This window comes from Cydia splendana, chromosome 22, assembly GCF_910591565.1.
Source record: "Cydia splendana chromosome 22, ilCydSple1.2, whole genome shotgun sequence".
Lineage (NCBI taxonomy): Eukaryota > Metazoa > Arthropoda > Insecta > Lepidoptera > Tortricidae > Cydia > Cydia splendana.
Window position 1 is genome coordinate 2,195,118 of NC_085981.1, and position 144,179 is coordinate 2,339,296.

The 144,179-nt window shown below is 39.1% G+C and overlaps 9 protein-coding genes across 11 annotated transcripts in view; 5 read left to right on the plus strand and 4 right to left on the minus strand.

Moving 5' to 3' along the window:
• Window positions 1-17,890: 17,890 nt before the first annotated feature.
• Window positions 17,891-19,742, minus strand: LOC134801600 (U3 small nucleolar ribonucleoprotein protein MPP10). The gene has a single exon (XM_063774217.1). The coding sequence runs from the start codon at window positions 19,655-19,657 to the stop codon at window positions 17,951-17,953; it is 1,707 nt and encodes a 568-aa protein (XP_063630287.1). The 5' UTR covers window positions 19,658-19,742; the 3' UTR covers window positions 17,891-17,950.
• A 2,118-nt stretch (window positions 19,743-21,860) lies between these two features.
• On the plus strand, window positions 21,861-31,088 carry LOC134801390 (nuclear receptor subfamily 2 group C member 2). Of its 3 annotated transcripts, none has more exons than XM_063773921.1 (12): window positions 21,861-22,058; window positions 22,900-23,024; window positions 23,587-23,736; window positions 24,405-24,520; window positions 24,925-25,030; window positions 25,542-25,643; window positions 26,897-26,980; window positions 27,646-27,817; window positions 28,164-28,344; window positions 28,681-28,828; window positions 29,410-29,643; window positions 30,298-31,088. In XM_063773921.1, exons 2-11 carry the CDS (start codon window positions 22,901-22,903, stop codon window positions 29,640-29,642), a joined length of 1,416 nt encoding a protein of 471 aa, XP_063629991.1. In that variant the 5' UTR covers window positions 21,861-22,058; window position 22,900; the 3' UTR covers window position 29,643; window positions 30,298-31,088. The 3 variants fall into 3 exon arrangements, with proteins under 3 accessions (XP_063629991.1, XP_063629992.1, XP_063629993.1); XM_063773922.1 differs by lacking the exon at window positions 21,861-22,058 and adding an exon at window positions 22,092-22,251; XM_063773923.1 differs by lacking the exon at window positions 21,861-22,058 and adding an exon at window positions 22,094-22,247.
• A 1,479-nt stretch (window positions 31,089-32,567) lies between these two features.
• On the plus strand, window positions 32,568-35,995 carry LOC134801666 (carbonyl reductase [NADPH] 3-like). The gene is made up of 2 exons (XM_063774285.1): window positions 32,568-33,349; window positions 35,413-35,995. Exons 1-2 carry the CDS (start codon window positions 32,716-32,718, stop codon window positions 35,631-35,633), a joined length of 855 nt encoding a protein of 284 aa, XP_063630355.1. The 5' UTR covers window positions 32,568-32,715; the 3' UTR covers window positions 35,634-35,995.
• Window positions 35,996-45,939: 9,944 nt separating this feature from the next.
• LOC134801671 (xanthine dehydrogenase-like) lies at window positions 45,940-63,227 on the plus strand. The gene is made up of 15 exons (XM_063774292.1): window positions 45,940-46,059; window positions 46,824-47,233; window positions 49,207-49,430; window positions 49,538-49,640; window positions 50,744-50,871; window positions 51,880-52,170; window positions 52,655-52,948; window positions 54,294-54,491; window positions 54,961-55,262; window positions 56,810-56,993; window positions 59,316-59,511; window positions 60,534-61,303; window positions 61,633-61,825; window positions 62,050-62,163; window positions 63,115-63,227. The coding sequence occupies exons 1-15, from the start codon at window positions 46,046-46,048 to the stop codon at window positions 63,183-63,185; spliced, it is 3,492 nt and encodes a 1,163-aa protein (XP_063630362.1). The 5' UTR covers window positions 45,940-46,045; the 3' UTR covers window positions 63,186-63,227.
• Window positions 63,228-93,662: 30,435 nt separating this feature from the next.
• Window positions 93,663-94,386, plus strand: LOC134801554 (carbonyl reductase [NADPH] 1-like). Its single transcript, XM_063774148.1, has one exon. It carries the CDS (start codon window positions 93,739-93,741, stop codon window positions 94,378-94,380), a length of 642 nt encoding a protein of 213 aa, XP_063630218.1. The 5' UTR covers window positions 93,663-93,738; the 3' UTR covers window positions 94,381-94,386.
• Window positions 94,387-98,934: 4,548 nt separating this feature from the next.
• Window positions 98,935-107,388, plus strand: LOC134801596 (carbonyl reductase [NADPH] 1-like). The gene is made up of 3 exons (XM_063774213.1): window positions 98,935-99,616; window positions 105,476-105,534; window positions 107,110-107,388. The coding sequence occupies exons 1-3, from the start codon at window positions 98,983-98,985 to the stop codon at window positions 107,242-107,244; spliced, it is 828 nt and encodes a 275-aa protein (XP_063630283.1). The 5' UTR covers window positions 98,935-98,982; the 3' UTR covers window positions 107,245-107,388.
• On the minus strand, window positions 101,872-104,367 carry LOC134801595 (piggyBac transposable element-derived protein 4-like). Its single transcript, XM_063774212.1, has 2 exons — window positions 104,231-104,367; window positions 101,872-103,567 (listed from the first exon to the last, which is right to left on the minus strand). The coding sequence occupies exons 1-2, from the start codon at window positions 104,345-104,347 to the stop codon at window positions 101,987-101,989; spliced, it is 1,698 nt and encodes a 565-aa protein (XP_063630282.1). The 5' UTR covers window positions 104,348-104,367; the 3' UTR covers window positions 101,872-101,986.
• A 1,718-nt stretch (window positions 107,389-109,106) lies between the features above and the next one.
• On the minus strand, window positions 109,107-123,206 carry LOC134801464 (zinc finger protein 41-like). Its single transcript, XM_063774061.1, has 11 exons — window positions 122,486-123,206; window positions 121,838-121,989; window positions 121,688-121,733; window positions 121,001-121,191; window positions 117,070-117,198; window positions 115,866-115,942; window positions 115,227-115,343; window positions 114,080-114,289; window positions 113,400-113,501; window positions 111,286-111,505; window positions 109,107-110,418 (listed from the first exon to the last, which is right to left on the minus strand). Exons 1-11 carry the CDS (start codon window positions 122,733-122,735, stop codon window positions 110,023-110,025), a joined length of 1,890 nt encoding a protein of 629 aa, XP_063630131.1. The 5' UTR covers window positions 122,736-123,206; the 3' UTR covers window positions 109,107-110,022.
• A 4,185-nt stretch (window positions 123,207-127,391) lies between these two features.
• The window catches only part of LOC134801502 (ubiquitin-conjugating enzyme E2 H), a 19,556-nt gene continuing 2,768 nt past the window's right edge, over window positions 127,392-144,179 (minus strand). The window contains exons 2-5 of the mRNA XM_063774113.1: window positions 138,319-138,395; window positions 135,536-135,703; window positions 134,891-135,019; window positions 127,392-133,015 (exon numbers count right to left, since the gene is read on the minus strand). Coding sequence (XP_063630183.1) covers window positions 132,831-133,015; window positions 134,891-135,019; window positions 135,536-135,703; window positions 138,319-138,395 — 559 coding nt within the window. The 3' untranslated portion in view covers window positions 127,392-132,830. The remainder of the gene's footprint in view (window positions 133,016-134,890; window positions 135,020-135,535; window positions 135,704-138,318; window positions 138,396-144,179) is intronic.

The window sequence follows — 144,179 nt, forward strand, 5'->3', positions numbered from 1 at the left end:
GAATGCAGAAGGGAGGGTGATGTTCGAGAATGTGTATGCATGCTAAGAGGGAAATATACAGGGTGATTCAGGAGACGTGAGCAGGACTAACACTGCGCATTTCGTAAATTATAAGCAACTGCTTCGTGTCAGTATTAGTGAGGTTAACGTTAATTTTCTAGTAGTATTGAAAAAAAACAGTTATTAATTTATTTACGACATGCATGGTCACCCTAAAATTAGAATACTAAACTAGGTACCGATATTCTGTGTCAAATTGAATGTCATCAGGTTATCACTGTCATCACGGTCTGGTTACTTTTGAAAACTCGTATTTCACTCAAGTTTGACAGTTTATTTTCTTCGTAATCAAATTGCTGTCATTACGGTTAAAGAAGTTTTATGTTTATTAATTAGGTCTTGTAGGGTGACCATGATTGTAGAGAATTAAATTTGCCCTCACCAAAAAGTTTAAAAATAGGAAAAAGTGTGGTTGTTTCACCTAAATAGGACGGTGATCGATCAATTATCAGTTACTGAGTGTGCAGGAATAGTCCTGTACGGTTACCATCAGTTTGACACTGACATAAACGCCGTCGAGAACGTAATTTACTTTCTATACATCTCTCTCGCACTCGCATATTAGTGCAAACGGGACGTATAGAAAGTAAATTACGTTCTCGACGGCGTTTACGTCAGTGACAAACTGATGGTAACCGTACTGCTCACGCCTCATGAACCAACCAACCAACCTGTATATTGGGTCGAATATACAGATGTAGTGCATATAATTGTTTGCCATCGTATTATCTCGGAAACGTTCGTATTTGTCATGCTACTTCAGTCAACCTCAGTACTTTTTGTACCGTCAATTCTTCGTCCTTAGCGTCCGTACTTTACCTACCAGAATCATATTCACTGGTACCTAGCAGGATATGATATGAGGATATGAACATTATGAACCCACAACCTCTCCTAATTTTGAAACCGCACGCGCTACCAGCGCTAGCAGCGGTTGTTATATAATAAATATTTATCTAACCTTTATATAATCTACAACTATGTACCGCCTAAACTGCACAGTATAAAGCAGTTTTCAGACGTATGGATTCGGTTCATTAGCCTGGCTGCGCCGCTATAATTAATGTGAAATTATTATGTAACAGTTATATAATGAAATTTAATCTAACAGTTATATAATATATCGCTTAATAAACTGCACAGTATAAAGCAGTTTTCAGACTTATGGAGACGGTTCATTAGCCTGGCTGCGCCGCTATAATTTATGTGAACTTATTATGTAACAGTTATATAATGAACTTTAATCTAACAGTTATATAATATACCGCCTAAACTGCATAGTCTAAAGCAGTTTTCAGACGTATGGAGCCGGTTCATTAGCCTGGCTGCGCCGCTATAATTCATGGGAACTTATTAAGTAATAGTTATATAATGAACTTTAATCTAACAGTTATATAATATACCGCCTAAACTACACAGTATAAAGCAGTTTCTAGACGTATGGAGCCGCTTCATTAGCCTGGCTGCGCCGCTATAATTTATGTGAACTTATTAAGTAATAGTTATATAATGAACTTTAATCTAACAGTTATATAATATACCGCCTAAACTGCACAGTATAAAGCAGTTTTCAGACGTATGGAGCCGGTTCATTAGCCTGGCTGCGCCGCTATAATTTATGGGAACTTATTAAGTAATAGTTATATAATGAACTTTAATCTAACAGTTATATAATATACCGCCTAAACTGCACAGTATAAAGCAGTTTTCAGACGTATGGAGCCGGTTCATTAGCCTGGCTGCGCCGCTATAATTTATGTGAACTTATTAAGTAATAGTTATATAATGAACTTTAATCTAACAGTTATATAATATACCGCCTAAACTACACAGTATAAAGCAGTTTTCAGACGTATGGAGCCGCATCATTAGCCTGGCTGCGGCGCTATAATTTATGTGAACTTATTAAGTAATAGTTATATAATGAACTTTAATCTAACAGTTATATAATATACCGCCTAAACTACACAGTATAAAGCAGTTTTCAGACGTATGGAGCCGCATCATTAGCCTGGCTGCGCCGCTATAATTTATGTGAACTTATTAAGTAATAGTTATATAATGAACTTTAATCTAACAGTTATATAATATACCGCCTAAACTGCACAGTATAAAGCAGTTTTCAGACGTATGGAGCCGCATCATTAGCCTGGCTGCGCCGCTTAATTTATGTGAACTTATTAAGTAATAGTTATATAATGAACTTTAATCTAACAGTTATATAATATACCGCCTAAACTGCACAGTATAAAGCAGTTTTCAGACGTATGGAGCCGGTTCATTAGCCTGGCTGCGCCGCTATAATTTATGTGAACTTATTATCAGAGCTATATGTGACGCGGGTGCAGCGTGTAGGGTACTTAAAGACAGAGACAGGAAATTACTTCCATTGAAATAACTTGGATGATTTAGCACAATAAACCCCATTTCATAAACGTTACAAGTATTATATTGTATATTGTAAATACAACGTAGTGAGAGACCCCTTTATTAAAAATCAACTCTTAGGATGTCTCACGCTAGACCGGGCCGGGGCTGGCCCGGAGGTTCCGGCGCATCGTTTTCTATTTAAAACACCATGTGATCACCGATCAGCCGTCATAGAAAAACACATGTCGGACGTCTCGGCCAGGGCCCGGCCTGGTTTAGCGTGTCATCCTTTAATCAACATTTTTTTTTCAGGCATACCAACAAAGAGATGGCATGTCCTAGACGTACCGTAAAATGGGGTGATTAGGGTCAAAACTGAAATTCAAACCTCGATAACATTTTATTTTTACATATGAAAACTGAATGGTGTATAATATAAGTGTTCCGGACGTTTGTATTTTAGTTTAAATTTTATTTTGGATAGTTCCATTTCATAACTTTAACGACAAAGAGGAAAACCCACCTCACCCCGTAGTGCCTCGTATTTGAGGTGAGAGGGGTTTTCATACAAAGGTGATTTTGGAAGATTGTTGGATCGATTTTTTTTATTATGCGTATCACTATAGCTCCATTTTAAATTGGAATACATTATTTTTGTAGCAGTAGCCTTAAAATCCCTTCTCACCCCCCTCTCAAACCTTCTCTCCCCATTCATAACCCACCTCTCCCCGCGAAACCTACTCACCCCGTTTTACGGTATTGTTCTTAGTTTGATGCACATCGTATGCTACAAATAATTCAAATTAATAACGCTTCTACACATCAAAGTCATCACCTACCAACAGAGAGGATTTAAAAGTAGGTACTTAACGGTTTTTTTTACATTCACACTATTACATACAAGTATATCAGTAACCGCATGTTTAGACAAAAAAACTACTGACTGCGCCAATAATTATTGCGATTCTGTTTAGGACCAAAACTGAATTGCTAAAAGACGGAGCTATATAAGTCGCAAGTTTAGGTCCTAAACAGAATCGCAATAAGGACATCATGGTAAGGCCCCTGGTTTAAAAGGGTTCGTGCCAAAATGGTCAAGTGCAGAAGTGGTGATTGTTTGCATGGAGGTTAATGAAAGAGTGATTTGCAAGATTTTGAACAGTACAAAAATGGTTGAACTTTAGGTGTCTCTAATGGCCGCGATACAACATATGCGGAGCGTTGCTATTGGAAAAAGCCTCCGAATACTAGCCGAGCCCGACGACTGCATTTAGCTACAGCATAAGGAATATTTTCTTCTTCTTCTTCTCCTGAGCCTATTTCCCTTGTCTCTTGGGATCGGCCCTCCTAGTCCGTAAACGCCACTCTGGGCGTTTCGGTGTCATCTCTGGTTTTAAATCCATAGTCTTCATGTCTTTGGAAAATGATCCCTATCCAGGTAGTTGGTCGTCATAAGGAATATTTTATGCAATAATAAATTGCATTGGCAACAATATTATTTTGCCAAAGAAGCCCTTTGCACAAATGAGAGTATTTAGTCCCTGATCTCTCTGTCTTGTTGTACCCTGGACACAATCAGGCCGTAGTAAATCTAATACAGCGCGCCGCCGCGGCTCCTACTCTGATTTTTGTAGACACGGCTTATGTAATATACCTACAACCCCGCGCAATTGTTTCACTTTAACTTATTGCTAGTAATTTCCTTTGTCAATAGATTTTACAGTATAGTAAATTTAGTAGAGTTTTAAGTAAGCGCAAAAAAAGCTTAAAATATTATTAACGGCCTCCTAGCCAAGTCGGTAGTGACCTTGCCTACGAAGCAGGAGGTCCCGGGTTCGAATCCCACGCTTTGCCACGGGTCATGGGAGCCTGGAGTCCGCTTTTGCAACTAATCCCAAGAATTGGCGTAGGCACTAGTTTTGGAACTGACATCTGACCTTTTCTGGAGAAACGCACAAGTTTAGTTAGGACTACCAACCATTTCATTGAAGATGGAAATGTTGAATGTATTATACCCTGCCTGTGATGCCAATGGTCCTGGGTTCAAATCCCGGTAAGAGCATTAGTATTGTGTGATGAACACAAATATTTGTTCCTGAGTCATGGGTGTTTTCTATGTATATAAATATGTATTTATCTATATCAGTAGGTATGTAATTATATACAGGGTGTTTGGTACATCGTTTGCCAAATTAAAACGGTAGATAGGTTCAGTCATTTGCTATCTTCTCATGCCTAGAAAAAAAAATTGGCCATGGTTTTTTTTACTACTGCGCAAGTAAAAATTTGTAATTTACGTAAAATTGGCATAGAACTGAAAAATAAAAAGTATCCAAAATTAAAAATTTCTAGGCCTGAGAAGATAGCAAATGACTCAACCTATCTGCCGTTTTAATTTGGCAAACGATGTACCAAACACCCTGTATATCGTCGCTAGCACCCATAGTACAAGCTGTGTAAGTTATCCCCTAATATTTATATTTATATATTTATTTATATGCATGAGTGTGTGTGTGTGTGTGTGTGTGTGTGTGTGTGTATACTATGTATAATCGTTGTCCAGCATTATCGTCTATGGTGCAGCGGCGACAACGCAGCCCCTCCGCCGCAAATTTATAATTTCTTTGTGTGTGTGTGTGTGTGTATGTGTGTGTGTGTGTGTACTATGTATAATCGTTGTCCAGCATTATCGTCTATGGTGCAGCGGCGACAACGCAGCCCCTCCGCCGCAAATTTATAATTTCTTTGTGTGTGTGTGTGTGTGTGTGTATGTGTGTGTGTGTGTACTATGTATAATCGTTGTCCAGCATTATCGTCTATGGTGCAGCGGCGACAACGCAGCCCCTCCGCCGCAAATTTATAATTTCGCACAATTACCCGCCCGAGACATCGTCGCCCATAGACTTACAACTCTATAGAATTTTCCGAAATTAAGAATGTTTAAATTTGATTCTGAAGACCTTAGCGAACTCGGCGCCGTCGACTGGCCACGTAGCCAACATGCCAATCGCTTACGCTCCGTAGCTATCGAAACGCAACTGTTACTATCGTACTAATATGGAAGAGTGATAGAGAGAAACAAAGCGTTTCGTTGTCGAAGCGATACCGATTGTAACCTTGGCTAGGCCGGCTGGACAGAAACGGCTTTGGACAGAGTAGCATGGCGGTCCTTGGTGTCGGAGGCCAAGATCCACTTCGGGTCGTTGCGCCACAGCAGTAGGTATGTAAGTAAGTAAATTGGATTGGCAATCCCTACTTTCAATCAATCAAATCATTATTTTCAGACAACTAAGACCCATAGATACATACCTTACAAACTAACATAATTATAATATACAATAATAAAAACCTTAAAATTATGAATGCGAAAGTAAAGAACTCTGTCTGTCAATCTGTTTTTCACGACTTACCTTTCAGTCACCTTTTAACTAGATGAAATTTGGTATAGAAATAGTTGAAGGCTCGAGGAAGCACATGAGTTTTATTAATCATCATCATCATCACTTGAGCTTAAAGCATAATACTAAAACCTTCACTCGACACTTCTAGAGCTCACTCAGAACATTCACGAGTTAATTGCGAGTTGGATTTTCGTAGAAAACAGCTTACCAGAACCCTAACATTCGTGATTGTGTCAGGGTTCCGGTCGTAGGCGCTTTTCGCTACATATGGATTTCCCTATGTTATTGACTTTCTAAATGTCCCCTAGGCAAGGTGCCCATCATGCAAGCGACATTCCCACACTGAATCGAGATGGCCAATCTTTGCACAAGAAGGCCGGCTTTCTAGGATTGTGACCTTCGTTTAGCGTTTGTTGTAGGTAAATTGTAAATTACGTAGCATCGCAGGTACAAAATAAAACACATAGGTACCCTAAAACGGGGTGAGTAGGTTTCGTGGGGAGAGGTGGGTTATGAATGGGGAGAGAAGGTTTGAGAGGGGGGTGAGAAGGGATTTTAAGGCTACTGCTACAAAAATAATGTATTCCAATTTAAAATGGAGCTATAGTAATACGCATAATAAATAAAATCTATCCAACAATCTTCCAAAATCACCTTTGTATGAAAACCCCTCTCACCCCAAATATGAGGCACTACGGGGTGAGTCGGGTTTTCCTCTTTATCGTCAAAGTTATGAAATGGAACTACCTAAAATAAAATAAAAACTAAAATACAAACGTCCGGAACACTTATTATATACACCATTCAGTTTTCATACGTAAAAATAAAATGTTATCGAGGTTTGAATTTCAGTTTTGACCCTACTCACCCCATTTTACGGTACTCTACTTTCAACCACTCAAGAATTCGTTTTAAAAAATACCCACCTATGAAAGGTCCCCCAAGTGTGTGCCCTGCGGAAGGGTGCCCATGAGGCTGGCAGCTGGCTACATTACCCCGCTGGATGGCTATGCCTATTCGTTGACCTAGGAATGAGCCATTTTAAAAATAAAGTCGTGTCTATAACTTTCCACAGACCAATACCAGGACAGCATCGCAGGCAGGAGCGGCGGCAGACAAATAAATTCAGCCGCGATAAGCGCTGTATAAATCAGACGGGAAAAAGGGTCATGTGTTTGCGAAGACTCCCGCTATGATGTCATTGCCATAAGGTTTCTATTGTAACGTGAGCTTTTATAATCTCTGCGTAGGTACAACTTGTTAATACATTTACTACTAAGCTACGCTCGTAGAGCTACGTTGTAGCACTGAATTAATAGTACTACCGTACAGAGAGGACATTTCCTACAAAACCGAAGTTTGACAGCGATTCAGGGACGAATCTGCTATCCTTTTCTAATGTCTGGCACTATCCCTTTCGGCTATTTAGGGTTGTCAAAATTCAAGTCATTATCTTTTGTGGTCGTGCACGCAAAAGGAGGTTACCTAAGTGGTGCCAACCCTAATAATTGCTCGGAGCGATGCAGAGCCGAACGGAGCCGAGAATGTAGTAGTAGTAGTAGTAGTAATCACTTTATTGTACACAACACAGGTTTACAAAAATAAATTACAGTAATGGAAGTACAAAGGCGAACTTATCCCTATAAGGGATCTCTTCCAGCTAACCTTCGATTAGATGAGAGGAAAACTCCAGTCAGGTCAGATAGACAAACTTACGGGATGTACAGTAATATTTAGAAAAAGTAAACTAACGTATTGTCAACTCATAAAATACATAAATAATATTATAGAATAAAAATACATAAAATACATACTAGCATACATACATACAATACAATATATATATATATATATATATATATATATATATATATATATATATATACAAGTTTAAAGTAGAAATAAAGGTTTAGTACTTAACCAGATCACGCTGATTGGAAAGCCAAAGCTTCTTCAGATTAGCCTTGAGTGACGCCACAGACTGGGACCGCCTGAGCGACAGGGGCAACTCGTTCCACAACTTCACAGCGCGCACCGTAAAAGAATTTGCATATGTTCGCGTCTTATTAGGCGGAATAGTAAGCGTGAGATTACAGCTAGATCGTAAACGGTGATCACTTCCTTCAGCCAGATAGTTAAATCTTTCCGTTAGGTAAGATGGGGAACGGGGGTTGAAGAGTATATTGAACAGCAACGACACGACATGCACATCTCTGCGTCGGCGGATCGGTAACCACTCGAGCTGGGAGCGAAAGTTGGAGACGTGATCATATTTACGGAGGCCAAATATATACTTGATGCAAACATTTTGTAAACGCTCAAGTTTATCCAGCAATTCCTCATTAAGGTCCAGATACGCAACGTCACCATAGTCCAGAAGAGGGAGCAAGAGAGAACGGGCAAGAGTCAGTTTAGTATGAAGAGGGAGAAAATTCTGCAGCCGTCGAAGAGAGTGGAGGGATCCAAAAACTTTTTTACTCACCTCAGCAACATGGGGAGACCAAGAAAGCGTCTGATCCATGGTGATACCCAAATTTCGGACAGTAGAGGAGAAAGGGATATTAGTCCCATCAAACAAAATGTCGGGTACCACCATGTCCGAAAGCTTGCCTACATAATAAGGACTACCAATGATAATCGCCTGCGACTTCCTAGCATTGATTTTCAAACCAAATTTGCACGCCCAGTCCCGTATGGATTCCAAATCAAGGTTGATTTGAGTAATCAATGAAGAAAGATCATCTATACTGGCCGCTGCATAAATCTGTAGATCGTCTGCGTAAAGATGGTATGATGATGTAAGTGCTTCGGTGATGCCATTAATAAAAATAGAGAAAAGAAGGGGAGAAAGCACTCCTCCTTGTGGGACGCCAGCGGTGAGCTCACACCAGTCGGACAGCTTGTCATCTACTCTGACCCGCTGGCGTCTGCCAGAAAGGTAGCTATGAAACCACGAGAGAGAAGTTTGTGAGATTCTTAGAGTGCTGAGTGTCCCTAGAAGGATGTCAAAGTCTACAGTGTTGAAGGCACTACTAAAATCAAGAAGAACAAGGACAGTTAGCTTTTTGCACTCTATATTAAAACGAATGTCGTCGGTGACTTTAACCAAAGCGGTGACTGTGCTATGCCCGGGGCGAAACCCAGATTGGAGAGGGTTAAACAATGAATTTTTATTAAGATGGGATTGCAGGCGACGGTTAACGAAATGTTCAATAATTTTTGATAGTATAGGAAGAATGGAGATAGGACGATATTGGGAGAAAGATGCAGGATTGGAAGTTTTTGGGAGAGGAATGACATGTGCATACTTCCAGGATGCCGGAAACGTGCCACTGGAAAGGGAGAAATTAATAATGTTAGAAATGGTAGGAGAAATAAAATCCGCCACGAGCATGAGCATATCTACACTAAGGTTATCGTCACCGACGGCTTTCGTTTTAATAGCTTTGAGGATTGCTTGTGTCTCTTGTGCAGAAATACAGCCGAGTTCAAAAGGATCTAAGCTGGAGTTGGTTGTAGAAGCTGCAAGAAGTGACAAGGTAGAATGTTTAAGGGAAGGGTCTAGAGTAACTGGTGAAGTACTGAAGTATTGGTTAATACCATTTATATCAAGGATACTGGATGAACTAGATTGAGATTTGCCCACCCCGAGTGATTTTAAAAACTTCCATAATTTAGCAGGGGGACATTCATCAATGGAACTGTGGATGTATCGACGCTTTGACTCCCTGCAGACCTTATTGCAGCGGTTACGTAACGATAGATACTTCTGACGATTACTATCTGAAGGGCTTTGTCGAAATTTTACGCGAGCTCGGTCACGCTTGGCCATCTGTGTCTTAATATCCGGCGTGAGCCACGGCGCAGGAAGGTGTTTGACGCGCGTAGGTTTCAATGGCGCGTGTCTGTCAAAAATCGCAAGCAGTATATCATTGAAAGCCCTTACCCTCATGTCGATATCTGCAAGACTCTCCAACCCTTGCCAATCCGCATTAGATAAGTCGGCATAAAAGGCTTGTAAATTTAAGTCCCGCAGGTTTCGCCGCATTATAATTTTGTGCTTACGCTTTGGAGGACGGATTTTAAAAGCAGCGTATATTAAATCATGGTTGGAGAATGCACGAAAGGAGGAGTGTCTCCCCACTGGTTGTAGCTGGTATAGTTTTCCTGGAGCAAAATAAATCAGACGGGAGAAAGGGTCACGTGTTTGCGAAGACTCCCGCTATGATGTCATAGCCATAAGGTTTCTATTCTACGTGTATATTTTAAAGTAAAACAAAATTCTAGGCTTTATATTCAATTTTTACACGTTTTCCAAGGGTTTGCTCATGATAAAATTCGCACGGGGGAAACGCTGAAACCCGCGCAATGGTCGTATCTTCCGTCGCAAGTTTCGCGAGGCGCATTATATTTTTTGTTTCCTTTTAATTTCCCGGCTTTACGCCTTAAGGAGTAACCGATCTGTAGGGAGGGGGTCTTGTGAAGTCTACGTAGAACTTGTAACATTTACTACTAAGCTAAGCTCGTAGCGCTACGTTGTAACTACGTATATTTTAATGATAAGGCAGTAGCGTTGTGAGGTCTGCGTAGAACTTGTTAATACGTTTAAGTACTACTAAACTAAGCTAAGCATTTAAGTACCTACTCATAGCGCTTTAGATAAACCTACATATTTGTTGACGGAATCTATTCGGAGGCTCGAGTACTTTCGACCTGTTCTTAAAAAAGACTCAATCAAGAACACAACTCTGGACTTGAAAGACTCAGATCAGAAGCTTTTTAATCGCTGGGTCTCGTAAAACTGAGACGACTATTTCAAATTCAAACTCAAAAGACTCGAGTTCCTACCAACACTACCCATATCTGGTTAGGTAGGTATATGGTCTAAAAGCCTCCAAAACTAATAACAATAATAAAGTAAAGTGCACACAAAAAGTGCAGTTAGGTTAGGTATTTAACATTTGAACCCGGCTAAATTGTAACGGCCCCATTCCGTAACTTCGGGCGCGAGCTAACTGCCATAGGGCACATGGAGGCGTGAATACTGGTAGGTGCTAGGCTAGATGATAAGATTTTTTCACCACACCAGCTCGGAAAGGCTTACTTTGCACTTCAAAAACTGATAGCAAAGTTGCATTTTATTCACATGCGAGGCAAAGTAATCAAATGCTTTAGAGTTGTTTTCTTATGGTTGCTGGTAGAATTGACTTTTAAATTATGATTTTGGATGATACTTAAATATTTAATAACATTCATTTGGATTTGATTTGGTTTGATATTTTACATTTAAATATTTGCTTCGGGTTGGTGTGGTGAAAAATTTTGTGTTTCACTCGGGGGCAAATTTTGTTTAACCCTGTGCTTTGAAAATATTAGCACGAGCGGTTAAACAACAACTTTGCATCCTTGTACCTAAAACAAATAACTACTTACAATCCTAAGACCTATTCAACAATCACACATAGGGTTAAAGCGAAAACCCTAAAGTCGGACCAAAAAAAGTCTGCAGCGGATTTGTACGGTGAGTTTCATCAGTGGTTACTCTCATAGAGTACGTCTGAATGTCTGTCAAGTTAAACCAGTTTGACAGCACTGGCTTCCCTCGAAGTGCAAGTGTCATTTATACGTCATAATTTCATAGAAATTTGACGTTTAAAATAACACTTTCACTACGTGGGCTATCAAATCCTCAGCAGACTATTCTTGGTCTGACTCTACCCACTTTATTGTGTAGGGAAGGTAGGTAGGTAAAATTTATGACATATGTTTTTTCTGTATTTATTAAAAAAAATGATTTTTTGCCCTGTAGGGCACTGTCTAACATCTTTCCATAGGGGCCACCCGACATCCGATATCGGATAGACACTTCCGATAATTTCAGACATATCGCCCATATCGGACCCCCCGTAACGCCCGTCAGTCAGCTGCCAGACCGATCATTTTTGTTTGTGTGCGTATATGTGTTGGCATAATTTTTGCTGTACAAACAGCAATACTCCTAACTGTACAGCGGTGGACCTTATTATAAAAGGCCCACCGTCCACCGATGTACAGTTAGCAGTGTGAGCGATAGGTACCTAGTGTAGTGACCGCTGAAACAGGGACGGCGCGCCCCAATACATCCCGCAGCCCGACATTGTGGATATAGGATCCTACATCCGATATCGGGACGGACAATGCAAATGTGGCAGCACTAGGCTGTCATGTTGACACTTGACGACAGACAGAGAAAAAGCCGGGAAACTACTTACACGTGTATAAGATAAGAGAATTATATGTAACTAATAAACATTATACCTATAGAAATAACGAAACAAAGCTATTTGAATACTGTAATATAATTAATGTATATGATAAGTTTAAAATGATGCTAGTATGTGATGAAATCGCTAACTTACCTAACCTTAAAAATAGATCAAGGTCACAAAAATTGAGAAATATCAGTATACCTATGTATGTACTACCACCTTATAAGACCATATACCTATGGAAAAAGAATATGGCAATATATGTTACCCTATACACTAAACTCATGGACTGATGATGTAAATCAAAATATACTTAATAACACACATAAGACCAAAACAATTATAAAAAATATGTTGTTATCAAGTACAGGTGCGCGCTCGAGTTGTTTATCAACAACTCAGGTAACCTAAAACGATATTTGTACTAGATATGAGCGCCGCGCCGGCGCGCCGCCGCCGCCGACAAAATTTTCGCGCCGCCGCCGCCGACGCTGCGCTATCGGCGTGGCATCGGCGTGACCTTGTTAGATAGTACTACTTTCAGAATCAGAAATATATATTTTATTTAGTTTAGATCTTTAACAGCGCCAGTCTGAATAGCTTATAGACATTCAAAAGGTATTGTAAGTTGTAACTTATTGTATAATAAATAACTAAATAAATAATTATAGGTCCATATAATTAAAAAATATTGATGGTAAATTCAAACTTTTCTGTTTGGTAACCGCGATAAGTACTGTTAGGGCAACGAAATGACTAATTTTGCCAGCTGGCTAGCTCATCCGTCATCATCTCGGCCATAAGACGTCCACTGCTGAACATAGGCCTCCCCCTTGGACCTCCATACGTACCGGTTGGAAGCGACCCGCATCCAGCGTCTTCCGGCGACACGGTCCGGTGGGTGGACGTCCTACGCTGCGCTTGCTAGTCCGTGGTCTCCACTCGAGCACTTTTCGACCCCATCGGCCATCTTCTCTGCGTGCTCATCCGTCATTCACCGCGAATTTAATCATTGCAAGCATGGATTGAATGTCTTTAAAAGGGGTTAATTTCAGATATTAAGTGTTTTCACGCCCAAAGGTCCGGCCGTTGGCTTCGCACGGAATCACGGAAGGGCCTCGGAAACGGAATCTGGTCTCATATAAGCTTGGCCATTGTTCAAATTTCAAGCTTTGCTTTCTCGCAGCCCAATCTTTGGCCTAGCATCGCTCGCATAGAAGTAAAACGCTATCTGAACCTCCAAGTTTCCGGCCCTGTTTGGAGCCTAACTTTTAAAATAAATGCTTGGTCATTAGATCTTCTCCGATCTTAGCTTCACTGCAGCACGGCCTTTAACCTCGCACCAATGCACCTGCAGGAAAGCTCCAGGTCTTTAACACTATGGCATCGGTCTTTATCGGCCTTCGGACTTGCTTACACTGGACCTATAGTTCAATTCCAAGCTCTGCTCTCTTGCAGCTCGGCCTTCGGCCTCGCACAGAGGCGCGCCGTAATCGGCGCTCCGGGCATTCGGCCGTCAGCCAAGCTCACACTTGGCATTACCTGCAGCTTCTGGCCTCGCATGGGAAGGCGTCGGAAACAGGTCTTCGGTGTTAGGTGGAGCTCGGCCCTGGACCTCACTTTTTGACATAAATCTGTTTTTTGGGTCGTAATTGGTTAATGACGGAGCTTGATTTTCCTCACTTCGGCTCTTTGGACTGTCGACCAGACGTTTCCCTGATACAGTCAATCCGCTACTTTTTACTAAGCACAAAAGATAAGGGCCTCGCAAAGATCTTCCGGCCAGGGCCTCGCCAAGATTAAGACCGCCTCTGATGCCGCGCGATACTGTTCATACTTTATAAAACTCTTTTCGTACCTTTATTGAATAAATTTTGCTTGAAATTGAAAAATGCACTTATTTTATAACTTCCTTACAGCAAAAACATGTTAACGGGTAAAATTTTGGTTTGAATTCGTTTTTCATTAATCAAAGGTGTTTCAAGGCCACGCCGCCGATTCGCCGCCGCCGCCGACCGATTTTGACCGGCGCGCCGCCGCCGGCTAAATGCCTATCGGCGCTCATGTCTAATTTGTACTAACCATTATTTCCTTATTATACATTTAGATATAGCTACTAACCGGAATGTAAACGAGCGACAAGGGCGGCAGATAAACCGTACGCGGTTTTCGTTCGCTGTGTCACCATGTTAAATTAGTACGTAAGAGTTATTTTGGATAAATAAAAAAAAAAAAAAAACCTATTCATTGAACGACCGTGTTGTGTTGAATAGTATTCAACACAACACGGTCGTTATTTAATGTTCCTGCCATCACCTCACAGCACTCCCACACAAATACCTACGCTCTAGATCAGGGGTCTCCAAACCCCGGCCCGCGGGCCATATCCGGCCCGCGACGCGTTCCAATCCGGCCCGCCGACACCCAAAGCGAGTGCCCACTGTCCGGCCCGCGGGACCCAGGCTCCAGGGGTTCAGCATTCATTGAGAGTGGAACTGTTCCTAACAGCAGCAACCAGACACCCTCCTCTGGCGCAAAAACCGACGGTGGCCCGCGCGAAAGTTTCTGAGGGGCAATATGGTTCAAAAGTTTGGAGACCCCTGCTCTAGATGAACAAAAAAAACTCGTTTATTAAAGAAAGAAGATAAAATTACATAACTAGCTCGTTATTAAAGAAAGAAGATAAAATTACATAACTAGCTCATTGGTCCCACACTATAGTTCGTTTTTTAGGGTTCCGTACCCAAAGGGTAAAACGGGACCCTATTACTAAGACTTCGCTGTCCGTCCGTCCGTCCGTCCGTCCGTCCGTCCGTCTGTCACCAGGCTGTATCTCACGAACCGTGATAGCTAGACAGTTGAAATTTTCACAGATGATGTATTTCTGTTGCCGCTATAACAACAAATACTAAAAACAGAATAAAATAAAGATTTAAATGGGGCTCCCATACAACAAACGTGATTTTTGACCAAAGTTAAGCAACGTCGGGAGTGGTCAGTATTTGGATGGGTGACCGTTTTTTTTTTGCTTTTTTTTTGTTTTTTTTTTTTTGCATTATGGTACGGAACCCTTCGTGCGCGAGTCCGACTCGCACTTGCCCGGTTTTTTAGCATTAGAAATAAGGTAAACAATCTTGATGCGTCTTTTAATTGAAAAACACGTTTTAAAAATAAGTCACGGCAAATATGTAACAATTATGAATCTAATACGAATATATACGAATAATATTCTTCTGCTTTCATGAGTAATAGTTACTGATTTTTAAGATGTGTTTTTCAATTATAAAGACATGTCAAGATCGCTTACCTTCTTTCTAATGCAAAAAAAAACGAACTATAGGCTAGGCCTGTATCGTGGTGACCGCTCTCTCCCCAGAAGATGAACTTTGGCTTTGGCTTTAAAATGGCAACTGTCTCCAAACTTCGTACCTCCAGTGAGACTGATTCGTCTCGCGCCATATCGCGCGTTTTTCCCCCGCTAATTACTCGGCTCCGAGTTAGTCCCGTAATATGTAAGATTTACTTCTTGTATTGTTACTTTTATTGTCAAGCCCGTTGTAATGGGGATTTGGAGTTTAACCGGCTTGCGGTGTGTTTGTTTTGATGGTTGGGTATGGTTAGATAACCACATAGATCTTACTTGCATTTAAAATATAATGGAAGTGTGCAATAGGGAGGCCAAAACTTCTTCTTCTTCCTCGCGTTATCTCGGTATTTTTGACACGGCTCATGGGAGCCTGGGGCTGCTTGACAACTAATCCCAAGAATTGACGTAGGTACTAGTTTTTACGAAAGCGACTGCCATCTGACCTTCCAACCCAAAGCGGTAACAAGGACTTATTGGGATGAGTCCGGTTTCCTCACGATGTTTTCCTTCACCGAAAAGCGACTGGTAAATATCAGATGATATTCCGAAAAACTCATTGGTACGAGCCGGGGTTTGAACCCGCGACCTCCGGGTTGCAATAAGTCGCACGCTCTTACCGCTAAGCCACCAGCAGGAAGGCTAAAACGTCTATGAATATTTCATGAATGTCAAAGCTTTTTTCTACTGACAAAGTGAGTTTCCCAGAGTAAGTATATTTGAAAAAAAAAACAATATAAACATAGCTGGCCGAATTGGAACATTCCACCGGACCTAATACCGGACAGCAAGCACTGATAGAGATTATTAAAAAAAAACATGGACAAAGTTCGTGGCATCTGCGGCACCAATTATGCCGAATGAGTTTTGTAGAAGTACTAAACGTTTTTTCTTGAAAATTGTGTTTGTAGCGACCAGGAAGTCGATTCCAATTAACATTTTGATATGGTTTTGATAAGACTTTGACGATAGTTTTGGTAATCAACGCGCGTCTCACGCACAACTTCATTTAGTATGCACCAATCAGCGTAGGAGGTCTTTAAGGTTTTAAAATAAGTTCAAAAGAATCGCTTAACTTAATTATCGTAGAAGCGTATCTCTTGATCTCGAATGTAGCGAATATAATCAAAAGTAGCGTCAGTAGCGATCAGACTATGCGTCAGATGTCTACTCTGACGCATAGTCTGATCGCTACTTTTGATTCCGACTGTACGAGTATATGTTTTACGCAGCTAACTGTAAACGTGATGTAAAGTGTTGTGCTAAAACTAGGCTCCATGTAAACTGATGGGACTCGCTGTAATATAGTTCGTTTTATTTAGCATTAAAAAAAGACTACGCGATCTAGACGTGTCTTTTAATTGAAAAACGCTATTTAAAAATCAGTAACTATTACTTATGAAAGCAAAAGAAAGTAAATTATCGTATATAATTCATAATTGTTACATATTTACCGTGACTTATTTTTAAAAAGTGTTTTTCAATAAAAAGACACGTAAAGATTGTTTACCTTTTTTCTAATGCTAAAAAACGAACTATAGTTACCGATTAACCGGGTTCCTGTTTCGCCGGATTTACCTTAGGACGTCACAATCCGAGTATAAGAGAATCCGCGGAAACAAGGATCCGGTGAATATTGAACTAACCGTAATATAGCGTGTCGCCTTGAACCATTTTCTGAAATTTCGTAATTTTAATTTTGAGTCTCATTTTGGGCTATAATCGACCTTATGTCGACAAGACAAGGTTCAATTTGTGTTCTTACTTTGTTGTAACGCCTGTTGTATTGTGGCATGCAGAGAACTGCAAACTATGCGTTTGTGCTGACATTGCTGTTAGTTTTTTTGCAGGCGCTTTGACGCAATATTTAATTAAGGCAGATTTTTTTAACCTATCTATGAAGCTATGTAAAACAATTCCTGTTTTTTTTTAACATGGCATTATACATAGTCATTTACATTATTTGTACTGTTAAAAACGTGGTATTTAAGTTATTTAACCATGTATATTTTTTAATACCTAGTTTTTAATAAATTGCATTTTAAACTTAGGTAAGTGCATCTTATTTTTCTGGGAATGTTCATTTCAAACCATTTAACCCGTGTATTTAACAATGTAATAATATAGAAATAGAAACCGTTTATTTGTGGCAAACATTCAAGCAACAAATAAGTAAAAGAAAATGCAGGTAATAAACTACGGAACCCTAAAAAGCACAAAAAAACATACATACAACACAACCATAACCACACATAACATTACATGACATAAAGCCACGAATATATATTTTAGGTATATAGGTTTTTTATCATATCTATTACCTCATATACCTGGTATTAGTATTACTTGGTATTACCTAATTTAGTACATAGGAAGAATCTGAAGAAATTTATTTGATTTGTAAAAAGGAGGTCATGTAAATGATTAGTAATAAAATAAATACAAATTATCAACAAGACATAGTCTTTCACATTTAATACAAATACAAATTATCTAACAAACACTCATTATTGTCCTTTATTTTTACGTTTTTTCTTAATTATACTCGTTGCTTCATCATTCAACTGCTGGAAGAATGCCTTCGAAGTCTTCAAAGACTTATCATTCGCTTCCACTCCCTTCGTAGTATTCCTATGCTCCGTAACCTTAGCAATGGTGCCCTTCTTACGCTGCAGTTGCTTTTTCTTCCTTCGTTCCCTCTTCTTGTCTGTTGAGCTCCTCTCTTCTTTACTCATTAAGTCGCCTCTACGCTTCTTCTTGACTTCTTCTGGAGCAAGTAAGGCCGCATCACTGGTAGCTACCGGAGCAACCTCTTCCATGGATATAGCTGGAGTGTTACTAACTATCTTAACTTCTGCTTGTGGAGCTCTAGGTGTGTAATGGTAATGGCAGAGAGCATCGAGTTTAGCAAACAATTTCTTCATTGCTTCTTTAACTTCTTTATGCGCTTCCGGTTCTTCTTCTTCTTCCTTTTCTCCTGATGCTGCTTGCTTCTGCTTTAAATACTCCGCTTCGTAAACTTGAGCGAGACTCAGCTTACTCTTTGACTGATCAATGATTTCCGTTTTACGGAATTGTAGCTGGTCATCAACCGGTTTCTCTTTCTTTTCTACATCATCCCACGCTTTATCTTTGATTCTTTGCCTTATGATATCTTCTAGGGTAACTGTAGTCTGTTCAGTAATGATAGGTGGTGGTCGAGACGTTAAATCAAAATCTACAACCTCCTCTAATAAGGAGTTTTGTGGTCTTTTCACTGCATCTACTTCTCCTTTTAACTGCCAGGGTGCTTCTTTAAGCATTTTTTCTTCAAGTCTATTAATAGTTTGCTTTAGACGGTCTTGTCTATGCTCAAAATCTGACTTATGCTCATCCATATTGTTATCCTTTTTAGTGTTTGGCTCATCATTTTCAACAGCGCTCTCATCATCAGACTCGCTATCTTCCATAGCAGCAAACCTGACTTTCTTATCCTTTTTCTTAGACTTTTTATCTTTAACTTCATATTTTTCTTCTTCATGGTCTCTGTCTTCATCATTTCCACTGTCATCTTGATCACCTTCAGCATCGTCCCCATCTTCATTATCAAAGAAGTCATTATACATGCCTTGAGCATCTTCTTCACCAGATTCATCATCAACATCCTCAAATAAATCTATTGAATCTCCCGAGTCAGATGCCGCTTTCTTCTCCTTTTCTTCCTGAAGAAGGAACTGCTCCATTTCATTTAATTTGAAAAATTTATCGTCAACTATTGAACCTTTAGACTTCTTGTTTAGATTAGACTTCTGTGACTTTTTATTTTTAGTCTTAGGTTTTTCTTTCCTTTCTTCTATTTCTTCTTCCTCTGATTGACTTTTGGTCTCCATTATTTCATCTCGTGACTCATCTTCTTCGTCTTTAATCTTCACAGGGAAGCTAAGATCTTTCTTTGTTGATATGCTGTTAGCGACGTCCCATACCAGTTGATCCCAGCACTGCGCGTTTTGCAGATCGATTTGCTGCCATATCTGCTCTTCATCGAAATCTTTCACTATTAATTTAGGCAGAGCAGAGCCTTTTCTCTTCTTTCCATCACTAAATTCTTCCGATTTTGTAAAATCGTACAGAGATTTAACCAAACTCGTGATGTCGTCTTTAACATCTTTTTGAACGGTCAAAAACTTGACCGGCTTTTCAGTGAACGTGTTGAACTTATCGAGAATATCCTCCATGTTTGTGGATAAATTAGCCCGCTTGGATGCTAGTGATATGAATCACTTTTTATACAAATACTAAACTTTTATTATTTACAACAGAAACCACATGCGGTTCGGGGTTCGGCTGACGGGCTTACATTGTCAACTTGACAAGTGTCATGTGCCATAGACACAGAAATAGAAGTAGATCAAACTGTTTAAAGCACGGACGTAGAGAGTAAACTGGATAGTGTACACTGGCCAAAAAGTGTGTCCACATGAGATGTCAAACCTGAGCCCTCCATCTCTTTCTAATTAGGGTGACCATAAGTCATATGAATGTGGGATATTAGCATAAGATGGAATGTATAGTTTGGCCAGGATCTTTTCTCATTCGTGCATAATCAGAGAGAAACATACTGTATTTTCCCTATGCTAGTATAATTGCCCCAGAAAAGAGATGGATAAAGTTTTTTTCTCTTCTGTAAAACGCTTCACACAACCTTACTTAATTTAGTAGTTATAAAGTTATAAAAGCTGTTACAGATGGGATGGGCGTATTGGATCGCGATCAATGCGATCATGGTTGATTGTGAGGAAGGTGGTCCGCCGTACGTCCATCGTACGTATTGGGTGAAAACCAGCGTAGTGTCTTACAGACACTGCTTATGCTGAGCGGCATCCTATTTGGTGTATGTTTACCTTATTCTTAACTTTATGTTGTACTTACCGTAATCTAGGTATGTTTTTTACGCCAAATAAATATTTTCTATTTCTATTTATTTCTATCAAAGACAGCTATAAGAGAGAGCGAGACAGATATTCAGGGTCGGGTAAAACGTTGTAGTTGTACTTGGTAATTCGCAAATCGTATCGATTAAAAACGCTGCCTTCGGTCGTGTTTTAATTTATCACCACTCGTTGCGAATTTAATTCCTACTTTCAACACTTGCAACGCAAATAAATTTATATTATTACTATGCCCACTGGTTATCGATACTAGTCATTTTGTCAAGCCCTAGCGTAGCGTAACAATTTATGTTTTTACACGAAATTATCTTGATTATTGACTAAAATGATAAAATATTAGCACACGACGAAATAAAAACTTACATTTAACTGTGTAAACCGGCATTCTACACTATTTATGCTCTTCATAATTCATAATTTAACAAAATACCTATCACTATCAATATCATACTCATGGTGTGTTCATATACGTGATGACTTCCCTTTTGCGTACTTTAGCTATTCTTTAAGCGTCATCGTAGATCTGTAATTGAAACAAAATTTTCAAATTTGCCGCTTTTGTATACTGACGGAAATGTCGGCTCAACCTATATAGAATCGATTACATATATATAAATAGTTAGAATTAACGTTTCAGTAATTAAATATTATGTATAAATATGAGTCTGTAATGTCCAAGGACTTCGGGTTTAATTTTTGGCAATTATGTAGCTCTCATTACGTGAATCGAATAATTAAACATGCCGAAATAAGTATATCTTTATTTATTTATTAGTATACTATTTAGGTAAAGTTATTTTTACATTAAGTATGAAATAACAATTTTGTAAGACCGATCCAAATCGTACCGACATCATGGTCACCCTAATCGTCATCAAGTTGGGGATACCAATTAATATTCAAAGTTACTACAATTTCTACCATATTCAATTTACTGTTTTTTTTGTTGCGCACATACTTGGCTTAATCAGTTAATAATATTAACATCATAATAATTAGCAAATTACTTAAAAGATATCAGAACTGTAATTGGAATATAGCACTAAAATAGTATAAGAAGGTAATGAATTTCAGTAGTATATTGATATAATTTTTACCACAATGGTATCTTTTTAACATTGGCAACATGTGCGAGTGAGACACAGGGCTCGGGTTTTCTATCTCATGTGGACCGTTTTCTCTAGTCTGGTACGAACAACATTCTGTCTCGGTGATAAGGTTCAAATTAGTATGGCAAAAAAGTGACAACTCGCTCCAGTTTAAACAATATAACTTCATGGTTTAAAGTAAAGGTAAAGACGCGCGTCGTAATATTAACATCGTTTTTTAGCATTCTTTATTAACAATTACATAATAAAGATTCATTAAGTACAGTTTTTCGTATTTTAATATACTTTAGATACATGAAATAAAACATTAAAATGAGACAAAATTATCTGCTGATTTTATTACGATGCAAACAAATACAAGTGCCTCAAACATCATCGTGTGACGTTTTGTTGAGTGCATTTCTTTCTCTCCTCCATTAACTTTATTTTCTTTTTATTGTATTTGCATTATCGTCGCTTCATTCGACTATATTCAGTTCTAAAATTACTATGCATCGCTATCATAAGTAGTACGTGACCAGAAAACACCATCAAGCTTGTGTTTTCCAAAGAAAGAAAATCTCCGTCCGCGTAAAAAAGTAAGTGCTCCAAGTAACTGTATACACCACGTTATGGATGACTCCATTCTCGCTCTCCTCACTTCAGTGGTCAGGGCGTCTTGTTTTTACTCGATACCTTGAGAAGTTCATTGTATTTCCGCCCACGTAGTCGTAAAGGTTAAAATACCATGCATATGAGCGAGTGAAAGGTGCCCAGAGTAAATATTTGTAAGTTTTTTTTGTTTTGTTTTTAATTCGACGAGTGACCATAGTTATACTTTCGCGTGGCCATTTAGGCTAATCTTGATGTTTCATCACCTTGCTTGACAATACTTTGACCTTTCAGTAATATCAAGGTTCAAATGTGTAGCATTTTGATAAACATGTTTTGCTAAACAGGTATTGAAATTGAACCATATTGTTTGGTTTGTGTAATTTCATTGTTACATTCGAAGGTACGGTAGGTAAGTTTAAGTGAGTTAAATTTAAATAAATAAAATTATGATTAAATTGGTTAGTTCATTACTTATCACAATATATCCATAACAAGATAATCCAAATTAAACAGTTAGACATAAGTTCTCTGAATGTCTGAAATATTTTTAAAAGCATTTAACAATACAACTGTGTTAATTATTTATTAGGGCAAGATTAGGGTGTATATTCTTAGTACCTACATTGTTTATAACATTTTAATGCCATGTTGTGAGGAGTAGAGATACCCCGAATAGTGGTTTTAGCTAATACCAAACATACAAACATTTTCGGTCACAATCATTATGAAAACTGTTCGCCAACAAAGCACAATGTTTGCAAAGTTATATTTTTTGTTGAACAGAATTAGAAAATCTAATCTAATCCTTATATTATATGGTTGTAGTATGGATGGTCAGGACCAGATGGAGATGAAATTCAGCGGCGGCAGTGAAGTCGGCGGGTTGGAGCTCTGCATTGTCTGTGGAGATCGAGCATCTGGAAGGCACTATGGAGCTATCAGTTGTGAAGGTTTGATCTCAATATTCATACTAACAAAACTACTATTCATACTAAAGGAAGCATCGGGATGGACGTATGGCCACGTATTGGGCGGACAGAATAATGTCAGTAGCCGGGACCACACAGAGCGAGCATACGCGCGAGGCAATTTCCTCGCGCTCAAAATGGCCAGTGTAGACATATAAATAACACAGATAACACATATAAATTACCATGACAGCGGCATAACACATATACCTACATATTTGTTCTTGGCAATAATACTTACTCAACATTAGTGATACTGATACATGCTATTTTCAAATACTCATTTTTGCTTATTTTCCTAACATTTACTACTATTAAGCACCACAGGAGGTTTAAACTCACTATTTCCCTTATTTCTACTAAATTATGGTCTCCCCAGATATATCGACGCCCATTCGGCAAAAGCGGATAGATAGGAAAAAGCTTTATGTCTACGCAATAAGAGCGAAAAAGTCGTCGGGTTAACTATTCACTTCTATCAATATAGCTTATGATATGACTTCTATTTGCTGGACTCTTGTATTAACAATATTTACTCCACCAGGTTGCAAAGGCTTCTTCAAGCGGAGTATCCGCAAGAAGCTGGGCTACCAATGTCGGGGCAGCATGAACTGCGAGGTGACCAAGCACCACCGTAACCGTTGCCAGTACTGCAGGCTGCAGAAATGCCTCGCCTGCGGGATGCGAAGTGACTGTGAGTATTTACAAGGCGGCCGCAGGCCTGGGGTATATTCATGAATTTCACTTAGGTACCTATGATATCGAAAGGTGTCGTGTTTCGGAGGTTCCGGGGCAAACTGCCGAATCCGACACAAGAACAGCCGATTCAACGGAGCCACGCCGTTTTGTCGCATAAATAGTGTTTAGTTTTTAAGTTTATAATATATATATATGTATGTTAGTCTGTAAGGTATTTGTAATATGGGCCTTGTTGTCTGATTTAAATTTTAAATAAATAAATAAATAAATATACTATGATATAATCTAGAATATGTTTGCTCCCAACGTGTAGTTGGTTTCTTTGGCCATCTGAGCAGGACAGGGCGAGATAGCCTGGAAAAGCTCATTACTAGCCGCATGGCAAGGAAGCGTAGGTATGGCCACGCGTTGGGCGGACAGAATAATGTCAGAGACAAACGCCACATTGCAGGCTAGCATGCACTGGGCCCAAGACAGAGCGGCCTGGAGAGCACTGGTGAAAAGTGTCCACATTCGTCACGTCCCTCAGCCATGAGGATACGACAAGAAAGTAGAATGAAATAATCAAGACAGTTTTTTTCTTCCTATGATATCTATGTTTTACCTAAAGTCCAATTATAAAAGATAATCTGATGGGCAGTAATTCTTGCTTTGTACTGACAGCGGTTCAGCATGAGAGGAAGCCGATCGTGGACAAGGTGAAGCCCGAGCGCGGCGAGGGTCTCCACGAGCGGCAGGCGTACTCTAAGCTGCTGGGATTGACTGGGCAGCAGGGACAGGTAAATTGTTGAATCTAAAATCAATAAAATGAGCATTTTATATGGATTTCAATGTAAAAAATTCAATGAATAAAAAATGTGTTTTCAACCATAATTATTACCAAACCATTGTTGTCATTAAGGCGCCTCTGCCGTTAAAATTCAAATAAAAATCATACTTATTAACAGCTAACATTTAGGTACTTTTATGCTGAAAACATCACAAATTTGCAATATAATTTGTCTCTATACATTGCTTAAAATCAGAACCAGTGTTTTTTCCGTGAAAAAAACACACCAATCAATTTAAATTGATAATTATGTTTAATGCCTTGGCTTGAAAAAGAATTGCTTGTTTTGTGTGGAAATGGAAGAATTTTCTTATGATTTTTTTTCCCTCGTTTATGTAAAAATATTGTGTACAGATAAATCCAAAAGAAGAGCCGAGCGAATTCGGCGCGGTGTCTCCCGCAGCGCCTGCGATCAACTTCGCGCTCGCCGCCGCCGTCGCTTTCAACAAGGGGAACCCAGGTAAACCATCTTCCAGTTTAGATACCATCCTGTATTGTATACTGAAGTGGTATGCGAATTTATAAACACCAATTCTTTGTGGAATTTATTAGGCATAGGTATTCAGTTCCAAATAGTTGAGATCCTAGCAGAAATGTTGTCCATTGCTCCTATCCCCTTAGATTGGTCGAGTGACCGAAAATTATAACATTATGTAGTATAACACAATATAACATTAATACGTAAACATCATTATGTATCATTCTATAGTTCTAGATATAGTAGGGATACAGTATCGGCCAAAAATATATCACCTTCAGGTTTTTACAGCAATTTTTTTTATGGTTCCTTGTTGACTACGTAAAAATGTTTGCAGTAAAAATTTTCCTGAAGGGGATATATTTTTGGCCAGTACTGTTAGATGTTTTGAAATGAATATTTTGGAAATAATGTCCAAAGTAATGTGTGTGTTAAATTATTTTTTATAGGCAACTAGCTTATTGTCTTGATTTAATTTATTATATTGGTGCAGTGCCGGGCTATTTGGGCGCCGGCGACATGGAGGGCGCGCGTCGGCAACAACTCCTCCTGCAGACTCAACTTGCTAAAAACCTTTTTAAGATGGGACAATTCGGTGAGTTATTTATGATGACCATTTTTCCTTTTTTAAAGTGAAAACTTCTTTAGCGACGCTGTGCACTTTTTGTGATGGGGAAAAAAAGTTAAACTCGCGACAGGTCACGTGACCAACAGATTCGACAGATTGAAAATTCGTAAGATGGACACGTGACCTGATCGAAAAACTGTTACAATGTCATTGAGTTTTCACTTCTGCCGGCACTCCCGGAGCGCAACGCGTTGTTTTTTTAATCTGATTTTTATTGAGGTTTTGGACACTTTAAATAGGTAAACATGTCAGCCTCATGGGTGCTTTCATAGTTCCCTACTCAAGGGAGAGATCAATAAAGTGGTAAACACTATTTTTCCTTGCAACGCAAAATTTTTAGGCCTGAACACTGATAATGCCCATTTGTTTGGTCCCTGCAAAATAAATATGAAACTTAGCGTGAGGCTCTGTGACATGAAATTTCGAAGTACTGAATCAGCAAAAAATCTGTATAATTATGGAATCTGCCCACAATTTTTTACGTGAATCGGTTGAGAAATGCAAACTGTATAGCCTCCTAAGGCATACAAATGAAAAATCCAGAATTTGCCACTGAAGTTTGAACCTTTATTAGTGTAGGGAATAGAGTTGATTTTGCTTATGTTTGACAATTGAACGAATCAAAAAAAACCGGACAAGTGCGAGTCGGACTCGCCCACCGAGGGTTCCGTACTTTTTAGTATTTGTTGTTATAGCGGCAACAGAAATACATCATCTGTGAAAATTTCAACTGCCTAGCTATCACGGTTCATGAGATACAGCCCGGTGACAGACGGACGGACGGACGGACAGCGGAGTCTTAGTAATAGGGTCCCGTTTTTACCCTTTGGGTACGGAACCCTAAAAATGAGACTGTTCCAATTGAATATGATTTACATTTCATCGCACTGAATAAGTACTATAGGTACTATAAGTAGGCCCTTGGGCCTTAGGAGGATAGGAGAAGCGATACAGACATACTAAAGCATTCGTCCAAGCTGAAACTGGAAACATCTTAGATTTACATTTAGGTACAGATGTAGTGCATAATTATTTTCCTTCGTATTTCCACGGAAACGTACGAACGTGTCTTGCTATTTCAATCAGTCTCGGTACAAAAAGTACTGAGGTTGACTGAAGCAGCATGACAAATACGAACGTTTCCGAGAAAATACGATGGAAAATAATTATGCAATTGTGTATTTTCTTTCAAAATTGTTCTAACGGAATGTTATTTGTAGGAGCTATCAATGAGTACCTGCAGTCCGCGTACGCGGCCCCGGAGGCGCCTCTCGCGCCCCAAGCTGATGCTCCACAGCCAGAAGGTAAATAACTCTAATAAAAATACAAAAAAAAATGCTTAATTTTGCCCCCTTTTTGAGCAGTTGCGTAGTTTTTTTTTTATCCGACTACAAGGCTTAGCCAAATGACACTTGTTCATAGAAAACACCAACTGAAACTTAAATTATGCACGGAAATGTTCATGTGTTCCTCTGTTCAGCTTTCGCGTTTTGAACACATTTATAGACGGGTCTATCGCGAATTTATTTTATTACCTTTATTTACCCACGTTTCGACACAGGTTTCATATGTTTAAATTTTAATAGGGAGGATGGATTTAACTTATCGCCAACTTGGGAACCAGTGATACAGAAGTTAAAGCCAAGGGATCTATCTTCGGATGTGTGCGTGGATATTGTGAGTGTTGCGTGTCGGACTATTGAAAATAATTAACATTATGTGTAGTGGGTAGTTTGAAAATGTGATGTCTACCCCAAACTTTTTCATACACTTTTCGTCGGGTAGTTGCACAAATCTCTGTTTTGACCTTTTGCTGGGACATCAGTTAGCCGCGACCACGACCAGTAAAACCTGTGTCGAAACGTCGGTAAATAAAAGTAATAAAATAAATTCGCGATAAACCAGTCTATAAATGAGAGTTAATATATAATAAAGGAATACTTTATCTAAAGTTTCCTTTTTGTTTCAGTGGTGGACCCTTCAGCAGTCCTCTCAACCCCGGAGTCCCTGACGTTACACATGGCGCTGCCCGGGGGTGCTCCGCCACACTTAAGACTCCACGCCGTATGCGAGGCAGGGGCTAGACTTCTGGCTGCTATCAGTCGCTGGTTGCTGGCTATACCTGCTGCGAGGGCTTTACCGTAAGTTTACATGAGTGTGAGTGCGTGTGTGCGCTTGCGTGAGCGTATGAGCGTACTCACGTGTGTATACGTATGTTAATGAGTGTGTGTAAGTGTGCATGAGTGTGTGCGCGTGCGTTTACGTGCGCGCGTGTGTAAGTGTGCGTGCTAGGCTGCTAGGACTGCTAGCACGCGCGCCCGTGTGTGTACATGCGTGCTTGCGTGCGAGCGCATGTATGCTTGTACGTGCGTGCGTGAGCGTGTACGCGTGCTTGCGCTTGTGCACGTGTGCTTATACGTGCATGCGTGTGCGTTTGTGTGTACTTACGTGCGTGTGATTTAAATATGAATCATCTATATTTTACAGATTCGAGATCCAAGTGACCTTGCTCAAGAAATGCTGGCCCGAGCTCTTCGTACTAGGGTTGGCCAAGTTGTCGTCAGCATTGCAGCTGACTGCATTGCTGCCGCAAATGGTGGCGCACCTGCAGGCCGTGCTGCGCGAGCGAACCGGCAACACTGAGTGCGAGCGAGAACGCGGCGCCGAGGTAATTCTAAACCAATAGGTTACTAAGTCCTGTCACGGTCGCCATGTGAGGAGGCGATACAATAGAACGAGGCCCTTTAGGACAGAACTAAACTAGAAGCAGGGGAAACCTATGGTACAACCCCATAGTCCAGAAATGATGGAGTCAGTCATATTTTACTAGGTACTAGGTCACCGTAAGTTGAGTCATATTTAGTAAGTATTAGGGTTCATCTTTGCACGAATTGCGTAGCTTTGTCCGTAGTCCGTCAACCGGATAACTTACATATCTACTTAGAAAGAACTGTGGCCATCTTAGATCCGTTGGGTGAACATCATTAATACTTTTTTTTTTCAGATAACTACTGCGGATTATTCTGACGAGCGAGTATCTGAAGTGAGCAGCATGCTGTCTCGCTTGCAACAATACATCGGTAATATGGAGCAGCTGCGAGTGAGCGAGAGGGAACATGCGCATTTGCGAGCGCTGTGCCTGTTTTCACCAGGTAAAAAATAACACTTTGTATCCGACTATGAGTTGGGTTATGATTTTAATAGTCTTAGCGTCACTTGCACCATCCCACTAACCCGGGGATAACCGGTTACACCGTTAATCCAAGGTCACATTGTACTGGTAACCATGGTAACTCCAGGTTTAACCGGTTAACCCCTGGTTAGTGGAAGGGTGCAAGTGGCCCTTAAGTGTGTATGTATTTGGGTATATATTTCGAAACTATTTTGATGAATGAAAGTGACAAATGTGACAAAGTATACACTAATTACCTAGCTCATGGTCTCCAACCTAATTAGGTTTAAGCAAGAATGGTAAATTGCACTTGCTTGAATGGCTCACTATGTTCTAATATTGTTATTTTATTCCATCTGACCCGTCTGTGTGGGTATATGATCTGTGTGTGTGTGTGTGTGTGTGTGCGCGTGTCTATTGTATAAATATTCGTTCGTCATTATTATTAAACAGGTCTCCAGTTGCGCTGTACGGCATAGTGCGTCGCGTTTCATTCAACTTCAAAGAGAAGTTCTTCTCATTTTGTCAGAAACTTTTTTTAACTAATATATCTGTCCACAGACGGCGCCCCAGACTTCCTAACCAAAAAGCTCCGCGAGCTGCAATCGTCCGCGCTGCGCTCGCTGCGCACGCTGTGCGCCGCCGACGAGGAGCGCTGCGCCACGCTGCTGCTGCAGCTGCCCGTGCTGCGCGCCTTCACCGGGCCCTTCCTCGAGGACGTGTTCTTCGTCGGCTTCGTCGGCGACGTCAGCATCGACGACGTCGTGCCGTACTTGCTCAATGCCGAGCGCTGAGGTGAGTGCCGACCAAATTACTACCTAAGGCCCGCTTGCACCATTACACTAACCCGGGCGTAACCATGGTAACTTCAGGTTTAACCGGTTAACCCTGGGTTAGGTAAATGGTGCAAGTGGTCCTAAGAGGGCCTCCAACCTCAATGAAACTTCGGCCCATCTACCTCCCTCTCCCTCTTCGGCCCACTTTAACACATTTGACATATTTATTTTCTTTGTATAATACGTTCATATTGTAGGAAAATCATATTTCAATTCAGTCAGGTCAGGGGATTTTGGTAAAATAGTAGTAGTAGTAGTAAACTCTTTATTGTACAAAAAGACATATCAAAAATAACATACAATTAGTAAGAAGTACAAAGGCGAACTTATCCCTTATACATGTTGATAGTCATGGAAAGTCAGGAATTTTTTGATATTCTTAGTATTGAAAGGTAGGCTTATAATTCTAATAAATAATAATTTAATTGTTTGCATCGTATTTTCTCGGAAACGTTCGTTTTTGTCATGTTACGTCAGTCAACCTCGGTACTTTTTGTACCGAGACTGACCGTAATAGCAAGACACGTTCGTACGTTTCCGTGAAAACACGATGGATTTAATTATGCACTACGTCACGTAATATCTATCCAATACTTGAATTTTTGTTTTCCAGGTAATTTCAACGTCAGCAACTTAGCTGAGGTAATTAGCCTAAACTTATAAAAGAAGTACTTTTATATGGATATTAAACTATAAAAACTAAAAACTATATAAGTAAAAACTTTCTGTGAATATGTGAGGAATATTTTAAATGTATAATATTACTGTCATAAAATACAGTAAAATCTGTGTGATTTCTAATGGTGGATATTGCAATATAACATGATTTGTTTCATTAAATCTATGATTTTACAAAGAAAATATAACGATTTGAATGTTAATAAAGCTTTTATAGCAGCAATATTAAGGCTCAATGCTGAATTTTATCAAATTAAAAATTATTCGTGTTATCTTTAAAATTGGTAATGTCTGTAAAAATTATTTTATGTATTTGTTCCTTAATTCGAGAATATTTGTTTGAAATTTATTTGGCGAAAGTTTATGCAATACAAATTTACAGATTGGTCAATGTGGGGAAGACCGTCTACAAGCTCTTTCGTCGCTTTTAACTGTCGCGTTACAAACATACCCCGCACCTACCCCACTTAAGCACTATTTATAGTCTGTATCTTTAGGTATTTAAATAAAAGTAAACAAAATCTACCCTCAAATGGCTCCTTAAGCCAGTTGAGGGTAGATGAAAACATTACATGATCAAATAATGTAGGTTAGTCAGTCGTTCAGTGACAGATTCGGGCGGTTTTGTATTTGGTAACCAATAAATGTTATTTATAACTACCCGAAAATGTACAAATTATTTGTTTACTTTTATTTAAATACCTAAAGATACAGAGTATAGACGGTTCCAGAGCCTCTACCATCAGTTTTGACATTGACATAACGCTCACGCCTACGTAATTTACTTTCTGTACATCTCGCTTGCACTAATATGCGAGTACGAGCGAGATGCATAGAAAGTAAATTACGTAGACGTGAGCGTATATGTCAATGTAAAAACTGATGGTAGACGTATAGATCTTGCATGCGATTTCCGTTACATTGCGGTATTTGGCCGATCGACTGAATTGCGTACTCTGTAGTCGGCAATCGAATATTGCATGCAAGTTCTTGAACCGTCTAAATGGGGCTTTACAGAAAGTCGGTAGAGCAGGAGTGAAGCTCTTCCTTTCTGACTTGTGTCTGACCGACGTACGTATACAAGTACCAGAGTTGTTGCCCTATGACTATGAGTACTATGACGGTCTTTCCTGCAATACATTTTATATGCCGGTCTTCCCCAAATTGAACTTATGTCCAGTTTTTTTATAAATGTGTAGTGGTCACTATGATCTCGAGTATATTTACTTTAGAAATGTAATTAAGTTTAAATTCGTCCATTAGCAAATGTAAGCTTTAAGATTGTAATGTACTTACGTACGTTTCGTTTTATTAATAATTATAAAAGTTTTAAATATTGTGGAAGTTTATGACCTAAGTGCCTTAATTATAAAAGTATTTGTAATAAAGTGACTAATTTTATTTATATTTGTTCTTATTTAAAAGAACCTGTTGAACTAATACAATGTCATGCAATTTTCGTCCATCATGGGCCAGTATGTAGACCAGCCATAGGGTTTAGTAGTTTAGTACTTAATTTGCTGGATGTTGACGCACTATTAGAAAAACTATAGCTCAGAAAACAGCACAATAATACTGAGTAGAAAACCTCACAATGCCTCATAATAGTACATTATTGTCGAGGCTCGGAAGTAGCTACTTGCAGGCTGAGGATTCGTTTTAAACGGACGACCTTGGGAGTCCGTTTAATTGAATCCGAAGCCAGCAAGTAGCCTTCCAGCCGAGTCATATATAGTGCTTTTCTCAAAAATGGTGCAAGAAATATAAATATCATAGAAATATTTTACAAAAGCAACGTTCTTACGTATATATTTTCACAGAAAAAAGTAGAAACAATTGAAAAAATTAGCTTTGCCGCCTTTTTATTTTTTTAATAAAAAAATAGAAGTGTATTTTTCTGCCGAAAATACGCCAACCTATTTGAGACAGCTAAATAGTCGCGGTACTAATCATCTGTTTGGCTGTTTAATGGGCCTGTGCCTTCATTTGATATGGCCATTTCAACTTTTAAAAAGTTTGGAACTCGACAAATAATGGAATTCGTATGCAACATTGCAGTCCCAAAATCGAGACTGCAATGTTTTTAACTTTTTAATTTTTGACTGACCATAAACTATGCGCTTTGCAACCTATTTTTTAAACGACAAAGTCGACTTTGCCGTCCATTTTTGAGAAAAATACTATTTTTATACACTACTCCAAACAAATGCATATCAGTTAGAAACTAGATAACAATCAAACTCAGGTAAAACAATACATAATCTTGACATTCGGTGATAAACTTATCACTAAATTATGTCACAAGAAAACCAACATTTTATTTTCTCGCACACGGTCATAGATATCGGTCGTGATGGCTACTAAAGTGGCCATAGTCACTGGTTCCAATAAAGGAATAGGCTTTGGAATTGTGAGGGGTTTGTGCAAGAGGTTCCAAGGACACGTGTATCTCACATCCAGAAACGAGCAGAGAGGAAAAACGGCAGTAAGAAAACTTAAGGAAGAAAGTCTTTACCCAAACTATCATAAATTAGATGTCACTAAAAAAGAGAGCTTGGAAATATTCCGTGATTATATTCAAAAACAATATGGCGGAATAGATGTTTTAGTAAATAACGCGGCTATAGGGTTTAGGAAGGATTCTACAATGCCAGCGATAGTTCAGGCCGAACGCACGCTATTCGTCAATTATTTCTCCCTACTATCCACCTGTGAAATCCTCTTTCCTTTACTAAGGAATGGAGCTAGAGTTATAAATGTTTCCAGTAATTTAGGACATTTGTCTCAAATACCTAGTTCTACTATAAGGAATAAGTTGAAAGATAAGAATTTGACGGTAGAGGAGTTGAGTGAGTTGATGACTCAGTATGTGGATGCGACTCGGCAGGGGGCGCAGCTTTTGAAGTGGGGGAAATCTTCTTACGCGGTGTCAAAGGTTGGAGTGGTGGCGTTGACGAGGATACAACAGAGGATGTTGAATGATAGAGGTGAGTTTGCTTTTGTAGTTAAATTTGTTATTATCTTAGAGGATATAACCAACGGAGACGCCATGTCTAAAATTTTCGGTACAAAATAGTCTGCCGTTTTTTGCGGGGGAGGGGCACATCAAATGTATAGGCACGTCATGTCAGATAAACGTCAGTCCATACATATGGTTGACATGTGGTTGACCATTGGCCGCCTATTTTCGACAGAGGGGAACGCCTGTTAATGGCGGCTCCAGGTTATTATAGTTCGCGTTAAGAATGCAGTTAAAATTACTATTTTGTGTAGCGATGCTCGTAACCAATCTAAAATTTTAATGGAGGCATCATATTTTTATTTATAGAGAGGCGCGAAGTAGAAAAGGTTGCGTACCACTATTCTAAACTATATTTTATGTACAGCGTGACCAGGAATCACGCGCCATGTTGCGAAATTTCACTGGAACTAATTTTTTCATACTATACTGAACTGTCTGGGTTGGTATAGGGTACATGAGAATAACAGCGCCCTCTTGACAATGATCAATATGTTCATATATTATTGGTCAGGCTTTATACGTACCTAATATATGTGATTGCAGAAAAAACGCATAAGTGCATATGCAATCAACGACAATTTTTTTTAATTATTAAAGGTACCTATACAAATAAAAATTACTTACATTACATAATTATGTTATATATCTCATTCGGTTCATTTGCATGATAAATCTGTGCAATGTTATCACTGTTATCAGTTATCAATTTAGTAAATCACTTACGATACGTTGAAAGAAGTAATTCTCTTGTATGTTTTTTATTTGCAATCATTGTTTTTTGGGTTTTCCCGCTAAAATAGACATTCGAAACTAATAAAAAAATCTATGGTAGCCGGTAGAGTCCCGTACGGAACCATAGAGTTTATATTAGAGTTTAAAGGCTCTATACACTGTCAATACACCGACGAGCTGAGGAGTTCGGGCATAATCTTGATTGGGGGGGTTGACAGCCGATTCAACGGAGCCACGCCGTTTTGTCGCATAAATAGTGTTTAGTTTTTAAGTTTATAAAATATATATGTATGTTAGTCTGTAAGGTATTTGTAATATGGGCCTTGTTGCCTGACTTAAATTTAAAATAAATAAATAAATAAATAAATAATCTGTACCTCGGACCTACAGCAAACATCGAAAAACACTATTTCGTTATCTGCCTATGTTTTTCCAAATTCGACCAAGAGTGACAGAAATTTTCGTTGGTCGCCTGATATAAATAGATGTTAAATAAGACACAACTCATTTTCACCTAAGAGTAAAGAGATGCAACATGAATATAAAATTTGTTTCGAATCGTGCGATCCCATTATTACAAAATAAGTTTTTTTGCAAACTGTACATTCCCCACAATTCCTTATTCCTCAATGCCGCCAACTGAGGTCAGATGGGATAACAAACTATAGATAATATTTTTTGACTATGAACTAATCTGATTCTAATTCTATTGTCTCCGATACCCAAACGTTGTCCGGAAGAGATCGCTCTTAAGCGATAATGCCGCCTGTTGTTACCTCTATTGTCATTGTTTATGTTACTGTACATATATTGTAAACTACGAGGTGAACAATAAACAGTATAGTATTGTAGGTAATCTAGCTAGTTGAAAAATTTACCCGATGACTAATAAATCCTGATTCAAAATTCAAAGACTGTTAAAAGTAGGTACAGTGCTCTCAGCCACCTTCATACAATTGGGGAATATTTCCATTGTCTAATATTATCCCACCTATGCAAGTATACCGTCTTTACCATAAGGGCACACAGGGCCCGTGCCCAGGGGGCCCCGAAGGACAAACAGTAACTATATATTTGATTACCCATAATAAATAGAAGATCATAGTAGAAATATGTTAGTTTAATTCGCTTTCTTTACTTTCCAAAAGGGCCCCAAATTCTTATGTGCCCAGGGGCCCCGGCATAGTTTAAGACGGCCCTGCACCTATGTGCCCAGTTACCCCACTTGAAGGATTGCATTTGTTATCTTTCGTTTACAATAAACATTCAAAATGAGTAATCAAATTCTTTGTCCAGATATAAAAGTGAACGCCGTGCACCCCGGCTACGTGGCGACGGACATGACGGCGCACACGGGCCCGCTGACCATCGACGATGGCGCGCAACCAGCTTTGTATCTAGCCCTGGACTCGCCAGACTCGTTACGCGGCGAGTACGTGTGGAGCGACAAGACCGTCGTGGATTGGGAAGCGAGTGAAATGCCAAAGCATGTTAAAAAGAATACAGCCACAGAATAAATAATAGTACTAGCGTACAGAAAGAACACTTCCTACAAAACCGAAGTTTGACAGCGGTTCAGGGTCGGATCATGCTATGCCTTTCTAATGTATGGCACTATCCCTTTCGGCTATTTAGGGTTGTCAAAATTCAAGTGATTATCTTATCTGTGGTCGTGCACGCAAAAGGAATTCAAGTGGTGCCAACCCTAATAATTGCTCGGAGCAATGCTGACCCGAACTGAGCCGAATTCGACCGAAGTCAGGAGTGTCTCCCCACTGATACAGCTTGAAAGTAAATTGTTGTCGGAAAAGTTTGGTCACACCTTATTTAAAACGCTTAATAGTCTAATGTTCTATCTGTTTCCTTTTTAGGGTTCCGTAGCCAAAGGGTAAAAACGGGACCCTATTAGTAAGACTCCGCTGTCCGTGAATGAAAGATAGTGAAAAGACCATTTCAAAAATATATGTAAACAGTCGGGTTTTTTGTTTGTTTTAATAATAATTGCAGTTTAATGTAACAGAAAATAAAATTGCTATGTTTATTTAACGTAGGTAGTAATAACAGTCTTTTTTTCAACTTGATGTACTTTTCTTATTTTTTGATATACATATCTGGTTAATTATTATTTAACATTATACCTACAGAGAATATTCACAGTCATTTGGTATGTATTTTGGACTAATCCATTCAGCCATTTTCAATTTAGAGCAGTTGAAAGTCAACTGTGGATTGTGATTTTTTTTTAATAATTTGTTAGACCAAGTATTGAAAATGTTACAGTATGTTATATATTTATGATCTACTCACAAAGCCCTTTCGTTTGGTACCCCACATGGTATGTTTAAAAGAAAATAAAAAAAAGATTGTACTGCCGACTTTATGACGTCACAGCAACTACCCCCACCACTTTTGCGCTTGACATCTCATATATTTATGTTCAGGGCATTCATAACACTGAATGCATCCATACCATATTCACCCATATCCTTGATGACATGAGCGAAAATCGATTTCTAAAAGACTTTTCTTTCGCTGGCCGCTTTACTATTATGTAGAGGTCACATAATAGTTATTTACGATAAAAGTGCGGAAAAGAGGAAATTCGAAACGAGTGGCGATAAATTAAAATACGACCGAAGGGAGTGTTTTAAATCGACACGAGTTGCTAATTACCTATTCGCACGTGTATCGTATAGGGCTCCCGGTATCCGTGTTACACGCCGAAACGAATACCCGTGTTCTTAGACCGGCGGTGCTAAGAACACGGTTTACACGGAACCGCCGAGATCCGGATACGTATCCAAGAACCGTTCCCAAGAAACGTTTCTCAGATACGTATCTCCGTTTACACGGGTACTTAGACCGGCCCGAACGGATCCGAAACAATTTGAGCTAATCAATGCTCTAGCTAGCTCTGGGTATGCAAGGTCTAGTATTGAATGTTGACTTCAGATGAACTCGTTTAGCGTACGAATTTTTTTTTTTATTATTTATAACAGTTTTAACACATGTGTTAATATAACATATTTAACCAACTATACAATACAGGGTCATTTTTGGACCGTATGCCATATTGTGCGAGGTGATTAGGTAGGCCATACTGAACAACTTTTTGTATGGGACCAACTCGGAAATCACAAAATTTTTTTTGCCCGTTCATACATTTTGGTCGAGTGGACGTCGACGTTTTCTATGGGAAGGCCAATTTTTTTTTGGGATTTCGAGGTTGGTCCCATAGAAAAAGTTGTTCAGTATGACCTACCTAATCACCTCGCACAATATGGCTAACGGTCCAAAAATGACTCTGTATATGAATGGAAGTAGGTGTCCCTATTCTATATTTTATAGTCTACTATTTTTAATTTTGAACTTACTCGTCCCTAGTTTAGAACCTTAATTAGGGTTCCGTACCCAAAGGGTAAAACGGGACCCTATTACTAAGACTCCGCTGTCCGTCCGTCCGTCTGTCACCAGGCTGTATCTCGTGATCTGTGATAGCTAGACAGCTGAAATTTTCACAGATGATGTATTTCCGTTGCCGCTATAACAACAAATACTAAAAACAGAATAAAATAAAGACTTAAGTGGGGCTCTGGGACTTAAGTACTTGGATGGGTGACCGTTTTTATAGATAATGGTACGGAACCCTTCGTGTGCGAGTCGGACTCGCACTTGGCCAATTTTTTTTACTATTATTGCTTTTAAGTTAATTTCATTACATATTACATTTCAATCAAAGAAACACATTTTATATATAATGGTGTGAGTTATATAGTTTCGCGAAGAATAGGTATGCAGACAAATACTACCTACTACTACTTTGTGGTTATTTGTTATTTTTATCAATTACCTAACTGTTAACTAATCTACCAACGAAGCAAAAAAAGTACAGCGGCATTTGAGACGCAGGATTTCACGCGAGAACCTTAAAAACCTATGCTACCTTGGTTACCTTGCAATTATATTGCTAAATACTGACTCTCTCGAGAGCGGTCCCATTGAGTCGAACTGGAGGCACATGTGAGGGACATTTGCTACCGGCCTTGAAAACCATTACCTCGCTCTTTTTACCATTGTAAATCAAACCGTGTGAGGAAGCATAGGACTCGCATATGTAGACAAGTTTGCGGAGCGCGCCAATCGATGGCGCCAGCAGCACCATGTCGTCTGCGTAACTGATGTTGTTTAGGCATACGCCATCAACATGGCAGCCGACATGAGCGCTGCTAAGCTGCTCGATCAGCGCGTCCACATATAAGTTAAATAATATTGGTGAACTTAACCCACCTTGTCGTACGCCACATTCGAGCCTATACGGTTCCGTAAGCTCGCCCGCCCACCTCACACGGTTTTCTTGATTGAGATACCAATGTCTGAGAAGGTGAATGAACTCTGGTGGTAGCCTCGACTTCTGTAATTTCTGCCATAAGATATCGTAAGAGACGAGATCGAAAGCTTTGGACAGGTCCAAAAAACAGGCGTATATCGGCGTCTTTCTATCTGTGTAGTATTTGACAGTGTGCTTTAAGCCAAGGATTGCTGCTTCTGTTGACAGCCCAGGTCGAAATCCGAACTGACTGTCATGCAGTTTAATATAGGTTCTCAAATATGAGTTAAGCACACTGTCAAACACCTTAGCCACAATAGTAGCCAGGGAGATAGGCCTGTAATTGGACCCATCCGAAGCATCACCTGTCCGGTTCTTAATAACGGGCACCACCAAAGTCTCCAACAACTCAGGCAGCAGATAAGAGTGGCTAAGGCACAGGTTGAGCAGCAGAGACAGCACACGAGGTAGATGAGGGCCCGCGTGCCTCAGGTGTTCGATGTATAAACCGTCGCGTCCAGGTGACTTACCTTTTGTCATGTTTTTAACCACTTTAGAAATATCTTTAGCATAGATAAAAATAGACAACTCACCTTTCTGCGACTCAGCCCCGAAAGCCCTACACGCGGGACCCAAGGGAGAACTAAGTGTAAATTTGTCCTTGAACAAGTCTGCTGTTTCCCTGGGATTGGAAATACCATCAACACTCACAGGTACGCCGCCTTTAGGGTTTAGTTTGTTTGTAGCTTTCCAGAAGCTCGCAAAGTCACCGCCAGAGTGATGAGACGCCAATCGGTCCATTTTGATTTGGTCCTGGTGGTTCTGACACCACTTCAGCCTTCCTTTAACCCCTGGAGCGCCCCAGAATTACCGTAGTATGGAACTCCTATACTAGTTACCAGCACACGTGTCTGTTTAGGGCGCTCCACGGGTTAAAAACTTTACGAGCCTCTATCATTTCAGTGTAAACCGAGCCTGTGTGCGGTTTCCCGTGCCACTCCCATGTTGCTAGTTTAAGCTTCGCGTACCTGTGAGCCTCGCTCACGTGCTTGTTCCAGCCAGCCAACCGGCGCCTCCCCACACTCTTTTTCGCTACGTGCGTCACTGCGGCAGCATGACATAGGGCCTCTATGGTCTCCTTATAAAGTTTGTCGATTAACTGCCTATGGGACACATTGCCACAGTAACTCCCACTGCATTCTTGACACTTAATTACACGTTTCTTAATTACACGTGCGGAACGGGCCAGAAAACCGTGTACGTGTTATTCGGAAACGGGTATTCGAAACGTGTAAACGAAACACGGACTCGACCGCGAGCCCTAGTATCGTACAACCTTTTACAGTTTTACATACGAGGGCTGATCCGAAAGTTGTTAGTCGCTCCGGCTCTACTCATGCGATTGCAATATGATTTATACCATTGTGAGGGATATTCCAATGCTAATTATGGCCATTATTTTTTTTTTACTTATATGTATATTTTTTATATAATATATGTATTTTTTACTGAAAGCTGTTTTGTATGGAGTTATAAATTACTAAGAAAAAAAAACTATTTTTTCTTAGTAATTTATTGAATTTCGTATTGAAATCTTTAAGGTTCAACTTATATTTATTTACCCGGGTTTAATTATTCGGTTCCTTCTGCTATTTTCGATGTATAATGGATAAATAATTTTATATGATAAAGCACATTTTTGAATAAGTATCTGAAATTACTACTTTTGATGAAATGACTCATTATTGACACCTATTAAGTCATAATTAGGTTTACTCAATCAAAATGATTTTTACGTAAAAAGATGATCGAGATTCGCAATTAGCAGCACCTAAAAAAATATATGTTTTTAAACTAAAAATGTTTATAAAATGATACCACATAATGGAGTCTCAATTACTAATCATCCTGGCTGCTGGCCATAGGCTTCGGCAGGTCGCAGAAAAAAAATATTGAAAAAAAAACTATGCGTTTCTAAAAACGAATTGACGTCACCTCTTTACATAATGAAATATCCCTTCCAATGGTATAAATCAGTGGTGGGCAAAGTGCGGCCCGCGGGCCAGGTCCGGCCCGGGAAAGGATTTATCTGGCCCGCCGCCGGTCATTTAAAAAAATGTATCATATGGCCAGCAATATAATAAAAATACATTTTGGCTGTAAATCTGGCCCTCCTCTGAAATTCCTTCAAGTTTTGGCCCCTCATGAAGAAAGTTTGCCCACCACTGGTATAAATCATTTGCAATCGCATGAGTAGAGCCGGAGCAACTAAAAACTTTCGGATCAGCCCTCGTATAGCCCTTTAAACTTTTGACATGACGAAAAGTGCTATTTTACGCACTAGTGCGGGAAAATAGGACCCTATGTACTGTAAACTACTATTGTGATTGTGAACTCGTCCATACATAACCTGCGGATGTTCTAGCTATGCAATCTTCATATTATTAAGTAGTATGTACACACCGGGGAACATTTACCATACCGGATAAATCATAATCTTAAGCAAAAAATATTGGTTTAATTGAAGGTGCCTTGAGGTTATTCTGACAGGTTGTTTTTATGATATAGGAGGTAAACGAGCAGACGTATACTGATGGTAAGCGATTACCGTGGTCTTATTTTTCATTTAAAAAAATACAATACAATACAAATCCTCTTTATTGCACATCCCCAATAAAACATAATAAATAATATCACAGTTCATAATATTAGGAATTAGGTACAGTTTTAGTCGTATTTTCATGATTTTTAGGATTCCGTACCAAAAGGATATAAACGGGACCCTATTACTAAGACTCCGCTGTCCGTCCGTCTGTCTGCCTGTCTGTCACCAGGCTGTAACTCGACAACTGATAGATACAGTTGAAATTTTCACAGATGATGTATTTCTGTTGCCGCTATAACAACAAATAGGTACCTACTAAAAACATAATAAAATAAATATTTAAGTGGGGCTCCCATACAACAAATGTGATTTTTTTGCCGTTTTTTGCGTAATGGTACGGAACCCTTCGTGCGCGATTCCGACTCGCACTTGGCCGGTTTTTGTTATAACATCAAAGTAAAGAAATCCAATACAAGAATTCCGGTATTGGATATTGGTCCTCTTCAGTTCCAGTATAGAAATATAGTAAAAATCGGTCCGATACTCCGGTATCAATGCCATTGTGTCCCTTAAGGGGCCCACTGATTAACAGTCCGCCGGATGGTATCTGCCTGTCAGTTGTTCGGAACTGTCAACTTTTTGTTCTAGCTGACAGGCCGATTCCGTCCGGCGGACTGTTAATCAGTGGGCCCCTTAATACAGCCTATCCGCATCTTTTTTTTTAATCTCGTAATTATCCGTTTGCAGCGGAATGGACCAAATTGCTTAATTGTATCTGCGTTTAGTTAGTTGCTAATCGTACCAATTATATCGTTCGATAGCCGAGCTCGTAAACAAAGTGCCAGTTCCGTCAGTCTAAATGTATAGGAGACGCAGCACCCATGTTGATGACGCTCGCAAAATGGATAGAATCTACTTTACCATTAACGGAAGGAAACATAGTGGTAAGTAATTATAAACTTTTAACAAATTTCTGAGATCGAAATTAAACTTTCGTGAGACATATTTTAAACTGTTTAGACGACAACGGTGCACGAAGTGCAGCCGCCGCAAGCACTCGAGCCTGAGAAAGGACCCCCGAAGGGCCCAAAACATGTTACCAATAGCGACTAAAAATTCAAGTGAGTGAAACCGTTGTGGTCTAAACAATTTCTGACATAGGTATTCACCTAGGTTTTTTAGTGAGCAAAAATTTTTTTTTTTTTTTTTAAATCTATTTATTTCCCAAAAAGTACTTAAATCTACATACATATGTGTGCAAAATCTCTAGTATGAGATTATGTGCGCGGTCACTAAACTCGCGTTTTGTTGTTACCTAACTAATTCAGAATATAAACAAATATCTACTTACCTTAATTTAGCTAATGGTTTTTTTTTAGTTTGTTTGCCAGTATATTTGCCAGAGCATTGTCATTTGTGAAATATTCTTTTAGAATATTATTGACTTGCGATGGTTTTGTATTTTCTAATATATGTACTAATTCCTTAGGTAATTTATTTAATGTATCTGGGAGAATATACCAACAAGTTCTTTTGCCATATACATTATTTGCCTTTGGCACCGTGTACATTGGTAAATTCTGGAGTTGACGCAATTTATTAGATCTCTCTAATTTTTGCAGGTGAGTTATTTGATGAGATTGTTCTTTAATGATTGCTGCATCAACTTTATCAAATACATTCATTACTTTGCAGTATTTAAACAATAGGGCATAGTTCTCTCTGTACTTAGTTTTTATTTTATATGGTACTATGGTTTTAATAAGTCTTAGTTGGATATCATATATTCTTTGTAGGTAGGTTTTGTACGTTCTACCATAACTTGATAATCCATAGCTAATAACCGAGTCTGCCAACGCCAAATACAGTAATCTTATAGTTTTATACGGTAGCTTGTGCTTTAAAATACTTAATTTGGCTAGGATTGATCTTAATTTATTACAGACTATATCTATATGAGGTCCCCAGTTGAATTTGTTGTCAACTGTAAGACCTAAGTATGTATGTTCATTGACAATTTCGAGCTGTTGGCAGGCACAGTTTACATAGTTGTTGTGCATACATTGGTGCTCATGGGCCACTATTCTAGGTTCTTGGTTTGTTCTCATATACGGTGAGTGAATATACATGATTTTGGTTTTTTATTATGCTGCATAATGATTTATTGTAAAAAAAAATACTAAGTCCCACGGTAAGCCCAAGCTAGGTGACTTGTGTTATGGATACTCAGACAACGATATATATAATATATAAATACTTTATTATCATCATCATATCAGCCAGAGGACGTCCACTGCTGGACATAGGCCTCTCCCAAAGAGTGCCACAATGACCGGTCTTGCGCCACTTGCATCCAGCGGACTCCCGCGACGTTTACCAGGGTCATCAGTCCACCTTGTGGGGGGTCTACCCACGCTGCGCCTCCCGATACGTGGTCGCCACTCGCGAGAACCTTTCCGCCCCAATGGCCATCGGTTCTACGTGCAAGTGCCCCGCCCACTGCCACTTAAGTTTAGCGATTCGGACTTTCGGAGGGCTACATCGGTTACTTTGGTTCTGCTGCTGATGGCCTCATTTCTGATGCGATCACGCAGAGAGACACCCAGCAAAGCCCTCTCCATTACCCTTTGGGTGACTTTGAGCCTTAACGGGCACACAGTAAGCGGCCACGTTTCAGTTCCATATGTCATCACTGGCAACACACACTGGTCAAAGACTTTCGTCTTGAGACACTGCGGAATATTGGACAAAAAGATGTGCCGTAGCTTCCCAAATGCTGCCCAACCGAGTCGGATTCGTCGATTAACTTCTTTCTCGAATCGTCTACAAATTCAAGTGTAAACCCTCCGATTGTAACGGGAGTTGGTTCTACATGGGCATTTGACATGATCTTCGTCTTGTCCATGTTCATCCTCAGACCAACTCGCTCGGAAGCTTTACTAAGTTCATCGAGCATCATACTCTAATCCCCCGTGGTCTCAGCCAAGACTATATCGTCCGCAAACCGAAGGTGAGTGAAGTACTCGCCGTTTATGTTGATGCCAAGCCTTCTCCAGTCCAATGTCTTGAATACATCCTCCAATGCAGCGGTAAACAGTTTAGGAGAAATAACATCCCCTTGCCTGACTCCCCGCTGCAACGGAATAGGTTTCGAGTTCTGGTCCTGGAGTCGGACTGACATAGTGGCGTTCTCGTACAAACGCGCTTCAGCACTTCGATATAGCGATAATCCACCGGCACCTCTGGAGAGATTGTAGTCCACAAACGCTAAGCGGAGAGGCAGGTTATACTCCTCAGTCTTCTGTATTACCTGACGGAGCGTATGGATGTGGTCTACGGTACTAAAGCCTCTTCGGAAACCGGCTTGTTCAGGAGGCTGGAAGTCATCTAGCCTGCATGCGAGACGGTTCGTAATGACTTAAATACTAAATATATCTCATATATACTTAAATACATACACAACATTTGACTCAGGAACAAATATCTGTGGTGATCACACAAATAAATGCCCTTACAGGGTGGTCCAAACCTCGACGTCCAAAATTTTTTTCTAGATTCCTCACGTCTTGGGCTATCAGAATATATCCCATATATGTTAGCCGATTATTCGTAGTTTTCGAGTTATGAATTTTTAAACTTTTGTTAAGAAATCTGGAAAACGTGAGGAATAAAAGAAATTTTTGGACGTCGAGGTTTGGGCCACCCAGTATAGTACATTTTAGTACAATTGCATAGCTGGGCCCGAGGTATCAGTGGACACAACACTCAACGAGTACATCAGACGGCGCGCGGGCCTGCGCGGTACCAAGTACATGTGTCTGGAGGGCGGCTGCGGCGCCTGCGTGGTGAACGCGCGCGCTCAGCGCCCGGGCACCGGCGAGATCATCACTTTCTCTGTTAACTCTGTAAGTCACTATATTTCTTTTGTCCTAACTTTCTCTGTTGACTACTACTACTACCTACTACTTAATAGCGCAGCGACCCAAAATGAGACTTGGCCTCCGACACGAGTAAAACGCCAGTTGTCTCGATCCAGCGCAATCTCCCGCCAGTTATCGGCTTGAAGATCGCGCAAGTCCGCTCCAACCTCTGTTAACTGATGTCACAAATTTTAACTGGGATTTCAATTGGCACTGGAGAACTGGGTACCTTCTCCTTGTCTCCATAAAGGATGACTCACGCCAGACCGGGCCGGAGCTTCCGGCGCTTCGTTTTCTATGGAAAGCACCACGTGATCACCGATCAGTCGTCATAGAAAATGACATGTAGGACGCCTCGGCCCGGGCCCGGCTCGGTCTAGCGTGAATCATCCTTTAGTCACCATATACACCTATGTATCTATTTGGCCTTACCAATGAAATTAATGAAAATCATCAAGTCTCATAAAAATCGTAGATTTCGCGTATACTATATAGCTTTTGGTAATGTTACCGGTAAGATTGGTAACTTACTGGGAATATTCCCAAATCGAAAAATACTGGTAACGAGTATATTACGTACCTACTTAGAGCATTTGATAACTGGAGTCGCCTTTAAGAGCTTACCCCTCTGCTCTGCCGAAAACCTTGCACAATTGTGCAAACTTTTGTATGGATTGACGTTTACCTGACATGGCTACCTACACAAAAGCTGTCACTCGGACGCGACGGCACGTCACCGAAGTGTCAAAACTGAAATTGAACTTTATGCATATATGCACGTAGGTGTCGTAGGTCTATGTTGCTCTGTGGTCTGTGACCGATTAATCCGTCTTTGGCGTTGGACCCGCGGGTCGGATATATCGGTCATTGGCGTCCAAAATGTTAAAGGCGAGATTCATTCATTTATTAATTTATATCTATATTTTACAGTGCCTAGTTGCAGTATTGTCCTGCGAAGGATGGGACATTACCACCATAGAAGGTATAGGAAACAGAGTGAAAGGTTACAACGTCATACAGACTAGGCTTAACCATTATTTCGGCTCGCAATGTGGATATTGCAGTCCTGGGTTCGTTATGAGTATGTATAGGTAAGTTTATAACCATATTAAAACACAATTTTATCGGGTCTACCACGAATTTATTTTGTTACTTTAATTTTGACGATACGACACAGGTTACACTAAATGGGCCCACTGATTACCAGTTCGCGCGACGATAGTCTGTTCGGAAAGAGAAGAGTCGTAGAATGTATTGGGCCCCATACATTCCACGACTCTTCGCTTTCCGCGCAGACTCTATCAGCCTGTCAGTTAAACGCAAAATTTGATGGCTCCTCTACACGATGGGCCAGCGCCGGCCACTCCAAGGGACGCAGCCATGCGGTAGAATGAGATAGCAATATCACTTGCTCCCACTAACGCATAAATGCGTCCCTTGGAGTGGCCGGCGCTGGCCCATCGTGTAGAGGAGCCATGACAGCTCCGAACAACTGACAGGCTGATATCGTCGGGCGAACTGGTAATCTGTGCATGGGCGTAGCCATCAGGTACAGGCAGGGGGGGCAGCTGCCCCCCCTGGAGCTCAAATTTTACACACAATGGATGCCCCTCTGTGGCTGGCCCTCAACTGGCTTAAGGAGCCATTTGAGGGTAGATTTTGTTTACTTTTATTTAAATACCTAAAGATATACAGAGTATAGAGAGTGATTCCCTGTGGCATGATCCGGCTTTTTTTTGCCATGATGATTTCTTAAATAAATAAATACAGAAAAACCGTCAATCCGATCGGCCAATATGAAAACGCTTACGTCATGTCCGTCCTTCCGATGTAACAGACTTTTTTTTAATTTCAGCTTGATACAAAGTTCAGAACATCATTTATCTGAAGAAGACATCGAAAAATCATTCGGCAGCAACCTATGCAGGTGTACAGGCTACAGACCCATTCTAGAGGCCTTCAAGTCCTTTGCAGTGGACCCTGACCCGAAGATATTGAACAAGATTAAAGATATTGAAGACATTGATAATTTACTTTGTCCAAAATCAGGGAAAAAGTGTGGTGGAACCTGCGATGATGATGAACAAGAATGGTGTTTAATAAATGCAAATACGACGAGCATTGATGATTCGGTGACCAAGAAGATATTGATTGCTGATGATAAAGTGTGGTTCAGAGTTAACACTATTAAAGCAATATTTTCAGCGCTTGATGACGTTCAGGGGTATGATAACTACATGTTAATTGCGGGGAATACTTCTAGAGGTACGATTTTATTCAAAGTAAATTTATTCAATGACGAGCACTTCTAAAGAGCATTTAGTAACTGGAGACGTCATGGCTGTCATTTTCTGTACTATAAAACAGTCTGCCGATTTTTGCGGGGGAGGGGACGTCAAATGTATTGCTATTTCTACATGATTTCTACGTAACGTACAAATAGCCATGTCAGTCCATACAAAAGTTTGCACAATAGGGTATTTTCCTACTAGTCAAATCAGTTACTTTTTAAGAACTGTCAAAACGATTTTCTAATATGGAATTTATATGAAACATTACATCGTGACGTCACGGTCAACTCACCTACTTTTTATATTTCTATCCGATTTATTAAATAGAACTTGTGTTTAAAAATAACTCCCTATCTGTGTTTTTCTTATAATTATCTGATGCTTTATTTCATGCATGGTGTAAAATAATTTATTTTAAATACAGTATAATACCCTATTGTGCAAGGTTTTCGGCAGAGGGGTAAGCTGATAAGCTCTTAAAGGCGACTCCAGTTATTATAAATGCTCTAAGGACGAGCACAATCTACATCGCAGAAGCCCTACCATGAAAAACGAAAACCGAAATTTATTTATCTGCCTCTCCATTACTAGAAAATGTAAGAGCGATAGATAGACAGAGATAACGAAATTTCGATTTTTTGTTTTTTTTGCGGTAGGTACCTAGGCCATGGGGTTTCCCCTTCCCCGGAACCCTCCATTAGGCCCCATTCGCACGACAGCTTAAAAAGCGTTGCGTTAAAACCCGACGTTGGCGTTTTTTTACCGTTTCTAATATTTGTGTTCATACGAACGCTTAAAAATCACTTGTGAGTCGTACTGCCACGTACGCATCTCAGCAAAGCTATACTTTATTTGCTATTACGACGTATTATTTGAATATAGCTTGAATATTTCAGGAATTAGTAAGCATAAGTTCACATTTTTAAGGTGAAACTAATAATAATCTTGACGATTGACACCAAAAATTGACACTTGACAGCCAACTGACAGCTGCGCCGGCGCTTTTTTAACGCTTGTGAGAACAAATACACGGAGTACCGTATGCTCTATTCAATTTGACGCCAACGCTCAACGCCGAAAATCGAACAGTGCTCGATAAAAAAGCGCCGCGCTTAAAAACCGCCTTCGTGTGAATACATACATGGTTATCCATTTGTGTCATTCAAACGCTTTTTTAACGCGCGTTGAAAAAGCTGCCTTGCGAACGGGGCCTTATGCGTGTACCTAAACAGTGGGGGATTTGCAGTGTTGGCCGCCCTAGGCCCCAGGCCCTGACGTTACTATAAGCGGCCCCTTTCTCAGCACCCATCTATAGACTGCCGCCCCTAAACACTTTACGGGATGGAGGGGTTTAGTCCGTGGGCGGCTGGGAGAAAAATCTCCAGCACAGCCGAGTCGGGCATGTTGCCGGATACCGGGCCGGCAGTATCCAATGAGGATTACCTCCACCTCTGACAAAAAAAAATATCTTTCCGCTCTATAGTTCGTTTTTTTTAGCATTAGAAAAAAGTTAAACATACTTGATGTGTCTTTTAATTGAAAAATACGATATGTAACAATTATGAATGTAATACGATCGTTTATATTCTTCTGCTTTCATAAGTAATGGTTACTGATTTTTAAAAAGCGTTTTTCAATTAAAAGACATGTCAAGATCACTTACCTTCTTTCTAATACTAAAAAAACGAACTATAGGCCCGGCGGGCCTACTGGGCCTCCGCCACTGTACCTAATGCGACACGCACTTAGCCAGTTTTGCTATTTTGGCTATTTACCTACAACAGTCAGCAGCAGTAGTTGCTAAGCGGGCGAGGTGTTCAAAATAACATTGAAACGCTCTTATTCTCTTAACAATAAGTCTCGTCCAGATCATTTTGAACACCTGGCCCGCTTATCAACTTCTTCTAACTGTAAGGATTTAAACAAAATTTGTGATATTTCTTACAGGAGCTTACCCAATAAAATATTTCCCCAAAGTTCTGATCGATATAAGTGGTGTGGCCGAATTACGCGCGCACTATCTGGACGTGAACTTAGTTCTTGGGGCGAACACAAGCCTAACCGACACATTAAACTTATTCAACGTATTAAGCAAGACCAATGATGATTTCTGGTACTTGGAAGTTTTGAAGAAACATCTGGAAGTGGTTGCTCATATACCAGTGAGAAACGTAAGTAGGTAGTTTGTTCTGCCATCAGTAGGTATACCATACCGATCATGTTTTGGATAACTTCATTAGTTACGTATATATTATTATTATATTCCTGTTATTTGCAGATTGGCACTCTAGCCGGGAATCTTATACTGAAACATGAGCATCCAGATTTTCAGTCAGATATTTTTCTTCTGTTTTCGTGTGTTGGAGCAATTATTACACTAGGTATAAGCAAAGAGAATAGAGTGTATAGAGGCGGATTGTCAAAGTAAATTATGTAGCCACTGTAAATTTACTGCCATCTTTCAACAGAAGATTAACACTGTTAGAACGCCATTTGAATTTGATCCTTATTCTTTCACTGATATGTGTTAACTTGTTAAATTTTAATATTAACGCCATCTACTCGACACTAGGCCAAAGGTTTGGTGCAATGTTTTCGAGCGATGGCGCCTTAACCTTCAGCCTACGCTCGAGTAGATGGCGTCAATATTAATATTTAACAAAAGTTAACACATATCAGTGAAAGTATAATGATCAAAGTCAAATGGCGTTCTAACAGTTTTAATCTTCTGTCGAAAGATAATGTACTACAACTACAAGCTCATAATTTACCATGACAGTAACTCTCTATAGTAAGCATCATGGACCTAAAAGAAGACAAAACTGTGACTTTCATAACATACCGATTTCGTAAGCACACATATTCTATTATTGGGATTGAGCCATTCACCGCTGGCCTTAGAGCATTTAATAACCGGAGTCGCCTTTAAGAGCTTACCCCTCTGCCGAATATCTTGCACAATTGTGCAAACTTTTGTATGGATCTATGGACTGACGTTTATCTGACATGGCTATTTGTACGTTACGTACAACTACGTTTAATCAAAAATGAAATTGGCGTCAATCTCCAATTTAATCACAAATTTTAGGTTTATGGTGATATTAGAGCCCTCTTAATTGAAAAAATGCCCCAGAACGAAAATAGCCAGAACGAAAATAACCAATTTGTGACGCCAGCGTCACAAATTGGTATTCTTGCGTCCACAGTCCGTACCTCATTTTATCGGTAATATCGGTCATTATCGGCGGTTGAATTCGACGAGCCAAATTGGCGTTTGCGTGCGCACGTCCTGATTCGATCGGGCAATTTAATCAGATTGGCGAAAAATTGACTAGTCTGGATACGCCTTAAACACGAAAATATCGGGGTGTTATGAAATCACGGTTTCGTTTCAGACTTCAGCGTTTTGACCTCTGCCTTTTAACTATAATTTATTCTTGTATTATACGTAGGTGCCTACTACAGTATTACCTTGTATTTTTAGTGGACCATAGAATGCAGCAGACAGAAATGGGTCTTCCTGAATTTCTGACCACAAATATAGTGGGCAAAGTAATGACAACGATTAAATTACCACCGTTGTCCAGAAACTACAGGATAGTTACATACAAGGTAAGCGCACTTACGGCTCGATTCGGAAAATGAATTAGATTTCTACTAGACTTCAACAAGTTACCATACGGATAATTTAAAGATATTTGTAAGATAGATATGTCAAATATGACGTTTCCGCGATTCCGGAGGTCCTCTTGAACGGTTTCGACAAGTTATGACTTAGATATCCAAGTCACATCTAGTCGATATCTAATGTAGATCTAGTTGATCTCTAAATCGTCTCAAGATCTTGCGATTATCTCGAAATCCGAATAGGCCTGTTAGCCTCCTAAGGCCCGGCCATACAAATGAAAAATGCAATATTTGCCACAGAAATTAGAACCTACACTGTAGGAAATAGAGTTGATTTTGCGTTGTTCAAAAGCTGAACGAAACAAAGCAAAAGCAACTCTGTTCCAATCGAATATGATTTAAATTTCATTGAACTGAATAAGTATTATACGTACTTACGTAGGACCTTGGGCCTTAGGAAGTTAGGCAAATACGAGTACATTAAGTAATTTGTTAGTCGATAACCTATGACCGAAAGTTAGAGTTGTTATTAGAATGATAGGCAAATATCATTATACTTAGAATAAATTTAAAAGTGGAAAAATTACTGTCTTGGGTAGATGGCAGAGCGCTGGAGTATCGATCCAAAGACCGTGAGTTAAAGTCCAACCCAAGACAGTAATTTTTCCACATTTAAATTTATTCTAGCTTAATAGAATCGTTCGCAGACGTTTCTGCTTGTTAAAAATTAAAGATCATTATAAAACTATTGAAACGGATTATATCGCGTATATTGAATTCATACTACATCCCCACCCGTTGACCACAACCGCTGTAAAGAGTTCGAAACGTCGGGATGTAGTATGAATTCAATATACGTACGCGGTATAATCCGTTTCAATAGTTTTATTTCATGAGTAGGTAACTATCTCGGTAACCGAAGACAATATTATCATTATACTCACTGACTCACCAAACAAGTAATCTTCAGTATCTTCACTTATTGTATCGCAGATAAGACCAAAAGCCCAAAACGCGCACGCGGAAGTCAACGGAGCTTTCCTCTTCAGATTCGACCCCAAACACCACAGAATCATCACCGCTTCCATCGTCTACGGGGGTATAAACCCTTCCTTTACCCACGCGTATAATACAGAGCAGTTCTTGATCGGACGGGATCTTTTCACGAATGAGACATTGCAAGGGACCCTGCATTGTTTGGAGAAGGAGGTGGATCCGGACTTTAATCCGCCGGAGCCAAGCCCGCGTTATAGGAAGAAAGTGGCTTTAGCTTTATTCTACAAGGTAAGTATTGGATCGTAAAATCACCCAACTACACGGTGGCTAAAAAATAAGTGCATTCCCGTTGCCAGGGAGGTTTTGGGATTATGTCCATATACGGAGCCCGTTCCGCTCGCAGTGGAGGGCATTTAAGCCGACCACTGACTAACAGTCCGCCGGACAATATCGGCCGGTCAGTTGTTCGGAACTGTCAAATTTTTGTTCTAACTGACAGGCCGATATCGTCCGGCGGCCTGTTAGTCAGTGGTCGGCTTTATAGATCGACCGCTTAAATGAGTCCTCGCCTGCGGGGTACGGGGGCGACGAGGTAGAACGACTAAGGGTGGCGGGGAAGTTGCGGGCGGCAGGCGTACGGCGGCCCTTAGTCGTCCTACCACTCCTACCCCGTCGCCCCCGTACCGCGCAGGCGAGGACTCATTTAAGCGGTGGGTCTATACCCATTTTACCCTGTCGCCAATAAACGGAACTGTTCTTTTGTAATTAACAGTGCGTCATTAACCTGTGTCCACGTGAAATCCTAAACCCGATATACGCATCAGGAGCAACCCTCTCTTATGACGACAGACCACCTATCAGCCGGAGCTATCAGGAGTACGACTCAAACAAAGCTGACTACCCTATAACCCAGCCGCTTTTGAAAAAGGAGGGTCTCATCCAATGCGCTGGAGAAGCCAAGTATAATGATGACATCCCGACTATAGCTGAAGAGGTGTTTGCTTCGTTTGTTATGGCTACGATTGTTCGGGGGGAAATAGAGTCTATTGACTTCAGCGATGTCCTCGTAAGTTGTATTTTTCTTTAATCTTAAATATAAATACTTTGTGCATGGTTAAAAACTATTCAAAATGTTAACAAATGCCGAATCAAGCGCACAGCTGACCCGGGGTATAATGTGTAGGTACATAAAGGTCCATTTAGGAGAGAACCTTTTTTGGCAAATGTGTAATATAATAAAGCTACCTTTATTTACATTGTAAATCTATTATTGAATTTTTCTTTTGTGGTGCAATAAAGTATATTTACTTACTTACTAGGTTCTAAAAAATAAACAACCGTTATTCACTCACAGGGCTTAAGCTTTGTACATGTCAAATTTCATCAAAATCGGTTCATACCTAATCATCTACCTAAAGAATTCCTAACAAACCAAACAAACAGAACAAAAAAAACCATGATTTTAGCGATTTAGGATTCGAAAACTAGACGGAACCAGAAGGACCACATATAATCATTCAGTGAACTTTTTTTAAAAAATCGTTGTGAGTAGGTACCTAAGTGAATTCCTGATGACACTGTTTGAAATGAAATGAAATGAAATGAAATGAAATTATTTATCAGACCACAGGTACAAATATAAAAGATGTTAATGGTGATACAAGTCCTTTTCCGCAGTCTACCATATTTATGGTGTACAATATTTAATATCATGCACTATCTACATGCAGTCGAGTTATTTACAGTATTTACAAATACTACATAAAGTCCCCAGTTTTGTGTCATTACATTACATCTTAATAAAAACCTAATTAAACCTAAATTAGTCATTATTATTACCTTAATATTTTATAATTTGCCATTATTATTTAAAAAGTCAAGTGGGGAATAAAACATTTTGCTCAGTAGCCATTCATTAAGTGCTTTTTTAAATCTAGTATTGTCAAGGTTCTTAAATACATCTGGAATATTGTTATAAATCTTGATTGACATGGAAAAAATGCTATTTTTGTAAAAAATCGATTTAGTTTGATGCGTATTTACAAGTTTGTACTCGTTTCTCAAGTTACGATGGAATTTATCGTTCCTTTGATATAAATTAAGGTTTTTTTTTACAAACATAGCAACTTCTTTAATATATAAACAAGGTAGTGGTAAAATCTTATACTTATGAAAAAGAGGCCTACAGGAGTCTCTTTGAGATGCACCACAGAGCGCTCTTACACATCGCTTCTGCATCTTAAAAACTTTTAACCAGTCGGTGGAGTTTCCCCAAAAAATTATACCGTACGTGATGCTAGACTGGACGTAACCAAAATATGACATTAGTCCCGCTTTTTCCGATGCATTATGTATCAGCCTACGTATCGGAAAGACAAACTTTGAAAGTTTTGAGCATAGTGTTATTCCAGAAAATCGACGGCATCATTACTGTCCTCACCTCCAAAGATATACCAGGAATAAATACGCTCGGTCGCGGAGACCAACCAATTATCCCTGAAGATGAAGAACTCTTGGCAAGCGACAAAATATTCTACTACAACCAGCCTGTGGCTTTAGTCGTTGCTGAAACTCAAGTCTTGGCAGACAAAGTGGCATGTCTCGTAAAGGTACCTTATTTACTGTTGCTACTTCCTTTAATTCTCCTGGTAGTAGAAGAGTGTTTTGAGTGGTCCACGTGGTAACGTGGTAGCCTGGTAGGTGGTACTGGTCTGGTGGTATGTTAACTCCTGCGATGTTCGCTTAAAGGATGACTCACGTTAGACCGGGCCGTGTCCGGGCTGGATCTTCCGGCGCCTACTTTTCTATGACATGATAGGCGATCACGTTATGCTTCCCATAGAAAACGATGGCCCGGTCTAACGTGAGTCATGCTTAAGTTCTAAGGCCTTCCGCATTCTACAAATCGGACCGATAATCTGGTGCAAAGTTTGGGACGAATCCGCTAGCAGAATAGTTCAAAATAGGCTCACTATTAGTATATCCAGCTAAACAGGTATTTCAGCTCGTAAAAATGCATATATTTCTCCCCTGCGGCTCCTTAAATTTTCTTCAATTGTCTATTTCTTCTGTTTCAAGGTGAACTACAAGAACATATCCAAAAAACCGATTATCTTCACAATACAGGACGCCATTAAAGCGCCTGCTTTCGAAAACAGATTAGTATCTTATCCTGGCATGGAGCCCACAGACCGAGGGGTTAACGTGCAAAGGGTGGTCAAAGGGCAGTTCTATTCTCCGCGCCAGTACCACCACACGATGGAGCTCCATACGACGGTGACCAGGCCTGTGGACAATGGCTACGAAGTGGACTGTTCGGCGCAGTGGCTAGGAGTCACTCAGGCAGGAATCGCGTTGTTGTTGGATATACCTTATAATGCGTAAGTAAATTTGATGATAGAATCTGAACAGATTTCCGTAGAAAAGATTTGTTTTCCCATGTTTTAATTTCTTCCAAGTTTTGCAACAATATCGTTATTTTTTAAATCAAACGAGATTGGATACCTGACATCGTCGGTCATCGGTCGATTCAAAATCCAATAAGCTCCTGCCCTGCTAATATAGTCTGCCAAGCCTTGGTCTGTAGAAAAAAGTCGGCAAATTAGGTGCCCAGGCGCAGGGTCGTTCTCCCAGACACATTTTGAACGTCGTTAATTTTAAAATAGAATATTATTTACTTACGGCACACAATAAACAAAACAACGAAAAATTAACAAGATATTCATGTATTTAATTACACAAACGGGTCTACCGCGATATAATTTCATTGTTTTTACCTTTAATTCCGACGTTTCAGCTGAGTTGCACCAGCTGTGGTCACGGAAAGACTGACGTCCCAACAAATGTCAACGGAGATATTAATAAAACACCACTAAACTACCCGAAATTAGTTTATAAAAATGTTCGGGGTAGACAAAGAAATTGCAGCTACCCGTTAAAGTTTAATGTTTATTGTCCACGGCACGACACGCAACACTCACAGTATCCGTACACTGGTCCGAAGATCTATCCGCTGGTTTCAACATTTGAATCACTGGTCCCCAAGTAGACGATAATTTGTACCCGTCCTCACGATTGAAATTTTTAGGGTGTTTTTTAATTTCAATCGCCTCTCTCACGATCCGCGGATAATAGTGTCGCTCGTTGGAGAGGACTTTGGGTTTATGTAGCTCAATCCAGTGATTCGTTCCTGTTGTCAGCAAGTGCTCAGCTATTGCGGATTTGTTTACATGGCGATTTTTAACAGCTGCTATGTGTTCCTTCACCCTCTCTTGAACGCTGCGCTTAGTTTGGCCAATGTACGCACTTCCACAACTGCATTCTATCTTGTAGACACCCGGATTCTGATACGGAATGACATCCTTTGGGCTGCGTAAAAGACTTGCTACTTTAGATAACGGCGTGTATACAGTCTTAATGGAGAATTTCTTCAGTACTGATACCAGCGGATAGATCTTCGGACCAGTGTACGGATACTGTGAGTGTTGCGTGTCGTGCCGTGGACAATAAACATTAAACTTTAACGGGTAGCTGCAATTTCTTTGTCTACCCCGAACATTTTTATAAACTAATTTCGGGTAGTTTAGTGGTGTTTTATTAATATCTCCGTTGACATTTGTTGGAACGTCAGTCTTTCCGTGACCACAGCTGGTGCAACTCAGCTGAAACGTCGGAATTAAAGGTAAAAACAATGAAATTATATCGCGGTAGACCCGTTTGTGTAATTAAATATGCGTACAAAACGCGAGAGTTTAAAGTGTTATAAGATATTCATGGATGAAGCCACACAATTGTCATGCCTTCAGCATAGTGCTGGCGCTGATTTTCCGTCGGAGTCATTTGGAATTTTGCAGACTGAACACGATAATAATTCCTACTGACAACTTGGTTTGCCAATTTGCCAAAAGCTCAACTTATTTTCTGCTAGTGTTATCGTCCGAACGAGACGCTGTGGGGGTGCATTTGGCTGCAAGATCTTCAGGCACATGTTCGCTGCCACGGCCACGGCTCTAGTGGCCTACAAACTCAACAGGCCTTGCCGAATGGCCATGAGGATGCCAGATATTATGAGGATTATTGGAAAGAGACCGGACACTAGACTAGATTATGAGGTATTTCTATAGGATCTATGTATATAAACGTTAAAGTCCTGACTGGCTGACTTACATCACCGCCCAGCCGAAACCATTTGACCTAGAAAGCTGAATTGTTCACAATAGGCTGTTTACATATATAAGCTCATAAATGCTCATGTCAGCTCATCATATTTTTTTTTTTTTATATTTTCTCTTTCGCACGTAAAGTAAAGTATTATTATATATCTTCTTCTCTGTCGTATCGCTCTTGACAGAGCGGTCGTGGTCACGTTGAGGCGTCCTCATCGATAGTAGAAGCGGACACAGCTCTTCGCACGATCTCCCGCCATCTCTCCCTGTTGGCAGACTGTCTGGCACAGTCAGATACGCGGTTTCCCACTGCGGATTTTATTTGGTCATTCCAGCGCATAGGTGATCTGCCGCGTATTATATACAGGGTGATTTCGGGGTCGTGATCCAGAACCACTTTTTCTGACTCTGTAAATGATCCACATTATCATATGGTAATGGTAGTATTTGATTAAAAGATAATTACTTGAATTATTCTTATTTTTCAAGTAAAATTAATGTTACAAGGTCACTGTGGGTAAGTCCGTCTACAAGGCAAGTCCGTCAACACGTTATAACTTTTGAATTTGAAGGCGTATGCGACTTTGGAGTCCAGTCGATTAACCAGTTTTTCGCGCTAGTTCCGTCTCTGTAAAACAGATGGCGCTGTGACAACCAAGTTCAGAGCAATCCGCCTCAATAAGTCATTTCGTGTTTTGAACTCGAAGTCATAGTGCGACAGCCGTTCGAAAAAAAATTGTTAAAAATAGTTTTTGAAAAGATTGTGCATCAGAAAGTAACTACGTAGGTAGCATAAGAACCAGCTGTCTTTATTCTATTTTTAAAATATCAGAAATTTGCTTAGTTTTGTAATTATACGTTCCACAATTTATCATATTAAAATTTGACTAAGTTGGAAAGTCCGTCTATTATGTTCAAGGCAAGTCCGTCATATGCCGGAGTTTCGTTAAATCAGAGATTACCAACTGTTTTTGCGATTTTAATATTATAACGATTTGATAAGGTATCAAAAAATCCTCCAGACTTTGCGCATCACCACCAAGCATCACCGCATCACCATCAGCACCAAGTTCAGAGCAATCCGCCTCAATAAGTCATTTCGTGTTTTCAACTCGAAGTCATAGTGCGACAGCCGTTCGAAAAAAAATTGTTAAAAATAGTTTTTGAAAAGATTGTGCATCAGAAAGTAACTACGTAGGTAGCATAAGAACCAGCTGTCTTTATTCTATTTTTAAAATATCAGAAATTTGCTTAGTTTTGTAATTATACGTTCCACAATTTATCATATTAAAATTTGACTAAGTTGGAAAGTCCGTCTATTATGTTCAAGGCAAGTCCGTCATATGCCGGAGTTTCGTTAAATCAGAGATTACCAACTGTTTTTGCGATTTTAATATTATAACGATTTGATAAGGTATCAAAAAATCCTCCAGACTTTGCGCATGATGTTACTTTATTAAATTTTGATCTCAGTATATTAAAAGAAACGATTAAAATTCATTTTAAAATTACTATTGATCTTTTATTTCGGAAATCAAAAAAATAATTATGTTTAATTATTTGCAAAAAAGGTTTACCACCCCATTTTGGTAGTATATGCCGGACTTGCCTTTGTTTTAGAAAAATGGTGTTTATTTCGAATCTGAACCGTATATTAACAAGTTTAAAATACACTTTTCATTGTCTTGATCCGTTCTTTTTAGGAATTTGACTACGAACATATACGCACCCATATATTGGCTGATATCATAACTAGACGGACTTCCCTTAAACTGCACGGGAAGTCCGTCTACTCGCCGAATTTTAAAAAATGCCATTGTTTTTGCTTAATTTGTGCTTGAAATGATCTGTCACTAAGGCTAAACTATTAATTATTAAATTCTTCATCGTATGCGATTACAAGCAGTAACATAGTTGAATAATTAACGGAACTAGATCACTCCAAAGTCAAAAAAAAATAAAGTATGGCGACTTCGCCACATTGACCTTACTAAGTAATTATGGTCACCCTATGACTTTTGACATACGCTGTATGGAAAGCGACAAGACGTCACATTGAGTAGGGTCACCAAATTGTACGCAAAAATGTTTTTTCCTACTTGTCATCTGGAAAATAATCATCATTATTGGTGATAAACAATAATTAACAACACCATTAGGCTCATCTTTGGATTCTGTATGATGTCTGGCTCTCTTGCTCCATACACGACCCCGAAATCAACCTGTATATTGTCAGTAAAAACAGCTTACCTAATACCATTTTTTTAGGTGGGTGTAGACGGAAACGGACAAATCCAATATATGGAAGCGACCTTCTACACCAACGACGGCAGGAGTTCCAATGAGAATGAGAACTCGTACGCAATCAGATCCCTGAAGAACTGCTACAACCCCGACCGTTGGAGAGTGGAGTCGTTCGGCGTCATCACGGATGCGCCGACCAACTGTTTTATGAGGGCTCCAGGTACCTAAGATTACGCTATAAATGAGCGATTCTTTTATTTTTGGCCATGGGACCCTATTACTAAGGCTCCGCTGTCCGTCCGTCCGTCCGTCCGTCCGTCCGTCCGTCCCACCACCACCACCTGTCACCAGACTGCATCTCGTGATTTGTGATAGTTAGACAGCTGAAATTTTCACAGATGATGTATTTCTGTTGCCGCTATAACAACAAATACTAAAAACAGAATAAAATAAAGATTTAAGTGGGGCTCCCATACAACAAACGTGATTTTTGACCGAAGTTATTAAGCAACGTCGGGCGGGGTCAGACTTGGATGGGTGACCGTTTTTATAGATAATTAGTACGGAACCCTTCGTTTGCGAGTCCGACTCGCACTTGCCCGGTTTTTATATATTGTGACTTTTTTTGCCACCTTTGTGTTGTTTCTAGTCAGGACCGCGAGCCCTTTTCATCCTTATAGGAGAAAAAAGTGTCCTAAAATTTCCATACATTTTTCAAACTTCCCTTTTTGTTACCGCCATACAAAGTATATGGGGAAATGGTAACACAATAGGAAAAAACTCTGGAACATTTTTTTATCCCATTAGGATTGAAAGAGCTCGTGATTGAGTAGAATAACACAAAAGTGACAAAATAGGGCACAATATATAAAACTGGCAAAAAAAAAGAAACGCTCAAATATGTATTTCAATCTGTATTTTCTTTGTTGAAACCAAATGTTTCGATATTTATCACCTTAATCTGCTTAGATTATTTTAACATGAGGCCAGTAAAGAATTAGGGTAGGCTACCGGGACCTCTATGCCGGGACTGAATGTGTATGGCGAGAACCGAGAATTCCGAGTCCCGAGACTGAGTACCAGAAGCACGCCATAAAAATAATATGGAGGTACTTAAGAGAAATATCGAGACAAGATAAACAATTAGGTATATGGAATTTACATAGGAACAAACAGTTCCTCTTACCCCGCTTAACCTTTCCTTTATTTGTGTAAAAAATAATCCTTTATACTTTATAACAGGAGATTTTGAAGGCATCTCAGGAATTGAACATATCATGGAACACATAGCGGATGAATTGAAAAGAGATCCTATACAAGTTCGATTTGCCAACTATAGAACCAATGACAACCAGCTTCCCGACTATATCTCTATGTTTTTAGATAAATCCGATTTTAATAAAAGACTAGAGTATATCAAGGAATTTAACGCTAAAAATCGCTGGAAGAAACGAGGTTTAAGACTATCCAATATGTCTTATGAAGCGAAATATTTAGGAAACTATTCAGCAGTCGTTTCAGTATATCATGGAGATGGAAGCGTTGTTATAAACGCAGGTGGAGTGGAAATCGGACAAGGTATCAATACAAAAATAGCACAAGTAGCCGCTTTCGAGTTTAAAATACCTGTAGAAAAGGTCGCAGTGCTACCTTCTTATGATTTTGCGACTCCCAATTGTTATTCTACGGGATCTAGTATAACGATTGAATGTGTCGCTTTGTGCGTCATCAGAAGTTGTGAGCAGATCAAGGCCAGGCTAGCCCCAGTAAGGGCTGCTATGCCGAATGCTACTTGGGAAGAAGTGGTCATGGAAGCTGATGTAAGAGGGATACTTTTACAAGCCAATGCAGAAACGAGTCCGAACGATCCGCGTTTGAAGAATTACCCGATTTTTGGTGTCGCTGCGACTGAAGTGGAGGTAGACGTATTGACGGGAACGAAATATATTGTTCGCGGTGATATTTTTGAAGACGTTGGTCGCAGCATTAATCCTGCTTTAGACGTGGGACAGGTAAGAAAACTTAGATCAATCTAAAGCCAAGATCATGACATAAATTAAAAATATGCCGTCTAGGACATTTTTCTGTGTTTAGGTATTCTTCTTCTTCTTCTTCGTCGTTCCCTCATCACTGACGATCGTGACCAACAACTATGTCCCTCCATTTATCGCGAACAAGGGCTATGTGGGCTGCCCTCTGCAATAGTCTCTGCAGTTTAGGTATTAGAAGACTTCAAAAAAGGAGGAGTTACTCAATTCGACAGAATGTTTTTTTTACTCTTTACTACATACCTACCTGATACCTGTTCTGCTATTTGAACAAATATTTTAAATGGTTACAGGTAGAAGGAGCCTTTGTCCAAGGCCTGTCTCTGTGGCTGATGGAAGAGGTCATCTATAGCCACCACAAAGGGGAGATATACACGGATCGCACGTGGAATTATCACATCATGGGCGCCAAGGACATTCCGAACGATTACAGGGTTTATTTCAGTAGAAACCGGCCTAATCCAGTGGGAATATTGGGGTCTAAAGGTAATTTTTAGGTAAACAGACTTTTCTCACTTGAGTGCAATCACTAGACCTGCGCTGGTGGCCTTTCAATCCGGAGGTCGCGGGTTCAAACCTCGGCTCGTACCAATGAGTTTTTCGGAGCTTATATTGTATCTCGATTCATTGGCTACCTTTTAAGCATTAAGTGAAATCTAATTTTACTCCGATTATTTAATAATGTTCATGGAAAATCTTCCGTTTTGCAGCGACAGGCGAACCTCCAACCAGCTTGAGCCGTTGCGTGGTGGACTCTATGAGACAAGCTATCCAAGCCTCCAGACGGGATAGCGGATATGACACCAATCATTTTCTCAATGTTGGTAAGTTTCTGAAGATAAGAGCGCTGGTGGCCTATAGACCTTAAATGAGTCCTCGCCTGCGCGGTACGGCTGCGGGGGGCGGGCGCCGTACGCCTGCCCCCCGCACCTTCCCCGCCGCCCTTAGTCGTCCTACCCCGTCGCCCCCGTAACGCGCTGGCGAGAGTGGCGAGGACTCATTTACTAAGCGGTCGGTCTATAGCGGTGAGAGCGTGCGACTTTCAATCCGGAGGTCGCGGGTCGTACCAATGAGTTTTTCGGAACTTATGTAAAAAATATCATTCGATATTTACCGGTCGCTTTTCGGTGAAGGAAAACATCGTGAGGAAACCGGACTAATCCCAACAAGGGCTAGTTTCTCCTCTGGGTTGGAAGGTCAGATAGCAGTCGCTTTGGTAAAAACTAGTGCCTACGCCAATTCTCGGGATTAGTTGTCAAGCGGACCCCAGGCGGGAACCACTAGTGCGGTAAAGTAGCACCATATGTAGGGTAAATATAATGAAACAAAAATCAACCTTGTTTTTTTCTAGTACCTATATTAGACGTATCTACATATATCTTAAGGAGTTAAGGACTGGCCTTACGGGCAATAAGAATGGGGCATGAATGAGGCCAGTACAGCGGTGTGCCACCGCTACAACCCGATTGGTTGATGAGTTCGCATCACGCGCGCCATTGGTCGCAACTAGTTGCGTTAGACGTTAGACTGCACGATTGGCTAGAATTCGTGAGTGCCACCGCTGATGGAACTAGTACTAGGGAATGCAAATCGGTTATTTTTTGTATGGAAATAACCGCGGTTTCGGTTAATAACCGATAATTTCCATACAAAAAATAACCGAAAATAACCGATTTGCATTCCTTAACTAGTACTAGTGCACGTAAGGCCCGTTCTTAAGATTATGTGTATGATTTTACTATATTTTTTTAATAAGTAATTATGTTTATGCGCAGATGTTCCAGTTACCAATGAGAGTGTTGTTGCCGCTGCAGAGGTTAAAATAAGCGAGTTTCTATTGTATTAACCATAACAATAAATAGCTCGAATAAAGAAGTATCTTATCTTATCTTAGCTTATCATCTATTATCTTATCTTATCTTATCTTATATTATCGTATCTTATCATATCTTATCTTATCTTGTCTTAGCTTATCTTATCTTACGTTACGAATACGCGTGGAGTCCTTAGAGTAGACCAGGTGTCACCAAAATGGCGGACCGCCGACCTATAATTATATTTTTTTTACTAATTTAATAAACTCAAGTAGAAACGGACCGCGGTGGTCATATTATTTTTAAAACCGGACCCCTGAAGAAACTAATTGGTGACGCCTGATTAGATTAGAAGTGCAAGGCTTTATGATGAAAAGTTTCAAAATGTACTTGATATTTTTCATGAAACACTATTTAATTTCAAACGATTATCTTTAAAAAGTATTCAACAGGCATTATAATTGTTATTTCATAACTTCATGTTTTCTGGCACTGTTTATTAACACACCGGTTAAGTATGTTTATTATCGATTCATATAGATCAGCGGTCGGCAGCAAGCGGCCCGCGGGCCGCATGTGGCCCGCGAACCTCTCGCTTGCGGCCCGCGAGCCTCCCTGGCTATTTTGTATGTAATATTGACAAACGACAATGTCTGCTAAAATCACAAATATTACCAAAGTGCGGCCCGCGTCAACTTCGGTAACTACTATTTGGCCCTTGGCTGCTAAAAGGTTGCCGACCGCTGACTCTAAATTGATAAAATGCCCCAAAACGAAAATACTGGCGTCACAAATTGGTATTCTTGCGTCCGCACTCCATTTTATCGGTAATACCGGTCATAATCGGCGGTTGAATTCGGCGAGCAAAATTGGCGTTTGCGTCCGTACGTCCTGATTCTGTCGGGCAATTTAATCAGATTGCCGAATTCAATCCGCCGATAATGACCGATATTATCGATAAAATGAGGTGCGGACGCAAGAATACCAATTTGTGACGCCAGTATTTTCGTTTTGGGGCATTTTATCAATTTAGGGCCCTTAATATCACCATAAATCTAAAATTGGTGATTAAATTGGAGATTGACGCCAATTTCATTTCTGATCAAATCGGTCGATTTGATCATCCCTTCTGGATACCGCTTAATACCCGATTAACGCTACCAACTGACTTTGGCAAACGCCCACGAGGCTGCCATAAACAAAAAAAAACAACAGGTTGCACTCCGGGAGTGCCGGCAGAAGTGAAAACTCAACGACATTGTAACTCAAAATATTAATAACAGCGCCATATAGTGCAAAATGTCTGCAGCACCATGTATAATTGAGGTTAACGCCATCTAGCGTTATATCGTCGCATTACTTGAAACACCTTAAAGCACATCACTGTGAGTACTACAGTTAAATTAATACCAGTTTGAACTCACTAAGTGGCATTTAAATAAAAAAACAATGACATTGTCCGTCACACGTGACGTCACGCAAGCGCCCTGCGCCGCCTAAACGAAACAGCAGGCTCAGGCATACATTTTCGCCGCGCGGTAGAAAGAGAGGGTTACGCCTTACGCCTTACGCTGTCTCGAGCTCGAGTTTAACATTTTTTCCCCACCTCAAAAAGTCCACAGCGCCGCTTTTTCATTTCAAAAAACTTAACTTTTGGCAGCTGTCAAAGCTGACTAGGTACTCTCAAACACGGACCTAAAGAATAAACCGGACAGCGCATTGACCAAAAAGTGTGTCCACATGAGAAGTCAAAGTGGGCCGTTGCATCTCTTTCTAATTAGGGTGACCATAAGTCATATATATACCATAAGTAGGTATGTGGGATATTAGGATAATATTGAATAGGTATATAGTTTGTCCAGGATCTTTTCTTATTTGTGCATAGTTATAGAGAATCATACTGTCTTTTCGCTGTACTAGTAGGTATTATGGCCTGAAAAGGGATGGATATAGTTTTTTTTTCTCTTCTGTAAAACGCTTCACACAACCTTAGGTAGGGTTAGGTAATAGGTTTTTTTAATTAGAACAAAAGTTCTAATTAAAAAAATATTACCGTTAGAGCATTTCTGAGAAGTAACCCTACGTGGGATTTCAGGGTTTGTCCAATGGCTAAGGCAATGACCTTTTATTTATGTAGACGTGTGACGTTCATAGTTGACAAAACTAAAATTTGATCCAACGATTTTGACAACTTGACAGGTTGGCGTCACCCATACGACTAACTAAATATAGGTTCCGTAACCTATATTTAATGGCTCACGATCGTGCGCCTGGTACCATATCTACCTCAATTTACTTACATCTATGGGCTAAGGTCACCTGTATAGCGCTATCGCATATTGTCATATAGCGCTGTCGCATGATGACATAGGCTCGTGTCAGTCACGTGACCACGAAAAGACGGGAAGAGAGTACCAGGCGGAGTATATTATTATACCATGTGATGTACCGTTCCCAGTAAATTTTCCAAAGAGGGTAAATTCCCAGTAAAGGCCCCAGTACCAGTACACAATGGGCCATTGCCGGCCACTCCAAGGGACGCAGCCATGCGGTAGAATGAGATGGCAATATCACTTGCTCCCTCTAACGCATAAATGCGTCCCTTGGAATGGCCGGCGATGGCCCATTGTGTACTGGGGCCTTAACGTTTATGGTATCGTCTGTCGCGGACTTCCGCGATGTATTATATATTACACCTGGCAACAGCTTCTATACTGTCTATGGTAAGAAAACCACACTTCCTTTTTTCGCTCGTATGAAAGTTGCGAGTTAGTTTGTAAACTTATGATTGATTCATTAAATAAAAGTCCTTAATATAAAGTGGTTTGTATAAAGTGGTACGTGTGCTGGACGCCCGCTTCGTACAGCGAGACCATCGTCTTTCAAAGCTAAGTATATGTATTTAAAAGAGGACTGGTTAGTCCCATGCACATATTTTCATATATTTATTTGTCTAGCTGTGTTACGGGCAGAGGGTGTGCTTGCATATGTTCAGGACAGGGGGCCAATTCCAGAAGGCACATTTGACGTTTCGATGGAATATCCAGTTGACGCGGATAATTCGTCACTTGTCGAATTGCGTACACTTGCCATCTGTCAGTGAACTATATCCTCACTAGAGGTGGGGCGTTGTACTGAAATAGTTTTTGGGACAGGTTTTTCTTAATGGACGACTTTTTGTTTGTCGAGTATTTAAAAGCACGGACTTTAATTTTCAAAATATAACAAATATGAAGTTGCCAACACCTCGTACCTCCATTCTTACCTTTACTTTAAGTAAAATATTTTTTTGTTAACTGGCAGTCGTACGGGTATCTGTTGGATCAAAAAATAATGGAAATAATTTTTACATTGTTAATATGTCATTTGATTAATGGCCTTGACTCAAAACGTCACGATACGTCGGATCCCTACTAATGAAAAGTCGATATTTGCATAAATAACCCTTATTTGTAAGACGCTTAAGTACGGTAAACACTTAAATTGCCTATTTGGGGTGGTACACGTAAAACTGGTATTTTCATAGAAACGTACTTTTGGTACGCATTTTGCCAACGTGTCCCAGCTCTAGTTAGGATCGCAATGGATCGCAAGTTGTTGCATTTGACAGCGTGCGATCGTAACTGTCAATGAAATCACATCATCACTAGACTTTTTTGTCGATGGGTATGGCCGCCATATTTGGATTTATGACATTCAAAAGGGGATCCTACGGCATAGAGTAAACTGCATTCTTATTTTTCTACAATATTTTGATTCTTCTACTGGACGCAAGATGGAGTTAGCATCTTGGCGTTATAAAAATAAACCGCAAGAACATGACATGCAGTTGCGTGTGGTTGCGTGGGTGTAGATCTATCATGAAAACGAACATGACTGTGACAATTGTCTATGATTAAAAAAATAATTGACAAATATCATAAAGCAATACATATACTCCAAAATGGCAAAAAGGTAACAGATTTATTATAAACATACTTACAAATGATATAGGTAAAAAGTTTGATTTGTAAACCAATGGTCGTGGGTCCTAACCCCGGCTATTATTAACAATGAACTTGTTGTAACTATCTTAACCGATTGCTTTTCGGTGAAGTAAAATATCACGAGGAAGACGGAGTAGCTACTATAAGGTATATATTTTTCCCCTCTGGGTTAGATGGCAGGGAGAGATAGTGAAGAATGCGTGAAAATAAGCATTTATTTTGTTGTTAGACTAGTTTTCTTTTATAAAATTTTTAATTGTCACAACAGCAAGCTAAAAGCCCTAAGCCATGAGCCAGGGTATGTTAGGTGCAGGCTTAGGGGCTAATCTCGAGGAAACCGGAGCTTCGGCGACTAGCTGCCAACTTTCCCAACTCACTTTTACATCAGCTCCTTTGATTAATAAATTCAGGTAAAATTCGTAAGAACTAGTGCCTGTGCCATACTCTACATTGGACGCTATGCCTAATTAGTTGTTATTAATGTTGAATTTTCAATGGCATATAAGACACCGGTCGTATACCGACTTAGAAATTTGGATTTTCTCAGTTTGAATGAATAGCAAACTGGAGAGTTTTAGATTAATTTAAAACTTTACTTATTATTCATTTTAGGTATTTTGTGAAGAAAGGTCTTCACAGACATTGACAGAAAATCGGGAAACACCGGCCAGGTGCGTCAGACCACGCAAAATATGCCTACTTCTTTTACCATGTATATCCATATATCATTAAAATACCGTCTTCGCAGCACTACACTTCAGTCCTTTTATTAGAAAAGTAATATGTTTACTTGTTTAGGTACCTATATGTAAGTAATTTTGTTCTGTGAAACTTATTGTTTGTGTTACGAGACTTACGAGTAGGTAACTTTGGCACAATAAAGCCTAGATCCCAATAAGGCCTAGTTTACCCTCTGGGTTGGAAGGTCAGAAGGCAGTCGCTTTCGTAAAAACTGGTGCCTACGCCCATTATTGGAATTAGTTGTCAAGTAGACCCCAGGCTCTCTCTTATGAGCCGTGGCAATTATGCCGGGATAACACAATAAAGAATATTTGGCTAAATAGTTAAATCCTTATTTGATTAGACTCGTGTATTTAACCTACTCGTATTTTGCCACCTAGTAGGCTCGAATTGGTTGTTATTTGTGGCTTTCCATAAAATAAGGGCACGTCTTTATGCTTCAAGTGCAATAAGGACGTTTTCATCACAAATTCCAATAGAAATTGGACTAAATTGAACTAAAAGCCACATTTTTACAAGTTTTTATGTAGTTTCACTTTCACCTGTCCCGTTGTCTGTTTGTAACAATCAAACCTAAAGACCCACTTCCCGGATGTTCAATGAAGCTGAAAATTTGCATACATAAGTAATCAAGTTTTCACAGATGTTCCGAATAAATATAGTTTTTTCAAAGGACTGTCTCATTTCAATCGTATACAGAGACAATCATACTATCTTTGTCTTACACATTACACTAGTACTAGCATCCAAAAGAAAAGGACGACTATAGTTTTCCCGGTTCTTACTGACTGATAAATTGGTTTGACCAACTATATAACATTGATGGATCAAGGCGGTTTGTTTACAGAGGGCTTGCGGCGAAACCCGAAAATCGAAATTTCTTTATCTGCCACTCTATCGCTCGGATATGCAAGAGTGATAGAGAGGCAGTTAACAAAATTTGGAATTTTGTGTTTCACGGTAGGCCCATTGTTTGTGGTAATTTTTCCGCAAAGACGAAGTACGCACGATAAACGCCAAAAAGTTAGTATTTAAATGTTTATGATATTCATTTAAATCGTCGTTGGTGGTTCTTGCTTGTGTGAGTTCTAATGTCACTGTACTATCACCTGCGTACTCAACCTTCACGTTATAATTTTTTTTTTAATATTAACGCTGTCATAGTAACGAAAATAATAAACACGTCAATCGAAGTAAAGAATTTAATATCCAAGAAAAAAATGCTGAATATGTAAAGCATCATTTATTATAGAATTAAAATGATATACCAATTATACGGGTTACATCTTAAAAAAGATGATTATCTTGGAAAGGATACACAGGTGAACAAAGTTAAGGTAAAATAGGTACATAATTCACTCGGCTTGCCTGCCCCACGCATGCTGCACCTACCACGACCACAGCCCGTAGAAACCTGGGGGCCCGTAGAGGCGCAAACCGGCGGAGCGCAGCGCAGATCACTTTAAAATTATCAATGTATTTTCTTCCCTATTTCAATTACCTTCAGGTATAAATTTAAATGCTTTGAGACCGACTTCGGAGCATCACGGAGGATTGTTACTCCGTGGCATCGAGGAGCACGTTAGAGGATACCGCGGCGGTAGGCGCCGGCATGCCGCGGCATTCCCCGGCATGCGCCGAGGCCTCCCGCGGCGTGCGCCGGAGTAGCGCCGGGACGACGGGGGAGAACTCGTGCACACTAGTCACTAATCCCTTGTGATAGAGTACACGCGGCGGCATGCCGCGGCATTTCCCGGCCTGCGCCGAAGTGCTCTCTGGTGCGCCGGCCGCCAGCGCTTGGGCTGTGCGCGCTCGCGATATCGCGGGGGATTTCACCTCGCCGGTGAGCGCTGCGCGGCGTAAATCCTCCTCGGTGATCTGCGCTGCGCTCCGCCGGTTTGCGCTGGCCTTTATACCTATATGCTTCTGGTAATGCTCTAGGTAATGGGACGAACATCCACTTTGGTGGACACGTTCAGAAAAAGGAGAATATTATACAATGAGCTTTATTTCCATATGACCCAAGACTCTTTCGAAGATTTCAGAAACCAATATCCAGCAAGCACCGTCTGGCTTTCCGCTTGGAAGATATGGAAATACAATGCACGTACCTACATATATAAATATGTGTAATCATATGCCGAAGCATATTAAGTTATTAAGAGGAAAGGGGATGACCGGTTCTCCATACAAACGTAGTCCCCATTTTCCTCTCTGGATATTTATATTATGGAATATAGGTAGTTAGCCATCAACAAACTGTAGTGCCCAATGCATTTTGCTACATTGTACAAATTTAGATTTCAGTTTGTCAGGTTTTGGCATTATTTTCTTCCATCAATCCCACGTTCTTCAGTGTTCATGTGTACAGATTTTTTCAGTTTCAGGAACGCGTGAAAATATAAAGTTTAAATAAAAGAGAAGAAATTTCCGATGGCTGTGGGAATGTAACAAAATTTTAAAGTAGCGATTTAAGATAATCATCTACAAACACGTTTTCGGCCACAGCGAATACGTTCACCACTAAGAATGTCGGTGGTGCGCTCTCAAAGTAAAAAAAAAAGAGTAAGTAAATAAATATTAACTATTAAGCTCATTACACGAATTGTCTAACAGTTACAAAAAATAAACTACATACTTATTGGGAAAAATATTTTGTTTGTCGATAATAGGTAGTTGAAATTTACTAAGCACTGTAAGTTTAGGGTTCCGTAGCAATAATGGCAAAAACGGAACACTAACAGTTTCGTCATGCATCTGTCTGTCTGTCCATAATATGTCACAGCAATTTTACTCAAAACTATAAGATAATGAAGGGAAGGTCACTGTGGGCAAGTCCGTCTACAAGGCAAGCCCGTCAACATCAAAGAGATACCTAATCACTACGTTTTAAGAGACGGGACTTCCATACTAGCGACTGGAATCAGTTTTTGTCAGTCTGTGTGTGAGTTTGGTTCTCCAACCATACCAACATGTACGACAAAGAACTGTCAAAGAACAATAGTACCAACATAACAGAGTCCAGGGCTCGGAACCGGTATTGATATACCGGTTAATATCGTTCATAAACCGTTATATTATTTCGTTCATTAATAAACCGGTTAATTGATGGAACGCGAACTTTAAAATTTAGTTCTCTCTTCTAACCGGTTAGTTGAGAGAACCAAATGTTTTCGTTCTCGAGGATCGATATAATACCGGTTAATCTCAGCCGTCTACAATATTAATACATTATCCGGCTACCCGCTCTAAGTACTCGATCTCGATGTTGACTTGACGGTGCTGCTTGCTGACTGAATTGTTTATTTTTAGGGTTCCGTACCCAAAGGGTAAAACTATTACTAAGACTTCGCTGTCCGTCCGTCCGTCCGTCCGACCGTCCGTCCGTCCGTCCGTCCGTCCGTCCGTCCGTCCGTCCGTCCGTCTGTCTGTCACCAGGCTGTATCTCACGAACCGTGATAGCTAGACAGTTGAAATTTTCACAGATGATGTATTTCTGTTGCCGCTATAACAACAAATACTAAAAACAGAATAAAATAAAGATTTAAATGGGGCTCCCATACAACAAACGTGATTTTTGACCAAAGTTAAGCAACGTCGGGCGTGGTCAGTACTTGAATGGGTGACCGTTTTTTTTTGCATTTTTTTTTCGTTTTTTTTTTTTTGCATTATGGTACGGAACCCTTGGTGCGCGAGTCCGACTCGCACTTGCCCAGTTTTTCTTATTTATACTTTTTGGGCGTGTGAGTTTTGACTGTTGGTGTTGGTGGTGTTTTGTTATATTTAAAATGGATTCACAAAGTTGTAAATATATTCCGGACAGTCAACCATTTTTCAATGAAGAAGAGACCGATAATTTCGATTCTGACAACTGTGAGTAAAATAAGTGGGTACACATTTTTTGATAATCCTAGTCTGAAAGGATATAACGCTCTGAATTGTATTATCAGCTTCTCCTCCTTGCATTTTGTATGCAAATTAAAAAGAATATGAAATGTTGGTGGACGTAATTAAGCAAACAATGCTGACACGCTGGCGTGCAAATTATTTATTGTCTATAGATATTCAAATAGTGAATAGATACAAATAAAATAGAAATAGTTATTAGATACAGGTCACACTTTATCTGAGAATAATTCTTTTGATATTTTACATGTTTGCGAAAAGGGATTGCGTTTGGGTGTTCTGGAACAACTGGAAATAATTAGGTACAACAATAGGGGCATGATTCTTAACGAACAATTGAATGTTGCGTCATCGCCGTTATTACGAATTTTTCCATCTCACTCACACTTGCACGGTAGGGGGAGTGGTCAAGGTATAAATATGGCCGACCATTCTAGACAGGTCATTCCGTTGCCGGGCGTCAGACCGTCAACAACTCCTGAGGATGCCTCGTAGAGAGGCGAAACACGTGTCGAGGTTTATTCTTTTGGTGGTGGTTTGTTATATTTATTTGCGTATTTATTTTTGCGGTGGGAGGGTGGGAATATTAATTGCATGTAAAAATACGCAAGTAAGTATAACGGGTTAGCACTGATTGACTAGCACGTTATCTTTTCGCGGATTAGCAAAGTAATATTTTGGTTTTAATTATAGATATTCATTTTGAATTTTGTTAATCCTTTTTAACCGAGTTCCAAATCCCAAAGGAGGAGGTTATCAATTCGATTGTATGTTTTTTTTATGTTTGTTACTCCATATCTCCGTCATTACTTAATTACTGGACCGATTTTGAAAATTATTTTATGATTGTACGTAGGTATATGCATACAGATTGGTCCCGTTTTTGTCAAAACCCAGTTCTGATGATGGGATCCATGAGGAATCGAGGGAATTCCTCAAATCTTAAGGGCATACATATAGTGATTTTTGGGTTTTTATCAACAAAATAAGCATATACATCCAAAAAAGTGACATTTGATGAAGTGGAACTGCTGATGATGATCAGAACGGAACTCTTCAACGACGCATAGTTCACGTTTGGCGATTTGTCGTCTTCGTTATGTTTGTTAAGCAAGTTAAGTTTTTAAGCCACATTTTTGTCAAGCTCGAGTTCTGATGACGGGATCCATGAGGAATCGAGGGAACTCTTCAAATCTTAAAGGCATGCGTATAGAGATTTTTGTATTTACATCAGAAAATCAAGCATTTTCATTAAAAACTGTCGCATTTGATGAAGTGGAACTGCTGATGATGACTAGAACAGAACTCTTTAACGACGCATAGTTCACGTTTGGTGATTTCGAATTTCGATTTTGACTTGGACTGCGACCCGGACGCGAAACCAGAACCGGACTCATACCCGGATCCGGTTCGGACCTGGACCCGGACCTGGACTCGGACCCGGATTCGGACCCGGACTCGGACCCCGGACTCGGACCCGGACTCGGACCCGGACTCGGACCCGGACACGGACCGGGAACCGAACTCGGACCCGGACTCGGAACCGGACCATGACTCGGACTCGGAGTCGGAACCGCACTCGGACCCGGACTTGAACCCGGACTTGGACTCGGACCCAGACTCGGACCCGGACTCGGACCCGGCCTCGGACTCGGACTCAGACCCGGACTCGGACCCGGACTCGGACTCGGACTCGGACCCGAACTCGGACCCGGACTCGGACTCGGACCCGGACTCGGACCCGGACTCGGACCCGGACTCGGACTCGGAACCGAACTCGGACCCGGACTCGGACCCGGACACGAACCCGGACTCGGAACCGAACTCGGACCCGGACTCGGAACCGGACCATGACTCGGACTGGGAGTCGGAACCGCACTCGGACCCGGACTTGAACCCGGACTCGGCCTCGGACCCGGACCTTGACCCGGATAACCACTTTTAGGGGGTCAATGAGAAAATTTAAAAATAAAAAAGTTCAAACTAAATCGTGTTGATATGTATCAAATAAAAGTTGTGAGAATCCAAATATATTTTTTTTATAATTTTAGGATAAACATTTTAGAAGTTGTTCAAGTAAATAGGCAAAAACTGACCATTCCTCCCTTTATCTCCGACACTACTCTGCCCTCCTAAGCTAAAAGGCAGTTTTTCGACATTTTGCCAAAATTGACTTTTTGTGATATTCGTAATGTAGAGATCAAGATGCATCGACCACTTTGGCCCGTTTTCCGATAAGTGGCTTAGTTTTCGAGAAAAATATCTTAAAAAGACCGTATTTGCACTAATTTTCTAAGCGTTCCTAGTTTAAAAAGCGACTATTTGACAAAGCCAGGCTAAAACAACGTATATGCAGCTATACGTTTTTTTACGCTCTGGTTTGCGTAAAATCTTATCCACCATGTCTAGCCTAAAATAACGTATAAGCCAAAAACTAGGCTAAAAATACGTAAAAGACGCTATACGCGCTTTAAGATTAGGATCTTTAGCAAAATTTTAGATCTGATACTAGTCTAAAAAATCGTATAGTATTTTTTTTTGTTTAAATGTCTCATACGTCATTTAAGCCTAGTATCACTTAACTTTTTTACGTCACCATAATAGTCTTTAGAAACGTATAAATGTTATACGTTCTTCTTATTTTGTATGGACGTCGTATTAAACGCAAACAAACTTTTATAATGGTTGAAAGTGCGTCTAACTACTCTATAACGCAGTATATGCTCCAACCTTCGTCATGCTCCCCGCGCGCCGAAAGACACCCTTATGCTAAGTAAAAGCCGTCAGCAGGCTTGGGGCTGCCGGTATGCGAGTGGAGGTGACATTTTGCGCGCGAAATATTGAACGAACGCCAAAGTAAGAAAAATACTTTATTATTGCATTACCATCATATGTTATCAATAATATGTAGTGTTTACAATCAGTACCTTCGAGTATTATCATTTTTATCAAGGTATATACTTTAAAATTGCCTCGCAAATACTTACGCTCGACAGCAAATACGTCTTTCTAGCGTAGTTTGTGATGATGAAATTGTTCATACGTACTTTTCTACAGCAAACGTTGTTTAAGTTTTATTTTTTCATTCGACGGTTTGACTGCTTTTATTTAAATAAAATCAAATTTATATTAGAGCTAATTGTATCGGGTTTAATTCCCTATAAGTCAAGTAGGTATTTGACATTACGAAGAGTTTAAATCTTATTGAAAAATGTTTTAAAGGGAAATTTAATGAGAATTCTTATGGACAGAATAACATTTTCCGCCTAAGTATTTAGATAACCAGGACAAAGGACCATGGGCATCTTTGTATGGAACCTGGGTCCATCCAAAAACCAACTGAGAGTTATATATATATTAGGCCATTAAATACCTAAGTGGGTTTTATAAAAAAACAATATGTATCTTAAAATAAGTTGGTATGTTTGTGTATTAGGTAATAGTTGTATGTTAAAAGAGTAAAAGCTGAGTTTGTAATCTAATAGAAAAATAATTTTATTAAATTTTGAATCTGATTTTTAATTAGGTACAACCGCTAAAATGCGTTTTAGAATTAAATAAATGACAGAGTATGTGCAGGAATTAATACGAGTTTAATTTTATTGCTAACGTAGACTACACAACTCGCTAACGTCTTACCGTGCGATGAAACTCTCGATGATTCGATGCCTATTGATAACAAACTAAAATAACTTTTAGAGATGCCACGAATTCGGTAAAACATTATGTATTATTGTGAGTTACGTGTATGCGAAAACTGGTCACCTACAAAGATAGATGGTTGCTAAGATTTAAGTCAGCAGCAAGCTGGGATCTCCATACAAACGTAGTTACGCTCTCATTTTAAAACGATTAGGTAGATTGCTCTAAAACTTTGTACTCACTAAAGGATAAGGTATATCTATGCCTGTAATTAATGTGTAGCTTCAGATACCATAATAAAAAAAATACAGCGAATATAAGTTTTTCATACAAAACTTATTTTTCCTCTATTTCATTAGTTTTGTTGGAATATAAACTAATTAGGTACTGGTATAGATATACCTTATTTTATTGTATGTGCAATTTATTACAATCCAACACGTTGTTTTAAAATGAGTACGAATCTCCGTTTTTATGGGAAGTAATAATTCGGCTGAGCTTATTGCGGACTCTTTTAAGTTTCGTTGCTCATGCTCATTAGAAGTATGTACATGTAATGTCATTAGTAGAGTCGAGTAAATCTAGCCTATGATACAAATAAAATCAGAAAGACTGTACACATTAAAAATTTGTACATATTATGGGGTTATTCCCACCAGTTAGGTATCTACCACCAAGTTGTTACCAGTGGTAACTACTGGGAATTTATTTCCCACCTTTCTACCCAGTAGCTACCACCAACTCAGTTTTGTGGTAATTACTGGGAAGTTTTTTTCCAGTAGTTACCACTGGTAAATGGTGGGATTTTTTCCCTAGTAGTTACCACCAACATTTTTTTACAGTACAATTTAAATGTCTTTTATTATATGAACAAAAAACACTATACTACTAAGCTTTTATTAAAAAAACGAGGTCCAGCGATTACTTTTTGGATTATAATCTTAATTACCATACAAAATTAACATATAAATCGGGTTATTCCCACTAGTTACTATCAAGTTGTTATAGTTAAATAGTAATAAAAACAGTATAAGTAGAATACTATAAAAATAGAGGCTTTATTGTACCCTAACAAAATTGTAGTAACTACTGGGGAAAAAATCCCACCTTTTACCAGTGGTAACTACTGGGAAACAAATCCCATTAGTTACCACTGGTAACAACTTGATGGTAACTAGTGGGAATAACCCACTTTATGTGTTAATTTTGTATGGTAATTAAGATTATAATCCAAAAAGTAATCGCTGGATCTCGTTTTTTTAATAATAGCCTAGTAGTATGGTGTTTTTTGTTCGTATATAAATAAACATTTAAACTACGTGTCTATTTTTTATTCCCATTTCTTCCATAAATACTAATCTATAAAACCGTATATTCAGTGTTTTTGGTGGTATACGTTTTTTTACACTAGCACGCTAGTCGAAAATCTGGACAAAATCTTAATTTTTCCTAGTATACTAACCAAAAAGGCCGAATAGCTGCTATACGGTCTTTTAACTTAGGATTTCAAGTGGGAATTATTCATTGTTACTAAGCAAAAAGGCAGCATGTGACATATACGGCGTTTTTACCTAGTTTCTACTTCGTAACTAAGTTAGAACGCCGCATAACGCATGTTTACCGCCTTCTTGACTAGTACAACCTACACATTTTTAAGCTTAATACTAATCTAAAGTGTTTTTTATAAAATTAAAAAAAACTGAGCTGTTTAGAAACATACTATAAATACCTAAAATAAGTACATATATATACCTACCACATACAAAAAGAAAAAATGGAAAAAGATTTTCCGTTTCGTAGAAATTCAAGAAAGATGTTTGGGTTGGTTTTTTGCGATTATCTCGAAACTAGCTTTTGTCGAAAAACTGCCTTTTAGACTAGGACGGCAGTCTGGGTCTAAACTTTTGAAAAAAATTCATAAAATAGTTCTTTACCTATTAGATGACAGGAAAATCTATTAGAAATGTGCAGTCCAGCGTGAGTCGGACTTAATTACTTCGTTTTTGATCCGACCCTACGGGTTTTTCACTTACGTTTCGCATAAAAAATACATTGTTAAAAATTGTGTAATGTTACATTTCTAATGTACGAACGGAACCCTTGCAACGCGAGTCTGACTCGCACTTGGCCGGTTTTTTTTTTAATTTTCAAGCAGATGGGCTAATTGATGGTGGCAAATATGAAACTGATTAGTTTTCTTGTATAAATAAATAATTGGTTGATTTTAATCAATAATAAAAATAATTAATAATACCTTCTTCTATAATCATTCTAAAGCTGCTATAAAAAAAATTATTAAATAAAATTATAAAATAAAACATCTCAAACTATTATTTATTAACAAACAGGAAAAACATGTAACAAACATGCACTAATTAATTAATAAGTAGAAAAGTAATAAAAAAACAATAAACAAAAAACACATATTTCGGCGCACACAGCGTACTGCAGGACGCAATAGGATTCCTACGCAGCGATACGCTTCGCTTTTTCGAGGAAAGCACTGATATTCTGCCGGTTACAAATAATAATACTCATTTGTGACGTCCCACGGTCAAAGGTACCTTATGGCGGGTATGGAGTTATGCATACCCCAGTAATCTACAATAAATAAGCTATCGATAACACAAAAGATCAACCTTCTAGGTTGCGTAGTTACAGAGATATGATTTTTTGAAAATAATGTTGTGAAATGAGCAACTTTACGATAGAGAAGTTTTAAGTTTAGCCGCCTAAAAAACTATGTTCCTGAAGTAAGTTACATAGTTGACTACAAATAATAATACCTTATATATCTGAGATTAAAAAAATATTGCGACTTGTTCTGTAATGCAAATAGAAACTTTTGATATCGACTGATTTATGTGTATACTAACCAATCTCTTGAAAATAAAGTTTTATTTCATTTTCACGATTGATTGCAATGAGCTCTCAAGATTTAAATTTTATCTATTAGAAAACGACACTGACAGACAGTTTAAGCAAAAAACAATACCGATTTAGAGGTGAAAATGTATTTTCTGACTTTTTCATATAAAATCACAAAATTGAATATTTTTACTTTTAATGTGACACACAATCAATTTTTCTGAGCACATATGAAAGAAATTCTGTCATTCAAATGAAATAAATCCTAAAACCCCAACTAAATACTATATTTAACCCCTTATGCCACTTTAAACTTACATAACAATAACAGTATTTGCTCCATACATTTACGAAAAGGTACCTTATGGAAATAAATCTAATAATACATCACTACAAAATATCAATCATATTACAGTTTATCTTTTATGAATAGAAAATATTAATTTACATTAAACTGCCCCAAATTTAATTAGTTCTTCGTCATAATAATCTCAAAAAAGACCAATAATTTGTATGTAATGAAAAGGTACCTTGTGATTAAGTTACATGATGAGGCATGATGATGATGGAACAGTTAGGATAAACTAATAATATTTTGGTAATGGTATAAATCGTCTATTTCTTATCAATAATATATTTCGGTTGCTATTGAAGATAAGCGGCATTGAGGTTCAATGACCTCAGATATTCCATAAGGTAATGCGTCGGGTATTGGCATTTTTCAGCAAACCAATGGCTGATTTACTGCATGCGACCAAACCAAATGAAGATTATTCTAGTTAAGAAAGACTTGACGAGAGTAACTTTGGTATAATAGCAGGCTACTTGGATTTGTGATGTCGGTCTATGTACGGTTATAATATTTGCGAGGCGCCCCAACCAGAACTAAAATTATCAAATTAGTTTTGCAGAATGCTAATACAGTTCTCTACCAAACTTCTTTTCCCGTATTGACTAGTTTTTTTGGGAATTTTCAATCTTTTTTCCATAAGGTACCTTTTCTACTAAACTCTGAGACGACATTACTAGGCTTATAACTAACTTATAACAAAAATAAAAACAGGTAAACAAACGTTACGCATTAAGGTTTCAGATCACACAATAAAAAAAAATTGAGCATTTTTTCACCTCTTTACAAAACATTTCATATCTCCGAAACTAGAAACCCTCATAAGGTACCTTTTCCCGTGGAACGTCACATTTTATCTTGCTGCGACGTTTTCAATTTAACCGGTTTATTTCGTTCCTCAAGAACGAAACGAGAACGTAATTGGTGTAAACCGTTATTTCAAAAGAACAGTTCTTTAACCGGTAACCGCAAACGGAAACGAAATCCATTTCGTTCCCGGGCAAATGAACGAAACCGGTTTGAGCGTTGAGAACGGTTTCCGAGCCCTGTAACAGACTTAAATAGTGTAGTATGCTACATGCTTGCGTATTTTATCGATATCGATAAATTGGGGAGGGTTGAAACATAGGCCTGGTTAGGCATAGGTTAGAATCGATCACTGCGCACGACGGCCTTTCAGTCCTGCTTGTGACCAGTTAGAACTGTTTGACGGGATGACGAATAGGAACAGATTTGCCGTGTGACCAATAGCTACAAAACTATGATGTGACTTAATGACTGACGCTGACGTTTTTGTGATGATGCTGATGATGTGACTTTTTTTTGAGAACTCAATTTACTTGTGACGAATTGAAACAAATAATTTCGCTTTTGGCGGTGTGACAGGTTATAACAAAATTTTGGTGTGACGAGTTGATGCCTGAATCCTTTTCGCATGGTGTTAGGTACTTTATTAAATTTTGATCTCAGTAAATTAAAAGAAACGATTGAAATTCAGTTTAAATGACTATTGATCCTTTATTTCGGAAATCAAAAAAATAATTACCTACGTGTAATTATTTGCCAAAAAAAGTTTACCACCCCATTTTTGTAGTATATGGGCGACTTGCCTTTGTATTAGAAAAATGGTGTTTATTTCTAATCTACACCCCATATTAACAAGTTTAAAGTACACTTTTCATTGTCTTGATTCGTTCCTTTTAGGAATTTGACTACGAACATAATATACGCACCCATAGATTGGCTGATATCATTACTAGACGGACTTCCCTTAAACTGCACGGGAAGTCCGTCTACTCGCCAAATAAAAAAAAAACTATTGTTTTTGCTTAATTTGTGTTTGAAATGATCTGTCACTAAAGCTAAACTATTAATCGAACGAGCGAGCGAAGCGAAGCGAAGTACTTACATTCGACTTTGAACACGCGGCTGGCTAGGGGCACGTCCTGGCATTTCGATGTTTTTAAGCTGAACTGGCAGAAGATAGTTTGATACTCAATAACTTAAGTAAATTTGTTCTAATTTAAATGAAATTAGGTAAAGGTGTAGTCGAGGGCATTATATTTTAGTCATTAAATTATGAGCAGGCCCGATGAAGGGGTTATTGAGCTAGAAGAGCTTAGAAGGCCAAAAAGCTGTTTGTAAGAGGTCTTGCTATTCTGGTAATTTTAATTGCAAGAAACATGGTCGAGTTTGGTATCAAATGAAAGTGCTTGGTTTACACTTTTATAATATCGTTTTTAAATTTACCATTTTGGAATAATTAGCAAGATAAAAATAAAATAAACATAAGTATTTGACATTTGACAGGAAATGTTTCAGGTTAGCACAGATACAGTTTATTTTTATCTCTATGGTGGTGACTTAAGTCCAGGGGAGGGACAGCCGTATACAAAGCCCTTTATTCGAAAAAATAGCGCCATCTATATTACTTAACGCTAAACTTTTTTTTGTTAATATGGCTTCACTTTATTTCGTCAGAACGTCTTAAAAGTCTTGTATCCAGGGCATGAAACAAACAAATAAACATCTGATAGAACAGATTATTTATCGCGTTGCCATACTTGCCATGGAGGCAATTGTCACAAAAAAACAACTTTGTCGAATAAAACTCAAAATATTATAACACCGTATTTATAGTCTGTACTACGACATAATTCATATAAATAAAAATACTTTCAGTTTTACAATGTTAAAAGAAACAAAGTTTTCATACGCCATCACAGTTGCTGAGAACTTTATTATCAGAAAATTCAGAAAAAATCAGGGCGGGTAGATTCACAACCTGTGCTGCGTTCAATTGTGTTTTGTGGTCAATTGTGTGTTATTCCAGCCGTGTATGATAGGTACTTTAATTACATCAACAGTCAAGTTAAAAGTACCTAATCTGTTTTCGTGTATTAATAAATATCCTGAAGCCTTTCTTCAAAGTCGAAGTTTTTTACGTTCGCAACATAGGTCCTTAGACGCTATTTATGCCCCTTCACCCCTGATATTGACGTTGATGTTTCTGGTTAAGAATTACAGATGGCGCTTCAAAATTTATGCAAAAAAGTTCCACGAGAAGTTCTCTTTGTCCTATACAGGGTGTCCCTAGCCATTGGACAAAGCCGAAATGTACATATGCATCAGGGTATTTAGAACCAGTATACAAAGTATCATAACAATCGGTGTAGCGGTTACGAATAAATTAACAAATTACAATTTTTTTACTTTGGAGCAACCTCTGTGTCAATAGCTCCTGAGGTAATAAATAGTATAAAACCTTCTTGGACCGTTTTCATTATCTTTTTTATTTATGACATTAATAAGATTCTGACTTTTGACAAATGTCATCATTGTCGCACATTTTCAAAAAAAATGCCAAAAGCACTGCCAATGATTAATACAGTATGTTTCTTTTTGTTGTCGATTATTGTTAATAACTTTTGTATGATAATTTATTTTTTTTAATTAAAATAATAATAACCGTTAGAGCATTTCTGCGAAGTAACCCTACGTGGGATATCAGGGTTTGTCCAATGGCTAAGGTCACCCTGTATATAGATGGTCAAGCAAATCTTGTCAGTAGAAAAAGGCGTGAAATTCAAATTTTGTATCAGACGATATCCCTTCGCGCCTACATTTTTCAAATTTTGTTCTATATATAGATGGTCAAGCAAATCTTGTCAGTGGAAAAAGGCGTGAAATTCAAATTTTGTATCGGACGATATCCCATCGCGCCTACATTTTTCAAATTTGCCGCCTTTTTCTACTGACAAGATCTGCTTGACCAACTATATTATACATACTACTCTTTGCTTAAATCTGTCAGTTGCCGCCTATAGTGCGACATAAAATAGTAGAAATTAAATAAAATGGAACTCAAAAATGTCCATACTAAATTGTTGCCATGTGTAAGCATTTTACGTCAAAAATGTGACAGTTACGTAGAAACTGGCGCCCTCATTTATTTTCTATTATTTTATGTCACTATACGAGTACCTAAGTAGGTGCAATAAAGTCAATCGCTATATAATTTTTGGTTAACCGCGAGTTCTCAGTTCGGGGCGAACTACTAGTTATTAAATTCTTCATCGTATGCGATTACAAGCGTTAATGTAGGTTAATAATTAACGGAACTAGATCACTCCAAAGTGAAAAAAAAGTATGCCGGTCTTGCCCACAGTGACCTTAAGTATATTTAATTTTGTAAACCTCTACTTAGGTTACAAGTTCAACCGGTTGGTGGTGGTGAACCGATTTGGAAAATTAGTTTTTAGTTTGGAAGTATATACATAGTTCCAAGTTGGTCCCGTTTTTATCCCAGTTCTGATGATGGGATCCATGAGGAATCCACGGAACTCTTCGAATCTTATAGGCATACATATAGCGTTTTTAGTGTTTTCATCAATAAAGCAAGTAGGTATTTACATTCAGTTTTTATTTATATCAGTTAAAGTGACAATTAACGAAATGGAACTGCTGACGATGATTAAAACGGAACTCTTTAACGATGCATAGTTCACTTTGGCGATTTGTACTCTTGGTTAAGTTTACTAAGGGGCTGTCCATAAATTACGTCATCGATTTTTGACGATTTTTGACCCCCCCCCCCCCTATAATCATCCAAAAATCATGCTTCAAATGACCCCATTTCCTCCTACTTCATGCTACCGTCATCCGATGTCCAGACCCCCCCCCCCTAATTTTAAATGACGTAATTTATGAATAGCCCCTAAGCCCGTAAGATTTATAAAGAACATTTTTATCAAGGTTTAGTCTGATGATAGGTTCCATGAGGGATTGAGTGACTCTTCAAATCTTATAAGCATACATACAGCGAGTTTTGTATTTTCATCAACTAAATAACTAAGCATTTACAGTTACAAAGTGCCATTTGATAAAGTGGAACTGCTGATGAAGGCTTGAAGTCGGTTTTACTTTTTTTAGGGTTCCGTACCCAAAGGGTAAAAACGGGACCCTATTACTAAGACTCCGCTGTCCGTCCGTCCGCCCGTCTGTCATCAGGCTGTATCTCATGAACCGTGATAGCTAGGCAGTTGAAATTTTCCCAGATGATGTATTTCTGTTGCCGCTATAACAAGAAATACTAAAAAGTACGGAACCCTCGGTGGGCGAGTCCGACTCGCACTTGTCCGGTTTTTTCTTAATTATCTTAAGCCTTTTTACGTAATTATATACTTTTTTCGACTTTTAAATATTTGACGCTGTCATGTTTTTCGAATAGTAAAATAAACATGTCAAGAGAAAAAATAGTGATCTTATTTATAGAAAGCTACTAAAGTATGAATAAATACGTACTAATTAAGGTATTTGCTTAAGTATAATATCGTGTAGGTTGTTTGTGTTATCCGCCTGTATTTTAGGATTTCGTTATCTATCCGAAACATGCGCACCCAAGTTAATTCCATGTTTTTGTCCCCCAAAACATGCCCAAAACCCTGATCGTGTGAAGAGATTTTATGTACTTTGACAAATAGAGCATTTGCATTAACTACAGATATGAAAAAACGGGACCCTTTAGGTATCACTTCGTTGTCCGTCCGCCTGTCGGTGGGTCTATCCGTCTGTCCGTCTATCCGTCTGTGAATCCGTCCGTCTATCCGTGTATCCGTCCGTCCGTCCGTCCGTCCGTCTGTCAAGACCCTTGATCTCGGGAACGGGTGGAGGTATCGAGTTGAAGAGGAATAAAGTAAATACGAGTATTATTATTTACTAGGTATACAGTATGTCCAAAGGAAGAGTGCTATGATAAGCAGAAGTAATTTTTTAGGGTCCGGTACCTCAAAAGGAAAAAAACGGGACTCTTTAAGGATCAATTCGTTTTCCGTCCGTCCGTCTGTCCGTCTATCCGTCTGTCCGTCTGTGAGTCCGTCCGTCCGTGTGTCTATCTGTCTTTCCGTCTGTCCATCCGTCCGTCTGTCCGTCCGTCCGTCTGTATGTCAAGACCCTTTATCTCGGGAAAGGGTGGAGGTATCGAGTTATAATTAAAAAAAAAAAAAAATGTATTTATTTCCACCTCACAAAGGATACATTTAACAATATTAAACTATTAACAGAGTAAAGGACAACTTAGATTTATATCCTTTGTGAGAGACTGGAGTCTTTGGAGAAGAGGAATAAAGTAAATACGATTATTATTTACTGTACAATAGGTATGTCCAAAGATTTTCAAATCTTTTATATACAGGTACTTATAGTATATTTTTTCCACGACAAAGCATGGTTTCATGAAACATTTCCCGAAAACGCGTAAAGAGGCACAATCCACCTGATGATGCCGACATGGCTCCCAGCTTCAACTGCCACAAAGGGAGGAGTCTATGGAAGACAGGATGGACGGAAATTTCCAAATTGGGCAACTGCGGAGTAAATACATAAATTTGGGTGTAAATAAGCAAAAACGAATGATGAAAAGAGCCATATGGGGATTTATTTTAAATAGGAGGTCTGATGTATTATTGAATAAATTTAATTTACAGTTAATGACGGGTGCGATTGATTCGTCAAAAATTGGTGAGCCTAAAAGGGTGAGGGATGTTTTTGAATGAACGGAAATATTAGGTAAAACTGCGTTAAAATTTGTTAGTATATCTATTTTTGTATTCAATGGAACGTGATCTGGAATAAAAATTTCGCATTCAGTGAAATTTAATGCAAGCCCGATTTTCGAAAATTTATCTATGATAGATTGTATATCTTGTAGTACGGTTAGTGCGTCTCCGCCAAGGGAGCCGTCATCTAAGTACCAACAATTGAATTTTGAATTTAGACTAGAGATGATGGGGTGAATGATCAAACTAAAACTGGCAGGCCCAAGCGGATCTCCCTGTTGGCAGCCCATACTTGACAAGATAATATCATTTCCAAAAAGTAATTTTGAAGGTGCTCCGTAGCATTGCCAAATGTATTTGTAAAGTTCTGGTAGCTCTTTTTTTACTTCTGCTAACAGGGCACCGCGGTCGACCGAATTAAATGCATTTTTGACATAACTGTAGTATGTGCTAATAGCACCGCACTTAATAGACGTTTTGTAATGTTTAAAAAGTTTACTACTGGTCAGCTAACTGAGTTGATCTGTAAAGTGTGCTCTGCGGGGCAGTTTGAAACACTTACGGGGCACTTTGATTCACGTGCCAAAGTACCCCAAAACGATGTATCAAAGTGTCCCATGTAATGTATCAAAGTGTTTAGAGTTCATTTTGAGGCCTAAAATCGATTTCAAAAAAAGGTGTACCAAGCTGCCCCGCTTCCCCCTACGGATGTGATTAGTTGAACCATAAACATTATAATTTTTAAGAAAAAAAATACCGATTTCTATGGGGGCCGGTGAAAGATTATTGTAGATGGTGCACTATGTAGAAAAGGAGGTAAAACCACCCACTTTTCTAGTAGCATTTCGTTTCTGTAAGGGTCTTAGTTCTAGCCTAACCTAACCCACTTCTCTGATAGCAGTTCGGTTCTGTGAGGATCGCAGTTCGAACCTAAACAAACCCACTTTTCTAGTAGCATTTAGTTTCTGTAAACCTAACCTAACCCACTTAACGGCTTTTTTGGAATATAATATTAGCCAATAAAAATCGTTTGCTAAATAATTTTTTGTCCTAACAACATTTGACAAAGTAAAATCATGCCAAGTGATAATTTGACCAAATAACTTCGCATATAATGCGAAGTGTAACTTTGCTAAAGGTTCCTTTGGGAAATGAAACTATTGCGATAAGTTTGTTGGGAAGTGAAATTTGGCAAAAGGTATTTGGCCCAAACGAAAGTACACCATAGAATAGAGATAGTTTGACTCCCGGGGAACGACAAAGGGTTATTTTCATTCAAGAAATCACCCTTTAACTGATTGAATAAAATAATAGCTACCTACCTAAATTAATAATTCCACGCTGACGAAGTCGCGGGCAAAAGCTAGTATATATATAACAGTAAGCTACAAAGATGAGCCACTGAAAATATCATTGATACACAATTAGACACCTAACCTATTTTTGTAAGGATATATTATTATCACTGCCAAAAGAAGGTTAAAGGTGCCCTCTAGCGTTCCGGGAGTGGGCAGTCAACGTGAAAAATGTTCAAATGCTGGAAAGTGCAGGGGTCAAAATGTCCATACGGAACCGGCTGTCTATGTGGCAAAAAGTAGGTAGGTTAGGTTCGTTAGGTAGCTTCAGATGCCCGAAGGGCAAACCGCCGAGAAATAGGAGCCCCGCGAAGCGGGGCTCCGTCTAGTTACGTCTAGTTGCATAGACAGCCGGTTCCGTATGGACATTTTGACCCCTGCACTTTCCAGCGTTTGAACATTTTTTAACGTTGACTGCCCACTCCCGGAATGCCCTCTAGTAGTAGAAGGTATTGTCATACAATGAATGGTATTATAATTTTTTTTTTCATATATATACTATGGACATTCCTCGATGGCATCAAGTTGCAACCGGAAAGCGATGATCACACGGCAAATCAAATCCTGAAGACTATAGCAGCCACGTCAAAGAAAGATATACCTATCTACCTACCTACCTATTAAAAAAAATGTTTATTCTTTCTCGTTTGATATGTAAGAATGTATGTCAATAAGATGTTATTAGTTAAGACTGCGTCGACCGTCCAATGGCACCCTCATTGGGGCAATTATGATTTCTAAAAAATACAAGGCAATTAATTAAACTATCATATAAATGATCATATTAATATAATATGGGATCCTATTTGAAAGCAATTTTACAATCATGATCATACACGCCATATTTGTTAAAATTGTTGTTATTTAATTACCCTAAGATTAAAAATTAAATTAAATTGATTTAAGACCAACAAAGGATCAATTTCGTCATTTTAATTTTAATCTTTCAACGAATGTTAGTAGGCATACACACAAATTTATTAACTAACTACATATTTACAGATGATGGTGTAATAACAACAATTTTGTGTGGTACTATACAGCACGTCCACGGATGATTTTATTATTTCTTTTGCGGTACATATTCATGAAAAGAAATGTACTTTTATGTACTTATGTTTTAAAAAAATGTACTCGCACGGTTTTGGCATAGCGACATACAGGTCGTGGTCGTGCTGGGTAGATACTGCCTGGCACGACCACACTATATTTATGGTTAATTTAATGTCATATGAATACAAAACAAATGTACTCAAATTGTACTATGTACAAGCACATCAAAATGTGACAGTCATACTGCAAAAATCGCAGTCGAATCGGTTTTTCGGAAAAATCGATTTTTGCAGTATGACTGTCACATTTTGATGTGCTTGTACATAGTACAATTTGAGTACATTTGTTTTGTATTCATTTGACATTAAATTAACCATAAATATAGTGTGGTCGTGCCAGGCAGTATCTACCCAGCACGACCACGACCTGTATGTCGCTATGCCAAAACCGTGCGAGTACATTTTTTAAAAACATAAGTACATAAAAGTACATTTCTTTTCATGAATATGTACCGCAAAAGAAATAATAAAATCATCCGTGGACGTGCTGTATAGTACCACACACAATTTTAACAAATTTGGCGTGTATGATCATAATTGTAGGATTGCTATCAAATAGGGTTCCATATATATGATCATTTCTATGATCTCATTGCGGCCTTTGTATTAGAACAATAATAATCCAACCTAAATTTCGGGTCGACTATTGAGTCCAGGACTGCTGCCAAGAAACTTGATGTCCTAATATTTAAGGTGAGGCGGCACCAAGCATAGGTCCCTTCGTGCATGGAATACTGCTGCAACCTATGGGACGGTTCCACCAAGTATCAGCTGGCAGCCCTGGACTCGATAGAGCGCCGGGCTCATATACTTTTTGGCGATGGCTGTCAAATCAAAGTTACAAAGTCTTGTTCATATCATCGCCGACGAGTTACATGTCTATCGGTGTTTCTAGGGAGTGCGCAAAAGAATTGCACGACCTGATCCCAGCTTTCCCTTTCCGGACGTCCAGGCGCGAGGAGCGAATGCACCCGTTCGTTGTTAATATTCCATTTGTCCGCACAAAACGATTTGCCTCATCTTTTTTGGTAAGGACGATTAAGGAATGGAATGCGCTTCCGTCATCTGTGTTTCCTGGGAAATTTGACCTCGGTTTCTTTAAAGCAAGAGTGAATAGGCTATTACTTACTGAGCCGGTAAGCTCCATCATCTTAGGCTCTGTTTTCACTTTCCATCAGGTGTGACTAGAGCCAATGCCCGTTCAGTTTATTATAAAAAATATATATACAAAGAGTACTATTGTATTATTTCAGTAGTTAGTGCCTTTGGGTATAGTGCGACATAAAATAGTAGAAATTAAATAAACTGGAACTATAAATATTCAATACTAAATTGTTGCCATGTTTAAGCGTTTTACGTCAAAAAAGGGATAGTAACGTAGAAAGTGGCGCCCTCATTTATTTTCTACTGGTTTCTGTCGCACTGTAGTTTGAGGCAGGAAATGGGCAATATTACGCAAAACCCTGCGTAGAGGGCGTTACCGTCCGTGCATTACATGACATGCACCGTCAAACTATTTGTATTTGTGCATTACCTGTAATGCACGGACGTATCGGTCCATGTCAGTAGTGAAGGCGAGGGACAGTTAGTGTTAATAATAATAGCACAACCCAGGGCCTACCACTCTTGGCCATTCGATCGACAGAGAGGCAGACAACTAAATTTCGATTAACGTGTTTTGCGGTAGGCCATCTGTAAACATAGGTACTGTAAACAAATCACCTTGATGCATCAATATCATAGTGAAAATTGTGAAGAAACTCCGGGGGGTCAGGGCTTTGCACATAGCAAGACCGGGCCGGGCCCGCACCGTGCCATTCCCGAGCCCTGCATGGTGATGACATAACGCTTTGCATAGAAAACGAAGCTCCGGAAGCTCCGGCCCGGCCACAGCCCGGTCTAACATGAGTCATCCTAAACTGGAAAAAAACCGGAAAAACTAAATTTTGTGAAATGATCGATAAGCATTTGATTTTTTCCGGGATTTTCATCCCTAATTCCACCCAGTAATAAAAAACGGACTTTTCTAAATATGGTTAAAGTACAACTTGGTTTATGAACGTGAATAAGCATTTTTGAGCGTTCATAGGTGAATGTGTGGAGCGAGCATTATTTGACGTATAGGTGTGGGTTTAACAAAAAGAACGCTTGTCAATAAGGCGTTCGTGCTGTTAAAATTCAATTAATAATAGCCTTTATCGACCATCAACAGTGTAGTCCCCTTTTGATTGATGGAAATTGTCACGTATAGTTCCACTACTCGCCGCCGCACCGTGAATAGCGCGTTAGTTCATCTATCGCTCACAAGATGTCATTAATTCCTGTAAACGTATATACTAAAAAAAAAAGCTTTACTCTATGCTATAAAATACCCTTTCGCACGTCAAAAACTCCAAGATGGTGCCCAAGCCCATGGACAAAAAAGTCTAGCGATAGTATCCACACCTGTCAAAATTTGACATTAGCAATCCACAGTTAGGTGACAACGAAACCAAACCGACGTAACCGACATACCCCGAGTTCAAAGTTATAATAAACCGTATAGTAGTAATAAAACAAAGTTGATTTTTTCTTACTTATTTTTTCGATCGCATGTTTGCGATAGAATGCGATTCGACGAACATGCGATACAATCAACTGAGGATATGAAGTGGATTTCAAATGTCAGATAAGTACGTGTCGAATTAGGCCCCAGGTCGGAGATGCGTCTGCCGGCTTGTGCCTAGCCTTATATAGAAAATGGTCTAGAAGCACCAATAGGCTTGGGGTGCTTAGTTGCGACTAAGCACCACTATCCCTTCACGAGGGACAAGTACACCCCCAACTAATGGTTGCGGCTAGCGCAGCTAGGTTTGCGACACAGATAGAACTGTGTGCCGTCAGATCCGTATATAGATGTGACTGGTTGCGACCAGGTCACAGCACCCCTTAACTGGTGCAAAGGTTTAACTTATGAGACCTTCTGAGACAGAGAATTGTGGCTATCTTATGCAGACTTGCATACCTATATATATATGTATATTTGAGTCCTGCGGGACAATGTGGTATCTTACTATGAATATGAATTTCTGGCTATCTATCCCTACATATGTTACAATGTTCTACATTTGCCTTGAGATATTACATATGTGTTATAATATGAAACAGGCTAGGGATAATTTAGTGACCCATGGTCATAAATCTATTTTCTACACAGGTGGTGGCATATGATCTGATAGAGCTGGCAGCTACGCTTGGAGCTCATGAACAGGGAGAATTACTCCATACTCATCACTATAATAAGGTATGAACCACATTATCTACAGAATAACTGACCTCTCTCCCAATAATATAAGCGAAGCAGAAATGAGTTCTTTAAGATAAAAGTATACATGTCAAGTTGATGGTAAACTCATATTTAATTTAATAAGGTCTTAGAATCTTTAAGTAACTTGAATTCAGGCAATCAATCTATCTTAGCATTTTGTATCAACGTCGGTACATCGTCCGTACTTCTGGTTCGAGCGCCATCTTGATGGCACGCGTCGAGAACTCGAGATCAATTACTTTGTTTTTTGCTCATTAATATTGTTTAAAGTGTAATATCGATAGCCTATTATACAGTAAACTAATGTGGTAGTGTGCAGTGAATGGAGAATTAATCTTGAAGCACGTTTAACCATCATTTTGGAGTCAACGGCTAGTTGTCCAAGTGTTCCTTGTAAAGTTCGCTATCGCTTTACAAGAGCTAAATCACCAATGAGAATGGATGTTTAATGGATATGACCAAGACTACTGAAGACATTACTATCGGAATTGACTTAATATGAATAGTATTTACTGAAGACGTTTACCGGATTGAACTTACTGAAAAGACAAAAAATGTACTTATGACTAGGCAGTATGGCTTAGAGCTTTAGCCTGTCCTGATGGACGAAAAAAAAAAATGGTATGTCCGAATTTTTTTATAATTATATGAATGTATAAATATGTCTGTAATGTTTAAGGACTTTGGATTTCAATTTTGGCAATTATTTATTCTGTATTGGCTCTCATTTGACCAATTTAAACATGCCGAAATAAATACATACCTAATACCATGGTATAATAATATTCTCCGCCTGGTACTCCATTCCGAGATTCGCGTATGACCTAACTGACACGCGCCTACGTCATCATGCTGTTTACAGGTTCTCAAACTTTGAAATGTGGGAGAATTTTAACCAACGGTGAAAATTATTTTAACGGCATTAATTTTAAGTTATTCATGTAGAAACATAGTAAAATAAAACAAATCTAATGTATTAAATTAAACTTTATTTATCTATACAAGACAAACGTTTAAAAAACTAATTCACAGTTACACATTAATTACCAAGCTTACGACGTGAAAAGTTTGGTAAACACTGCGACTGCTGACACTGAGCGAGAAGGAAATAACAATTAACACGCGTTCGACAAGGATGACGGTCAGGGCATGAAGTTATCTAGATCCGAATTGTCAAATGTGCACAGCGCTATCCTGTGTTGCCAGTAGTATAAACAGAATTACCCGAAAGTCTGAAATTTCTTTCGTGAATCGGAAGATATTGCTAACGGGTAATTAAAAATGACGTGTTATTGTAAAATTTAAGCTAAAATACATATAAATGAAAATTATAAAATTATAAAGAAATATTTTAACTTATTAACCATAGGTATAATGTACCCATGTAACATGTTATGTTGAAATAAAGTGGCAATGTTATTGTGACGTAGGCCCGTGTCACTCTGGGAATGGAAGACCATGTTTTATTAGACCATGGTAGCATCCTATAGAAGTGGTGTGCGCGTGCCTCCGTGAGGGACAAAACATACGCAATGCGACAATATTAAAAACACGTTTTAACATTCATGACAATAATTATTGATATAAATACTAGAATACCACAATGGTATATTTTTAACATTGGCAACATGTGCGACTGAGACACCGCGGCCCACTTTTGCTATTTCAAGTGCAAACAGAATAATATTATAATCAATAATCAATCACTATCTGGTACGAAACGTCTTTCTGGCTCGGTGATAAGCATAGTACGTCGTTATCGCGGGGGCAAAAACAAGCCTGTCAAAGAACACTTGTAACAGAACTTCTTTTTAGGGTTCCGTACCCAAAAGGTAAAACGGGACCTATTACTAAGACTTCGCTGTCCGTCCGTCCGTCCGTCCGTCTGTCCGTCCGTCCGTCCGTCTGTCTGTCACCAGGCTGTATCTCACGAACCGTGATAGCTAGACAGTTGAAATTTTCACAGATGATGTATTTCTGTTGCCGCTATAACAACAAATACTAAAAACAGAATAAAATAAAGATTTAAATGGTGCTCCCATACAACAAACGTGATTTTTGACCAAAGTTAAGCAACGTCGGGCGTGGTCAGTACTTGGATGGGTGACCGTTTTTTTTTTCTTTCTTTTCCGTTTTTTTTTTATTATGGTACGGAACCCTTCGTGCGCGAGTCCGACTCGCACTTGCCCGGTTTTTTTTTGTAAAAGTGGAATATAAAGCCTGGCAAAAAAGAGCAGAAATTAAAAAGTGGCAACACTGAAGTGTCGTCCCTTTCAAATCAATATATATAAGAGAACGGGACGACACTACAGTGTTGCCACTTTTTAATTTCTACTCTTTTTAGCCAGGCTGTACTGCCTACACATTTAAACCTCTAAAGGCCCCAGTACACAATGGGCCATCGCCGGCCACTCCAAGGGAGGCAGCCATGCGGTAGAATGAGATAGCAATATCACTTGCTCCCTCTAACGCATAAATGCGTCCCATGGAGTGGCCGGCGATGTCCCATTGTGTACTGGGGCCTTAAGATGTTCCAAAACGTTACTCGATAGGAATGTCACTTCTGTTATTATTTATTTGTCATAATCTTTCACTACTGTCAAATCGTTGTTGCTACCGCGATAACGATAACGAAGTTTCAAACGTATGGCTGATAAGAGTGATAAGGTCCACCTTATATAACTTCATGCTCTCAAACAAAACATTGTTTCTTCCAAAAAGTGCGGTAGGAACTTTGCAAAACTATTAAATTAAACCAAAAAATGGTTACCAAAGTTGCTGTAGTGACCGGTGCAAATAAAGGAATAGGTTTTGCAATTGTCCGAGGCCTTTGTAAGAGATTCGATGGCGTCGTTTACCTTACATCCCGCGACGAAACTCGAGGTGAAAACGCTGTGATCCAACTTAGCAAAGAGGGCTTACACCCAAAATATTACCAGTTAGATATAACTAGCGTGAAAAGCGTAGAAAAGTTTCGCGATTACATTAAGAAAGAGTACGGCGGCATCGATATTTTGGTAAACAACGCGGCAATTGCGTTTAATAACAACACGAAAGAGCCGGTAACAGTGCAAGCCGAACAGACTTTGTTCGTGAATTATTTCAGTCTTCTGTCTACTTGCGAGATTTTATTCCCTATACTGCGCAATGGGGCTAGAGTGGTCAATATCTCAAGCTCATGCGGCCATTTGACTCAAATACCAGGTGTGGCTTTGAGGAACAGATTTAAAGACCCTAATTTGACCATTGAGCAGTTGGGAGAGTTGATGCAGGAGTATATAGAGGCGGCTAGGAAGGGGACTCAGGTGGCGGAATGGGGCAACTCGTCATATGTGGTGTCTAAGGTTGGAGTAACAGCGCTGACCAAGATACAGCAACGAATGTACAATGATAGAGGTAAGTAAAAGTTACTTTTTAGGGTTTTTGGGGCGTACCCAAAGGGAAAAATGGGACCCTATTACTAAGACTCCACTGTCCATCTGTCTTTCTGTCACCAGGCTTGAAATAATAGGCAAAACCTAATCTGTAGGTTTTAATTAGCAAAACATGACGTATGAGAATGACAATATGAATTAGGCATATAGGATAGAAAAATAATAAATGTTATAAGAAAGAGGTTCACTACATTCACCCGGGCCAGATATAGTCGGATAAATACTTCGGCGAATTCCGGATTCTGCCAGACCTCCGGGGTTGCTCTGCACCTGCGGGTTCATTGCCATCAGGGCTCAGTGGCTCTGGCACTTCTTGCAGAGTTTCGGATGGCGATTGCGACAGCGGAGTGGCGAACGGCGAATCTTGGCCTGAGTGAGTCGGTGATGAATTCGGCGTATTCGGTGGCGAACAAGGTGGCGGTGACTGTGCTCTTTCGGGGTCGTTATCTACATACTCGTTATCCCCAGGGATATTCCGTTCACAGCACCCGAGAGGAGCTAGGTGACGGTTGGACACAGTCGTCTCTCGTCCATCCTCAGTCCGTACGTATGAATACGTGGGATTGGTTTCTATTACCTCCACTTCTTCTACTAACGGTTGGTACTTCGATTTTCGATTAAATCGTCGCATAAGGACCTTGTTTGAGCTAGTTAGCCATGTCGGAATTGATTCTCTATTTGGTGATTTTCGCGGATGGCGGAACATCCTCTCATGTGGCGTGCAGTTCGTAGTTGTGCATAGCAGGGAACGTATTGAGTGCAACGCTTGCGGAAGGACATCCTCCCAACATTCTATTGGTAGGTTTCTAGACTTGAGCGCTAGCTGAATAGATTTCCACAGGGTTCCATTCAGTTTCTCGACTTGGCCATTTCCTCGAGGATTGTATGGCGTCGTACGACTTGTTGCTACTCCTCTGGAGTTAAAATAGTCCTTCACCTCATCCGACAAGAACGATGTCCCACGATCGGAGTGTACGTAGGCAGGCATGCCAAACATACTAAAAATGCTGTCTAAATGTTTGATAACAGTTTTGGCGCTTATGTCGGAGCATGGAAAGGCAAACGGGAATCGGGAATACTCATCGATCACTGTTAAAATGTATTTGTTACTTGATCTAGACGGTACCGGCCCTTTAAAATCCATGCTCAGTCTTTCAAATGGCGCTACAGCTTTTATTAGTCTATTTTGTGGATCTGCTTTAGAGAATCTAGGCTTAACTTCTGAGCAGATGCGACATTGGTTCGTCATGTTCCTTATTTCTTCAATGGAATATGCCAAGTTTTTGGAACGAACCCAATGTGCCATTCTTGTCACTCCGGGGTGACAGAGAGCTTCATGTAGAGACTGCAGCTTCGCAGGTGTATCGACGATGGCGCAGACACGGGAGAGGGCATCCGCTACATGGTTCTGCGTGCCGGGTCTGTACACTATATCATATTTGTATGGAGACAGCTCCAGGCGCCAGCGCTGAATTTTCTCATTTTTGATTTTACTGGTATGTTTTTTGTCAAACATAAAGGAAACAGAACGCTGATCAGTGATGAGCAGAAATAGCTTCCCGATGAGAAAATGCCGCCATTTCTTTAAGGATTCAACGATCGCATAAGCTTCTTTCTCAATCGCCGAATGGTTCTGTTCACTTTGATTGAGTGTTCTCGAATAGAATGCTACAGGCCTGCCAGCCTGTGAAAGCGTCGCTGCAATCGAGTGCTCCGATGCATCTGTCTCAACCGTAAATGGAACGTTGTCGTCAATGGCGTGAACACACGATTTTACTATGTAGTTCTTAAGATCTCCGAAATCTTTAATCATTGTATTGGTTAGTGGAAATGTCTTTGTTTTCGCTAGCTCGTGTACTTTTTCAGAGAAGTTTGGTATCCACTTTGAATAGTGTGCGAACATGCCCAGGGCTCTGCGCATACTGGGCAAGTCATGAGGAGGAGGTAAGTTTAAAAGAGGCTCTAATCTGGCACTGTCAGGTTTGATAACATTATTAGCGATCGTATAGCCAAGTATATTAATGGAAGATTGTTTAAAAATAGATTTGGATTCATTGAGAGTCAGGCCATACTTTTTAGCAGCTGTCAGAAAGTTTTGCAAGTTCGTATCATGCTCTTCAGGTGACTTGCCACATATTGTTATGTCATCGAGATAGGCAAATGTGCCTGCCAGATTTTCTGTCCGAATAAGCCAATCTATGGTTCTTTGGAAGCTAGAAACTCCATTGGTAACACCAAAAGGGATGCGGCGGAATTGGTAAAGATTTCCGGCAGCTTCGAACGCAGTAAAATGTCTCTCCTCTGGCAAAATTGGCACCTGGTGGTAGGCACTCTTCAAATCTATAGCGCTGAAGACGGAGTATTTAGCCACTTTTGAAATCAATTCTTCAATGCAGGGAAGCGGGTAAGCATCTAGTTCAGTGTATTGATTAATAGTTCTTGAGTAGTCGATTACAAGACGTTTCTTATGGGTTGTAGATTTCGTAATTAGTACCTGCGCTCGCCACGGCGACCTACTTTCTTCGATGATACCTTCCTTTAAAAGGTTCTTTATCTCCTCCTCAATAAAGCGTCGATCGTCGTCACTGTACCGCCGTGACTTGATGGCAATAGGTTTGTATCCAGGCGTTAGGTTTGCAAATAAAGGTACTGCAGGCACGGACGCTGCAGCCACATTACAGACAACTAAGGGTTCTCTCGGACCGCCAAAATCGAATGCGATAGAAGAATGTTGAGCCAATACGTCGAGGCCAATAATGACGTCGGAACATAGATCTTCTACTAGCAGTAGCCGTAAGTTCTCATATGAATGCTTACCCAATGTAAGATCGATACTTATTTCTCCTGCAACTGGTGCACTATGACTTAGCGAGGCCATGGATATTGTCTGCTGGCTGGGCTTACTTGTCAAGGAACATGTCTTAGCAAATTTGGAATCCATAAAGCTCTTGGCACTGCCAGTATCTAGCAATACTTCAGCTTTGATACCGTTGATGTACGTAGGCATCGTTGTTCTGCGTAACGATGACGGTGATGCAGCGACGATGCTGGAACTGACATTATTCGTATCAGATATTGCAGCGCTGGTTTGATTCTTGCTACGACATACGTTAGCGAAATGTCCCTTCTTATTGCAAAGCTGACAAGAAGCGTCGAAGGCAGGACAGGTCTTGCGTGGATGCACACGTCCTCCGCAGAAGAAACATTTTCGATTAGAGCGCAAGGCTGGCGCGGCAGCGGAAGTGTTTTCGCTTGGACCAGCTGTATTGCGTATATTCTCAATAGTTGCATTCACAGGGGTCGTGCTGCTGTAATGTAATGTGTTGACTTCTGCCATCTCTAGGGAACGAGCTTGGTTGTGTGCTTCATCTAACGTTAGGCTCAAGTTCTCAAGAAGCCTTTCTCTTATTTTTGTTGAAGAGATTCCTGCTATGAAGGCATCACGGATATTGTCGTTCCGGTTTGTATTGCCATCGACGGCAGTGAAGTCACAGTCTTTAGATAATTGTTTCAGAGCTTGAATATATGTGTCGATTGTCTCTTCACTGTTTTGCTTTCGTGTAGCGAGAGCATGACGCGCGTAAAGGATGTTCTTAGGTTTTACGTAAATCCCGTCTAGTACGCGTATTGCTTGTTCGTAAGTTTGACACTCGCTTATGTAGTTATAGACATTTGGAGACAGATGATTGATTAAAATATTTAGCTTGACCTGATCGGAAGAGAGAACTTGCACCGCGAGGAAGTTGTTGAAGGTCTTCTTCCAATGTTCCCATTCTGCGGCCGCGGTGCTTTGCGATGGGTCTCCTTCAAAGCGCTCAGGGCGTAAATACTTATCCATTCGTAATTAGTCGTTTTGTTTGCTAATTAAATTGAAATAATAGGCAAAACCTAATCTGTAGGTTTTAATTAGCAAAACATGACGTATGAGAATGACAATATGAATTAGGCATATAGGATAGAAAAATAATAAATGTTATAAGAAAGAGGTTCACTAGTTGAAATTGTCACAGATTTATTTCTGTTGCCACTATAAAAATACTCTCAATTCCATTCCCCTTCTCACTCTCTTTAGGGATGATTACCGACATTAAAATCTAACTATCACTACACTATTCTATGTCCTTCCCCGTGACTGAAACTATCTCTATGCAAAATTTCAACTAAATCGGTTCAGCTGTTTAAGCTTGAAGAGGTAACAGACAGTATTATATTCTTTGTAACAGACACACTCGCATTTATAATATTAGTATGGATAAGTAATATAACTAATAAGTAATATAAGTAATAAGTATGAACTTGACCACTATCTTCATGAATTTTAAATTGTTCAGTGGTCTCTTCAACGCATCAATGTTTTCTTAACACCTATTAACACCCTATTAATAAATATTGACAATACTGACATTTATTTGGTTATCGCGTGATTATATTGATAGTGTAATTCGCCTCATTGTCTGTGCTTAACTGTCTGTTCACATCTGTCAAACTCAAATAAGTCAAAACATTGTTATTTTCCAAAAACATTGTGCGGTAGGAACTTTGCAAATCTAATCTAATAAATTAAACCATAAAATGGTTACCAAAGTTGCTGTAGTGACCGGAGCAAATAAAGGAATAGGTTTTGCGATTGTCCGAGGCTTCTGTAAGAGATTCGATGGCGTCGTTTACCTTACATCCCGCGACGAAACTCGAGGTGAAAACGCTGTGATCCAACTTGGCAAAGAGGGTTTACACCCAAAATATCACCAATTAGATATAACAAGCGTGAAAAGCGTTGAAAAGTTTCGCGATTATATAAAGAAAGAGTACGGCGGCATCGATATTTTGGTAAACAACGCGGCAATTGCGTTTAAAAACCACGCGATAGAGCCGGTAACAGTGCAAGCCGAACAGACTTTGTTCGTGAATTATTTCAGTCTGCTGTCTACTTGCGAGATTTTATTCCCTATACTGCGCAATGGGGCTAGAGTGGTCAATATCTCAAGCTCATGCGGCCATTTGACTCAAATACCAAGTGTGGCTTTGAGGAACAGATTTAAAGACCCTAATTTGACCATTGAGCAGTTGGGAGAGTTGATGCAGGAGTATATAGAGGCGGCTAGGAAGGGGACTCAGCTGGCGGAATGGGGCAACTCGTCATATGTGGTGTCTAAGGTTGGAGTAACAGCGCTGACCAAGATACAGCAACGAATGTACAATGATAGAGGTAAGTAAAAGTTACTTTTTAGGGTTTCGTACCCAAAGGGTACCCTCAAAGGGGACCCTCAGCCTTGAGGAACCGATTAAGAAGACCCAAAGGGTAAAAACGGGAGCCTATTACTAAGACTCCACTGTCCGTCTGTCTGTCTGTCATCAGGCTGTATCTCATGAACTGTGATAGCTAGACAGTTGAAATTTTCACAGATGATGTTTTTCTGTTGCCGCTATAACAACAAATACTAAAAAGTATGGAACCCTCGGTGGGCGAGTCCGACACGCAGTTGTCTGGTTTTTTAATTTTAATTGAGTCACAGTTAATATGCTTTCCTGCATAATATGTGTAATATGACTTAATCCCTTTAGAAACTTTGCAGATTTTACAGTATTTATATTTAGGTAATAAGTAGGAAGGAAAATAATTAAATATCGCAATGCATTCTAACTATTCTATGCTTAGCTGAAAACTGGAGATAGAAATTTAATAAAACATTGATTAGTAGGTGAATTCTGTATTTGTATTAAAATTAAAATACAAACTGGTATTGATATGTCACAGTTTGTGTTGAATATTCATAGTATTATCCAGACATATAATTTAAAATGGAGAGAGCTAAAATTCACTGTAGTTGTGACTTGTGGCTGGAACAAATACATATCACTAAACATTCATAATTCAGTCAGCATCAAGTTATTAACTATTATTATCTCCAGCATATAACCATCCATTTTTTTGAACAATAATAATTATTCCCTATACTATATTCAACACATTGATGAAATCAGCTTTTAAACAAAATAAACTCATCATCAAAGTTCACTAGACTTAAATAAACTCAACCCCTGACTTGACAGCTCCCATTCCATAAAAAATTGTCAAAATTACCAAACATTACCATACTTATATCACATTATAAACCAATTTTCAACTAATATTGTAAAGTATTTGTCGATATGCAACTACCAAACATTCTTGAATAAATAACAAAATTTAAACATAACGCCTAAGAAGTTTCTACTTTCTCATAACGCAATTTTAACAATAAATAGCAAACATAACATATTCCTATTAACAAACTTGAAAAAATAAAACTTTCACTTGATATATACTTACTGAACAATTTAACAACTATAAATATGAGTTTTATGACTAATTGCAATTATTCGTTTAATGAGATATATGAGAACGAAAGGGGCTGAAACCATCACCATTTCTCATCCATCTACATCCAAGTCAGTCTCAATCTTTTCCATATAATATCGTTACGCGGTTATCACACTGATGCATCGCACGCCGCTATATATACACGTATAGCGATGTCCCTCTCACACACCGGAGCGGCGTGTTGATCCGCATCCAATGCGAAGACCGCTTTAAATTACGCCTATCGCTCCCGGCCTACCCCGTTACGTAAATTAAGTCACATAAGGTCAATGTGGAGAAGAACGTCATCACAAAATAAATAATAGTACATACCGTACAGAAAGGAAATTTCCTACAAAACCGAAGTTTGACAGCGGTTCAGGGTCGAATCATGCGGTCCCTGTCTAATATATGGCACTATCCCTTTCGGCTATTTAGTGTTGTCAAAATTCAAGCCATATTTTATCTGTGGTCGTGCACGCAAAGGGACGTCAAGTGGTGCCAACCCTAATAATTGCTCGGAGCAATGCTGAGCCGAACGGAGCCGAAGTTTGCCCGAAGGGAGGAGTTTCGCACCCCTGGCGTCATATAATTTATTTGGTGGGAAACCGTCGTAGGGCAAAAGCTCTCGTATTTGTATACGATCTTCCCTCAGACAGTCAGAAACGAGAGTTTCGCTCCTTCTGCTCTACTGAGTACTGACCTTCTGTAAGTGGAGTACGTGTACACACGCAAGAGTTAGAAGCGACGAATGAGCTTATAGACGGTCTTTTACACGTTGACCTTGAAGGACAATAAAATTGGCGACGCAGGAAAATTTTGCAGGCCAAAATTATCTGCGTCTAACTTTAAAATTAAGTCGACCCGCACTTAAAAGCTGACATGCTGAAGCCCTACCACTTAACACTAATTGGTGGCAAGATAGTTTTTCTAGAGTATGTGCGGAAAGAGAAGAGTATTAGAATGTATGGGCCCCCTTACATTCCACCACTCTTCTCTTTCCGCACAGACTCTAGTAGAAGTTAGCTTAGTTTGGGACTAAATCTAGCTTAAGTGTTTAAATTTTACGTATTTAGCATAACACTCGCTTGCACGTCGCTTGCAGCCAAACCTTTAACCACACCGTTGTCTGAGTTAAGCGGTAGATAATGCATAGATAAATTTACAAAGCACATCTATTTATCTCTTTCTAAAACAAGTAAGTGCGAGAGAGACTACACAATAAACCTGATAACCTTACGACAATGCTTCTGTCTCCGCTGTAGAGCCCTGATGGAATATTTGAAAGCACGGGCAAGCACATAGATATACTTGGCATATTGCGCACATTAACTTAGTATCCCTGCGTTTCTTCTGTTTCGAGCAGACCTTACAGCGTTGGTATTTATCTGCTTTGGTCGGCATATGCTGCGCTGCCGCTGCAGGCAAAGTGTTGACAGAGTTATTAATGTTCCTCTTCACTGGCCGATCTATGCTTATAGTACTGCTGTTATACGTTTCAATCAGCTGTCTTATAAGTCGCAGTTGGAACGTAGCGTAGGACGTCCTGTTATACGGATCTTTAGTCATTCTCCAGCAGTTAAAAGCATTCAACGAATGCATGTCCACGACGTGGAACAAGAGTTTTTTATGCCAGTGCAATGGGCATAGACTCCGGTGCGTCGACATCATGAATTCGGAGTTATCGGCAAAATTCATGTTCATGATCTTTGAAAAGTCTATGGATGCTTTTGGTTTGTTTATGAAGTTTCCTGTCGTTTTGTCTCTCTTCTTTAATGGGAGCATTCCATCGTTATGGACGGTGGTTAAGATGTATGTGTAATGTCTGTGACTATGCCATTGGATGGCGGTTAGCGGAGGGCAGTAGCCAACGGAGACTTCGTACTGTTTCAAGTTCTTTATGAAATTGGGCATCCCTGCTTTTTTCTGAGTTGTCTTTCCGCAAGAGTAAATACCATTCTCGTACAGATATTTGAATAGCCTTGGACTTGTATATCGCTCATCAACATACAAGTGTCTATAAGTATTGTAATAATCCTTCAACAAACTCGCGATCACCGTTTCTGTTGCCCTCAATCCATTCATTATAAATTGATCTGTTTTCTCTCCACCGAAATAAAGCGTAAAGTCATGTATTATATTCGTTTTCAAGTCTCTAAGCATGAAGAGTTTTATGCCTGTCTTCTTCATGTCATGGCGAGTCATAACCCCTTTGAAAGGTACAATAGTTTCGTTTACAGATAGATTCTTAGACGGACATGTGACGACTGTTTTGAATTTGGCTCTAGCATGATGTATTAAGATATCAATGATGTTGACGTCTGTAGACATGGTGGGTTTTCGTAGCAGATAGAGCAATGTTGAGAATCTCGTGCGGTTCATCAGCGTACCAAATATCGGAGAGTACAAGAGATGATCCGTCGACCAATGTTCATCCAGCCTAGTTCTTTTATTCCGCGTCATCAGCATACACAAAGTCAGGAATATATAGAATTCTGGTACTGTCAAATCGTTCCATTTCTTCAAATGCGAGCTGGATTCCTGGTCATCGATATATTCCCTGTAAGTTTGGTTGATGCTTTGGACGATTTGAAGCATGATGTCCGGGTCAAAGTAGTGTAGGAAGTAGTCTATTTCTCTTGTTTCTTGGAACATGAGTATTGGGTCGGTCTCGAAGGGGGTCTCATTGAAAGGGACGACGTTGGGTTCGAACCTGTCGGAGGTCCACTTGAAGTCGGAGTTTCTCTTGGAGAGGGACTCGGAGACTTCTTCGCCGTCGGCTGGATCGTTGTCGTTGTCTTGTTCATCTTCGGAGCTCTGCTGAATAAATAAAACGTTATGTCTATGTGTCAACTCGAAAGTTGCATGTGAGAGGAACAATCCTGTCCTTCGGGCTAATTAATTAGAAAGGGGTGATTACTTGAGTACGACACAACTTGCGCCTTTAGTTAAGATTGACGTAATCGAATATATTTTATTTGTATGTAACTCTTCTAAACACGACACAATAAAAAATCTGACACATAACAGTTTGTATGGAATAATAGTGGCTTTATAAATATTTTACCAAAAAGTACTCTTATGAGTAGAAATAAATAACCCGAAATATTGTAGGTAATTTTTAGGGTGGTTTATTTCATTAAAATCTCACTTCTACTACGAGTCGCTGCTACAAAACTGGAAATACAAATAACTACCTGCTACGCTACGTCGTACTTAGTACTCGTACCTAGTAGGTATACTACGAGATGTCGAGATATGATTTTTGTAACAAATGCAATGTACGCAAGTTCATACAAAGTGGATCCTGCAATTAAATGCAAAACTCGCTAAACGAACGAAGTATTGAAAACATGCACACTGGAGCTGCACAGGGCACAAAGTGCAGCTTTTGCAATAAATAATTGAATACTTGTATACATTTTGAATACTTCGCCTATTTAGCGAGTTCTACTGACTTCAAACACGAATTAAACATACCTCACAACCAAACATAGAATCTGATTCCGACAGTTCATCCATCTCAAAATGTGACTCCGCGTCCATCATTCTTAACAATTCATCCGTAAACTTGTCGTCATCCATTATGGCCGTCATTTTAAAATTCAGAACTATAAACGGTTGTAGTAATTTTAAATTTGGAATTGTGTTCTCGGTTTGACGTTCGTTTGTTTTGTCGGCGATATCGATCGGTGTTTCGCGCATGATAGGTGCGCGGCGGTGTTGCCTGTTGTGGGGAATTTTACGAAAACATGCGGAAATTAGGTCAGGCAACGAATGCTCAAAAAAAGTTGTAGAGGGAAATGCTAGGAACACAATTTTTGACTCCGTAACTTTGTTTGGACTAGTTAGGAGGTGAGCTTATATCACAAGTCCCCGGCCGTAGCCCCTATGCCGGAGGGAGAGGGGGGTAAGAAGGTCCTATTTTTCGGTTTTTCACTTATATCTATCTTAGCACAGACTTTACTAAGTCACACTCATTCATAGGTAACCGAATTTGTTGTCATAGCTAAATCACTAGATGTAGGAACTACTGGCGCTACCTAGATCTTAAAAACCTAGAAATCTAGGTCTATTACATAGGAAACCTGGCAATCTTTGCCCTGAATACAGGACGATGATTTTTGCTCAACCCCTTTGTTGCCTATAAATAGTTTTGTTGCAATTTTCGATCGATTAATAAGCAATAGCAGATAATGCAGATAGGGTCGGTCCACACTAACTTTACATGGCAATTTAGATTGTCGATCCTGTCATAGTAGGACAAAAAGATCAGAAGAATCAGATGACTGCTGAAAGAAAAAAAATGTTGCCGATAAACGCAACTAGATATTACAAAAATATTTTTTACCGAAACTTGCTTGGATAAACACTTACGATAAGCGTTCCAAGATTAGGATTGTTTGTCATCATAAACACGACAGATCGACGTCAGAAGCGCAGAAATTTCCGCAACAAGCCAAGGACATCTATATGTATTTTAGTGTTTCCCACTGCTGGGCAAAGGCCTCCCCTCTTTCCCGCCACTTGTCTCTGTCTAATGCACACCATCGCCACTCCACACAGAATGTATCTAGGTTGTCCCGCCATCTCCGTTTGGGTCTTCCTCTGCCCCGAGATCCATCCTGTGGGATCCAGTCCGTGGATACTTTAGCCCAGCGTGCTGGGTGCATTCGGCAGATGAGCCCAAAATTATACTTAATTTTATTTTATACTTGTTGACAGATATAAAGGTGAACGCCGTGCACCCCGGCTACGTGGACACTGACATGTCATCTCATAAAGTGAGTATATCACCAGCGGGCTCAGCACGGTTCCATTTTTATCGACTATCACTATGCGCGTCCCTTTCGCACTTACATACTTGTTAGAACGTGACAGGCATGGTGTGACAAGGGATAAAAACGCGACCGTGCTAAGCCGCCAGTATTGTTAACCCTTTTCTAGCGACCACATAAGCGCCAATTGAATTTCAACCTTAGGAGTCCGATTTAAGGTTCATATTCGATTGGACTTTCGGGAAAAGTTACTTATCATTAAATGAATCATCAATGCAGCATAAATTTTAATATATTTGCATTTTTTGGAAAAACCTTGTAGTTTGGTGCGGCCTGGAAAACGGCTCTCTCGCGCTTTAATAGTAGTTTATGTGACTGCTACAAAATGGGAGTCATTAATACGAGTGGGTTTGTAAATCGAGCGCAAAACAAGTTTCATAAAAACACCACAGGGCTTGAGCACAAATCACGCGAGGTTCGATAGGGGGTGGGGGGTAACGAAAAAATCACGATAGATCACGTTGGGGGGGGGGGGGGGGGGGGTAGGTATAAGAAAACCTCACGTGTATTTTTCTACAGTGAACGAAACTATGAAAAAAACACCTACCACATGAGTAGATACTTTTTTTCGGTTTCGTTAAACATAAATCTTCACTCTGCACTTCAAAATAGCGAGTCTATTTAACGAAAATAGAAAATAAACAAGATTTTCTATATAAATACAATTTTTCATAAAATTAGGACGAATGAAAAAAAATCAATTAAATACACGTGAGGTTGTGTGGGGGGAAAGGGTAGCGAAAAACCTCACCAAATATCACCAGGGGGGAGGGGGGGTCAAAATGTGGCCGAAAACACCTCGCGTGATTTGTGCACAACCCCACACGAGTGGTTATGCCTAATTATGTAGTTATTACACACACTGCTTTAATTTACGACCGCCATTGCGGTATTTGATCAATAAAAACCGGACAAGTGCGAGTTGGACTCGCCCACCGAGTGTCGTTTAGTATTTGTTGTTATAGCGGCAACAGAAATACATCATCTGTGAAAATTTCAACTGCCTAGCTATCACGGTTCATGAGATACAGCCTGGTGACAGACGGACGGACAGCGGAGTCTTAGTAATAGGGTCCCGTTTTTACCCTTTGGGTACGGAACCTTAAAAACTGATACTAGATCAAGGTCAAATCAAATTCCTTTTTTAAGTGATGTTCGAAATTTTAATGTCATTATGAAGTCGAAGTCGACGTTATTATTAAGCTAATACCTATCTTATTTTCACAGATAAGAAATATGTTGTAACTTGTAACAAAACAGATCTTTGCTGGCTGTAATTTGCAGTTTTTGAATGCACCTTAGAGGCTTTACGGTATACCTAATATGTGTGTTGTAGATATAGTTTGGCAAGCCATTTCCGTCAGTAGAAAACGGCGGCAAATTTAAAAATAGAAGTTGGCGCGAAGAGTTGTCCTCCCATAGAAAATTTGAATTTCGCACCGTTTTCTACTGACTAAGTGGGTTTGCCAGAGTATAAATAGAACGAATGGTAGTCAACTAAACTTTTTGTTTTTATTAAAGGGCCCGCTGACCATCGACGAGGGCGCCTCAGCCCCGCTGTTCCTAGCCCTAGAGGCCGGGGACTCCGTCAGGGGACAGTATGTGTGGTATAACAGCAAGATTGTCTCCTGGGACGGGGAGAAACCGGAAGGTTAAACATTTAACCTTTTAAGCGTGCTTGTGTCGCGGTATGAAGTTACACTAAGTTTTGTCTTATTCATCAGACCGCAGAGAAATGAGCCCGTTTTGTTTGTATATCAGTCTACGGTGGTTAAAAGGTTAATATTGTGAATATAACTGTCATAACTGTGGTGAAGTTGTTAATAAAATAATTATGAGTTATGGAATTTTTTGTGTTTATTAATCTTTTTACAAAAAGGAAACAGATCAAACATGATAATGCTTACATATTATTATAGTCAAAATTTCTAAACATGTTTTCGGTGAGGGAATGCGATAAAAAAAAAAACTTAATAAAAGAATTGTTTCTATTGCGATTTGTTATTCGTGTTATGAGGTAGGTTGACGCTATTTATGGTACTAGAAATAATAAGGATGCTAAATTCATTATCTTGTCTAGAACTTATATGTAGAGCTACAATCTAGTTTTGTACTAAGCAGATAATTCTGCTAACGAAGATAATAAAGAAAAATCATTAAGTCTTTCAGTGATTAAAGTTAATAATCCAGTAACTTTGTCGAATTTTGTAACCTGGATCTTTTGCGTCAAATAGTTCTGATTTTTTGCAGACTTGTTTATGATGTTGGCCCAATGAATAATCCAAGTTTGTGACCTCGAGCACCGAACGCAACATTGTCAACCCTGTTTTTGGGGGGGGTATACAAAAGTGTATACTCACTGCACTTACTTAGCCTACGAATACAAGTTCGAAAACATTATACATTTTGAAAGGCTTTATCTCGGAAAATATTAGATGTACAGAGACAATTCTAGTGTCTTATTGTTGCAAATTTAGTCTACTTTAAAAACGCCCTAGGAAGTTACTATCAAAAACTAGTACCGTAGGGTTATAATCGCCCAAATCTAAAAAAAAATTGCGGTTTATTCGATTTTTGACAAAGTTGCGTTCGGCGCTCGAGGTCACAAACTTGGATTATTCATTGGGCCAACATCATAAACAAGTCTGCAAAAAATCAGAACTACCGGATTTGACGCAAACGCAAAATGTATAATTTTACTGTATTATAAGGTCAATGTGGAGAAGATCAGCATAATATATAAAATTCATTGCTGGGAAGACCGTCGTATGGCAAGAACTTTCGTATTTAGAATGCGGACGTCGCTCAGACACAGTCAGAAAGGAGGAGCTTCTCCTTCTGCTCTACCGTCCTCCTACAAGTGGAGTATGTGTACAAACGCAAGAGCACAGAATAAATAATAGTACTAGGTACAGAAGACTCACTCCCTAACAAAACGCGTCTGTTACGATCAGCACAGATATGGCCGCTAGGTGGCGACAGCGCCACGCGCGGCTTATGGCAAACCCCAAAATTGGTGTGGAACGGATGTACTTTTAACTACCTGTAGCAAAGCGACGAAATCGCGGAGTGAGCCACGCCTGGCAAGAGTTAAAAGCGACGAAAGAGTTTGTAGACGGTCTTCCCTTATAGATGGTCTTATCCACATTGACACAGTACGTCAGGTGACAACGAAAGCTTAATATTGCAAAAAACAAATTAAACAAATATTAACCTTGGTGTCAAGTGTAAAAATATGGGTGCATAAATTATACTCAAAAATATGTCCCATAGCCCTTGTCAGTAAAGAACTATGTGACATATTTATGAGTAAGTTGTCTACACCCATATTTATACACTTTACTGTTTCACCTGTACGGTTACCATCAGTTTGTCACTGACATAAACGCCGTCGAGAACGTAATTTACTTTCTATACATCCCGTTTGCACTAATATGCGAGTGCGAGCGAGATGTATAGAAAGTAAAATTACGTTCTCGACGGCGTTTATGTCAGTGACAAACTGATGGTAACCGTACTGGTTCTCTATGGCTCTTAACTTGTGATAGTAATTATAATTACTGAGTTTTGGTCGTCATCTGACGATATACCCACTGTATTATATTATACGATCACCTGTAAAATCATTTATTCTACATCACATTACAAAGCGAAGACTAGATTCAATACATAATACGTTCAAATACTTTTCACAACATCATTGATCATCAAAATGGTCTTGGGCTACAATTTTATTACACTTGAATCCCTCACTACGTTCAGCATTATATTTTAGAATCCCCTCACTACGCATTGTTCATGATTATAAATATCATTTCGTTTCGCTCTCTTGCGACACAATTTCTTTACAATAAATGTAGACTATTACATTAATACCCCTGCAAGGATTTGATAAATACTTTTTCACTCACATCACACCATACTTTTCAAATCTTCCTAATCGAACAGCGTCACACTAATCTTACTGTCACTGTCCATTTTAAATTTGCCACACTGTCTCAAAACCTATTTTCTTTTCAAATTTCAATTTCTTTCTTTCACACTCAAATTTTGAAGTTCAATGTTGGGCGCCCCTGAAAGAAATAAACCTTTTGATAGTTCATTAAAGTTGGGTACCCCTGACAGAGGGGACAAACCCACCGAAACGTTTACGAACGTTTCGGTGGGTTTAATGCTTTTTTGGCTTGTTTTAATCACACCCTACTTTTCAAGTCTTCTAAATCGAACAGTGGCACACGAATCTCACTATCACTGTCCACTTCCTGCTTCACTAACACTGTCTCAAAACTTTTTTCCTTTACAGTCACACTCAAATCTTGAGGTTCAATGTTGAGCTCCCCTGAAAGAGGTAAACCTTTTGATAGTTCATTAAAGTTGGGTACCCCAGACAGAGGTCGTAAACCTTGGGTTTAATGTTTTTCTGGCTTGTTTTAATCACACCCTACTTTTCAAGTCTTCTAAATCGAACAGTGGCACACGAATCTCACTATCACTGTCCACTTCCTGCTTCACTAACACTGTCTCAAAACTTTTTTCCGTTACAGTCACACTCAAATCTTGAGGTTCATTGTTGGGCGCCCCTGAAAGAGGTAAATCTGTTGGTGGTTCATTAAAGTTGGGCGCCACTGACAGGGGTCGTAAACCTTTCGGTGGGTTCAAAGCTTTTCTGGCTTGTTTTAAAGCCTTTATTTCGGCTCGGGTCATGTTGAGGTGCTTGAGTTGCTGGTGCACTTTGACGTAGCCCTCGCACTTGAAGCGGACCCCGCAGTCGGGGCAGGGGTACGTGTTGTCGGTGTGGCTCTTCTTATGGCGGTTAAGGACTTGCTTGTTCTGAAACAAGAGTTTGTTATTTTAACAAAGTTATTTTGCTATTGATTGTAGATACAGCTAGGGGGCATCTCTTAATTACTTCGCAATTTTAGAGGAAAAGACTATGACAGCTTCGTTACGGCAGTGGGGAGACACTCCTGACTTCGTGCAAACTCGGCTCCATTCGGCTCAGCATTGCTCCGAGCAATTATTAGAGTTGGCACAACTTGACGTCCCTTTGCGTGCACGACCACAGATAAGATAATTACTTGAATTTTGACAACCCTAAATAGTCGAAAGGAATAGTGCCATAAGTTAGAAAAGGATATCATGATTCGACCCTGAATCGCTGTCAAACTTCGGTTTTGTAGGAAGTGTCCTTTCTGTACGGTAGTACTATTACTTATTCTGTGGTTACGGAATTCGCACCCGCAGCAGAACAGCTTGCCGCGGCTCGGCGCATGCGACCAGACGATGTGGGAGCGCTCGCCTTTGCCCCGGTAGACACTTAACAAGAACAAAAACTCACCGCGAACGCTTTATCACACTGGTCGCACTTATGTATCCTTTCCCTCTCATTACCTAAATGGTGTATCGCAATATGGTCCTTCAGTCTGCTCCGTGTACGGAATTCGCGACCACAGCGCAGAACAGTCGAAAAATAAAAACTCACCGCGAACGCCTTATCACACTGGTCGCACTTATGTATCCGTTCCCTCTCGTGACCCAAATGGTGTATAGCGATGTGGTCTTTAAGTCTGCTTCGTGTACGGAATTCGCGAACGCAGCAGAACAGAGCGCGCTTGCCGCGGCTCGGCGCATGCGACCAGACGATGTGGGAGCGCTCGCCTTTGCTCCAGTAGACACTTAACAAGAATAAAGACTCACCGCGAACGCTTTATCACACTGGTCGCACTTATGTATCCTTTCCCTCTCGTGACCTAAATGGTGTATCGCAATATGGTCCTTCAGTCGGCTCCGTGTACGGAATTCGCGACCGCAGCAGAACAGCGCGCGCTTGCCGCGGCTCGGCGCGTGCGACCAGACGATGTGGGAGCGGATCTCGCCTTTGCTCCAGTAGAAGCGTTTGCAGTCATCACATTGGTACCTGGACATGATAATTACTACTATTAGAAGTATTTGAACAAATTAAATTATTTTTCAGAAAAATATTTTAATTTGTTTTTTATCAAGTAGAAACACTACCGGGCCACTCGGGGGGTGGCCGAGTGGTTCAGGCACCTGCCGCGATAGTAGAGGACGCTGGTTCGATTCCAGCCTGGGGCACTGGAGGCCTTGGTCAATTTTTCTTAGTATATGACATTTATATTAGTTTATAATTTATATTAGTCGTGTTTCTACTTGATAAAAAACAAATTAAAATATTTTTCAGAAAAATAATTTAATTTGTTCAAATACTTCTAATAGTATTGATTAGCAGCGCCATCTCTCTCGCTAACTCGGTATCACATGAGATGATCCAGTTAGAAGGTCCGAACCATACTGTTCTACCTAAGGGATGGCCAGGGGGCGCCATAAGCCTTCAGTAAGAAGTGCATATACTTGGAAAAATTCGACCTACGCCACTGTGGCCCGGTGGCCGAGTGGTTCAGGTACCTGCCGCGATAGCAGAGGACGCTGGTTCGATTCCAGCCTGGGGCACTGGATGCCTTGGTCACTTATTCTTAGTATTTATTTATTTATTTATTTAAACTTTATTGCACAAAGTATATACAAAAATGTACAAATGGCGGACTTAATGCCAAATGGCATTCTCTACCAGTCAACCATAGGGCCAAACAGACATCTACAATTGGTGCAGAGAGAGAAATATACCTATTCAGTGAATATAAAAAAAGCAAACTATACATATAAACTACATAAATAAATAAAATATATATAAACTACTACATATTTATACAATACATACTATAAATATAATAATGATGGATATTATTCGAACTCTTGTTTTAGCAAATGCTTACGCAACAACCGCTTAAAAGAAAACTTACTTGGAGCTTGTCTAATATTTAGAGGGAGTGAATTCCAAAGACGACTAGCCTGGACGGCGAAAGAATTAGTCATAAAACCAGTACGGTGAGAAGGTATGGTCAGTTTGAGAACGCAGTTTGAAGAGTAGTATGTCTTCATATATTTATTTATTTCAGTTTATGATAATTACTGTATTAAATAATAAATAAATAAATATTATAGGACAGTTTTACACAGATCGACCTAGTTCCACAGTAAGCTCAATAAGGCTTGTGTTGTGGGTACTAGACGACGATATATATAATATACACATATATATAAATACTTATATACATAGAAAACATCCATAACTCAGGAACAAATATTTGTGATGAACACACAAATAAATGCCCTTACCAGGATTCGAACCCGGGACCTCCTGCTTCGTAGGCAGGGTCACTACCGACTAGGCTAGGAGGCCGTTATTTATGTTCTGCTATTATTAGATACAATGTAAACTTAGCAAAAGTTTTTTCACAACAAATTCAACTGTGGTTATTGTTACAGGAATGTGAGGGAATGATGTAAACATAATTTATAGTCATTGTATATTAAGTCGTATAAGTAATTTCCACGAAAATATAATGGCTGCGTTATGTTTCTTCAGGGCATTTTTCTTAGCAGCGCTTTATTTGTAAATGAAAATGTTATTACTACATTTTAACTTGTCTGTGGTAATATTTAAAATATAATCTGTGGCGCCCTGTAGACGCCACTTTGAATTTGTTTAATTATGGCCCGATTGCTTTCTGGGACATAGTTGACAACAGGGGTCCGTCTGTCTGTCACCAGGCTGTATCTCATGAACCGTGATAGCTAGAAGAACAGTTGAAATTTTCACAGATGTATTTCTGTTGCCGCTATAACAACAAATACTAAAAACCGCCGTTTTTTGCGCAATGGTACGGAACCCTTCGTGCGCGAGTCCGACTCGCACTTGGCCGGTCTTATTTAAAATACAAAATACTTACTTTTTGGTTCTGTCAGTGTGCATCCGTCTGATATGTTGCCGCAGCAGAGCGGGAGTCGTACACTCGCGCTCACATTGCGGACATCGCTGTAACATTCGCCGCCTGTGGACAAATACATATTTTCATTGCTCTTGAGATTTACATTTTTAATAGTTGAGAAAAACATAAAACCGTCTAAAGGTCTCCCCAGATATATCGACGCGTATTCGGCAAAATCCGATAGGGAAAAGCTTTATATCCGCGCAATAAGAGCGAAAAAGCCGTCGACGCGCTGGCAGGCGCCGGTCGAAGCGAGCCGAGCCGAACGACGACTTTTTCGCTCTTATTGCGCAGACATAAAGCTTTTACCTATCAGATTCGGCGTCGACATATGTGGGGGATTAGCTAGCGACGCCCTTGGTGATTTCAGTAGTTTTATCTCGCCTTTTCTTATGATTCCATGCCTATTACGACTTTTTATATATAACTTACACTTGTGTTCCTATTTCGTTATATACAACTTACTGTTTATCTCCAGATTGCTTGTTGAGCTCAATGCAACCTTAATCCCTTCTTCGTATGAAACATGAGAGGGCAGAGCGAGCACGGAATATTCCGATTTCTTGAGTGGACCGCTAGATGGCGCCATAAGGCATGCTTGCTCTTGAAATGCTTGAGAAGTATCGTATTATATAACTTACTCTTTATCTCCGGAATGCTTGTTGAGCTCATGTAGTCTTAATCCCTTTTTCGTATGAAACATGGAAGGGCAGAGCGAGCACGGAATGTTGCGAGTTCTGGCGTGGACCGCTAAATGGCGCTTTAATGCTTGCTTGCTTTTGAGGTGCTTGGAGCAGAGGTCGCAGATGAAGAGCTGGTCGACTGGGTTGCGGACTTCTTCGTTGTGTCGCCTGTATGTATTGTAAGTAATAAGTATTTTTAGGGCAATATTTGATTTTTGAATCGGAAAAGAACGTCTCTTTTTAGTGAGAAATATTTAACGGGGAAATGTAATATTTACACAGCGGCAAACCCAAAAGAGTGGACAATTTACATTACAGAAAGTGACGTCATTGCTTATTCAATTCAAATATACTTTATTCATGTAGGCCTTATGAACGTTTTACATACTTATATATTGTCTTAAGCTAATTATCAGAGCAATTTATTGATGTTATTATTATTCCATAATAATAACATCAATAAATTGCTATAATTGATATTTTCCATAATAGGCCTGGATCCCCACTCCGGGTCATTCCTGGTACAGAGGTTGTCCATCGCGATTCAGCGCGGTAATGCGGCGAGCGTTTTGGGCACCTTTGCGCCTGGGATGACGCGGGGTGGGATATTTGACTGACTACTGACTGCTTTGTTTTTGACTTGTGTTTTTTTTATAATAATATTGGATTATTATACAGATCAAATTAAATACTAACAATTTCTTAGTATTTCCTTTAAAATTCCAGTGACACTTGGCAGCAATGTCCCTATATCCCCAAAATGTAGTCCCGTATTGGCATAATCTATGCACAAAGGCGTAATACTCAAGCCTAGTATCTACTAAACAACATTCACATGACAGATGAGTAGGAAAATTTCATAATAGGGACCGTGCGCGTCGGAGGGCCTGCTATCTTGTGGCCTGAATTGGAAACATATGTACACATGTACATTGCCATTGCCAAAGCAAGTGCTACCATCTACCGTTCTCGTAGGTACGTTTCGTTGTCCATCTTGTCTTGTGGGCTACATCGGAATCATAAACTACACATCTACGCCTGCGCGGCGGCCTGACGGCTCCTGTGCTGCCCCCTATAGTTCATGCACGTTCCTTATATGACATACCTAACGTGTGTGTTGTACATGCTCCGGTGGAAGAACACGCGTTTACATATAGGACACTCGTGTCGTTGCCCTTTTGTATGTTGTTGCGCGACATGTTTCTTGAGGTAGGCTGGTCTCCTAAAAGAAAAAGTTAATATCAAAAATATAAAAAAAATATATATATATATATATATAATTTATGATCCCAGCTTTTCTTAGGCTCTGTTATATTGGTACTTGAAAATTTGAGGATGTTCCTTAAAAGAGGTAGAGGTTTTCCAGAATTGCAAAAATCTGGTCGCTAGCAGTAGGTGTATGCGAGCTTTGAACAAATTTCAGCCTGCTGTTTGGTGTTATTTTTTTGTCCCATGTTCATGTGTACCTGAACTTAACATAAGAACCATGTTTTTGTTATATTATCCCGTTTATTGAACGACCCAGTCATAAATTTTGACACTAAAGGGGCCCGCAGATTACCAGTTGACCAGACGATATCAGCCTGTCAGTTTTTCGGAGCTGTCAAATTTTGCGTTTAACTGACAGGCTGATATCGTCCGGCGACCTGGTAATCAGTGGGCCCCTTAAGTGTTTTCTAACTCTAGTTATATTTTTAACAGAGTTTTCGTAAAGCGTTGGTAAAGCTATCCAAGTAATACTAACCTGAATCCCTTGCCGCACTCTCCACAGATGAACGCCTCGTGAACATGTTCGCTCATCACGTGACTCGACGCTGTCTCCTACGAAATTAAATTATTTTCATTGACGACATTTGAGAAAATTTTGTCTGTGGCACTAAATAGTTTAATGAATATTTTCATTTCTCCACTACCTAAAGGTTGTCTGGAAGAGATCGCACTTTAGCGAGAAGACCGCCTTTTCTTGCCTCTGTCTTCATGTATTATGTATGTCTCTTTGTAAATGTTTTATTGAGGTTTGCACAACCTCAAGCGTTCATAAAGAGGATTTGTATTGTATTGTGTATTTGTACTGTAGTATATGCGCTATACCAGTGGTGGGCAAAGTACAGCCCGCGGGCCATCTCCGGCCCGCGAAAAGATTTTATACGGCCCGCCTCCGGTCCTATGAAATAGTTAGTATATGGCATTGGCCCACTATTATCGCAAATCAAAATAAATTTTGGCTACAATTTGGCCCTTCACTTAAATTTCCTAAACTTTCTGGCCCCCCATGAAGAAAGTTTGCCCACCACTGCGCTATACGTACGTTAACACGCACCTTCACACTTTTTTTAGTAGTAGTTAACTCTCTATTGTACAAAAAGACAAATTAAAAATAACATACAATTAGTAAGAAGTACAAAGGCGAACTTATCCCTTTGAGGGATCCCTTTATCTCTATATATTCCGTCGGTTAAGGATCATATATCAGAATTAAACTATACATTCATCCAACAAGTTGTATTAATTAGCTCCTCACCTTACATGGCGACCCTGACAGCACTTTAAAAATCTTTTGGGTAATTATGTATTAGAAATCCAAAAGTATTTTTTTATCCAGTGTCTTAAAAGATATTTGAGAAGATACGAAGGCCGGGAGATGACTGTATATTTCTTTACATTAGAGCATCTAGGGGCAAAAGAAAAATAATACTGCACGAGCTCAGCAAGACCACATACACATCCGTCCCAACTGCGCGCGAACACGCCTTTGCCGCGCGGCCAAAAACCGACAGTAAATGGTTCTATGCGCGGCACGTTCGAGCGCGCCAATGATCGAGTTGGCTTGCGCGGCAGCCCGGTATCCATTGCGCGCGGCTGCCGCGCGAGTCAATGTTCCATAGTTTGCCGCGCGATATCGAGACGCGGCTTTAGACTATCACAATATCCACTTTGACAGTTCATACCTTGTCTTTAAACACACGCCGGCAGATGGCGCAGCGGTAGCGCCGGAAATGTCGCAGTTTATGTTTGTACATTTGCTCCTTATTGTTGCCGCGACAGCGACATATCTCGCACATAAACTCGCCTGCTTCCTGCGAAAAAGTTATTTTGTTTATTTCGACGCCGTGTTAAACACAAAAGCTGTCACGCGGACGCCACGTCACCGTTAAGTGTCAAAACTGAAATTGAACTTTATGCATGTGCACGTAGGTCTATGTTGCTCTGTGGTCTGTGACCGATTAATCAGTCTTTGGCGTTGGACCTGCGGTGCGGATATATCGGTCATTGGCGTCCAAAAGATTAAGGATGTTTGCGTCTGCATCAACATTTTCACGAAATAGGTACTACACAAAAGGTTTACTTTTTTCACAGCTTCAAGCGACCGTAGACCTGAGTATATGGTTTTAATTTCAATTCGATACCTCTACGGCCTCTACGCGTTCCCGAGATAAAGGGTGTTGACAGACAGACGGAAGGACAACAAAGTAATCCTATAAGGGTTTCATTTCCGGGTTAAGCGATATTTTTTCTCGCAACATAAATGACAGACTGAGAGGACACTCTCTGAAACTGACACGGACGCAGAGTAGTAGCAACCCCAGACGACATCTAACCGCGTAGTGAGAATGTGGAACAGTTTACCCGAGTCAGTGATCAGTGCACCTTCGATAAGCTCTTTTAAAAACAAACTCGATGAACACTTTCGTAGACTACAAAACACAAGTGGACATTGATGTGCACGTATCAGCTTTAAGCTGCCTGTGCATTCACATATAATATAATAATAATATATAAAATTGAAAAACCAGAACGGGATAAAAAACGAGGGAAGAAGCGAGATGGCGCCTTACAAATTTCTAAAAAAGTTTTTGACACGTTTCTCGAATACGACGCACGTATGATAAGAAAAACCTGTTCAAATCAATTATCTACATATGGGAATAGAACTAGAGCATAAAAACTATCGCTTCCGATGCGTATTTAATTTACAATAAGGAAAATAAATTTTCATAACAATCTTCATTTTACGACATCGGCCATTTCTCGGCAACTCTCGGTTGCTTTCGTTTGGCGGTGCTACAGATTAGACCAAATAATCCGTAAGTTAAAGTAAACTAAATTATGTTTGTCATGTTGGTATAAAGGTATTTCTGAGTTTTTTTACACGAAGTAAAATAAAAAGTGCTGTCAACCTCAACCTTAGTCTATAGAGCCCATACGAGTGATTTATGTCATATATGACTTATCAATCAAAGTAATTACCTATTAATTACTATATTATTATTATCAATTTGTATTTTGTTGTTTTAAATTTATTTTTGAGTTATATTATTCAGATTGACTTTCACGGCTTCGGCAAACATTGCCATTCGTCCGGGGAACGGGCTAAGAATGCTGAGATGGGCCAAAAATACAAAGTTGATAGTAAGTTATGTAGGTAGATTAAAGTGCATGTTCACATATTATTGAGCGACCTGATAAAAATAAGCAAATGTACAGTCAGCAGTCAGCCAAATATCGTAATATAATTTTGTTGCCATAGAAATAAGGATGTGGTCCGATATAGTGGCGAAATATTGAGAGACAAAAGCGGCTAAATTCAGTGGTGGCTTGGACACTTAGAGAGAATGGGAGAGGATCGTGCGGTGAAGAGAGCGCAGGTACTTGGGACAACAAAATGGGAGACGCCCCGCCCGAGTGGACGTCCTAGGTACCGCTGAAACGACGTAGTTGCTCAAGACCTGCTCAACCTCGGCCATGGCGACTGGCGAGAGCTATCGCAAGACAGAGAGGACTAGACTACCTATGTTTGTATGAAAAGGCGATTTAAGGGCGGTGGTCGTCCATATTCGTCTTAAGGCGAAAATTAATCTAATGAACGTTTTTGCATCTAGGCTTATAAGAACAAATAATAATTTTATCTTGAAACAAGTTTTAAATAAATACGTGTAGATGAAAAAATACAATCTTGCCTTTTATCAAATCACATCATTTTTTGACAAATTTGAGAATTGAGTTATTCAAATAACGGCTACAAATAAGAAATCCCTATCACAGTTTTAAACCATGGCACGGTTGAATACATAATAATGTCGGTATTTAACTAAACATAAGCTGAACTCTTTATTTCATTTACGCGAGCGGAGCTGCGGGCCCGTCTAGTAATAATATATATAATAATATAATATTTATTCTCCCTAAAAATCACTAGAACAATCACTAATCAGTCACTTCCTGGTTAAACTAGAAAACATGATGCTGGCCCATGGTATAATAATATACTCCGCCTGGTATTCCATTCCGAGATTCGCGTATGACCTAACTGACACGCGCCTACGTCATCATGCTGTTTACAGGTTCTCAAACTTTGAAATGTGGGAGAATTTTAACCAACGGTGAAAATTATTTTAACGGCATTAATTTTAAGTTATTCATGTAGAAACATAGTAAAATAAAACAAATCTAATGTATTAAATTAAACTTTATTTATCTATACAAGACAAACGTTTAAAAAACTAATTCACAGTTACACATTAATTACCAAGCTTACGACGTGAAAAGTTTGGAAAACACTGCGACTGCTGACACTGAGCGAGAAGGAAATAACAATTAACACGCGTTCGACAAGGATGACGGTCAGGGCATGAAGTTATCTAGATCCGAATTGTCAAATGTCCACAGCGCTATCCTGTGTTGCCAGTAGTATAAACAGAATTACCCGAAAGTCTGAAATTTCTTTCGTGAATCGGAAGATATTGCTAAAGAGTAATTAAAAATGACGTGTTATTGTAAAATTTAAGCTAAAATACATATAAATGAAAATTATAAAATTATAAAGAAATATTTTAACTTATTAACCATAGGTATAATGTACCCATGTAACATGTTATGTTGAAATAAAGTGGCAATGTTATTGTGACGTAATCGCGTGTCACTCTGGGAATGGAAGACCATGTTTTATTAGACCATGTGCTGGCCTACAAGAACCACTGGACTACAAGCATAGAGAAATATAATAAGAATAGAGTACTCCATACATCAGTTTTGGTACCAAAACAACTATTATTTTCACAGTCGACATCTAGCATCGAGAATTATCAGTACCGCTACTTGATCTTGATGCTAGAATTCTCTAGTGTCGCGACTCACGAAAATTGTATTGAACAACAATTTACAACTAATTAAAAGCAAAAGGATTTGAAAATAGATTTCCGGTTAATCTGGTTATAATATTAGCTGAAAATTGTTAAGCATTAGACTTTTCGGTCGTTGCAACATCTATTGTCAAGTAGAAGTAGGTACTGATAATTCCGCTACTCGATGCTATCGAATTGTCGACTACGAAAATGTGACGAAAATAATAGTCGATTTGGTACTAAAACGAATGTATGGAGTGCATGAGCACTATGTATTTTTTTCTCTATGACTATAAGAATGGGGTCAGTACAGCGGTGTCACGCACACGAATTCGAGCCAATCGTGCAGTTTAACGCCACAACGCGATTGAGTTCGCAATGTTCGCATCACGAGTGCGATTGCTCGCAACTAGTTGCGTTAGACTGCAAGATTGGCTCGAATTCGTGAGTGACACCGCTGAACTAGCACCGTTCTTAGTGCCCGTAAGGCTCGCAATGGCGGATTTGCAGTCTTTACCGCCCTAGGCCCCAGGGCCTGTTGTCGCCCCTTTCTCAGCACCCATCATATTGACTACATTTGTTTGTTTTGAGTTATTTCTTGTTATCATCAGCGAATGTTTTGTCACAATTTGCCGCCCCTAATATCTTGCCGCCCTAGGCCCGGGCCTACTGGGCCTTAGGGCAAATCCGCCACTGAAGGCCCGTCTTGATATATAAGTCAATGGTTAAAATGCACAAGAAAAAAATAGGTACTCACCGGCGCATGGCTTTTCATATGCAACAAATACGGCTCCTCCATAACAAAGCCTATAGCGCAGTCTTCGCAAAAGTACCGCATATGCCGGCGACTTTGCCAGAGATCTCTGAACTCTATCTCTCTCTCTTCCTCCGTTATGGTCACTAGCTCTATGTTCTTTGTCACATTGTCGGAGTAGCAGTTTTCTTTTTCTGTAGAATGGATACAAATTAAGTGAAGTTAGGCTGTACAACATGAATATCATATCACATTGACTATTGCTACATTAACCCTTCGAACGCCAAGCCTTGTCGGATAAACTGCCTCTACATATCGACACTAGAGATGCACTACTTAAAAAAAAACTCGTATCTTGTTCTGTCAATCAAAAGAAAAATGTGGTATCTATATGGGATGCACACAGAGTTACTGCTTTTCACCTTTGAGTAGTAGTTTGAGATACAAGATTTTTTCAAAGTAGTGCCAATATGTATATTTGGAATTTACTTGAATGTATCTAATTTTATTTCAACATGCACAAAGGTTGATTTAGCTTATGTATTTTAAAGCTATTTTCTAGCGTAGACGTCAACAGACTTGAGCAGCTACAGCCCAATATCAACCTTTGTGCATTCAGAGAAGGTTCGCGATGAACATGCGCCACGCACGTTAGGCGTTCAAAGAGTTCAAGTATGAAAAGTCACTTACTCTTTGCCTTGTTCGTATATGTTTTCTTCACTATTTCATTTATGACCTGAAACAAATTGAGCTTACTGTGGGACTAGGTTGATCTGTGCAAAATTGTCATACAATATTTATTTATTAATATTTATTGACTGTTCTACAGTAAAGCCTTACCTTTTTCTTCTTTTTTGGTGGCTTATAGTCCTCATCAGGATCCTTTGACCTCTTTGGTATCTTAATGCGAGTTCTCAGGCTAAGATTGTTCTGCGGTTGAGCTGTTTCTTGATATTTTGCTAGGGCATAGCTGGCCAGGTCCAGCTCATCATCTGTGGAAATAAGTTAACCATTATTAACCTCTTGTCCATGTATGATAAAGATCCTGACCAAATATTTGTCCATATTTTTCGATTGTGTTTTTGTGAACTTGCTGCTCTAATCAGCACAACTGAGATTTGAGCCCATAATTATTGACCACCACGCATATATGAAATGAAAGGAATAATGCAACCACTGGACAGAAGTTGTAGTACTGGGCATCCTGTGCACTCATGGCGAAGGGTGAATTTCCGCCAAGAGTGAGCTACAAGCAAGGCCGTCTTAAACTATGCTGGGGCCCTTGGGCACATAATTATTTGAGGCCCTTTCAGAAAGTAAAAAAAGTGTATTAAACTAACATTTTTCTACTATGATCTTCTATTTATTATGAGTAAGTAAATATACTGTTACTGTCTGTCCTTCGGGGCCTCCTGAGGATGGGGGCCCTGGGCATGGGCGCCGTGTGCCCTTTTGGTAAAATCTCAAACTATAGGACTATAAACTTACCACTACTATAAAAAGTAGGTTCAATCTTGACTGTTATATGTTCAACTGCATTAGAATCATATTCCTCTTTAACAGTCAAATTTTCCGTTCCTTCTTCATATTCCTTTTTAACACTAGAAGTAACTTCAACTGAAGCTTCTTCTTCATCTGGGGGCTCCACTTTAATCTCCACATCACACTCTATTATCTCACTTTTGATCACAACAGATATTGGACTTTGTATTTCATCTTCCATATTTACATTTGCCATGTTTATATTCTATGTAATTAAATATAGGATTTTTAAGATGATACTCATTGCTTCATGAAATACTGGGACTTTATAATTGAAATAGGTAGCTTTTTAGTATGGGTAGAACATATAATTATATTGAAATTTATAGAGGTAAGTAACAGAAGTTTATCACTTTATTTACTACATAATTTTAAGTTTTTGCCACATGTTATTACATTTATTCACCATTTCACCGCTTAAAAGCTTGAAATTCACGTTAACACGTACTACTTTGCCCAAAAACATCAAAAAGATGGCTGATCTAGTTCTGTATGTGTGTATGTATATTCGTTTTCATCTCCCAAACCTAGTTTTTGACAATGACAAATGATACGTCAATCGATTGTCCAGTAGCGTTGCGCAAGTAGCCTCGCAGCTATTTAGATAAAAATCAATATTTTTTAGAAATCAGAAATTTATCACTTTTTTTAAAAGGTATTTAATTTGTAAACACTTTCCATGATAGCCGGGTGCACGAATACGAAGTATTACGAACTGATTTCACATGAGATTAAGTAATCTTCATACGTAAATCAAAACAAATATATTCTATGTTTATATCAAATCGAAATTAAATAACGGTATTAACTACTTATTTTTATGTTATAGTCCGTAGCAAACCAATTACAAAAACAAAACAAATTAGTTGAGTACTAGAGGGGGGAATGGGCCGCCCCGGGCAAGGGGGATGGGGAATGGGGATGGCGGAAGGTGGGGATAGAACTTTTTTAGTTTGACATTTCACACATGCTTTAACTTCGTATATTTTGGCCAAAAAAAATGCAGTTCAGTAGGGCTATGATGGTCAGCTCTTTATCATTTGTCACCATGCCTGTCACGGTCTAACAAATATGTAAGTGCGAAAGTGACGCATGGCACGACAGGTGATAAAAATGCCGACCATAATACCGCTTGGACATTGACTTGCTTGACCAGCCTAAAGCCCCCCATTCACACTCCTACCTTGTAGTCCGCCTTGCAGGACTACGGCGTAGGATATAGCTCACACACCCTCCTACGTTGTAGTTCGCCTTGCAGGACTACGGAGCAAGAAATAGCTCACACACGGTACTGTTTTGAAAGAAAAAAAGAAAATACATTTATTTACGTCAACCAATCATTAAATTGTAAATTTTACATAGGCACATACATAGACGTTAAATAGGACCCCCACTTAAATTTAAATTGACAACACATACAGGAAAAAATAAATATAACTATAACTAAAAGATAAGCCTACCGCCATAAAACATAACAAAAACATGAGGATATAGTAAAAAAAAGTTAAGAGTAAAGAGTTAGGAGTTAAATTGGCCTAGTGTGAGAAGGAAAGAGATAAGGGTGATTAATGGTATTAATGTTGCCGCTAAATGTATTAGGTGTTAGATAATAGTATACGATATTTTTGTTTTGCCGTCCATCACCAGTACTGCTTCGTTTCTCACAAGTGTCGGTCTACTTAGTGCCAGTTGCACCAACCACATTTGACAGACTGATCAACGTCAGCCGTCGCGCCCCAGCGCTTTACTATGATACTTTCCATACATAAAAATTTAGCAAACTCTTTAACGATACGAACAGTTTGGTGCAACCGAAACTCTTGAAAATGTTACGTGCAATTAAAAATAAAAGAAAATAGCTCTTCTGCTATGTATTTTCTTGTTATTGGATAAAAATAAAAAAGAGTCTGGGAAAAGAAACTGCTAAAAATTCGCCAGAGAGCGTCATATTTCTTAAGTAGGTATTAATAATAATTGTTGCAATACTTGCAATGCCTATTCCTCCATTGTTTGTTGGAGTGATTGGGTGATTTCTGGTCCCAAAAACAGCGATTTTCTTTATAAATTTCAAAAAAATGGCGCGTATTGTTGTCATACGTCAAACACGGTAGTCCGCAACGTAGGACGACAACGCACACACAATCCTACGCGGCGGACTCCAGCGGTGGGCGGGGCTTGCAGGATTTGTAGGACCCAAGAGGCATCCTACTTGGTGTTGTAGGACGGCACGTGGGCTTAAAGCCCCCCATTCACACTCCTACCTTGTAGTCCGACTCGTTGGGTAGGATTGTGTATGGGGGTTGCGGACTACGAGCCGTCCTACAAACGGCTAAACGGTAGGAGGACGGCTCGTAGTCCGCAACCCCCATACACAATCCTACCCAACGAGGCGGACTACAAGGTAGGAGTGTGAATGGGGGGCTTAAGGCCCAGCTTGGACATTGAATTCAACAACCGGGAATCATTGGACATCGATAACAAGTAAAAGATATATATATTTTTTAACTTTTGTTTATTACTTCTTTATCTTCTCTAATTCTAGCTTTGCTGTAGTCTGGTAAAGGCCTGTCCAGACGGAACATTTTTTCGCACAATCTGATTAAATTGTCGATTTAAATATTTGGCGTGGACTCAAAAACTAAATCCGCTTGCCTTGCCTATCCCACTTTATTCGATTGTGTTGTGACCGATTGAATCAGAAGATGCGAACACAAGAATGCCAATTTTCGACACTAGTATACGCGATTGGAGGCATTTTTTATTTATTCCAAGCTCCCGATTGTTATCATGAATCTAAAGGCCCCAGTACACAAAGGGCCATCGCCGGCCACTCCAAGGGACGCATTTATGCGTTAGAGGGACCAAGTGATATTGCTATCTCATTCTACCGCATGGCTGCGTCCCTTGGAGTGGCCGGCGATGGCCCATTGTGTACTGGGGCCTTAAAATTCGTGATTAAACTTTGTACGTGTGGTACGCTAGATGAGATTGACGCCAATTATTTTTTTTATAATTGCCAATTTGATTGTTCCGTTAGGACTGATCTTGAAAAAAAACCGGGCAAGTGCGAGTCGGACTCGCGCACGAAGGGTTCCGTACCATAATGCAAAAAAAAAAACGAAAAAAAAAAGCAAAAAAAAAACGGTCACCCATCCAAGTACTGACCACTCCCGACGTTGCTTAACTTTGGTCAAAAATCACGTTTGTTGTATGGGAGCCCCATTTAAATCTTTATTTTATTCTGTTTTTAGTATTTGTTGTTATAGCGGCAACAGAAATACATCATCTGTGAAAATTTCAACTGTCTAGCTATCACGGTTCGTGAGATACAGCCTGGTGACAGACGGACGGACGGACGGACGGACGGACGGACGGACGGACAGCGAAGTCTTAGTAATAGGGTCCCGTTTTACCCTTTGGGTACGGAACCCTAAAAAGAAGTAATTAAATGAAATAATAAAACACGGACAGGTTGTACACGGATGGGTTAATCTACACATGGGTGGGAAAAGGGACAGAGGATCTTCATCACTTTCATCAGTTCAATCAAGTTCAATTTTGACCATTTCCTATAAACCGGCTTATAATATAGAATTATGTGACAAAAAAATATTTTTAATACGAGTCACTCACGTAACTTGTCATATTAAATAACGTGAGTGACCCGTGGAAAATAATGTTCGAGTTTGACGGGAGTTATATTCTTAAATGGGCCATGGCCCTATGCTTCATCGATTACGCCAAAGCGTTTGATTGCATAGACTGGCAGAAGATGTTTGATGTCCTAAAGGAAATGGGTATTCCTGAACATCTGTCTTTTTTGGTGCAAAACCTATACCTCGACGGCAAATCTCGTGTCCGGCTGGAAGACATGGAGTCCAATCCCTTTAAATCCGGGCGAGGCGTTAGACAGGGTTGCATACTATCCCCGCAATTATTTAACTTGGTCGGCGAACACATAATGCGCAGAGTGCTGGAAAGTTGGCAGGGTGGTATCCGTGTTGGTGGTCACCTAATCAGTAACTTGCGATTCGCCGATGACACGACCATAATAGGCGCCAATGAGACAGAACTCGCCACATTTCTGAACAGGGTCGAATTATTCAGTGCGCAATACGGCCTCCATATCAACCGGAAGAAGACAAAGCTGATGTTCATCGACAGAGCTGGGCAGATGCAGAGGACGGGGGAACTGCGTGACCTGGACTTGGTGGAAGACTTTGTCTACTTGGGCTCGCAGATATCCAGTAACGGAGATTGCATGAAGGAGGTCATAAGGTCACAAATCGCAAAAGCAGCAGTGAAGCGCTTGGAGAAGATTAGGAGAAACAGGAATATATACCGCCACACGAAAGTCCGACTTATACGCACCCTTATCTTCTCCATATTCCTCTACGCCTCTGAGACATGGGTATGGAAGCCACGTGTGAGAGCAAAAATAGACGCATTCGAGATGTGGTGCTGGCGCAAAATATTGGGCATATCCTGGATGCAACGCCGCACCAACGCGTCTATTCTCGAAGAGCTACATATTACCACCCGGCTTTCAACTACATGCTTCCAGAGAATGTTGACCTTCTTTGGCCATGTGGCCCGCCAAGACCCGTCCAGCTTTGAAAAGCTCGTTCTGGTTGGGTGCGTTGAAGGGAGAAGGAGTAGAGGCAGGGCTCCAACTCGGTGGTCTGATGCCATACGCGACGCTACGGGCGTCAACATCCAGGGGTCAATACAGCTGGCCCAAGACAGGGGGGTTTGGAGAGCGGTGGTGAAGAACTGCACTCCTGATGGTCACGACCCTCAGCCTTGAGGAACCGACTAAGAAGAAGATATTCTTAAAATAAAACGAACTCCATAGTTTAAAAATAACGTAAGTTTATTACATGTAATGAAATAAAAATAGAATAAAAACGCTTTATTCTCTCATGTACAACCGCTATGGGCGGGACACCATTGATTTGATTCTATTTATATAGCGATAAAAAAGTAATTGTGACGTGATCATGACCATAGACAAATACCGCCATTTTGAGGTAGAATTTAAAGCATCTTCACAATTTTAACCTTTCTCCTTAAAGCCGCATATTTTTGAAGTATAATTTAAGGATATATGATACATATCTATAATGAAATGCGACTGCCCAAACAAATACATTTTTTTTTTGTAAAATAAGTTTGTTTTGAACACAGTGCTTACAGAAAAACAACCAAAAGACATATATAATATAATTAATTAATTTTAATAATTAATATGCAGACTTTAAGTTCCTTTGTAATAGGATCACGTCAAAATAACTTGCATTGAGAAGTTTTTTGGTATGCGCCAGTGATATTTTTACATTTTTTACCATGTAGCAATTTTGCAAAAATCACCGCTAAGCAGAGAAATTTAACATAATATTTATGCGCCCAAAAATCTTCTCAAATCCGCATATTGATTGTATAACTATCGCTTAGCGTGCAATCCAAAACCGGGTCTGGCACAAGCTCAATAATATGTATTAAATACCAAAACAATACTGCCAACCCAACTTTCACAATAAAAACGAGAAATTTTCTGTTATCTCCTTATACCAAAATATATTATTATGGCTTGAGTTATCATTTCAAAGATACAATATGTCTATATCTATAATATTCATATATTCTTCGTGTTATATCTAAATCGCTTACCGGCAGGAACTATCGAACTAATGTTTGTATTTTTAATGAAAATATATATTTATAGATCCGGTAATTGGAGAAACACAAATATCCACACAAAGCTGTAAGTTTTTAACATATTAGTAGATTAAATATGTCAAAACTGATTAAAAAAAAATATACAAGTAAATAGTTTTATTGGAGTTATAACGGAAAATATATAACGTCATAATCATGTGTTATAATCTTATAATAGAAATAAATTCCCTATAATATTGTAAAAAAAACATATTAACGCCATTTTTTGACAAATAAACTATTTGAAATGAAAATTAGACAATATTATTCAGAATACCGACAGTTCCTACCAGTGAACTTAATCTATACTAAACTTATTTTTACCGACGATTGCAACACTTATAGTTCGCAACATGTCATATTAGAGATCTGTTTTGTAATGTTACTTAGTTTACAGATGTCCTTCTTCATATTTGGGCAAAAACCTGCATTGATCATAATACATTTTACAAAAAAATATAAAACTCAATTATAAGTAGTGTAATAATAGATGATAATATTTCTTTCACTATCAATCTCAACATATTAAAATAAGATAAAAAGTTAGTAGTAAACATTCAACTTGCTTTGACGTATTGATTTATTTTAAGTACTTATCAAACATAACTTCAAAAATGCATATTACAGGTATCATACCTTTCAGTTTAAAATTGACAATGTCATAATAAAATCTATGATCCATATTGATTATTTGTTGATGTGTTTTTGCCAAGAACGACATCTGAAAACACCAAACCTTTTGGCAGGACCGGCGTAGCTACTGTCAACTGTCAAGTCATACAGAAATGCTACCTATTTGGTGTAAGCAAACTGTTAAAAGTTAAAATATCTTACAACACCACCCTGACTCTTATTATGAAACCAACAAGACTATTAAATGTGCAACAGTGCTGTAAAAAGGCCTATAGCTGATAATAGCCTGAAAAATGTTATTTTTGTCAAATGCCTAGTTCATACTAAAAATTAATCTTTTAGGTTTATTTTCTGTTCGCCCCCTATTAGTTTAGCACGAGCTATATTTTTCAGATTTAAGAGGTTAATTGCCAATTTAGGGAACAAAAACTATATATTGGTACTGTGGCACATATACTTGTCATGTTCCATTACTGGGATGGATGGGTTCGGTTCTCAATCATCAGGAGACGTTGTAAGTCTTAAAAAATTGTGCTAACAAAACAAATATGTCTATTGTCGGAACGAGCGATCACATAAGTACTGAATGAATCCCCTCACCACTGAATTGACACTTTAAAAATCGAGAATAAATCACAGATGTTGATTTCGCATTTCATAATCACAACAGAGTCAAAAACAATAGACAAATGTTGCCGTAGAAATTATGTCAAGGGAAAAACACAAAACATGACACATCGTTCGTTTAAAAATTAATGCTACGATAAAAAATATTTAAATACCTATGAGATATAAAGTGATGACTGTAGTCCATGACGGGCTCATTAGATTTAAGTTGTTTTATGCTATGGGGACAGAATTTAAGATATTTACAAAATGCTACCTCGCTCACTCACGCGTGTTATAACTTGAGTTTTAAAATGTTTTTTAATATGAGTATGTTATCATACGCATTTAAAATCTAACGTTTACATGTTTGATACAAGACACCTACGGAAAAATTCAAGCAGTTTTTAATCCAAATTTAGCCTTTTACAATAGGTCCAATTTACGTTATAGTGTTGTTTTTGCAATTAACAAATATGTATTAAAATGGATCAATTAATGAATCATATTTATCTAAAAGATCTTGCCAATACAAACGTTAAGAATGAATGCAAGATATAAAACAAAATATAATGTAAGTATAGATGGTCAAGCAAATCTTGTCAGTAGAAAAAGGCGCGAAATTAAAATTTTCTATGAGACGATATCCCTTCGCGCCTACATTTAAAATTTGCCGCCTTTTTCTACTGTCAAGATCTGCTTGACCATCTATATATGTATTATAAATTAACACGAGTCACTCACGTTTTAAATTTGAACGCTTGAAAGCGTGAGTGACCCGTTTTAAATGTACTTACTTAATATGTCAGAGTCTCAGCGAAGTTTTGCATTTAAAATATTATGTATAGAATTAGACCAAGCCTGTAACGATTTTGATAGCACACGCAGTGCAAGTGTTGTTTTAAATGTCAAACTTCTATGAAATTATGACGTATGTATAAATAACACTTGCACTGCGTACGCTATCAAAATCGTTGCAGACTTTTCTTTGTCTAGCTCAAGGCGTTTATATAAGCAAAAGTTGACTTATTATAGATTTTAGGACCATTATAAAAGACAAATTTGTTTAAAAATGTGCCTAACTCAGCGCTACATAACCGCACCCCTAAAGTTAGTTACACCGAAACTTGTGAACACTTTATTCCCTATTCATATTGCCGCTAGCCTAAGAGCAGGACAAAAGACAAGCCGAGCTATGAATCAATTCTTAACACCGATAACTTTAAAACACGAAGTCGAACAACCCTTTTACAACTTTTATTCGAGTGTTTGAATCGTCGTCACTTCAACAAATGCAAACTGAATTTTAAAGTAATGACGACTATTGTAAATTTTTAATCCAGCAGTGTGTCTACCATGATTGTACTTTTTAACTGATTTCAATTCCAAGAAGGAAGAGGTTCTGTACTCCGTTGTGGCTATTATTTATTATCACCGATTATATTATTATAGTCTCTAGTAGTACCTATGTTGTAAGTGCGAGAGTGACCTATCACACGATAGACGCCAAAAGTAAACGCATCTTATCGATACTGGGTATCCTGATGTCAGATATGTATGTTCATTTTTATTCAGGTTCAACATATTGAGGTTGACGATGATTCAAAAATTTACTCTGTGTCGTATCTGCTACCAAAAGCGTTTGTATCTTTTGTATAACAATCATGACCATCACAGGCCTTAGTCAAAACCGATGACATCATAGATTCTAAGATCAGCTGTTGTAAAAAATGCTTAAAATAGGCTACATTTAGGATATTTATAATGTGAGCAGCAAATTGGTAAGGTTTAATAGGTGATCATAAAATCGATGATATATAATAGTATCTAAGATTAGCTATTGTAAAATGGGCTTGAAATTTTGGATTTTTATTATGTGAACTGGTCGCCCTAAACTAAAAATGAATTCTAATCACCTATAAACTGAACTCATTTTAGTATGTTTCAATAACTGGCCACCTTATACTAAAATGTATTTATAGGTGAATAAAATTCATTTTCACTTTAGGGTGGCCAGTTACTAAAACCGGCCAGTTGCTGGCGAATTACCCTATTTAAAAACATAATATTGGTAATTAAAGTCCAAACGATTTTTGGCAAATTTTATGGTAGCGAACACGACGACAGAGTAAAGACATATCGATTCAAATCTGCAGGCATCATCACAATTTTAAGAAAATTTGCATTTTATTGCCGATTTTCAAGATCTAGAGCTTCTCTTTTTAATGACTCTATTACTCTGGTAAATAAGGAATAAATGAGTTATAAAAAAAAGACGCTATTAAAATCAAGAGACCATTCGGACTTCAATTTACGGTATATTTCACAAGATATTCTTATAAACTTTTTTGTGGCTTTGAGTCTTAGGCCTTTAGGACGAAAATTATAAAATTTAATATATTTTACCAGTAAATGTCTATCCCTCTGAGGTCTGTTGATTTTTATATCAAAATTATAATTGCAATTGAGAAGCCACATGACAGACATCGATATATCACGCGATTTAACATTTTACCAACCATTATTAGAATTATAGTTACAGCATTAGTCGTTAATAATAAATTGATAAGTTGGACTAAAATACAGTTTACGAATCAACGCAGCACGAGAGCAAATGCTGACACTTATGGTCCCCGAAAGTTATCATTTCAATACAATTTGTAAATATTTTAGGTTATAAATTGTATTGTACTGACATGTCTTTATTGATTTCTAAATCCTTGGACCATAGTCCCGTACTGACGTTTTTCATCGCTAAAACAGCAAAATTCGAAATTCAAACAGAGCCGATCTTCCGAACCGATTCCAAATTCAAAACAGCTCCCGAAACGTTTCAACGATCCAAATTCAAACAACTTATAGGTGAATTTCAAAGTTATTGTACATAGTTAAGGCTTTGACTCGTCTACATTTTAACGAAAAATTTTCAATACATTTACAGACCGACAATAGGTACATATTTTTACAACAACTTTAGGTACATATTAAGCCGCATTCATATGATGGTTCAAAGAGCAAATATTAATACTTTCAACTGCCTACCTTGGTCGTTTACAACCATTTAAATGTAACAATATTCGTTTATTCTACATATATTCTCGTGTAGAATATTTTCTTCTTTTTTTATTGTATTTCTACTTTTTATTATCGAACTGCATATAGGTAACATTAAATAAATCAATTAAAATTGCAGACGAACATTTCCCTTAACTATGTACAATTTCGAAACCCCCAACGTTCCGTCAGTTCTAAATTCATAAACCTAACGGCAGCCGACAGGCGGCACGTGCACTTGCACGGCGGCAGTGAGCGAGTGTGGCGACGCGGGCGTGCGTTATAACTCCATGCCGTGCGCCTCGTCGTCGCTGAAGTCGCTCATGGAGCTCTCGGTGTCGGACGCGTTGTTGTTGGCGGCGCCGTTGGACTTGTTGGCTGAGGAGGAGGCCGGCGCACCGCCCATGCCGGTGATAGCGTCTTTTTCGAGCAGAGCCTCTTCTGTGGCGAATCTTCTCACATAATCTGGGGAGAGATTTAGTTTATTTTACTATAGAACATCAATCCGTCAATTACATGAACGACTACGTCTACGTCGGTGCGGTAGGGGGTTGAAAGAGCCCATGCAAAGTGTGGTTAGTTACGAGTTACACTAATTGACGCAGCGAAGGTGTTAAATTAAAATTGATTTAATTTGAGACGTAGTCGAGATTTGTTATAACGGACCCGAGCACCATTCGATTGATTTCAATTTGGAACTTTAACCCTGTAATTTTAAGATTCCTTAATATGAAATTGTCGCATATAATGCTTAACCAATTCGCCAAATCAAAATGTCTATAAACTCTCTCAATTCCCTTTACAAACAAGAATCACAGACAAACAAAGGAAAGGAAAGGAATACGTACACACGTTAAACGTATTTTATAAGGGCCTGTTTTAGATTTAAGCTAGTTCTTAATTTCGTTTAGTAGTACCACTGTATATATCTTGATCTTGTATGTAAATAAATGATCTTTTATAATTGATAATAAATTATTCCAACATCTTGACTAAGTCACAACAACAACAATTTTATATTTAATATTCATGTTTATTTTAGATTAACATTTGTAATGTTTTGGCTTCTTAGCTATAAATAATAGATGTAATGAACTAATGAATGTATAAATAACGGTTTACTAACGAATGGGCCAAAAACGTTTCCCAAAGTATCACATCCCAAACTATGTTTCCCAAAAAAATGTTTGGCAATACAACTCATCGCAATTTTTCAGTTAGCAATAGTCTATTTTGGCAAGTTATTGTTTAGCAAATAATTACTTGGACAAGTTTAATTTTACCAAGTATTATTTAGTCAAATGTATCATTAAGCATAACATATTGCATGGCATAATTGGCATACAATTTACATACCAACGGATATTTATTTTTGCTTTTATTTGAAATACTTAATCCCGACCTTGGTTTTTTTATCATTTTGGTTATGTTTTACGCATACGGATGTAATTAGTTGAACCATAAACAACATAAACATTATAATTTTTAAGAAATAACGATTTCTATGGGGGTCGGTGAAAGATTATTGTAGAATGTAAATGGTGCACTACCCACTTTTCAAGTAGCATTTCGTTTCTGTGAGGGTCGTAGTTCTAGCCTAACCTAACCCACTTCTCTGATAGCAGTTCGGTTCTGTGAGGATCGCAGTTCTAACCTAATCAAACCCACTTTTCTAGTAGCAATTCGTTTCTGTAAGGCTCGCAGTTCTAACCTAACCTAACCCACTTTTGTTCGGTTCTGTGAGGATCGCAGTTCAAACCTAACCTAACCCACTTAACGGCTTTTTTGGAATATAATATTAGCCAATAAAAAACGTTTGCTAAATATTTTTTTGTCCTAACAACATTTGACAAAGTAAAATCATGCCAAGTGATAATTTGACCAAATAAATTATATGCGAAGTGTAACTTTGCTAAAGGTTCCTTTGGGAAATGAAACTATTGCGATAAGTTTATTTGGAAGTGAAATTTGGCGAAAGGTATTTGGCCCAAACGAAAGTACACCATAAATAACACCTGTTTACGTCAATGGTTAAAAATATTCCCACCAAAACACATTAGAAAATACGAGACTAGAGAGTAGTCAAACTCTAGTCAGAAGGGTCATGCCTGCACATGACGCATAAGGATAATGACCCTTCTTTGTTGGAAAGCCACATTTATCATCGAAGCGATATCACCGATGGTCAGCAAATAGATTTAAAATTCAATTCAAAATGTAAAACTTCAAGGTAGTCTCTTGGCCGGCTAATTTGGCTGGAACTGGGAGTTGAGGGGTTATGGGCCCAAATCTCAAATCCGTAAGGAAAGGCAACATACACATTTCAAATATGACACCGACCTGAAACTTTCTTCTTGTACTCTTCAGGCTTGTGCAGGTACATGGCGGCAGCGTCTCCGTTCAGCGGGTCTATGGGGTTCGGGTACGTCAGCAGTTGTGGTAGGAACGACTCGAATATGTTCGACAGATCTGAAACATGAAGGATTTGTTTATTACATGGTTTATTTAAATAATATTATTTTGCATATGGAAGATAAATCAATGCTTTCCGTGCCGACTCATGGGAATTATAGTGTCAACAGTATCATATTGCATCAGGTGTGACAAGGGTCAATCGTTAAAAAAACAGGTTGATTAATAGAATAGAACGTGACCTGGAATCAAAGACATGACCTGGTTGTAGTGGGCAGAATATTAGGAGTCTAAGTTTAATGGTAAAATCACTTTGAAAGTCTTCATTCGATATACTCTGCTTCAGTGGTTGAAAGTGCGAAAACAACATATTGAAGTATTTACCAAAAGTGTGAAAACAAAATATTGAAGAAGTATTCACCATAGCGCGATCTAGGGCTGCTTGATAACGTCAAGAGTCAAGACACACAGTGCTTTATACCTCGTCCTTGTTGGGATGATAAACCATGAGTATTGTGTAGTGCCATATACTCTGCTTCAAAGTGCGAAACTATGCAACGTAGGAGTATTTACCGTAAAGTGCGGTCCAGGCCTGATTGATAACGTCCAAGCATACAGTGCCCGATACCTCGTCGATGTTGGGATGGTAGACCTTGTTCATAAATCCGATGGAGGGCGACTTGAAGGGGTAGTGGTCGGGGAGGTGTACGCGTACTCGCCACACGCCACCCTCGTATGGAGCTGGAAATATAAAATGAAAGAATTAAATGTTAGTTGAATTTTTGACAGTTTTTTCGGGCACACTCAACTCGCTCGACAGAGTTACCAGCGACTAATGCGATTATTACTTATTATTGCCTGCTCTCAGGGAGCGGCGCGAAAACTTCGTAATAACACGCAAAGCGTTGCAGTGTTAGTAACTGAGGACAAACCATTTTAAGTATACAATCGACGCTTCTTCAATTACAGGTATGCTCGAGTGTATAGTGAGCATCAAATAAATAATGACAATCAAATTGGTCAAATACAAACACACTTGTGTTCAGTTTCAGGTGTTAGCATAAAAACAGAAACACAATAGGATCTATTTATGCTGTATTTAAAAAAAATTGATAAACATTGTCTAGACAGATTTATGGGCGTATTGACACTGAAACCAAGACTAAAGATGGGCATTAATATAGCGGTTACATCGGTATGCCAATTCGCATTCTTTTAGACGATTGCGTGTAACGTAAATAACGTAATATCGCACCGACTAAATTTTAAGCGACATTCTTCCTTTCTCCTGGTTAAGTAATTGTCTAACATTTATTTAACGTCAAAACTGAGAAGTGAAAACTGGGAAATACTGGTACTTTGCCTTGTTATGTGTTTGTTTCTACAAATGTTTACCAAAATGATAATTTATCACCACGCGATTTTGTTTGAAACTTATTGGTAGGTACTTGTTGTTGTGGTTTTACACTTGCAATTAACAAATGTATTGATACAGTCATAGTGTCTAACATAATCAGTCTCGTTAGATTGGATTTGCTGGACGTTTCGCAAGAATTCTCAAAAAGTTTTTTTTAAATAACGTGTTCAACTCTAATAATGTTTGCGTGTACAAAATGTTTTCGTATAAAAACAGACCTTAGGACGAAGGTGTTTATTATTATTCTGATTCAAGGTCGTTGGTGTTTATAAGCGTAAATACTAGTAACGATACTCCAATACAAATGAGACGCTTCGCGATGTAAACACCAAAATATCCTTAAAATAACACCTTTTATAAAAACGTTCAAACAGGTCACTCACGTAACGCAAGTAGACTCTAATAAAGCGTGAGTAACCCGTGTTGATATATTAAAATGGGTCACTCACGCTCAATTTATTTAATATGTATCGAGTCTCAACTCTCAAGTAAGTTTTGTAGTAAAATAACTACTATTAAAATTTGTTATCAAAGAGAAAGAGTGTATAGAGATTTATTGTCAAAGTAAAATATGTAGTCACAGTGTATTTACTGACATCTTTCGACAGATTTGATTGAATTGATTGAAGTGAATAAATGATTGAATTAGAAAAAAAAACTTTTAGAATGCCATTTGACTTTTTGATATTTAACAAATTTAACACATATCTGTGAAAGAATGAGGATAAAAGTCAAATAGCGTTCTAAAATTTTTAAACATCTGTCGAAAGATGGCAGTAAATTCACTGTGACTACATAATTCACTTTGACAATAAATCTCTATACACTCTTTGTTATTATATTTAAGTATTCAAATACAGTAAATACTTAACCCAAAACAATATGACTAATCGCGTGATCGCACAATATTTGTGCGAAATGATAATGTAGTTATCTTTACATTATCTGTTACATTTAAAACCCTGAATGGTTTGTTTCCGCATCAATGAATCGCCGGTCAGTGGGGCGGAAAGGAACAAACGAAAAAAGTTGTTTGTGTGTATTTTTATCAATTTATTTTATTACCGGAAAGTATTACTTCCGAGGCTGCATTAGACTTACTTATTTGATTTAGGCTCACAAGAGCTTAAAGGTTTAAAGATCTTTGCATTCATCCAGTCACGCTGCGCGATTGTTACGCCATTTAGGGTTCTAGCTAAACTGGACATTCCATAGCGTAAGTATTGAACAACCAATTTAGCTAGGACCATAAATGGCGTAACACTCGCGGAGCGTGATATGGTACCTAAAACAATATTGCCGAAAAATCTTGATGTTTTGATATTACTACTTTTCTTATATATTCTTCATAGATTAAATGGGAAAGCGATCATCATGGACCCGTTATACCTACCTAGTTGGTCAATTTAAATTGAATATAGTGTCAGACCGAAACCGGATATTTTGCCGAAAAATGTTTTTTTTTGTGCCGAAAATGGATCCGTTATACCTAGTTGGTTTCTCTACTACAAGAATTTGAAATCGAATGACTACAAAGGAATGTCAAATGGTTAAATTTAATATAGTGTCAGACCGAAACAGGATATACTGCCGAAACATGTTTTTTTGTGCCGAGATCTGCAGAAATCTAAGCTTCCGCTTTTTATGCCAAGCTTGCCAAAATCAAGACTTCAGTTGGTTGGTTAATGATGACGTGTACAATGGGTTACATACAGCTGGTACAGCGGTCGGCAACAGGCGCCCGCGAACCTCTCGCTTGCGGCCCGCGAGCCACCCTGGCTATTTTGTATGTAATATTGACAAACGACAATGTCTGCTAAAGTCACAAATATGTATTACCAAAGTGCGGAACGCGTCAACTTCGTTAACTACTATGCCCTTGGCTGCTAAAAGGTTGCCGACCGCTGGGTTACATAATGATAGGATATGGATTACTCACTTCCTGGGGGTCCGAAGAATTTCACGCAGAACTCGTTGAGCCCGCCCAATATGGTCACCTCGTGCTTACTTTCAATGCTGAGAGAATTAGTCAAGGAAATTAATTATATTCAGTCTCTTTTCCCTGTAAATTGATTTGTGCAGTGACGTATTTCACTATTAGTACTATTTTTATTTTTTTTAATTTTATTTAAAACACAAACAGTCACATAACACAAATGGATTTGTAGTACAATGTAGTGTAGATGATTACAATGTGTAAGAAAACAGACCTGGAGGTTCAGTATTAAGTAAAAAATGTTAACATACATAATGAAAACATGAGCCATACCTACTTAAATTCTATCTACCAGTCTTCCAAACAAACTTAGTACATCTCCATATCACATGAACTCTTACGTTTACGTTTACGTAATAAAGAAAACAAAATAAAACCGAATACAAGATGGAGAGATGAGCTAAGAAACTTCGACAGATACTGGTGGAGAACAGCACATAATTGGAAGAGGAAGTAATGGGAAAAAACTGGGGGAGGCCTTTTCCGCACACGCGACATGCAAATAAATATATTAAATTGTAAAAACAATGAAAGTGTAAAAAAAATGCATTAAATAAAGGCTATTTACTATTACAAATAGTACTAATATCAAAGAAGTAACCAAAACTCAACAAAGGATACATCATTTTATTTACTTGTTTTATCACCTAGTTCATATCGCCACTTTGGGCCTCCATCATCAGATCAGCTAGTTATCAATAATACTGCATAGTGCAATGTCATCGGTGTTTCAGTATAAGTACCAAATTTGAGCTATATCGAGATTATCGAGTATCAGGAATAGTTCTAATTTAATGTCCAAGATTTTACCCCAAATAACATAGGTAGGTGAGTTAATATAGTATCAGGTACATATTAATAGGGCAAGGAGGCAAGAAAAATAAAAGTTTATTAAAACTGAACTCAGAAAACGGCTAAACCATTTTCTCGGGTGCAAAGATTGCATACAAATCACCACTTTACGTTAAGTAACCGCTTTTAAGTGACGTCACTGTAAAAAGGGTTCAATGCAATGAGTGACAAATGAAAAAGGAATCATAACGGAGTAATAAAAGCATGTATTTCTCGATGTAATTTTGAAATTAGTCATAGGTGCATTGTAAAAAGTACTAATATCGCAAAATTGTTATCGCCCCATTGCATTAGTTTTAAGAACTAGCTTTAAGAACTATTTTTAAGAATACGTGCTATGCCCTGTCAGGGTCTATGTGACACTTCAATAATCTGTAACAGCATATGTACCATGGTTGGCAATAAACGATTATGATTATTATTATTCCTTTATTCAATTAGGGTCTTAGGTTAGGGTTTTACAATGTGAGTATAAAAGTAAAATATAAAAACACTTACAAAACATTACAAAAAATATATAAACACATTATAAAATATTATTATGATTATTATGAAAAAAGATTCCGACTTGCTTGTCCTATAAACTATCTTATATAAGTTATATAACTGTATCTCTAGGTATTTAAATAAAAGTAAACAAACAATTTGTACATTTTCGGGTAGTTATAACATTTATTGGTTAACCAACCAAATAAAAAAACCGCCGGATCTGTTACAGAACAACCTGACTTTAACCTACATTATTTGATCATGTAATGTTTTCATCTACCCTCAAATGGCTCCTTAAGCCCAGTCCAGATTTTGTTTACTTTTATTTAAATACCTAAGATACCGAGTATAGCCCCTAGCCTAGGCGCTCGCTACTGGCAAAATACGGCTAAGAAAAGATAAGATAAGCGGTAGTTTTTCGTGTCACTATCGCGGAAGATAAGATTGCGGCCAGCTCCGTGACATCGTGAGAAAACTGAGGGTTGATGTCTGATCGATAAAGCTAATTGCAAGATAGATTACAGTTGATGTACAGTTGCCAGATATATCACTACTTGGAAATAAATCACGGAAGAAAGAATGAGCGCGCCGCGCAAATAAATCAAATCAATGACAATATTTTGATTTGTGTTATTTCAATTGGAAACGATACGATTCGAAAAAACAGAGACCAAGGCCTCTAGTGCAATGGCTGGGATCAAACCAGTGTACTCTGCATTCGGCCAACCGAGTCATGGGGGTATAGATCGAATTTTCTTAAGCACACGCCCCAGGTTCGCACGGGTTACACAAAATATTAACTAAAAAATTCAATATTATTTCTTTTTAACACACGTTTACAGATATAGATGCCGATTCTTCCTTTTAAGTTAAAAATTTGTGTTAGGAGGTATTCGCTCTTTCATACGGGGTTCAGCGCTAAAAATAAAAATAACATATAACTTAATGTAATCTTAAAATTATTATGTAATAGGTAATTTGCAACGCTAAGAAAATAACATAACAGTAGGTTATCTAAGTGGTCTACATTACTAACAAATTGTACACCTAAACTTTCCCCCAGAATCACTCTATTGATAGGTTAAAACCGCATGAAAATCCGTTCAGTAGTTTTTAAGTTTATCGCGAACATACAGACGCGGCGGGGACTTAGTTTTATAAGGTGTTAGTAATATGATATGCAATCTCTCACGGGCGCCTTTGCACCTTTGCACCTTTGCGCCAGCTGTAAGGTAAAACAGTATGGTTTGTACCTATCATATCAGGCCAGATATATCGGAGCGCTTTGGCTCAAAAATAACTGAACTCTAATGTCAGAATTTCACGTTGTGGTTTGTTATCGCGCTATACGTAAATCTGCGTAATTTCCCTCCAACCAATGGTTATCGCTGCCGCCGTCGTAAGTCGCTCAATGTCGTGGCCGAGCCGTAAGCACTTTAACCGATCCGAAATATCTGATTGCAACTGTGCAAGATTATCCAGCTGAATAATTTAATTATCATGGTCCTACTTTTTCCGTAGTCAACTAAGAACCCTTATAGTTTCGCCATGTCAGTCTGTCTGTCTGTGATGTCTATCCGTCCGAGGCTTGTGCTCCGTGCGAAATTATGAATGCGAAAGTTAATCTGTCTGTCTGTTACCTGTTCACGTTTAAACCGTTGAGCCGATTTAGACGAAATTTGGTATTAGGAGATAAGTTCGAGGCTCGGTAAAGTCGTTTTTATCAATCATCATCATCATTCCACGCAGACGAAGTCGCGGGCAGAAGCTAGTAGGTATATTAAATATATTAAGAACGGGTCACTCACGTATTTTAAGTAGAAAAACGCTACGTGAGTGACCCGTTCTTAATATATTTAATATGTCTGTGTCTCACGGAAGTTTAGCTAGTAGGTATATATTAAATAATGCATATTGATTGTCCGTGCATTAACTGCACGTGAACCAGGTAATGTTGAAAATCGATACGTCTGGGTTGTTGGCTCTGATTTGCGATCGTTCAAACGCTCTTTGTATGAATTAATAATGATGGCGGAAATGACATTTAATTTTTTTTCATGATGATAAGATAAATAATAAACATAAAAATATATTTTTTTAACCTGGACCGATAGAGTTACGATTGTGGAAGTACTTAAAAGAATAAACAAAAAGTTAGAGGTTATGATCACGGTAAAAGGAGGGTACTTATATATCATATTTTGGACATACAGCGGCAATAGAAATACCACATCTGTGAAAATTTCAACTGTCTAGCTATCACGGTTCATGAGATACAGCCTGGTGACAGACAGACAGTAGAGTCTTAGTAATAGGGTCCCGTTTTTACCTTTTGGGTACGGAACCCTAAAAATGGACGAACGCGGATAACGCAGCCACGCTGGCAAGAATGGCTAAGAGCAGGAGAGAGATGGCAAAGGTGGTCGCCGGTGTCAGTTAGGGCATGATAAATGAAGAAAGAGAGATTTTTTTTTAAACCCCCCACGTAAAAGGAGGGGTGTGGTGTTATATGTTTGAAGCCTATGTCAGTCTTTCTGTCCGATTTTTTTTACGGCAAAGCGAGTTTCCTTGCGGTATACTTAGCTATGTTTGATAAAAAATTATGTAACAATTTGAAGAAACATTTTGGCATAATTCGTAGGGGTTTATACAATTTTTAGTTTAAAAAGAACTTTGGACTTAATAATATATAAAATGTAAGGTATACATTTCATAAAATTAAGTAAAAATATCTTTGTGGAGTGCAAGGTGTGGCAGAGTGATAGACATATTGACATAACTTTAATAGTTATTTGTAGGTACAACAAGAGATCAAAGTTTGATATTTCTTCGAGTGCTTATTTTGAGTCCCGTGCAAGCGAAAGATTCTATAATAGATTCACGAGCGTAGCGAGTGAATCTAATTTAGAATCTTGAGCGTAGTAAGGGATTCAAAAGCGCACGAGATGTAAATAACTTTGATCTCGTGTAGTACACAAAAATTTTCACCCTAAGCAGTGAGAACATACCTAGAGGGACAGAGATAATAGAACCCAAGTATATCGAACTTGTATTAGACCCCGCATGTTGAAATGACTATAAAGGTCACTTGAATGTCATTTTGTCTCACTCAGTGAGCAAAATCGCATTTTGCTCACTGAGTGAGACACAATCAGTGAGCAAAATGCGATTTTGCTCACTGAGTGAGACAAAATGACTCAGTGAGCAAAATCGCATTTTGCTCACTGTTTTTAAGAAGCAAAGTACCCTTGTTCGAGCTGCTGAGGTGAAAAATAATACTCATTACCCAGGGTGAGTATGACTTGTTGCTTTGATAAAAACAAAATAAAACAATGCAAAAAAAAGGTAGAAACTCATTGATTCATTACCTATAATGATTATTAATGAGGCAAATAATGATTTGGCAAGGTCATTATTCTCCTTCAATGTCAAAAATAGGAGTCACTTATTAGTTTAAAACAGTACCTATGGTTAAAAAAAATAAAGAGTGACTATTCAAAAAATAAGATAGGGTAAATTTTCAATTACTGCCCACCGGCTAATAACTGGCCACCCTAAACAATAATGAATTCTATTCACCTATAAAATAAACAGAATTCATTTTAGTATAAGGTTTCAATAGCTAGCTACCTTATACTAAAATGAATTCTATTTATAGGTGAATTTGAATAGGTGAAATTTTACTACTGAGCAATAAATAGTAATAAAATCAAATGAACAGAGCAGCAACAAAAAAAAAAACCAGAGCTAATAACTTTAAATAAAAAGAGTAAACAGATGTTGTTTCACTTTCTCTAATTATGATCACTGGAACATTCTGTTAGAGCAAAACAAGTAACACATAGTAAAAAAAAAAGATTTGAGTCAACTAATATTATACGCCTGACAGGCAAATTATAGTAACACATTCATTTTATTATATAAGAGACCATCAAAAATATTGTGTAGGTACTTTCATTTTTAGGGTTCCATACCAAAAAGGGGACCCTATTACTAAGACTCCACTGTCCGTCTGTCTGTCATCACTGTATCTCATGAATCATGATAGCTAGACAGTCGAAATTTTCACAGATGATGTATAACAACAAATACTAAAAAAACCGGCCAAGTGCGAGTCGGACTCGCGTTCCAAGGGTTCCGTATATTACACAATTTTTAACAATCAGTGCCGGATTAAGATATGTTGATGCCCTAAGGATTTCTAGGTGCCCCCTCTCCCTCGGGACATCAAGATTACATTGATTTTTTGGTAAATTGAGAGAAATTCATTGCCGCGTTACAGCTGAGAATGGAAATCAGTCACATCATTTTATCACGAAAATTGACAGTGCCGCAGCAGTAATGTTGCAACAGAGTACCTAATGCTGTTGCAGTCGCCACCCGAATGTCACCTTTATCATAGCTTAGAAAGTAATAGAAACGCGAGCGAAGCGAGCGCGGAAATTTTTCGATATAAAAACGCA

Excerpts from the sequence above, each read along its gene's own strand:
- LOC134801595 (XM_063774212.1), bottom strand. The coding sequence starts at position 104,347 with ATGACGGCCATAATGGATGACGACAAGTTTACGGATGAATTGTTAAGA. Across the intron at positions 103,568-104,230 it reads ATTCTATGTTTGGTTGTGAG|AGCTCCGAAGATGAACAAGA; the intron begins GTATGTTTAATT and ends TTTATTCAGCAG.
- LOC134801464 (XM_063774061.1), bottom strand. The coding sequence starts at position 122,735 with ATGGCAAATGTAAATATGGAAGATGAAATACAAAGTCCAATATCTGTT. Across the intron at positions 121,990-122,485 it reads ACCTACTTTTTATAGTAGTG|ATGATGAGCTGGACCTGGCC; the intron begins GTAAGTTTATAG and ends TTATTTCCACAG. Across the intron at positions 117,199-121,000 it reads ATATGAAAAGCCATGCGCCG|GAAGCAGGCGAGTTTATGTG; the intron begins GTGAGTACCTAT and ends ACTTTTTCGCAG.
- LOC134801390 (XM_063773921.1), top strand. The coding sequence starts at position 22,901 with ATGGATGGTCAGGACCAGATGGAGATGAAATTCAGCGGCGGCAGTGAA. Across the intron at positions 24,521-24,924 it reads TGACTGGGCAGCAGGGACAG|ATAAATCCAAAAGAAGAGCC; the intron begins GTAAATTGTTGA and ends TATTGTGTACAG. Across the intron at positions 25,644-26,896 it reads TTTTAAGATGGGACAATTCG|GAGCTATCAATGAGTACCTG; the intron begins GTGAGTTATTTA and ends TGTTATTTGTAG.
- LOC134801666 (XM_063774285.1), top strand. The coding sequence starts at position 32,716 with ATGGCTACTAAAGTGGCCATAGTCACTGGTTCCAATAAAGGAATAGGC. Across the intron at positions 33,350-35,412 it reads GAGGATGTTGAATGATAGAG|ATATAAAAGTGAACGCCGTG; the intron begins GTGAGTTTGCTT and ends TTCTTTGTCCAG.
- LOC134801596 (XM_063774213.1), top strand. The coding sequence starts at position 98,983 with ATGGTTACCAAAGTTGCTGTAGTGACCGGAGCAAATAAAGGAATAGGT. Across the intron at positions 99,617-105,475 it reads ACGAATGTACAATGATAGAG|ATATAAAGGTGAACGCCGTG; the intron begins GTAAGTAAAAGT and ends ACTTGTTGACAG. Across the intron at positions 105,535-107,109 it reads CTGACATGTCATCTCATAAA|GGCCCGCTGACCATCGACGA; the intron begins GTGAGTATATCA and ends TTTTTATTAAAG.
- LOC134801554 (XM_063774148.1), top strand. The coding sequence starts at position 93,739 with ATGGTTACCAAAGTTGCTGTAGTGACCGGTGCAAATAAAGGAATAGGT.
- LOC134801600 (XM_063774217.1), bottom strand. The coding sequence starts at position 19,657 with ATGGAGGATATTCTCGATAAGTTCAACACGTTCACTGAAAAGCCGGTC.
- LOC134801671 (XM_063774292.1), top strand. Across the intron at positions 50,872-51,879 it reads ACAGGATAGTTACATACAAG|ATAAGACCAAAAGCCCAAAA; the intron begins GTAAGCGCACTT and ends ATTGTATCGCAG. Across the intron at positions 56,994-59,315 it reads ACACTAGACTAGATTATGAG|GTGGGTGTAGACGGAAACGG; the intron begins GTATTTCTATAG and ends CCATTTTTTTAG.